Source organism: Cervus elaphus, chromosome 12 (genome assembly GCF_910594005.1).
Source record: "Cervus elaphus chromosome 12, mCerEla1.1, whole genome shotgun sequence".
In the NCBI taxonomy this organism is placed as follows: domain Eukaryota; kingdom Metazoa; phylum Chordata; class Mammalia; order Artiodactyla; family Cervidae; genus Cervus; species Cervus elaphus.
In genome coordinates this window covers 72,219,927-72,354,719 of record NC_057826.1, presented here as the reverse complement: position 1 = coordinate 72,354,719, position 134,793 = coordinate 72,219,927, and the positions used below count along the sequence as shown (strand labels likewise).

At 37.0% G+C, this 134,793-nt stretch overlaps 6 protein-coding genes, 1 long non-coding RNA gene and 3 pseudogenes across 8 annotated transcripts; 6 read left to right on the top strand and 4 right to left on the bottom strand.

Annotated features, from left to right (window-relative positions):
• Nucleotides 1-7,693: 7,693 nt before the first annotated feature.
• On the top strand, nt 7,694-8,635 carry LOC122705151 (olfactory receptor 4F3/4F16/4F29-like). The gene has a single exon (XM_043920369.1). It carries the CDS (start codon nt 7,694-7,696, stop codon nt 8,633-8,635), a length of 942 nt encoding a protein of 313 aa, XP_043776304.1.
• Nucleotides 8,636-17,366: 8,731 nt separating this feature from the next.
• LOC122705082 lies at nt 17,367-41,313 on the top strand. The gene is made up of 3 exons (XR_006344034.1): nt 17,367-17,497; nt 31,159-31,165; nt 41,282-41,313. It is a non-coding gene; the product is annotated as an uncharacterized LOC122705082 (long non-coding RNA).
• Nucleotides 32,197-33,124, top strand: LOC122705081 (annotated as a pseudogene).
• On the top strand, nt 37,270-40,392 carry LOC122705080 (olfactory receptor 4F3/4F16/4F29-like). 2 transcript variants are annotated; one of them, XM_043920287.1, is made up of 3 exons: nt 37,270-38,075; nt 38,499-38,518; nt 40,313-40,392. In XM_043920287.1, the coding sequence occupies exons 1-3, from the start codon at nt 37,270-37,272 to the stop codon at nt 40,390-40,392; spliced, it is 906 nt and encodes a 301-aa protein (XP_043776222.1). The 2 variants fall into 2 exon arrangements, with proteins under 2 accessions (XP_043776222.1, XP_043776221.1); XM_043920286.1 differs by lacking the exon at nt 38,499-38,518 and having other exon boundaries at nt 37,270-38,077; nt 40,307-40,392.
• An 8,649-nt stretch (nt 41,314-49,962) lies between the features above and the next one.
• Nucleotides 49,963-50,910, top strand: LOC122705215 (olfactory receptor 4F3/4F16/4F29-like). The gene has a single exon (XM_043920453.1). The coding sequence runs from the start codon at nt 49,972-49,974 to the stop codon at nt 50,908-50,910; it is 939 nt and encodes a 312-aa protein (XP_043776388.1). The 5' UTR covers nt 49,963-49,971.
• Nucleotides 50,911-55,559: 4,649 nt separating this feature from the next.
• On the top strand, nt 55,560-56,497 carry LOC122705247 (annotated as a pseudogene).
• Nucleotides 56,498-64,499: 8,002 nt separating this feature from the next.
• Nucleotides 64,500-65,447, bottom strand: LOC122705175 (olfactory receptor 4F3/4F16/4F29-like). Its single transcript, XM_043920405.1, has one exon. The coding sequence runs from the start codon at nt 65,436-65,438 to the stop codon at nt 64,500-64,502; it is 939 nt and encodes a 312-aa protein (XP_043776340.1). The 5' UTR covers nt 65,439-65,447.
• A 9,673-nt stretch (nt 65,448-75,120) lies between these two features.
• Nucleotides 75,121-76,006, bottom strand: LOC122705319 (annotated as a pseudogene).
• Nucleotides 76,007-100,160: 24,154 nt separating this feature from the next.
• Nucleotides 100,161-101,135, bottom strand: LOC122705659 (olfactory receptor 4F3/4F16/4F29-like). The gene has a single exon (XM_043921079.1). The coding sequence runs from the start codon at nt 101,133-101,135 to the stop codon at nt 100,161-100,163; it is 975 nt and encodes a 324-aa protein (XP_043777014.1).
• A 26,486-nt stretch (nt 101,136-127,621) lies between these two features.
• Nucleotides 127,622-128,566, bottom strand: LOC122705265 (olfactory receptor 4F3/4F16/4F29-like). The gene has a single exon (XM_043920530.1). It carries the CDS (start codon nt 128,558-128,560, stop codon nt 127,622-127,624), a length of 939 nt encoding a protein of 312 aa, XP_043776465.1. The 5' UTR covers nt 128,561-128,566.
• Nucleotides 128,567-134,793: the final 6,227 nt, after the last annotated feature.

Sequence of the window (134,793 nt, the reverse complement as noted above, 5' to 3'; positions counted from 1 at the left end):
ATTTTCATAGAAAATGAAGTGTGACAACAGTCTCACACCTGTAGAATTTACTACACTTAACTATGTTTCATATTCCAGAAAAAAAATCACTCATAGAGTGATGGAACGGCCTGGTGAATGCTCAATTTTATATCAGCTGGGGAATGAACACCTTGCAAGTTTAGAAAGCTGTCTATCTGATGCAGTATATATCTTAAAGCCAATGGCCACCATATATTACCATCTGTCCTTTAGCCAGAATGTATGTACCCAAGGGAGAAAAAGCCTCTTTAACAATAGAGCCAAATAATTTACCATGAACATTGATGCTTCCTATTCTTGTGAACTTTGGTTTAATAGATTCACAGGTCCTGGTGCCCCCAGGAAAGAATGTTCCAAAGAGAACACAGCTACAACTGGCCTCTGACACTTTGGGGCTCTTCACATCACCAAACCAGCCAAGAGAAAACTTCTTTCCTCTGACAATTGTGGGGACAAGATCAAGTGTGAAAATGGAAGTCCATTAATTATGTACTGAAATATTTAGAAGTTATACATCAAGGTAACAAAATCATGAGTACAGTATGTGCTATCCTTCTATGTTGACAAATATATATTGTTTCTTCTTGTCTAGTATCTTATTATGAGTATTATGAGTCTTTTGGACCTTTGTTCTGGTCAAACCAAATAGGTCCCTAGAGGTCAAGTCCCTTGATTCCTGAAGTCCTTCTAAACTCTAGGCAATCACTTGATCACCTTCCTCTAGAGCTGTTAATTAGCTTTATTTCCACAATGACAAGATTTATGGCACTTTTTGTTAGAAAACACAGGAAACCCTAAGACTTCATGAAAATGTTTTTTTTCTTATACAGGTGAAATAGAAGAAAATGGATAAATTTAATAATAAGTAGAGTAACTCTAGTGTCAGACATGATTCTGTTGTTGAATTGCTATGGAAATGACTGAATGAGTGTTATCCTAAAGCAAGGTAACATCTGGAGTAACAAGCCGACTAGTAGTGGAAAATAACTGTGAAAAGTTCATTGGCATTTGGAGAAGGTAAATGGACCTTTAGTTTAACTAGATTCACACAGTGTTAGGGTTATGTGAAAGATATAGGAAAAGCCAATGGTTTTATAATTTTTGGAGTCAGCGTTCTATTGCCAGTGATGATTATATGAGAGATCCTCATCTTCTGCAATTTGATAAACAGGTAAGAAAAATTGGTGACACATAAATCTGAGAAAACGTGGGTTCCTATAATCTCATTAGTTTCTAAAAAGAGATAAAGTATAAACTGATTCTCAGTGGTAATGGAAGGAGATTTACTAGATACTTATAAAATTTTCAAGAAGGAAGTCTTATAGATACTTGAAAAGAAGACACACCTGAAAACCCAAATCTGAGTAAACTGTTTCCAGTGTAAATTCTAACTTAAAATATAATGTGCAAAACTTACCAAAAAAATGAAAACTACCAGGAGATCAATTGATTCTCCTGTATTCTTATATGCTGTACAATTTTACAATGTTTTTTATTAATTTTACCTGTAAACAATAAGTAGAATGCAGAAGGGTTTAGAGAAAGTTGACAAATGTGATTTTTTTCCAAAAGTGAAAGGTACTTTTCCTTCTAAAAAGAAATATAAAAGGGGTTTAGTTTTTGAGTCTTGAAAACAGAAAGCTAATGGGGTTATTGAGTTTATGTACATAAAAAGTTAATAAAACAGACACTGAAAACTATTTATATTGCATGCAGTTATAAAAAGTAAAAAAGAGGGGGTCTTAAAATAGGGAAGCAAACTTTTACTTACAGGTAAAGGATTTTATGACAATTTGAAGGACAAGATGAAGTCCAGTTTAGCTGAGGCAGGTTCTAGCCTCTCAATATTTTGAGATTGAGGAAAAATGTATATAAATGATGGTTTAGAGTTTCAAAACTATGAGATATATATAGGTCCCTTTCAGTTTGATAATTCTATTATTTGGAATCCCAAATATCGATATTTCCTTCACCTATAGAAGATAAAATGTTTAGGAATCTGTTTCTGGAAGATAATCAATTCTATATGGGTGAAGAAAAAGGATTAATCACAATAAAAGGAAAACATCTGGACTTTTTATTTTATAACATGTATATTTAATTAGATAATTATAATTAATGTGTCTGAGAAAAACAACTTTAAAACCTCTTTTCTGAGAACAACTAATTAATAAGCAATGGTGGTTTCAGAACCTAATCAACCAAGAGTTTGATTATAGATATTCAATGACTTCCAGGTAAATAAACATCATACCCTGGTATCTCCATCTAAAATCCTATCTATGACTACATCTTGGGGCATGAATAGAATCCTGACTATGCCTCAGGTGGATTTAAAACTTTGATATGTGAATTTCACACATCAGACTGTGGGTTTCTATATTTTCTAATATTTGGTTTTATATTTCTTTTCTTGTTAGTATATCTAGGGAAAATTTATTTTTGACATCTCTAACTTTCTTTTTCCAGTACTCACTTCAGTGTAACTAAGAGCAATTGGTATTATTATTCTATTAGGTTTCATATTATAGCTCCCCCTTTTTGAACTCATTTTTTCAAATTCTTCATTCTCAGGTAGCTGAAGGATATTGGAGAGCAAAAAAGCAAATAAATTCACATCTAGGACTGTATAACTGATAAAAGCTTATGGAAGAAATCTTTTAAGACACAGTGCTTTAGAGCATACTCAAAGTTGTTTATGATTATAGAGTTTCTGAAGAGTGTACCCAGAATGTAATGAAAATAATAATCCATAAACAACCTCTTACTTAAAGTGAAACTTCTTTCTCTTCTTTATCATTTTACACATACCTTTCTTAGTTTCTCTTCATTTTTGACGTAGTTTACTTCTTTTTCCTTAATTCTTCTTCATTTTTATAATCTCTATTTTCTGGGGTAGGTTTTCCTGGGGTTTTTTTTAGTTTTTTGCTTCTTCAGAACTCCTCTCAAGTCTTTTTATTCATCTTCTTAGTTACATAGTCATCCATACTTTTCTGTTTTTCAGTCACCCTGTGGGTTCCCCTATTTGTTGAATTGTTATATTACAAATACATAATTTACTGTATCTGTTACTATATTAGTTGCAATCTGATTTTCCCATGTTTCCTTTGTTATGTTTAGGTATTAATTTCCATATTATTGAAACCTTTAGCTTATATTTGATGGGGCAATATTTTTAGTGTCTTCTTCCTTTTTTATTCTAAGCATGTTAGAACTTGAGGTTACAAAAAAGGATAAATGCAATTCCTCCCCTCAATCCACTTATGTATATAACTAACTATAATGTAACATGGTGAATGATGCTTTGGAGCATGAATAAAGTGAATAGGAACATGGACAAGGAAGGTATAAATCTGCTCAGACTGTAAAGAGATGGTAGGAAAGGAAGTCTAAACATTATAGCATGTGTTTATGTTGAGGTATGAATTGTCCCTGTCTTCCAGAGAGAAGAGCAGTGGGTGGAAATGGTGAAATGGTGAAAGCGGCACTGGGGAAGAAGAACCAGTATATTTAAAGGCATGTAGCATATAGCCTTGTCAGATAATAAACAGGTGATGTCAGATCGTGAGGTGCAAGAAAGGAAGTAAGAAAAAGAAATAGAAAATGAGGTTATAAAAATCAAAAGGCTTGAAAGCTCTAATGGAACTGAGAAAGTCATCTGGAAACAAACAAAAAGGGACACATTAAACTATTAAACTATGACTGGTTATGTTTTAAGAATTGTTGGATTTTTGTTGAAATAGCAAAAACACTTGAAGGAAAGGGTCGTAATAAACTTTCTCAGTAGGTGCTGTATGAACTGATGAAAGTAGGGGCATTTGAGAAGGGAAAGGAGCAGATATATGGCAGATGCTTTCAGTTAGAAAAGAACTGTGACATACTTTATCCGTTTAAAAGGTACTCAAAACTGTATGAATGGCACTGTATATTTAACATCAATATTTAATAATGAACATTTGTCATTTTTATCAGACTTTTTGGTAATAAATCCATTACAAATAAAATTGAAACCATTCACCTATCAGATTCGTATTTTTCCTTCCCCAAACTGAATAACAATTCTGAACTGTTTGGATAGTCTTTGTGCAAACTTAAATATTTTTTGCCTCCTATTTAAATGTTTATATTTAATATTATTTAAATCACCAAATGTTTTTGAAGTTTATAAATATTGTTACATTACATACATTCTTTTATAATTTGATGTTTCTCAGTCAACATATATTTTTGAGATTTTTTTCATGACAAAAAATCTAGTTCATTCTGTTTCCTTTCTAAATAATTTGTTACATTGTATTAATCCATAGTAAGATTAATTACTTGTATTTGACTTCATTGTGAACTTATATGTTATTTCCATTACTAGAAACATTAAAGAGGAAGAATTAACTGGATTGGGTGACAAATATTATCTCTTACTCTCAGTTCAGTAAAATATTGATTTTCTCCATTTTACAGTTGTGAAAAGGGCCCAAAGGTAAAAGGTATGTTACCATATTCAACAGGTAATTAAGTGACAGAATGTGAAATGTGGTTTTTCAGATACTGAAGCCTATATTCATTTCATTATCCAGTGAAGCTTTTAACAGTAATAGGAATAACTGCTGTAAGATTTTGTAAAAGCGAAAATAGAGACAGATTTGAATGATGTAGTCATACACACAGCCTATTTTTAATAAGTCCTAGAACGAATCTAGATTCCCTGCATCCACACTGAGGTTGGTGATTGACCTCAATATACTTTGACTTGAATCAGGCACTCGAGCTTTTTACTGAAGACCTGTTATGTTCTCTAGCACTCTTCCAAGCTTATAAAGAAATATGAAAGGTAGAATTGTCGTATACTCCATTCAGAGAGGTTAAATGAAAGACTGGAATCAGAAAACTACTCAGGTTGGAGGAATCAAGAGTGATTTCATGAAGGAGGTAGAATAGGGATACAGGCAACTTTATGGAGTCTTTTAAGTAGTCAGCTCATCTTGGACCCTGTTCAGGGGTTTTACAAACCTATGAAGAAAGAATGATTGAGTGGAACTGATTAAACTGGAATTTTATATTGTCAGTCCATCCAAAAAGACTTCTGCTCCAAATAAAGTATTTGCTTGAACAAATACAGTGAGAACAAATGTTTCAACAAACTGCCAAGTTTTCCAAGACACTGAGGTACAAAAATTAGATAACAGATCATTGTCAGGAATGAATAATCATGATCACCAAGGTAGCAGCTACCAGTATGTTAGTAAATGGCAGTCATCAGCCATGAGAGGGGCTTATTTTCTCCAACAGTTTCTACCATTACCCCATCACATGTTTTTATTCAGGTAGTCATGAGCAATGAAAAGAAAATAGGGAATTGGACACAGAAAAGATCTTGGAGTCAGTTGCTTGGGGTTTTAATATAAACTCTAAGTAAATTTATGGTTTGGGTCAGGTTATTTAACACATTTAGATATGTACTTCTTAATTTACAATGACTTCAAAATTTCTAAATTATGGATATTGATTTTATCTGTAGGTCCCAAAGCCGACCTCATTGATTTCAGTACTTCTGACTATACTGAAGATTCCTTTTAGTCCAATTCCTACTTTTGGTTTTCTTTAAAATTTTTCAGTTTATTGAATTCCACACACTCTTGACATTTCCTTTTTTCTTTACATGGTCAGTCTCTAATGCAAGCAAATACATTTTATTCACTCTTTCAGCACATATTTATTTGTGATCTAAATTTTTGCTATATTGGATTGAAGAAGACAGATGTGATCCTTAACTCAATGGAGCTTGCAACCTCATTGGGAAGGAGAAATTGAACAAATAACAAATTATACTTGTGGATGGTAAAGAATCTGCCTGCAATGCAAGAGACCTGGATTTTGATCCCTGGGTCAGGAAGATCTCCTGGAGAAGGAAATAGCAACCCACTCCAGTACTTTTGCCTGCGAAATCCCATAGACAGAGGATCCTGACGGGCTATAGTTCATGGGGTCACAAAGAGTCAGACACCACTGAGCAACTAACACTTTCACTTTCTTTCACTTTGAGAGCAAATCAATTAAATGTATACAAGATAGTTTAAATCTACCACAGAAAATGTGAATGTTGTATTTATTATAGTTCTTTACTGAAATATATTTTCTGATATGAAAGTCTGATACTCCCTGCTGGTCAACAGTATTTTATTTTCTTATTTATTTATTATGCCTCACATGTTGAGAGCTGTAAGGGCAACTGAAATAGAGAATTAGACTGATGGGCAAATGAAACATAGAGAAGGAAACATAATGTTTACTGAATACTTAATATAGCCATATGATTAAGATGTATCAGTTATTTTACCAATTACAATTTCATAGACAAATAAACTGAGGCTCAAAGAGTTTAAGTAACTTGCCTAACACCAAGTTGTCAGTGGTTGAACATTAGTATAAATCTTGTGATCTAAGTCCAACACTCACATTCCTCTTGCTAAGACATGCATGTCTGCATGCTAAGTCACTTCAGTCATGTCTGACTCTTTGCGATCCCATGGACTGTAGCCCGCCAGGCTCCTCTGTCCAAGGGATTCTCCAGGCATGAACACTGGAGTGGGTTGCCGTGCCTTCCTCTAGGGGATCTTCTGACCCAGGGATCGAACCCACATTTCTTTATGTCTCCTGCATTGGCAGGCGGGTTCTTTAGCACCACCGGGGCGGGGTGGGGGGGGGGGTCCTTTTAAATAAGAGTAAATAATTACAGGATAATATGATTAGTCCTTATATGCAGATTTGTATACAATAGTTTTCACTGCATTATGCATTTCATAGTTTTGAGATTTTCAGATCATGTGCTAAGTAACCTAAAGCAGTGTTTCTCAAAGTATCTGTGCCGTAGGATAAGATTTTTCCTTTAATTTCTAGTCTTTCATAGGCTACGTATTACTTTTGTGAAAAACAAAATCAGCAACTTGGGATCACTGTATATCAAACTGCTAGAAAAGTTTTCAAGTACTCACTCACAAACTCTGTACCTAATATATAAACTGATAACAGACAGTTCATGGGCCTACACCTCTCTGTGTGGACTGCTTTTGCTTTGGTTCAGGGAGTCCAAATATGAATGAGTCAAAATCTCTGCCTTCCAAAATCTTAGAGTCTACTTGGTAATTTAGAATAGCAATCAACTCACTATAATAAAACCATAATAAAATAAATGCTAGTAATAATAAAGCAAAACTTTGTAGATGTGGTAAACATTTAAGTGATACTGAAGATGAATATATTCCCACAGGTGGGGCCAGAGGAAAGTTCATAGGCTTGGAAGGGATCACAATACTGATTAGTTCTATGTGACTGGAGCCAGATCATATTGGTTTTATACCCAAAATCAAAACGTTTGGGCTTGAATTCCTATTACTCTTGCTAACCATTTTGTACCTCATGCATAATATCATGGCATCTACCCTGAATGGTAGTAGAGGGTATTAAATGCAGAGAAAACTTGGTGGTAGAAAAACAACAGCACATGAGAGTCACCAATTTTTTGTGTGATCACATTGCAAAGGCTGGGAGTCACTTTAATGCTAAAGTAGAAACAGCCATTCATAACTGTAACCTCTCTTCTAATTTATTAAAATAATTATTATATTTTACTTTTTCATCTATTAACTTCCTTCAGGTAGCAAAGTGTACAATGCCAATGTATGGAGCAAATCACTCTGTGGTGTCAGAGTTTGTATTCCTGGGAATCACCAACTCCTGGGAAATACAGCTTCTCCTCTCTGTGTTCTCCTCCGCATTTTACATGGCAAGCATGATGGGCAACTCCCTCATTATTCTCACTGTGACTTCTGACCCTCACTTACACACTCCCGTGTACTTTCTATTGGCCAACCTCTCCTTCATTGACATGGGAGTTTCTTCTGTCTGTTCCCCCAAGATGATCTATGACCTTTTCAGAAAGGATAAAGTCATCTCCTTTAGTGGCTGCATTGCTCAAATCTTCTTCATTCATGTCATCGGTGGTATGGAGATGGTGCTGCTCATCGCTATGGCTTTTGACAGATATGTTGCCATATGTAAGCCTCTCCACTATCTGACCATCATGAGCCCAAGAATGTGTGTTTTCTTTTTAGTGGCTGCCTGGATGATTGGCCTTATTCACTCCATGGTGCAACTGGCTTTTGTTGTAAACTTACCCTTCTGTGGCCCTAATGTGTTGGACAGTTTTTACTGTGACCTCCCTCGGTTGATCAAACTTGCCTGCATAGACACATACCAGCTAGAATTCATGGTCACAGCCAACAGTGGATTCATCTCTGTTGGCTCCTTCTTCATTCTGATCATTTCCTATATTGTCATCATTCTCACTGTTCAGAAACACTCTTCAGGTAGTTCATCCAAGGCTCTGTCCACACTTTCAGCTCACATCACTGTAGTAGTCTTGTTCTTTGGTCCTTTGATATTTTTCTATGTGTGGCCATTTCCCTCCACACATCTGGATAAGTTTCTGGCATTCTTTGATGCAGTTCTTACTCCTTTCCTGAATCCTGTTATTTACACATTCAGAAATCAAGAAGTGAAGATGGCAATGAGGAGAGTATGCAAACAGCTAGTAAATAACAAAAGATCTCTTGACTAATTACTGTATTGTGAGAGCCCTTAGTGATTACTGATGCTCATTACTGATGGTCAAACTCAGAAAAAAGTTCTTGTTTGTCCTACATTGACTTGATTATACACTTACATTGAATTCACTTTGTCTTTTGATTAGAAGGGAGGGAAATTCACTTTTGAAAAGAGATAGTTACAGATAAGGTATTTGTAAGACAAAGATTATAATAATCTTGAGTCTAAATTCCTAAGGAATAAGAATATGAAGTAATTCTTAGAAATATCTACCAGGGAAGGTTTCTTTAAGGCCTTCAGAACAGGGAGAAGTTTCTCCCAGTCCCCCTAGTTCAAGATGACCAAAGTTGAACTTCACTACATCTAAAATACCTATTTCCAAGCATGATCACATTTATAGATATTGAGGCTTAGGATTTCAAGATGTCTGGTGGACAAAAATCAATCCATATCAGTAGTGCAGATAGTGTAGGTATCTGAAAACAAGAAAGACTGTAGGTTACCTCTTAATAAGTGTGAAAACAGATTTAAAATAAATAATAGATGGAACTTCAGCTCTTTCATAGGCAATTAACTATATTTTTAAGTAATGGAACATATAGAGTCAGCATAAGCCACAAAAACTTATTCATATGAGCTAAAGCATCTATGCTAACTAGGAATATTATATCTACATAAAGGACAACATTTACTGCTTTTAGTCAAGAACAAAACAAATACACAAAAATAAATTTGTTATGTCATCCTAACAGGGAAAACCAAATTTTGTCTTCCTTCAATATAGTATGTGGTGGCAAAGCATTACTAAATTTTAAAATATAAATCCATCAAATCTGAGCTATGTAAACTTTGCCAAAATAGTTACTATATATCATTTATATGTATTTATATTCATATATTTGTATTTATTCATAGTTGGCTTAAAACTCAACATTCAGAAAACTAAGATCATGGCATCTGGTCCCATAACTTCTTGGCAAATAGATGGGGAAACAACGGAAACAGTGACAGACTTTTACTTTTTTGGACTCCAAAATCACTGCAGATGGTGACTGCAGCCATGAAATTAAAAGACACTTGCTCCTTGGAAGAAAAGTTATGACCAACCTAGACAGCATATTAAAAAGCAGAGACACTACTTTGCCAACAAAGGTCCATCTAGTCAAAGCTATGGTTTTTCCAGTAGTCATGTATGGATGTAAAAGTTGGACTATAAAGAAAGTTGAGCACATAATTTTGGAGATTTGAGTCTTTTTGTTTACTTTTATATAAAAATTTCACTATTTCACAATCTCTAAATAGACAGGGTTATTAGCAGTGCTGGACATTTCACTATGCATCATGTCAATATATCCAGACTATAAGCAGCTCTCACTACATCTATGTTTATAAGCTTGATCTAAGTCACCATCATCTTTTGTCTGGCTTACTGTCTTCTAATCATCTTCCTAATTCCATCCTTGAAACTCTTAAGTGTTTTTACAATGCAGCAGGCAGAGTAATTCTATAATGATTTTAAGTCTGGAGACCAGGAGAGTGAAGTATGCAAACAAATACAGACGTGAAGGGCCACAGCGTTAAGTCCCACTGTCCACCAGAGCCAAGCAATCTAGAGGTGTCAGTTGCAAAGACGGGGGTTCCAGATGGGTGTATAACCTCCTATCTGAAAGATATCAGTGAGCCGCAGTGAGGCAGAGGGAGAGCAGAAAGACACCCTGTATTCACCTAGGTTCCCGGAGGCAAGTCCATCACAGGCCCCTCCGCCAGGAACCAAACCTAAAGCTGCCCCTCAGGCTGAAACTCCAGGACAAGAGCATCACAGAAAGACTGGGGTTTGTCAGTCTTCTGTCTGTCCAGTTCCCTGGAGGTGGTAGCCGGCTAAGAACTGTCTCTCCAGTTGTTAACGGTCCTGCGAAACCCAGGAACGCAAGGCCCTCGGCCCTTAGACCCAGATTATCTAGTGGCGACCCCTGGGCAGCAGCCGCAGAGACCAGGGCAGCAGCCTCAGGTGAAAGCTCCCGGGGAAATCCCGGCATCTGGAGCGCAAGCAGAGATGAAGATGGCGCCGCCAGTCTCGCTCCAGGAGGGCGCCCCACAGGCCTGCACACCCCTGTCAGACCAGCTGCCTGACCCTCAGGCCACCCTCCAAGACAAGCACAACGCAAATGAGGGTCTACTGCACCTACTGGGTGGCCCTGGATCTGCTGCTTCGGAGCTGAGCCCCGGGGCAGGTGAGTTCAAGCTGGTGCTCCGATTCTCAGGTGTTTTGTGGAAACGGCTCCGTGGTTTGCAAAACTAGCCGTGTTAGAAGTGTGCCATTCAGGTGCTGCAGGGCTTAAAATCTAGTGGTGCCTGGTGTGAGGCTCAAACCCTTTGCTCCTTAGACAGAAGTTCTGGGTTTTGAGTTCCCTCCTGACAGGGTGCGTCGCTGTGCCGGTGGGAGGGGAGGGGATTTATGGCCAGATTGTGCCCCAGCCTCTCCTACCTGCTGTCTGGTGGCTTTTCTCTCCTTGGCCTGACGCATAGGAGTTCCTCAGCCAGTTTTTAGGCTGTTTTCAGAGGAAGTTGTTCCACATGTAGCTGCAGACGGAATGTGTCCACGGGAGGAGGGGAGTCCATAACCTGCTAAGCCGCCATCTTGAACCAATACAGGGGCCATCGGAAATAATGGACAAAAATAATCAGTGAACAGTCTGTGACAGGAATAGAATCTAGTTTAAATGTCCTAAATGAAGATTATAGCCCAGGAGACACACTTCCATTCGAAAACACTTTTCAAAAAAAAATTCAAAAAACACCTGAATTGTGTTCCATGAACTACAAATAGGGGAGGCTTATAAAGGCTTTTAAAAAGTGCAAAATAAGTTAAATTTTGTCATGAATTAGGGTTGTAACTGGGAAGAAGTAAGATGCTTGCTAAGCAAGGGTTGGTTGGGATCCAAAATGGTTGCAGAGTTACAAGGAGAGAATTTGAGACTATGAGGCTGCAGTTGGTAGCTGCTAGTAAATATTGGGTGGAGAATAGCTGCTGTTATCCTTGAGTTTGATAACATTCACAAAATTCAAGTTGTTGTATTACAGGAATGTGCCAGAAACTACATCCACAGTAGTCACCCAGGTACATTTTGAATGCCTGATCCATAGTTACTCCATTTTGATTTTCAAATGCATTCTTCTTTTTAATGGTTCAAGCAAATGTACCATACATGTTTAACAGGCTTCAAACAAGCCTAAAGTTCTACTTAAATCATGCATAAGCCAGGATGATTTTCCACACCTCAACATGTGAAAATTTCTTCCCATCATTATTATACGTCACTGAGTGTTCACACTTGGTGTGAAGGGACCTTCCCACACAGATGGTGGGTCTCTTTGTTCTCACTGACACACTTCTCTTAAAAGAAAGAGGAAATTTTATGTTAAATATTAAAGGTATATAAATCAAAGATTATATCAGCCCTTACTTTTCTGTTCCCAAATAAGAGCACAAATCAGACATTTTGTATAATGCTATGATTGTTTTCTCACTATGAATATATGACAGTTTTCAAGCTATTCTGCCCTATAATCAGTACATTTGTTAACATCATACTTCTTTATCTGTTTGTATCCTGAATCTACCTTTTCACTTGTTCTGCTTTGGTATTTCAGTATTTCAGTTTTTCGGTAATGCTTTTTACAAGCAGCAATTAGCTTTCAGATCTGTGGTTACTTACACATTCTAATTCACATATATTGTTTTCATCCTTTGTTCCATATGTTGAAGGATGCTCTTGACTTTATGTTTAGCCAAGTAGAGCAGGTGTTGGCAAACTTTTCCTACAAAGGGCCAGATTATAAATAGTTTTGGATTTGTGGATTATAAGATCTCTGTTGCAACCAAACAGTTCTGCTGCTGTAGCAATCAAATATCCATCCGATCAGTTCAGTTCAGTCTCTCAGTCGTGTCTGACACCATGCAGTGCAACCCCATGGACTGCAGCACAACAGGCTTCCCTGTCCATCACCAACTCCCAGAGCCTGCTCAAACTCATGTCCATCGAGTCAGTGATGCCATCCAACCATCTCATCCTCTGTCGTTCCCTACTCCTCCTGCCTTCAATCTTTCCCACCGTTGGGGTCTTTTCTACTGAGTCAGTTCTCCGCATCAGGTAACCAAAGTATTGGAGTTTCAGCTTCAGGATCAGGTTTTCTAATGAATATTCACGACTGATTTCCTTTAGAATTGACTAGTTGGATCTCCGTTCAGTCCAAGGGACTCTCAAGAGTCATCTCCAACATCACAGTTCAAAAGCATCAGTTCTTTAGCTCTCAGCTTTCTTTATCATCCAGTTCTCACATCTATGGGAAACCACAGCTTTGACTGGATGGAGCTTTGTCAGCAAAGTAATGTCTCTGCTTTTTTTTTCATTTCTGCTCAAGTGCTTTTATTTTCTGATTCCTTGTCCTTTTCTTTTATTTTTTTTTAAATTTTTTTTTATTGAAGGATAATTTCTTTACAGAATTTTGTTGTTTTTTGTAAAACCTCAACATGAATCAGCCATAAGTATACTTATATCCCTGCCCTTTTGAAACTCCCTCCCATCTCCTGCCCCATCCCACCACTCTAGATTGATACAGAGCCCCTGTTTGAGTTTCCTAAACCATACAGCAAATTCCCATTGACTATCTATTTTACATATGGTAATGTAAGTTTCCATGTTACTGTTTCCACACATCTCACCCTTTCCTCCCCTCTTCCCATGTCCATAAGTCTATTCTCTATGTCTGTTTCTCCTTTACTGCTTTGAAAATAAATTCTTCAGTACCATTTTTCTAGATTCTATATATATGTGTTAGAATACGATATTTATCTTTCTCATTCCGACTTACTTCACTCTGTATAATAGGTTCTAGGTTCATCCACTTCATTAGAACTTACTCAAATATGTTCCTTTTATGGCTGAATAATATTCCATTGTGTATATGAACCACAGCTTCTTTATCCATTCATCTGTCGATGGACATCTAGGTTGCTACCATGTTCTAGCTATTGTAAATAGTGCTGCAATGAACAATGGGAAACATGTGTCTTTTTCAACCCTGGTTTCCTCAGAGTATATGCCTAGGAGTGGGATGCTGGGTTATATGGTAGTTTATTACTAGTTTTTTAAGGAATCTCCATGCCGTCTTCCATAGTGGCTGTATCAATTTACTTTCCCACCAACATTGCAAGACTGTTCCCTTTTCTGCAGCATTTATTGTTTGTAGACTCTTTGCTGATGGCCCTTCTCACTGGTGTGAGGTGATATCTCGTTGTAGTTTTGATTTGCATTTCTCTAATAATGAGCAATGTTGAGCATCTTTTCATGGGTTTGTTAGCCATCTGTATGTCTTCTTTGGAGAGATGTCTGTTTAGGTCTTTTTTCCACCTTTTGATTGGGTTGTTTGTTTTTCTGGCATTGAGTTATATGAGCTGCTTGTATATTTTGGAAATAAATCCTTTGTCAGTTGTTTCATTTGCTATTATTTTCTCCCATTCTGAGGGTTGTCTTTTCACCTTGCTTATAGTTTCCTTGGCTGTGCAAAAGCTTTTAAGTTTAATCAGGTCCCACTTGTTTACTTTTGTTTTTCTTTCCATTACTCTAGGATGTGGGTCATAAAGGATTTTGCTTTGATCTGTGTCGTCAAGTGTTCTGCCTATGTTTTCCTCTAAGAGTTTTATAGTTTCTGGTCTTACATTTAGGTCTTTACTCCATTTTGAGTTTATCTATGTGTATGGTGTTAGGAAGTGTTCTAATTTCATTCTTTTACATGTAGCTGTCCAGTTTTCCCAGCACCATTTATTGAAGAGGCTGTCTTTGCCCCATTGTATATTCTTGCCTCCTTTGTCAAAATTAAGGTACCCATAAGTGCATGGGTTTATTTCTGGGCTCTCTATCTTGTTCCATTGGTCTATATTTTTGTGCCAGTACCATACTGTCTTGATGACTGTAACTTTGTAGTATAATCTGAAGTCAGGAAGGTTGATTCCTCCAGCTCCATTTTTCTTTCTCAAGAGTGCTTTGGCTATTCGGGGTCTTTTGTGTTTCCATATGAATTGTGAAAATTTTTGTTCTAGTTCTGTGAAAAATGCCATTGGTAATTTGATAGGGATCACATTGAATCTGTAGATTACATTTGGTAGTATAGTCATTTTCACAATATTGATTCTTCCTACCCAGGAACATGGAATATCTCTCCATCTGTTTATCTCATCTTTGCTGTCTTTCATTAGCATCTTATAATTTTCTGTGTAAGTTATTTTGTTTCCTTAGGTAAGTTTATTCCTAGATATTTAATTCTTTTTGTTGCAATGGTAAATGGGATTGATTCCTTAATTTCTCTTTCTGATTTTTCATTGTTAGTATATAGAAATGTAAATGATTTCTTTGTATTGATTTTGTATCCTGCAAGTTTGCTAAATTCACTGATTAGCTCTAGTAATTTTATGATACTGTCTTTAGGGTTTTCTATGTACAGTATCATGTCATCTGCAAACAGTACTTTACTACTTCTTTTCTGATCTGGATTCCTTTTCTTTTTTTTTTTTTTTCCTCTGATTGCTGTAGCTAGGACTGCCAGGACTATGTTGAATAATAGTGGCAAAAGTGGACACTCTTGTCTTGTTCCTCATCTTAGGGGGAATGTTTATAGTTTTTCACCATTGAGAATAATGTTTTCTTTAAACTTATCATATATGGCCTTTACTATGTTGAGGTAGGTTCCTTCTATGCCCATTTTTTGAAGAGTTTTAATCAGAAATGGGTACTGAGTTTTGTCAAAGGATTTTCTGCATCTGTTGAGATTATCATATGGTTTTTATCTTTCAATTTGTTGACATGGTGTATCACATTGATTAATTTGCATATACTGAAGAATATTTGCATTCCTGAAATAAACCTAACTTGATCTTGATGTATGAGAATTGTGATGTGTTGCTGAATTCTGTTTGCTAAAATTTTGTTGAGGATTTTTGCATCTATGTTCATTAGTGCTATTGGCCTGTAGTTTTCTTTTCTTGTGTTGTTTTTGTCTGGTTTTGGTATCAGGATGATGGTGGCCTCGTAGAATGAGTTTGGAAGTGTTCCTTCCTCTGCAATTTTTTGAAAGAGTTTTAGAAGCACAGGCATTAGCTCTTCTCTAAATGTTTGATAGAATTCTCCTGAGAAGCCATCTGGTCCTGGGCTTTTGTTTTGGGGGAGATTTCTGATCACAGCTTCAATTTCAGTGCTTGTAATTAAGTTTTTCATAATTTCTATTCCTTCCTGGTTCAGTCTTGGAAGATTAAACTTTTCTAAGAATCTGTCCATTTCTTCCAGGTTATCCATTTTATTGCCACATAGTTGTTCATAATAGTCTCTTATAATCCTTTGTATTTCTGCATTGTCTGTTGTAACCTCTCCTTTTTGATTTCTAATTTTGTTGATTTGATTCTTCTCTTTTTTTCTCTTGATGAGTCTGGCTAAAGGTTTGTCAATTTTGTTTATCTTCTCAAAGAACCAGCTTTTAGTTTTATTAATCTTTACTATTGTTTCTTTCATTTCTTTTTCATTTATTTCTGCTTGGATCTTTATAATTTCTTTCCTTCTACTAATTTTTGGGTTTTTTTGTTCTTTTTCCAGTTGTTTTAGGTATAAAGTTAGGTTGTCTATTCGATGTTTTTCTTGTTTCTTGAAGTAGGATTGTATTGCTATAAACTTCCCTCTTAGAACTGCTTTTGCTGCATCCCATAGGTTTTGAGTGGCCATGTATTTTCATTGCCATTTGTTTCTAGAAATTTTCTTATTTCCCTTTTGATATCTTCACTAGTCTGTTGGTTATTTAGGAACGTGCTGTTTAATCTCCATGTGTTTGTTTCTTACAGTTCTTTTCTTATAACTGATATCTAGTCTCATAGCATTTGTGACCCAAGATATGGTCTATCCTGAAGAATGTTCCATGTGCACTTGAGAAGGTATATTCTTCTGCATTTGGATGGAATGTCCTGAAGATATCAAGGAGATCCATCTCATCTAATGTATCATTTAAGATGTATGTTTCCTTATTACTTTTCTGTTTTGATGACCTGTCCATTGGTGTGAGTGGGGTGTTAAAGTCTCCCACTGTTATTGTGTTACTGTCAATTTCTCCTTTTATGTCTATTAGTATTGGTCTAATGTATTGTGGTGCTCCTATGTTGTGTGCATAGATATTTACAATTGTTATGTCTTCCTCTTGGATTGAGCCTTTGATCATTATGTAGTGTCCTTCCTTATCTCTTGTAAATTCTTTATTTTAAGGTCTATTTTGTCTGATGTGAGGATTGCTACCCCAGCTTTCTTTTGCTTTCCATTTGCATGGAGTATGTTTTTCTATCCTCTCACTTTCAGTCTGTATGTGTCTTTTGGTCTAAAGTGGGTTTCTTGTAGACAACATATATATGAGTCTTGGTTTTGTATCCATTCAGCTAGTCTGTGTCTTTTGGTTGGAGCACTTAATCCATTTACATTTAAAGTAATTATTGATATATATGTTCCTATTGCCATTTTCTTAATTGTTTGGGGTTGATTTTATAGATCTTTTTTCTTCTCTTATTTCTTGACTATATAAGTCCCTTTAACATTTGTTGTAAAGTTGGTTTGGTGGTACAGAATTCTCTTAACTTTTGCTTGTCTGAAAAACTCTTTGTTTCTCCATCAAGTACTGTAATCTTGGTTGTAGATTTTTCCCTTTCAGTACTTTAAATATATTCTGCCATTCCCCTCTGGCATGCAGAGTTTCTGCTGAAATATCAGCTGTTAAGCATATGGATTTTCCCTTGTGTGGTAATTGTTGCTTCTCCCTTACTGCTATTAATATTCTTTCTTTGTGTTTAGTCTTTCTAGTGTCATTAGTATTTGTCTTGGCATGTTTCTCTTTGGGTTTACCCTGTATGGGACTCTTTGTGCCTCTTGGACTTGAAATCATTTCCTTTTCCATGTTGGGAAAATTTTCAACTATAGTCTCTTCAAAAATTTTCTCATACCCTTTATTTTTCTCTTCTTCTGGGACCTGTATAATTCGAATGTTGGTGTCTTTGATATTGTCCCAGAGGTTTCTGAGACTATCCTCAGTTCTTTTCATTCTTTTTACTTTATTCGGCTCTTCAGAAGTTATTTCCACCATTTTATCTTCCAGCTCACTGATTCATTCTTCTGCTTCAGATATTCTGCTATTGATTCCTTCTAGAGTATTTTTAATTTCAGTAATTGTGTTGTTTGTCTCTGTATGTTTATTCTTTAATTCAAGGTCTTGTTAATTGATTCTTGCATTTCCTCCATTTTGTCTTCAAGGTTTTTGATCATCTTTACTATCATTATTCTGAATTCTTTTTCAGGTAGTTTGCCTATTTCCTCTTCATTTATTTGGACTTCTGTGTTTCTGGTTTGTTCCTTCATTTGGGTAGTATTTTTCTGCCTTTTCATTATGCTTTTGTAGCTTATTTTGTTTGAGGTCTCCTTTTCCCAGGCTTCAAGGTTGAATTCTTTCTTCCTTTTGGTTTCTGCCCTCCTAATGTTGGTCCAGTGGTTTGTGTAAGCTTTGTATAGGGTGAGATTTGTGCTGAGTTTTTGTTTGTCTCTGCTTTTTAATATGCTGTCTAGGTTGGTCATAGCTTTTCTTCCAAGGAGCAAGCATCTTTTAACTTCATGGCCATAGTCACCATCACCAGTGATTTGGGAGCCCAAGAAAATAAAATCTGTCACTGTTTCCATTGTTTCCCCATCTATTTGCCATGAAGTGATGGGACCAGATGCCGTGATCTTCGTTTTTTGAATGTTGAGCTTTAAGCCAGCTTTTTCACTCTCCTCTTTCACTTTCATCAAGAGGCTCTTCAGTTCCTCTTCACTTTCTGCCATAAGGGTGGTATCATCTGCATATCTGAGGTCATTGATATTTCTCCTGGCAATCTTGATTCCAGCTTGTGCTTCCTCCAGTCCAGCATTTCTCATGATGTACTCTGCACATAAGTTAAATAAGCAGGGTGACAATATACAGCGTTGATGTATTCCTTTTCCTATTTGGAACCAGTCTGTTGTTCCATGTCCAGTTCTAACTGTTGCTTCTTGACCAGCATACAGATTTCTCAGGAGGCAGGTAAGGTGGTCTGGTATTCCCATCTCTTGAAGAGTTTTCCACAGTTTGTTGTGATCCACACAGTCAAAGGCTTTAGCATAGTCAATGAAGCAGAAGTAGATGTTTTTCTGAAATTCTCTTGCTTTTTCTATGATCCATTAGATGTTGGCAATTTGATCTATAGACAACATATAAATGAATAGGTATTGCTGAGTTCTGATAAAATGTTATTTACAAAAGCAGAAGGCAGGCCAGTTTTGGGATGCCCATCATATAGATTTGGCTATTTCCCCAACTATCAATTTTTATCTTAAAACAAGAGTCTAAAATGAAAGGCCATATAGTATCACACAAAATTTACAGTTAAAATTCAGAGATTTTTGATCCCAGCAGCACCAGTGCATTTGCTGTATTATCATTCTAAAGTCACTTAACCTCTTGAATTTTTTTCTTCAAAGACTACAGTAGGATTCACATGTTTATGGCTATGACTAAGTAAGATGATGTCTGAAAAGACTTTATCAATTTAAAAATTAACCTGAATTCCTTTCCTGAATTATAAGTATTTGCTTGGAGTCTATCAGCTTAAAATTTACTTTATCTTCTAATGTACATTAAACTTACCTTCTACTTTATACTTCCTTTTCTGTCTCTCTCTCTCACACACACTCACATCTTGTGATTATATCTCCATTATCTTGTCTTTTTATAGGACTGTAGTATATACTTCATGACATTGTACAGAGACAGGGATCAAGACCATCCCCAAGAAAAAGAAATGCAAAAAAGCAAACTGGCTGTCTGAGGAGGCCTTACAACTATCTGTGAAAAGAAGAGAAGTGAAAAGTAAAGGAAAAAAGGAAAGATATACCCGTTTGAATGCAGAGTTCCAAAGAATAGCAAGGAGAGATAAGAAAGCCTTCCTCAGTGATCAATGCAAAGAAACAGGAAAACAATAGAATTGGAAAGACTAGAGATGTCTTCAAGAAAATTAGAGATACCAAGGGAACATTTCATGCAAAGATGGGCTCATTAAAGGACAGAAATGGTGTGGACCTAACAGAAGCAGAAGATATTAAAAAGAAGTGGCAAGAATACACAGAAGAACTGTACAAAAAAGATCTTCATGACCCAGATAATCATGATGGTGTGATCACTCACCTAGAGCCAGATATCCTGGAGTCTGAAGTCAAGTGGTTCTTAGGAAACATCACTATGAACAAAGCTAGTGGAGATGATGGAACTCCAATTGAGTCATTTCAAATCCAAAAAAACGATGCTGTGAAAGTGCTGCACTCAATATGTCAGCAAATATGGAAAACTCAGCAGGGGCCACAGGACTGGAAGAGGTCAGTTTTCATTCCAATACCAAAAAAAGGCAATGCCAAAGAATGCTCAAACTAGCGCACAATTGCACTCTTCTCACACGCTAGTAAAGTAATGCTCAAAATTCTCCAAGCCAGGCTTCAGCAATATGTGAACCATGAACTTCCATATGTTCAAGCAGGTTTTAGAAAAGTCAGAGGAACCAGATATCAAATTGCCAACATCCACTGGATCATCAAAAAAGCAAGAGTTCCAGAAAAACATCTATTTCTGTTTTGTTGACTATGCCAAAGCCTTCGACTGTGTGGATCACAATAGACGGTGAAAAATTCTGAAAGAGATTGAAATACCAGACCACCTGGCCTGCCTCTTGAGAAATCTGTATGCAGGTCAGGAAGCGACAGTTAGAACTAGACATGGAACAACAGACTGGTTCCAAATAGGAAAAGGAATATATCAAGGCTGTATATTGTCACCCTGCTTATTTAACTTACATGCAGAGTACATCATGAGAAACACTGGACTGGATGAAGCACAAGCTGGAATCAAGATTGCCAGGAGAGATATCAGTAACCTCAGATATGCAGATGACACCACCTTTATGGCAGAAAGTGAAGAAGAACTAAAGAGCCTCCTGATGAAAGTGAAACAGGAGAGTGAAAAGGTTGGCTTAAAGCTCAACGTTTGGAAAATTAAGATCATGTCATCTGGTCCCATCACTTCATGGCAAATAGATGGGGAAACAGTGTCAAACTTTATTTTTCTGGGCTCCAAAATCACTGCAGATGGTGACTGCAGCCATGAAATTAAAAGATGCTTGCTCCTTGGAAAGAAAGTTATGACCAACCTAGAGAGCATATTAAAAAGCAGAGACATTACTTTGTCAACAAAGGTCCGTCTAGTCAAGGCTATGGTTTTTCCAGTGGTCATGTATGGATGTGAGAGTTGGACTGTGAAGAAAGCTGAGTGCCGAAGAATTGATGCTTTTGAACTGTGGTGTTGGAGAAGACTCTTGAGAGTCCTTGGACTGCAAGGAGATCCAACCAATCCATCTCCTAAAGGAGATCAGTCCTGGGTGTTCATTGGAAGGACTGATGTTGAAGCTGAAACTCCAATACTTTGGCCACCTGATGCGAAGATCTGGCTCATTGGAAAAGACCCTGATGCTGGGAAAGATAGAGGGCAGGAGGAAAAGGGGACAGAGGATGAGATGGTTGGATGACATCACCGACTCAGTGGACATGAGTTTGGGTAAACTCCGGGAGCTGGTCATGGACAGGGTGGCCTGGCAGGCTGCAGTTCATGGGGTCGCAAAGAGTCGGACATGACTGAGCAACTCAACTGAACTGAACCGTTTTACTTAACATTCCCTTTTGTCCCCTGCCAAATTGAAGATTTAATGGTTTGCTTTCTCTTTCAGTTAATTGGAAAAATAATAATGGGAAATATTTACAGAGCGCATACTATGTGTCAGGCACTGCTCTTAGCTTTAACTATATTGACTTACTTAGTCCTCATAGTAATCTTTGAGGTAGGTACTTTTAATATCCCCATTTTATAGATTAGGAGAAGAAGGCACAGAGAGGTTAAATAACATGTAATGTTGATAAATAGTAGATGTGAGTTTAAAGGCAGGCAATATATTTCCTGAGACCAAATTTTTTAATCATTATGCTATTTTTTTATTATTTAATAGGTTCAATATTGATCCCTGGAGAATCCTATCTTACTTTTCTTCATTTAGGGCCAGTTTGCCTAAATTATTTTCCCCTATATTTATGTCAGTTCCTTGTTGACGGTAAAACAATTCTAAATTAAATAAATTATAACAGTGGAAATCTGGTATATACATACAGTTCAGCTATCAAATAATGAATATTTAATAACATGAAAAGTTGCTCAAGATATATTCATGAGGGGAAAGGGCAATAACAAATCTAGATTTAAAACTTGATCTATTTTCAAAATAGTGTGTGTATATAAGCTAACGTGTTAATAGTGATATGATATAATAGTGATATTAAGACATAGGTGGTCTTTATTATCTTTTTATAGCTTTAATATTTTTATAACATATTATAGTATGATAATGAAAAAAACTACTAAAATTATCAAATACAAAAATAGGCTTTTAAACTGTGATCTTTTTCACAGATTTTTATGCTGAACCTTGACAAAGACATTTTGCTAGCCTATGTAAATAATAATCACTGGTGTTTATTTATTTGCCCTTCAAAATTGCCCTCTAAAATAATTCTAATAATCATAATTTTTGTCTCAAAAATTTCATTGCCTTTCTCCAAGTATGAGGTTTTTCTTGTTTCTCAAGGTAAATTTGTATTGCTATAAACTTCCCTCTTCGAGTTGCTTTTGCTGTGTCCCATAGATTTTGGAACATTGTGTTTTCTTTTTTGTCTCCAATATTTTTTTAAGGTTTTTTTCTTTGATCTCTTCACTGTTCCATTGGTTGTATATTATATTGCTTCCACATGTGTTTTATGCACTTTTTTTATTCTTGTAGTTAGTTTCTAGCCTCATAACATTGTGGTCAGAAAAGATGCTTGATATGATTTCAGTTTTCTTTAAATATATTGAGACTAGTTTTGTGGCCTAACATAATCTTTTCTGGAGAATGTTCTGTGCACTTAAAAGGAATATTTATTCTGCTGCTTTTCAATGGAATGTTTTAGATAGAGAGAGACAGACAGACAAACATATACACCCACTTGATATGATGTGTCATTTAAGGCCAGTGTTTCCTTATTGATTTTCTGTCTCTGTGATCTGTCCATATGTATAAATAGATTTTTAAGTTCTCTACTATTATTTTGTTACTGTCAATTTCTTCCCTGATATTTGTTAATATTTGCTTTATGTAGTAAAGTGCTCCTATGTTGCGTGTCTACATATTTACCATTGTTTTCTGTTCTTGTTTGACTGATCCCTTGATTATCACATGATGTCCTTCTTTCTTTGTCTCTCTTTTGATAATCTTTGTTTAATCTTTTCTTTTTTTTCTGATATAGATATTGTACCCAGCTTTCTTGTCATCTGTATCTGCATAAAATACCTTTTCCCATCATTTTACTTTCAGTCCATGAATGTCTTTGATCTGTAGTATGCCTCCTGTGATAGGTCCTGTATTTTATCCATTCAGCTACTCTATGTCTTTTGATTGGAGCATTTGGTCCATTACATTTTCAAAATGTTTTATTAGAGGATAATTGCTTTACAATATTGTGCTGGTTTCTGCCATACATCACCATGAATCAGTCACAGGTATACTATGTCCCCTCCCTCTTGAACCTCCCTCCCATCCCCAACCCCATCCCACCCCTCTACGTTGTCACAAAGCAGTGGATTGAGCTCTCCGTGTCACATAGCAAATTCCCATTGGCTGTCTGTTTTACATATGGTAATGTATATGTTTCCATGCTACTCTCTCAATTCTTTCCTCCCTCTCCTTCCCACACTGTGTCCACAAGTCTGTTCTCTATGTCTGTGTCTCAATTGCTGTCCTGCAAATTGGTTCATCAGTACCATCTTTCTAGATTCCATACACATGTGTTAATATGCAATATTTGTCTTTCTCTTTCTCCTACTTCACTCTGTACAATAAGCTCTAAGTTCATCCACCTCATTAGGACTAATTCAAATGTGTTCCTTTTTATGGCTGAGCAAGGTAAATTTACATTTAAAATAATTATTGCTAGATATATACTCTTGCCATTTTGTTCATTGTTTTGGGGTTGTGTTTGCAGTTATTTTTTTCCTTCCTTCTTCTCTTGCTTGCTTCCTTTGTCATTTGATGACTGTTAATTTTTGAATATTTTTGGCTGTGTCAGGTCTTAGTTGTGGCAGGCAAGATCTTTTCCATTGAGATGTGTGAGTTAATTATTCTATATTTTTCAAAAATGCTGTTCTCAATTCTTTTGGTTGGTTTCCTGTTGTTTCTCCAGGAAATAAAGGGTATATGCACACATCTCTCTATCACCATCTCTGCTTCCACCTTGTTTCTTTTTGACTCTGTTTCTATTCCAGGCATCCTCATCCTTTCTCATTAGTTTTTACTATTTACTCATGCTTGCTACTCCTAAGTATTGTTGGATCTTCGAATACACACAGAGATTTAGTTGACTAAAGGTGTCAAGAGATCTAAGTTTTGTTTTACAGGAAACTGTTGGACTTTTTTTCCATTTAAAAATTAGAAAATAACATCCCTTTCATTAGAGATCCCCTGAGTCATATAATAAAATGAAGATTAAAATGTTTAAGAAACAAAATGATAAATATTTTCCATTTAAGAAAATTATGCACCCCATTACCCCTCCCTCAAATCCTATGGGACAATTCCCTTGGCCTGATGACCTCAGTCTGAGCATCCCAGAATTCTAATGCATCACTTGGTCACCACCTTCTCCTAAAGCTAATTAGTCACATCTCTTAAAATAGCATCTCTTCTTATCCTGGAGTGGGTGGGTGGAAGGATGTGGGTAATGCTCATGCACAAGAGAAAATTTAATTTGTGGAACTTCTCCAACTCCCTGACCATGCTGCCCTCTGAGATCTTTTGATAGATTAGGTAGGTGGGATAGAGGGGTTGGTGGACTGTAGTCTACCACAAGAAGAATCTCCTCAGGTTCCCAGGCTTCCAGAGAGGAAGGCTGTAACAGAATTAGCAGCAGCAGAAATTGTCCAGGAAGGAAGAGCCAGTGAAATTGTATAGAGAAAAGCAGAGGAAAATGAGGTTGTTTTCTTTTTCTTAGTTTTATTGAGAAATAATTGACATATACCACCATCTAAGTTTAAAGTGTGCAACATGATGGTTTGATTTATGTATATTGTAAAATGATTACCACAATAGGTTTTATTTAGCATCCATCATTTCATATAGATACAATAAAAGGAAAAGAGAAAAAAATATATTTTTGATGAGAACTCTTAGAATCTATTCCTTTAACAGCATTCCTAGTTATCCTATAGGAATGTTAACTATAATCATCACACTGTAGTGTGGTTAATTTTTTTATTAGTTTATTTTTTAATTAAAGTATAGTTGATGTAGAGTAATATTATATGTTACAGGTGTACAATAAAGTGATGCACAGTTTTTAAAGGTTATACTCCAAATGGCTTCCCACTCCAGTATTCTTGCCTGGAGAATTCTATTGACAGAGGAGCCTGGCAGGCTACAGTCCATGGGATCACAGAGTTAGACATGACTATAGTGTGGTTAATTTTTTATGAGAATTCAGACTTGAGAATCAAGATAGGAGAGAAAGAGAAGTTACCATAAGCTTACAATTGCTGCCCCTGCTTTTAAATTCTCTGATTCTGTTTTCTCCGTATATCTGGTCATCTTTGGTGTCACTTGCTGTATTGTCCAGAATGTAATTTGGTCAGATAATTTCAATGTGACCTCTAGCTCCCGAAGATCTCTGTCTCTTTTGATACTCCATTATGCTTATGAGCATACTCTCTTTTGATACTCCATATGCATATGCTCAACAAATGTGCTACTCGAAAATGCTAAGTATGGAGTTCATGAGTGTTTCTGAATGGTGTTACGAAAATATTCCATCTAGCTTTTGTCCAAGTTCATGATTCCCATCTTCAACAAGATTGTCACAGCTGCTTGGAAATTTATTTATCTTTTAACTGTTTATAATTTCTGCCTTTTACAAGTTTTGTGCACATAGCATATTGCCTGATTTTCCACATTTCCAAGAAAACCTTTTGTCCTATATTATCAAAACTGTTCATCATTTCTGATTTTGATTTCTCAACTTTATCACCATTTGTTACCCCTCCCTACAATCTAAATTCTCTCTTTTCTGTTTGATTTCATCTGATCTCTTTTACGGCACCAAAGAAATCTCGGTCCTAAATCCATGCTTGCTTAGTCTTCTTGATCTCTTTGTAACATGGGAACATGACAACCATTACTTAGCTCTTTGACATTCCTTTCTCCCTTGATTTTTGTTGTTGTGCACAAAAACAGGGTTTTTTAAAGGCAGATACTGGGGCTTCCCGGGTGGTCCTGTGGCTTAGACTCTTGATCCCTGGTTGAGGAACTAAGATCCTATATATGCCAAACAGTACAAAAATAAAATAAATAATAAAGGCAGATACTATATAAAAATAGTAGTGATAGTATTATAATAAGGATCATGACAAATACAAAGTATATGTTCATTTGGGGCCATGTATATTTTCTCCATTAATTTACTTTTATCTCTTTATATGTTATCCTTCAAACAAATCCCTTTTCTCTTGATTTTATATTTTAGATAATTTCCACATTTTTGTTTCTAGCTGGGATCTTTCTGAACTGTAAGTTATTATGGTTTTTTATGAATAAATTGCCCCCTGACTTTGGTGAACCTTTACTGGGACCAAAACCTTAGTGTAGTTTGCTATTTTCCCAGTCAAAGCAGCAACCACCTTTCTCCATTCCCCTTAAGTTATAACAATAATGTGTGAATTTAACTCTCATCTCTGCTGCTAGTAGCTGTGAAATCTTGGGAGTTAAGTAGGTATGTGTTAAGTGTTTACATATGTAGGATGGAATATTCTTCTGAGTTAAACTGAATTCTTCTTTTCCAGCTTAATGGAGATATAATTGACATACAGCATTGTGTAAGTTTCAGATATACATTTTTTAATTCTTGTTTAAAATTCATAATAAAATAACTGTTTTAGATCCTGAACAGACATATTTGCATAATATACTCAAGGAGCAATAGACTTGAAATCAGATGACTTTATTTTTGGTTTCAGACTCAGTAAATCTATGTTTTGGGACAACTTCTAACTTCTCTGAACTTGAGATCCTTTGTCTATAAATGAAAATAATTCTATTATGGAAATAGCCACCCAAAAGGTAATCAAAAGCCTCAAATATGTGAAAGTACTTAGTAAATATGCGCCACACAGATAATGTATGCTTTTCTAGCTCTAAAATTCCAGCATTAACTATTTAAGAAACTTTAAAATATGGAATTAATTTATCTCTATTTTATTCTATGACTTTAAGAATAGCATAGAGGATGACTCTTAATTGTATCATAAAACCTGGATAGACACTTATGTTCCCTGCTGTATTGGCTGCTGTTAGAAGCATTGCTTCTCTTTCATCTCTTTCCCCCTACCTCCTGCCTCTCTCTTCTGTTTACATGCTTCTTACTGATTTCTGAAACTTCAGAAGTTTAACCATGGACCACTGTAAGCCTGAGATAAAGCTTCCCTACTAGACAGTTGGAAATTTTTGGCAAGAATATCAGGCATTCTCTTGGGAGTGGTTGGGAAATGTGTTAATGCTCAGTTTTAATTTTGGAAACTTCCTTTATACCTGCTGGAGTTAATGAGTAAAGATGTTGGACTAGAAAAATAAGAAATACGGAAATTTGGACCTGAAAAATTGTGAACCTGAAAAAAATGACTTTACTTCAGAGAAGTGTCATTGACTAAATAATCAAGAAATATTTGCTACTTATTACATTTTTATTTTAAAAAAATGAAAGAGCCAGAAGAAATTATCTTTATCCTCCTCAAACTTACAATATATTTGGAGAGAGAGACTCTACAGATTAAAAATTAAAACCACTGAAAAGCTAAGATAAATAGCCAAGGATTTGCTCTAAATAAGGAATGTTATTATCTTTTCTCAGAACACTTTCCCCTCTCCTCCCAGCTTATTAAACTCCTACTGATTCTTCAAAACTCCCAAGTCCTTTCTCCTTTGTAAAGCTCTTTCTGAATTTCCCAATGGACTCTTCTGTGTCCTTCCAGGCCACCAACAAGCACCTACAGTTTCTACTATGATGCCATACACTGTGGTTTATTTTTTATGTGGGGAACTATTCAATTCAGTTCAGTTCAGTAGCTCAGTCATGTCTGACTCTTTGGAACCCCATGACGGCAGCACGCCTGGCCTCCCTGTCCTTCACTAACACCACTAACCCCCAGAGCTTGCTCTCACTCATGGCCATCGATTCGGTGATGCCATCCAACTATCTCATCCTCTGTCGTACCCTTCTCCTTCTGCCTTCAATATTTCCCAGCATCAGGGTCTTTTCCAGTGAGTCAGTTCTTCACATCAGGTGGGCAAAGTATTGGAGCTTCAGCTCCAGCATCAGTCCTTCCAATGAATGAATATTCAGGACTGATTTCCTTTAGGATTGACTAGTTGAATCTCCTTGCAGTCCAAGGGACACTCAAGAGTTTTCTCCAACACCACAGTTCAAAAGCATCAATTCTTCAGTGCTCAGCCTTCTTTACAATCCACTTTCACATCCACACATGACTCCTGGAAAAACCAAGCTTTGACTATGGTTTTGCCAGATCTTTGGTTTTTCCAGACATTTGTCAATAATGTCTCTGCTTTTTAATATGCTGTCTAGGTTGGTCATACCTTTTCTTCCAAGGGGCAAGCTTCTTTTAATTTCATGGCCACAGTCACCATCTCCAGTGATTTGGTAGCACAAGAAAATAAAATCTGTCACTATTTCCATTCTTTCCCCATCTATTTGCCAGGAAGTGATGGGACCAGATGCCATGATCTTCATTTTTTCAATGCTGAGGTTTTTTTTGTTGTTGTTGTTGTTGTTTATTTTTATTTTTTCAATGCTGAGTTTTAAGCCAGCTTTTTCACTCTCTTCTTTCACTTTCATCAAGAAGCTATTTAGTTCTTCTTCGCTTTCTGTCATAAGGGTGGTGTCATCTGCATATCTGAGATTATTGTTACTTCTCCTGGCACTCTTGATTCCAGATTGTGCTTCTTCCAGCCCAGAGTTTCTCATGATGTACACTGCATATAAGTTAAATAAGCAGGGTGACAATAGACAGCCTTGACATATTCCTTTCCCAATTTGGAACCAGTCTGTTGTTCCATGTCCAGTTCTAAATGTTGCTTCTTGACCTGCATACAGATTTCTCAGGAGGCAGGTGAGGTGGTCTGGTATTCCCATCTCTTTAAGAATTTTCCGCAGTTGGTTATGATGCACACAGTCAAAGGCTTCAGCGTAGTCAATGAAGCAGAAGTAGATGTTTTTCTGAAATTCTCTTGCTTTTTCTATGATCCAGTGGATGTTGGCAATTTGATCTCTGGTTCCTCTGCCTTTTCTCAATACAGCTTGAACATCTGGAAGTTCACGGTTCATGTACTGTTGAACCCTAGCTTGGAGAATTGTGAGCATTGCTTTCCTAGCATGTGAGATGAGTGCAATCATGCAGTAGTTTGAACATTCTTTGACATTACCTTTCTTTGGGATTGGAATGAAAATTGACCTTTTCCAGTCCTGTGGCCACTGCTGAGTGTTCCAAATTTGCTGGCCTATTGAGTGCAGCACTTTCACAGCATCATCATTAATTTGAAATAGCTCAACCGGAATTCCACCACCTCCACTAGCTTTGTCTGGAGTGATGCTTCTCCCCTTGGCTTTGGACTCCAAGATGTCTGGCTCTAGGTGAGTGATCACACCATCGTGGTCCGGGTCATTAAGATCTTTTTTTGTATAGTTCTTCTGTGCATTCTTGCCAACTCTTCTTTATCTTCTCTGCTTCTGTTAGGTCCATACCATTTCTGTCCTTTATTGTGTCCATCTTTGCATGAAATAGTCACTTGATATCTCTTATTTTCTTGAATGGATATCGAGTCTTTCCCATTCTTTTGTTTTTCTCTATATCTTTGCATTATTCATTTAGGAAGGCTTTCTTGTCTTTCCTTGCTATTCTTTAAAATTCTGTATTCATATGGATATATCTTTCCTTTTCTCCTTTGTCTTTAGCTTCTCTTCTTTTCTCAGCTATTTTTAAGACCTCCTCAGACAACCATTTTATCTTTTTACACTTCTTCTTCTTTGGGATGGTTTTGATCACCACCTCCTATACAGTGTCATGAACCTCCATACATAGTTCTTCAGGCACTTTGTCTATCAGATCTAATCCCTTGACCTATTTGTCACTTCCACTGTATAATCATAAGGGATTTGATTTAGGTCATACCTGAAGGGTTTAGTGGTTTTCCTTACTTTCTTCAATTTAAGTCTGAATTTTTCAATGAGTTCATGATCTGAGCCACAGTCAGCTCCCAGTCTTGTTTTTTCTGACTGTATAAAACTTTTCCATATTTGCCTGCAAAGAATATAATCAATCTGATTTTGGTATTGACCATCTGGTGATGTCCACATGTGGAGTCATCTCTTGTGTTGTTGGAAGAGGGTGTTTGCTATGACCAGTACAATCTCTTGGCAAAACTCTGTTAGCCTTTGCCTTGCTTCGTTTTGTACTCCAAGGCCAAACTTGCCTGTTACTCCAAGTGTCTCTTTATTTCCTACTTCTGCATTCTGGTCCCCTATGATGAAAAGGACATCTTTTTTTGGTGTTAGTTCTAGAAGGTCTTGTGGGTATTCATAGAACCATTCAACTTCAGCTTCTTCAGCATTACTGGTCAGCACATAGACTTGGATTACTGTGATATTGAATGATATTGTAAACAATTACTTTGGGCTACAAAATCAGTACTGATGCTTTGGGATAATAGTTTTATGACCAGTTTCACTAATTATGAACACTGAGGTATGTGTGTATATAAATGCCCACATTAAAAGCCAAACATTGAGATCCATTTTTTCTATTCTTGGATTTCTATTGCCCCTTCAGTTCCAGGTCTGAGATTTTTTGTGCATTCATGCACCTTTATCTTACCATTCCTTTACAATTTATGCTCCTGCCTTTCCCCTTTTCAACTCATTCCAGCTTTTAGCTGCGTGTGTACATATGATGGGAACAGGAGAGCTTGACATGGGGATGCACAGTCAAGAAGAATGTACGTTCCATGTGGTAACAGTGTATTCCCTGCAAAAATGGGTAAGACCTGGAGAGGTTATGTGCTGTGTTTATTTTCTCAGTCTGACTCTTTGTGACCGCAGAGACTTTAGCCCACCAGGCTCCTCTGTCCATGGGGATTCTCAGGCAAGAATACTGGAGTGGGCTGCCATGTCCTTCTCCAGGGGATCTTCCCAACGCAGCGGTCGAACCCAGGTCTCCCACATTGTAGTTGGATTCTTTATGTCTGAGCCACCAGGGAAGCCAGAGAGTTTATGTAGTACCCCAAATTATTGTCAGAAAAGACTTGGCTGTAGCACCAGATCACAGACATAGGAGGTTTGAAGCAAAGCAATAAGAAGTATAAAAGGGGCTATGGGAGAGGGAGGAACAGGAGAGGGTTAGTTATTCTAGGACAACTATGCCATGAGTGTGTTTTTCTTCATCCCCAGCAAATTCTAAAAGTAGAGTTCCAATAGCTATAACCAAGCTATATCACGAACCTCAGAAATTGAGAAGAGTCTTGATCGGTAAATCAAATTGACTTCCTTAAGTTCCTTGACTTCCCATATCAAAACCTCCCCACCCACACCAATCCTACCTTGCACATCTTGGCCACGTCCTGGCTGCTAAACACATTACTTAGTATTTCACCTATTTTCCTAAGTGCCCATGCAGATACCCTGTGCTATGAATGTCCATTCTGCCATTCCTTGGACCTATCATACCCTAGAGTCAGCCCTATGCCCCATGCCTGGTTCTCCCATGTACACCTCTACTCCAAGGGCTTTGTGTGAATTGCAGATATGATTGTAGATAGTGATATAAAATGATTCAAGAAACATATTATGTGCCTAAGACGAAGTGAGGTTAAGAAATAACACAACTTGAAAGGCCAAAGAATTGTTTTATGAACAATAAAAATAGAACCAGTGTGTTCAGGCAAATCCATCTCCCCCTCTTCTTTCCTTTTCTCTTTGTTGTGCACTATCCCCCCTTCCCTTCCCCTCTCAATCTTTGCCATGCACATCTACTATGATACCATGTTTGTTTCATTCTCTTATTTGTAGATGAGTAGTCCAGGGGGCTGTGGTAAAAGGGATATTGTGTGTGGAAGTGACTCAACTGCTTTAGGTGGCCACAGGTGAAATACTTATGTTGATATGGGCCTGAGAAGAAAATGTGGAGATCTAAATCTTTACAGTTTGACTATCCTTGAGTAATTAATCATTATAATATGGAGAATGATTAATATTCTTATGTTAGTTTCCTTTTGCTTTATCTGGAAACATTACAGCTGGTAAATCAACTGACGGAATGAATCACTCTGTGGTGTCAGAGTTTGTGTTCCTGGGACTCACCAACTCCTGGGAGATCCAGCTTCTCCTCTTTGTGTTCTCTTCTGTTTTCTATGTGGCAAGCATGTTGGGAAACTCCCTCATTTTGCTCACTGTTACGACGAACCCTCACTTACACTCCCCCATGTACTTTCTATTGGCCAACCTCTCCTTCATTGACCTGGGAGTTTCTTCTGTCATCTCTCCCAAGATGATTTATGACCTTTTCAGAAATCATAAAGTCATCTCCTTTGGTGGCTGCGTCACTCAGATCTTCTTCCTCCACATCATTGGTGGCGATGCTCATCGCCATGGCCTTTGACAGATATGTTGCCATATGTAAGCCTCTCCACTATTTCACTATTATGAGTCGAAAAAAGTGTATCTTGCTCGTGGTTGCTTCATGGATAATTGGCTTGATTCACTCTATCGTTTAACTGTTTTTTGTTGCAAAATTGCCGTTCTGCGGTCCTAATATAATAGACAGCTTTAACTGTGATTTTCCTCGATTTATCAAACTTGCCTGCACAGATACCTACAGGCTGGAGTTCATGGTCACAGCCAACAGTGGATTCATATCCCTGGGGTCATTCTTCATATTGATTGTCTCCTACATTTTTATCCTCATCACTGTTCAGAAACACTCTTCAGGTAGCTCATCTAAGGCCCTCTCCACTTTGTCAACTCATGTCATGTTGATGATTTTGTTCTTCAGTCCTTGCATCTTCATTTACATCTGGCCTCACCCCAAGTCACACCTAGACAAATTCCTTGCTGCTTTTGATGCAGTTCTCACTCCTTTTTTCAATTCAATCATCTATACATTCAGGAACAAAGAAATGGAAATGGCAATGAAGAAACTATGCAGTCACTTTATTATATATAGAAGAATTTCTTAAATTCCAAAAATATTACAAAGTTTCTTTACTGACTTGAAGTAAAATTAAATTTCTATTATTTTAATATGAGATGCTTCCAAGTTTTTTATTAATATTTAAGTGTCCCAGCTTAAAATAGCATTATTCTTTAAAAAATGTTAACTGAAGATGGATAAGTGTAGAAAAGAGAAGGAAATGAAGAGGGAGAGGAAGTATCAGAGAAAGGATGAAGATGAAATAAGGGAAAAGTCTCAATGGTTTGGGGGCCTTATGTTTATATTAACCCCGGTTTTCCTTGAAATTTTTCAACACTGGGAAACTTTCCTTTCTCTTGCCTTCAAATATCCAAGTTTTTATTCCTATGGAATTTGTGTATGACAGTGTTTAATTTAAATAAATTTACTTCAGAAATTCAAAAATAAATAAATAAATAAATAATGTTAACTGAGAAATTGTGTTGCTGCCTCTGGTTGGAGGAAGCATGTGGTATGGTAAATAGTGTCTTCTGGAGAAAGCCAAATGCCTGCATGTGAGGAGATATTATCTTGATGAATTTACTATGGCTTAGACTTCAAAATTGAGTCTCTTCAGTATCAGAGTGGGCTATATAAGGGAATGGTGATTGACACTAGGTAAATCCATAATAGATGGAACTATATACATCTAGATGCCCACTTATTAGTTTGCCACAAAAAAAAAAAAAAATCAGGCAAGTGGCCTGAATTTCCACTTAGGTGTAACACACGTTTACACTGTAGGAAGATTTCTGGGAAGTCAAATGATGATAGGAACATTAAAAACAGGGAATCAGAGTAGGAACTGTTGACTGGTGATTTTGATACTTAGTGCCTATATCTCCATGCCACCATATGCCTATCATCACATCTGGAAAAATGGAATCCTGGTGTAAGCACCAGGCTCTTTTTCTGGATGCTGGCTACTCATCACAAGACTTAGCTTTGACTCATGGTCATACACTGTTTCAGGCTGTTTAACCTCTGTCTATTTACAGATGCAATATTCTTTCCATATGTAATCAGCCAGGTTCTTCCTTTCCTTTCTGTTGGCATGACTATTCTGTCGCCTTTGAATGAGTTGAGTCATTTGTTGCAATGCAAGCTAAATTTTAGTTTGGGAAGTGTTTTATATATGACTGTATTTTCTTCTATAGAAATGAAGGACTTCCATCAACAGATTTAGAATTTCTATTCATACACATTTTCACAAAGAACAAAAACTAATTTAAAAAAAAAAGGTATTGGAAATAACTCTGATTTTTATACATTCTTATACTTACTCAGTACATCTTAACTAATTTATCAGTACTTCTTTGACTTGATATGTGGTCCTGATTTGAATGGATTTGCTCACTCAGTTGTATCCGAACCATTCCCATGAACTGTAGCCCACCAGGCTCCTCTGCCCGTGGAATTTTCCAGGCAAAAATATGATAGTGGGTTACCATTTCCTACTTCAGGGTATCTTTCCATCCCAGAGACTGAAGCCACATCTCTTACATCTCCTGTGCTGGCAGGCAGATTCTTTACCACTGTGCCACCTGGGAAGCCTGATCCTTATTTAATTCATAACTTATCCTCCTTGATAATTTGTTTGCCTCTTCTTTTTATATCCATTGCCTGTATATCATTTATTCATTTTTTAGTCCATTTTTAGACCCTTGGGAAACCAATACCTATTATCAGTTTACTAGCCAGCACTAATCTCAGTCTCCCTATAATGTTTTGAATTGGTATTTTAGAAATGGAAGTTTCACTAAGTTTTCTCTTCCATTGATTAAATAATGTTCAGTAGATCCAGCAAGGATTCCCATATTCCTCACTGTTTATGTGTGTTGTATACAAAAATGCCTGCTTCTGCCAATCCTATCTCTTTAGGCCTTCTGTCAGGTGTGTATCTGTGACAAGATAGATTCCACCCCTACATAATGATGATTCTGTATTATCTAATGTAAAACTTTGTTAATGTCATTATTTTTTATTCTAAAAAAAGAATGTCTTTTAGTGGATGTCTACTCTGCTGTTTGCCCAGATCAGCAACCTCCTTCTTTTGGTGAATGTATCTTTCTCTTGGAGTAACCATGTGATATGATTAGAAGATGACGTGTAGATGCCACCTCGCTGACCACTGCTGTCTGGTCAAAGTTGAACTTCTGACCTAAGTCATAATGACATATCTACAGTTCACAGTTGAATGGTGCAAGTGTGAGTCTCTGACCATGATAGGCCAAATCTGAGCTCTTCCTTGAGATGTTAGACAAGAATAGAGAGAAAGCAAGCCCCAGTGCCTTTTGGAGTATGTTGTGCAGAAACTGCTGTCAATCATATTTCCAGCTGTCAGAAATTGAATCTGGGATACTTTCTTAAAGATACCTGAGAGAAGAAGGTGTAAGATTTAACGACAGGAGCTTACTGGTATTCAAATTCTTGGTTTCATGTGTCTACGGCATTTAGCTTCATTCTCAGCCGGCATTCATCTTGGTCACTAGCTGAGCCAATAAATGCCCAATATATCTGTCCCCTTCCCTATATGTGTTTAATTTGTGGTTCTATCATCTAAAAGGATATTGACAGGGACTTCCCTGGTGGTCCAGTGGTTAAGAATCCACCTGCCAGTGCAGGGATTGATCCCTGGTCTGATAAGATCCCACATGCCACAGAGTAACTAAGCTTGTGGGCCACAGCTGCTGAAGCCCACATCCTCTAGAGACCATCCTGCTCAACAAGAGAAGCCACTGCAATGAGAAGCCTGTGCTCCACAATTAGAGAGTAGTTCCCATTCACTGCAAGTAGAGAAACCCTATGCATTGCAATGAAGACTCCACAGAGTCAAAATAGTTTTTTATTTTTTAAAAAGGGATATTGACAATTACAGCTCTAAGAACCCTGTATATTCAGTTAATTCTGATGTGAAATCCTTCATTGTTTTACTTCCTTAAGAAAATATTATTTTTTCTTCTTATAAAAAAGAAAGTATGTTTATCATGTAAGATTTATTTGCAAATTAGAGATTAAAAATTAAAAATCACCATATGGAGATAATTAATAGTAATATCTCAGTATATCTCGTTCTAATGTTGTTCTTTTCCAGTGAGTCTGCTCTTAACATCAAGTGGCCAAAATATTGGTGCTTCAGCCTCAGCATCAGTCCTTCCAATAAATACTCAGGGTTGATTTCCTTTAGGATTGGCTGGTTTGATCTCCTTGCTGTCAAGGAGTCTCAAGAGTCATCTCTGGGAGGGGGGATCGGGATGGGGAATAAGTGTAAATCTATGGCTGATTCATATCAATGTATGACAAAACCCACTGAAATGTTGTGAAGTAATTAGCCTCCAACTAATAAAAAAATTAAAAAAAAAAAAAAAAAGAGTCATCTCCAGCACCACAATTCAAAAATACCAATTCTTGGGCATTCAGCCTTCTTTATGATCCAACTCTTATATCTGTACATGACTACTGGCAAAACCACAGATCTGACTATATGGACCTTTGTCATCAAGAAAATATGTCAAATTTTTTGACTGTAAGACAATGACAAAATATATATGTACTTTTACCCAGTAATCTCATTTTAAGCGTTGATGCCATGAAAGAAAAAATTAATACAAAAGGATGTGTGTGTAAAGATATTTGTAGCATTGTTTGTACGGCTCCCAAAACTAGAAACTAGGTAAATGCTTATTAACAGGGAAATTAGTAAATAAATTATGGCCTATCTACACTGTGAATCAGGCAGCTATTACAGAGAATAAATTAGAGAATCTCTCCAGACAGCTTTCTACACATTTTTTACATGTTTTCATTCTGTGGCATATTTCAGTAGAGAAATTTGGAAGTACAAATCTCTCTATATCCTGACTAACCTCTCTTTAAATCCAAAGGTGCTTTTGTCTACCTTTTCCTTTCTTGTTTAGACACTAAAGCCCAGACTAAATTTGAGGTACATGATTAAATGATACCAAAGATTTATTCAGGGAACATTTCTGATTCTGGCTCTTTGTTATACTTGTACTGTGTAAGCTCTAAGTAACTCTAAAATGGCAAGATGGTCTTTAGTTTCTGACATTTGCAAGGACTTTCTTTCCAACTTACTAATTATGTCTGTCTCCCTCTCATACTCTTCAGTTAACCTCAGGGTCAGCCTTGTGCATGAAGTTGATGGATGGAGGAAATCGCTCAATGGTGCTGCAGGGACTCACCAGTTCTTGGGAGATCCAGATTCTTCTTTTTCTCTTTTTCACAGTATTTTATATAGCGAGTATGTTGGGAAACGTTCTCATTGTGCTCACAATTCTCTCAGACCACCATTTACATTCCCCCATGTACTTTTTGTTGGCAAATCTCTCCTTCATTGACACAGGTGTTTCCAGCATTGCAACCCCAAAGATGATTTCTGACCTTTTCAGAAGACACAAAGTCATCTCCTTGAGAGGCTGCATCACTCAGATGTTCTTTATTCACACTGTTGGGGGTGCAGAGATGGTGCTGCTCATAGTCATGGCCTATGACCGGTACTTGGCTATCTGCAAGCCCCTCCACTACCTGACCATCATGAGCCTAAGAGTGTGCACTTCTCTTCTGGCTGTTGCTTGGACCATTGGACTCATCCACTCTGTGGCCCAGCTGGCTTTTGTTGTCAACTTACCCTTTTGTGGCCCCAATGAAATGGAAAGCTTTTACTGTGATTTTCCTCGGTTCATCAAACTTGCATGTACAGACACGTACAGGTTGGAGTTTCTGGTCACTGGCAACAGTGGTTTCATCTCCATGGGCACCTTCTTGATCCTCATTATGTTTTATATCTTCATCCTGGTCACGGTTCACAAACACTCTTCAGGTGTTTCCTCCAAGGCCCTTTCTACCCTCTCAGCTCACATCACTGTGGTAGTTTTCTTCTTTGGCCCTTGCATTATTGTCTATGTGTGGCCATTCCCTACCTTCAGTTCAGTCGCTCAGTCGTGTCTGACTCTTTGCGACCCCATGAATCACAGCACGCCAGGCCTCCCTGTCCATCACCAGCTCCCGGAGTTTACTCAAACTCATGCCCATCCAGTTGGTGATGCCATCCAGCCATCTCATTCTCTGTCGTCCCCTTCTCCTCCTGCCCCCAATCCCTCCCAGCATCAAGGTCTTTTCCAATGAGTCAACTCTTCACATGAGGTGGCCAAAGTACTGGAGTTTGTGCTTCATCATCAGTCCTTCCAATGAACACCCAGGACTGATCTCCTTCAGGATGGACTGATTGGTTCTCCTTGCAGTCCAAGGGACTCTCAAGAGTCTTCTCCAACACCACAGTTCAAAAGCATCAATTCTTCGGCACTCAGCTTTCTTCACAGTCCAACTCTCACATCCATACACGACCACTGGAAAACCCATAGCCTTGACCAGACGGACCTTTGTTGGCTAAGTAATGTCTCTGCTTTTTAATATGCTCTCTAGGTTGGTCATAACTTTCCTCCCAAGGAGTAAGCATCTTTTAATTTCATGGCTGCAGTCACCATCTGCAGTGATTTTGGAGCCCCAAAAAATAAAGTCTGACACTGTTTCCACTGTCACCCCATCTATTTCCCATGAGTTGATGGGACCAGATGCCATGATCTCAGTTTTCTGAATGTTAAGCTTTAAGCCAACTTTTTCACTCTCCTCTTTCACTTTCATTAAGAGGCTTTTTAGTTCCTCTTCACTCTCTGTCATAAGGGTGGTGTCATCTGCATATCTGAGTTTATTGATATTTCTTCCAGCAATCTTGATCCCAGCTTGTGCTTCTTCCAGCCCAGCATTTCTCATGATGTACTCTGCATATAAGTTAAATAAGCAGGGTAACAATATACAGCCTTGACGTACTCATTTTCCTATTTGGAACCAGTGTGTTTTTCCATGTCCAGTTCTAACTGTTGCTTCCTGACCTGCATACAGGTTTCTCAAGAGGCAGGTCAGGTGGTCTGGTATTCCCATCTCGTTCAGAATTTTCCACAGTTTATTGTGATCCACACAGTAGAAGGCTTTGGCATAGTCAATAAAGCAGAAATAGATGTATTTCTGGAACTCTTGCTTTTTCGGTGATCCAGTGCATATTGGCAATTTGATCTCTGGTTCCTCTGCCTTTTCTAAAACCAGCTTGAACATCTGGAAGTTCACAGTTCACATATTGCTGAAGCCTGGCTTGGAGAATTTTGAGCATTACTTTACTAGCGTGTGAGATGAGTGCAATTGTGCGGTAGTCTGAGCATTCTTTGGCATTGCCTTTCTTAGGGATTGGAATGAGAACTGACCTTTTCCATTCCTGTGACTATTTTTGAGTTTTCCAAATTTGCTGGCATATTGAGTGCAGCGCTTTCACAGCATCATCTTTCAGGATGTGAAAGAGCTCAACTGGAATTCCATCACATCCACTAGCTTTGTTCGGAGTGATGCTTTCTAAGGCCCACTTGACTTCACATTCCAGGATGTCTGGGTCTAGGTCAGTGATCACACCATCGTGATTATCTGGGTCGTGAAGATATTTTTTGTGCAGTTTTTCTGTGTGTTCTTGCCACCTCTTCTTAATATCTTCTGCTTCTGTTAGGTCCATACCATTTCTGTCCTTTGTTGAACACTTCTTTGCCTGAAATTTTCCCTTGATATCTCTAATTTTCTTGAAGAGATCTCTAGTCTTTCCCATTCTGTTGTTTTCCTCTATTTCTTTGCATTGATTGCTGAGGAAGGCTTTCTTATCTCTCCTGGTTATTCTTTGGAACTCTGCATTCAAATGGAAATATCTTTCCTTTTCTCCTTTGCTTTTTCCTTCTCTTCTTTTCACAGCTATTTGTAAGGCCTCCTCAGACAACCATTTTGCCTTTTTACATTTCTTTTCCATGGGGATGGTCTTGATCCCTGTCTCCTGTACAATGTCACGAACCTCCGTCCAAAGTTCATCAGGCTCTCTGTCTATCAGATTAGTCCCTTAAATCTACTTCTCACTTCCACTGTATAGTCGTAAGGGATTTGATTTAGGTCATACCTGAATGGTCTAGTGGTGTTCCCTACTTCTTCAGTTTAAGTCTGAATTTGGCAATAAGGAGTTCATGATCTGAGCCACAGTCAGCTGCTGGTCTTATTTTTGCTGACTGTATAGAGCTTCTCCATCTTTGGCTGCAAAGAATATAATCAATCTGATTTCGGTGTTGACCATCTGGTGATGTCCATGTTTTAGCCATCTTCGATGTTCTAGTTACTCCTTTTATGAATCCTAATATCTATACATTTAGAAACAAGGAGATGAAGATGCAATGAGGAGACTCTTTGGTAAGGTTTTAAGTTTCAGGAAGAGTTCTCATGCACAATCCAAGAAATTCAGTTTGATCTTGACAATTCTTGGAAGTTAACCTCTTTAATTACCCTTTTCATATATGTTTTCAGTTTCCTTAATGATCTTCAATATTCACTATGAAATCTCTCCTCAAGAGTTCTGTTCCTAGCTGGTCATTTTTTCCATAGGGACCCTTGCTCTAAGGAAATGGAAAGTACTAGACAGGAATAAATTCAGCACTGGAATATAGTGTTATTAAAAACTTACAGATGTTGGTAAAGGCTGAAATCTCACATACTGGGCACATTTCCTGTTAAAACAAAATGTTGGATACTCTTCTCTTTGACAGAAATTCTCAAAGATGTATCTCTTCTAATATACATATGTACCAATATTCAAACCCTTTGTGTTTCTCAGTGTCTATATACCTGAAGGAAAAAAGATGAAACAAAGGCTATTGTCTAGGTAGCTTTGAGATTTTGAGGCTTCTCATGTCTGAATTTAGCCATCCACACTCAAGATTTAATTAATTACAAGGTTTTTAAATATAGTTAGGATTGGAAGGTGATATTTAGCTAACTCAAAGAGTGACAACTGAGAAGATATTAATATTTTTGATATTAATATTTTTAATTAATCAAATGTTTTGACACCAGGTGTTGTAAATTCCTATATGCCTCAGTGTGTATGATTATTTCCTGTTATTTCCTAAACTTAGTCACTATTTTTATCTGGCTAAGATAACTATGTGAAACCAAATGATTTTAAATGGGTTGAATATTTTGTAGATAAAAGAGGTAATACTGAATGAAAATGCAAAAGATTTATATATTATGAGAACCAGGGTAATAACTAAATAAAACAAAGTATCAGTTCAGTTCAGTTGCTCAGTTGTGTCCAACTCTTTGACCCCATGAACTGCAGCACACCAGGCTTCTCTGTCCATCACCAACTTCCAGAGATTACTCAACCTCATGTCCATTGAGTTGGTGATGCCATCCAACTATCTCATCCTCTGTTATCCCATTCTCCTCCCGCCATCAATCTTTCCTAGCATCAGGGACTTTTCCAATGAGTCAGTTCTTTGCATCAGGTGGACAAAGTACTAAAGTGTCAGCTTCAGCATCAGTCCTTCCAATGAATATTCAGAACTGAATTCCTTTAGGATTGACTGGTTGGATCTCCTTGCAGTCCAAGGGACCCTTAAGAGTCTATTCCAACACCACAGTTCAAAAGCATCAATTCTTTGGCACTCAGGTTTCTTTATAGTTTTTATTATTTATTTATTTAATTGGAGTATAGTTGATTTATGATGTTGTGTTAGTTTCAGATATATAGCCTAGTTATTTTTTTCAGGTTATAGTCCATTATAAATTGTTATAAGACATTGGGTATAATTCCCTGTGCTATACAGTAAATCCTTATTGCTTATCTATTTTGTGTATAGTAGTTTTTTGTATCTCTTAATCCCATAATCTTAATTTGGTCTTCCCCTCTCCCTTGGTAACCATAAATTTGTTTTCTATGAGTCTGTTTATGTTTAAAGACTCCTTTGTATTATTTTTATATCACATGTAAGTGATATCATGTTGTATTTATCTTTTGCTGACATTTCAAAAGCATATATTCTCTAAGTCTATCCATGTTGCTTCAAATGGCAATATTCCATTCTTTTTTATGACTGAGTAATATTCCACTGCATATAAACATGTCACATCTTCCTAACTCAATCATTTGTTCCTGGGCACTTTGGGCTGCTTTCATGATTGGCTATTGTAAATAAGGCTGCTATGAACATCGGGATATGTGTATCTCTTTTAAAAAAACTGTTGCATATATAATTATTTTTAAAGTAGATTAATTAAGATTTTAGTTGGAGTTCCAATAACAAACTCTTAAAAATTAATAGAATGAATATACAGAGAAGTAGAAGGATATAGTAGACTTGAAGAGCATCATGAATAAATTCAACAGAATTAAGATTTATACAATTTTCACACAACAGTAGGATTAAAATTCTATTCAAGTTCCCATAGACTATAAACTAGGAGACTCTGGAACATATACAGGGACATAAAACAAGGCGCAAAAATTTCATAGTCTAAAGGTATTAAAATCATACAAAATCTGTTCTCCTATCACTGTGGAATTATATTAGAAATATTAAAACATATTTGAAAATAACCCATATATTTTCAAGTGCAATGTGACATTTACCAAGATATCTTTGACTTAGCCATTGAAAGCCTCAGTAAAGTTAGAAGACTGAAAAAACACAGAGAGTGTTTTCAGAGAGGAAAGCATTTAAATGAGAAATTAATATTGAAATGAGAAATTATTATCAAAGCTGCTTTAACAAATCTCGTGTATTTGGAAATTAAATGTCCTCTTTAAATGATGCATGTATCTAAGAAAGCCAAAAACAAGGAAAATTAGAAAATATATGTAATAGAATAAAAGTTAAAAGAGAATTTACCAGAACTTGTTGCAAGCACCTGAAGCTGCACAATGCAATTAAGTACAATGTGGAGTCTTCAATAAAGTATGAAAACAAATAATAAACACTCGCATAAAATTTTGTTAAATATAAATAAAATCTACACTTTAGTTAATAATTCTGCTTCCCCTGTGGCTCAGCTGGTAAAGAATCTGCCTGCAATATGGGAGGCCTGGGTTCGATCCCTGGGTTGGGAAGATCCCCTGGAGAAGGGAAAGGCTACCCACTCCAGTATTCTGGCCTGGAGAATTCCATGACTACACAGTCCATGGGGTCACAGAGCCAGACACGACTAAGCGACTTTCACTTCACTTCACTTCACTTCACTTCACTTCATGGGATGCATGTATCTTTTTGAATTAAGAGTTTTCATTTTTTCTGGATATATACTCAGGAGTGCAATTGCTGGATCATCCAGTAGTTCCATTTTTAGTGTTTTAAGGAACTACAGACTCTTCTTGTGGCTATAGCAATTTACATTCCCACCAACAGTGTAGGAGCTTTCCCTTTTCTCCACATCCTCTCTAGCGTTTACTGTTTGTAGATATTTTGATGGGAGCCATTCTGACTGGTGTGAGATGATACCTCATTGTAGTTTTGATTTGCATTTCTCTAATAATTATTGACATAAGAGTATCGTTTCATATGGTTTTTAGCCACCTGCATGTCTTCTTCGGAGAAAAGTCTATTTAGATCTTCTGCCCTTTATTTGATTGGGTTGTTTGCTTTTTGATAGTGAGCTGCATGAGTTGTTTGTATATTTCAGAGATTAATCCCTTGTTGTTTCTTTTGCAAATATTTTCTCCCATTCTGAAGGTTGTCTTCTTTCTTTTGGTTGTCTTTGTTTCCTTTGCTGTGTAAAAGCTTTTAAATTTAATTAGGTCCTATTCGTTTATTTTTCTTTTCACTACCCAAGGAGGTGGATCTAAAAACATCTTGCTGCAGTTTATGTCAAAGAGTGTTCTGCCTATGTTTTCCCCTAAGAGTTTTATATTATTTGTCCTTATACTTAAGTCTTTAATCCATTTTGAGTTTATTTTTGTGTAGGGTGTTAGGGAGTGTTTTCATTTCATTTCTTTACATGGAGCTGTCCAGTTTTCCCAGCACCACTTATTGAAGAGACTGTTTTCTCTCCATTCTATATTCTTGCTTTTGTTGTCATAGATTAGAAGACCATAGGTGCATGGGTTTATCTCTAGGTTTTATATTCTATTCCACTGATCCATATTTCTGTTTTTATGTCAGTACTATACTGTTTTGATTACTACAGCTTTATAGTGTAATCTGAAGTCAGGGACAGCCTGATTCCTCCAGCTCTATATTTCTTCCTCAAAATTGCTTCAGCCCTTCATGGTTTTTTGTGTTTCCATACAAATTGTACAATTTTTTCTTCTAATTCTGTGAACAGTGCCATTAGTAATTTGATAGAGATTGTATTGAACCTGTAGATTGCTTTGGACAGTATAGTCATTTTCACAATATTGATTCTTCCAATCCAAGAACATGGTATATTTCTCCCTCTGTTTGTGCCATCTTTGATTTCTTTTATCAGTATCTTACAGTTTTCTGAGTATAGGTTTTTGCCTCCTTAGGTGGGCTTATTCCCAAGTATTTTTTTCTTTTTGATACAATGGTAAATGGGATTATTTCCTTGATTTCTTTTTCTGATCTTTTGTTTTCAGTGCATAGGAATGGAAGGGATTTCTGTGTATTAATTTTGCATGATATAACTTTACCAAATTCATTGATGAGTCCTAGCAGTTTTCTGGTAGCATCTTCAGGATTTTCTATGTATAGTATCATGTCATTTACAAACAGTAACAGTTTTACTTCTTTTCCAGTTTGGATTCCTTTTGTTTCTTTTTCTTCTGTGATTGCTGGGCTAGGACTTTCAAAACAAAACTTGGAATAATAATGTTAAGAGTGACATCTTTTTCTTGTTTCTTGTCTTAGAAGAAATGTTTTCAGTTTTTCACCATTGAGATTGATGTTTGCTGTGGGTTTGTTATATATGGCCCTTAATATGTTGAGGTGGTCCCCTCTATGCCTACTTTCTGGAGAGTGTTTTTAAATCAAAAATGGGTATTGAATATTGTCAAAAGCTTTTTCTGTATCTCTTGAGATAATCATGCATTTATATTTTTCAATATGTTGATGTGGTGTATCACTTTGATTGATTTGTGGATCAACCAGGAAGAAATAGAAAATATGAACAGACCAATCACAAGAATGGAAATTGAAACTGTGATTAAAAATCTTCCCACAATCAAAAGTCCAGGACCAGACTGCTTCACAGGCAAATTCTATCAAAAATTTAGAGAAGAGGTAAAATGCACGCTTCTGAAAGTTTTCCAAAACATTGCAGAGGAAGCGACACTCCCAAGCTCATTTTACGAGGCCACCATTACCCTGATACCAAAGCCAGACAAAGATAACACAAGGAAAGCAAATTACTGGCCAATATCACTGATGAACATAGATGCAACAATCCTGTCATATCATTTTGAGATTTTAAATCTCTATTTCTTTTGTGTGCGTGTGTGTGTGTGTGTGTGTGTAAAGATCACTCCTGTCAGTTTAGAAAATTCATGGTGAAATATTTGGTCCCCATTTCATCTGCTCTGTGGAAACATTTTTCTGTATTTTTTCTGCCATTCATTTTGATGTTTATTTTGTCCTTTCTAATTGTGTAGATTTTGTGTTTGCTCTTTTTATCTTTAAGGTTCTGAATTGAAATCAAAACTTTTTTCTTTTTCAAACTGCTTCACATTTATTTAGCATTTTATAGTTTAGAAAGCATAGTTGCTTGTGGTAATCTTACACTCTTTCCTACTACAAAATTATATTTTGCTCCAGTATCTTGTTTTATGTCTCTTTTTACCCTCTCTCTTTCTCCTAATCCCTCCTTTCTCTTTTCTCTTTCTTAGGTATTTCTTTGGGATAAAAATTTACTGTGAGAGTTCCAAATGAGTCATTTTTCTGTTTCCCTAGCTTGGGGTTTACTCTTCATTCTGGGTCCGCTGTTTGTGGTTGTAAGTTCTCTCTCTGAACCTGAGGTGGAGATAGGTAAGGAGAAGACAGAGTGATGTTCCATACACAAAGGAATATTGCCCTGGTCACTACAGACTGACCCTCTCTCCCTGCTCTTTCCCTCCCGTTCCTAGCCTCCACGGGTAATATAGTGTCTGTCTCTTCTCCCATCCTCTCCTCTTCCCTCCTCTCCCCTCTGCTTCCCTCCCTTCTCCTTCCTCTCCTCCCTCCCTCCTCTCTTCCTTCCGTTCTCCCTCCCTTCTTCCTTTCCTACTCCCTTCCTTTCTTTTTCTTTATCTGTTCCCCTCTCTCTTTCTTTCTTTTGTGATGAGTACTTTAAAAATCTATACTCATAGCTGCTAGCTCTATTTAAAATGTGGTATATCTTTTCCTGCAACAACTCTTTGTAAGAACTTCATGTCAATGAATGAATGAAGTTGTGTTCTAGCTTAGCAGAATTTTTTTAAAATCATTTAATTTCTTTCTTTGTAAACTTCTCCCCCTTTACTTCTGTGAGCCATCAGAATTGGTCAGGCCACTATAGGGTTGTACATAATGCAAAAAGCTTTTCTTTCCTCTCTACCCTTCACACTAAACAGATATACTATTTCTTACCATTTGTATTTACTACTTCCATGATAATTAGTAAAAACAAATTGTCAAGATTGAATTTCACTTATCTGCTGAATTTTTTATTTCTTATGTTTGCTAAGCCATATATTCAATAATTGATCTTATATTTTATACCTTTCCTCTCCCCATGATTCAATGAATATATATAACTGTTCATAACATAGGAAGCTTAGGAACAGGAAGATACTGTAGAAATTATTTTCTATATCCTGCTCATTTTACAGATGAGGAAATATTACTATAGAGAAATGAAGTGAAACATCTGAAGTTAGAGTGAGTTACTGAACAAACATGAATAGAATTTAAGTTTTCTGATTCACAATCTACAATGAAGTCCAACACAGTAGTTATTCTCTGAGTTAAAAGTATTCTTTTTGATGTGAAATTATGGGCCATGTAGCTGAATTAAGCTAAATAGTGTTCCATGTAGATTATGCCAGTTTTTGAATGTAAAACAGAATAATAGCCTTATAGATAATTCACACACATGCACACAATAGAGATTTCTATGAAGTTCCCTGTTTTCTGTTAAGTTTCGTGGGTGAAGTTGATTTGCTATGAATATAACAAAGGTATATTTATGTGTTTCTTGGGAATTCTTTAACCTTACCCAGGAAATAAATATTTCAGATTAAGTAAACAAAATAGTGTTTAAAATGTTTTCTGAATTCTTTTTCTTCCCGTTTGTGGCTAATCCATAACTTCCTCTGTTGCTGTGGTAGTATTCTGGGTCACAATTCCCTTGAATAAATGAAGTCATATTGGCAATCCTATGTCTCTGCAGTATCATTTGGTCAGTACTCTCCTGTGTGCCAATTAGCCAGATCTTTCCCAATAATAGCATTTTTTACAGCTATTTGTACATGAAGCAATGCTAGTTTTAACCAATAAAAGTTGAATATGGTTAACTCTTTGGTAACAGTCACATGTCAGCTCTTTATATGAGTAGGTGGTGACAAATTCAGAAATAACTTGAGGATATTGGTATACAATGTTGAAGTCCCTAAAGACCAAGTCTCAACAGACGTTTCTGGTGACAGGGTCATTTTGTAAAGAAATCAGTTAATTGTTACCTTGTACAATAGAAGCAGCTTCAGCTGAGCTTAATGAGTAAGAATTAACACCAATGAGAAAGAGCACGTACAGTTAGAAACCAAAATTATTATTAATATTTTTTCTGTTTATCCATTGCTCTCTAAGACTGAGATCCAAGAAAGGGAATTACAAAAGGCAGGAGACAGTTTTGTAAGTGGGAACAGAATTCGAATTAGTGTAGTGCTGGGCTTTATTTTCTTTCTGGATGTGGAGACTGAGCACTTTTGCTTCCTCTGTTATTGACAGCACTACGAGCAGAGCCTCTTCCTTAGGAAGTTAAAGACCTTCATGTGGATTAAAGCAACAGCAGTCTGGGAACTCAACCAGGAGCTCTGAGATGCAGGTATTACACAGATTTGCCCTTTACTACAATAGCCAGGAAGAATTATGGCTGTGTTATGTTAAATAATCAGAAAGTCATGAGAAAAGTCTTCTCTATATACTGGTTAAGAGGCAGATCGGGGAATCAGTGTCAGTTCTACCACTTGCTGTTCTAATCTATGGCTTTCCCTCTCATGGTCTCGATTTCCTCCACTGTGAAAAGGAGCTGATAACTTTTATGGTTTTTGTAAGTACCAAACAGATAGTGTCAGTAAAAGTGTTATTGTAGTGTCTTGGCCCTGGTGGTCACTGTTTTTCTTTTATTTTGGCTTGTTCTCGTTATTTTCATTGATAGCTTATCAAACACTGCTTCAGACTGGGAGCTATTCCCTCATTATGTTTAACAACTCTTTCAGAGTCAGATATGAAGCTGTATATCCAAATAACTTATATCCATATCTTAAACTGCATCATAAGTCTTGATTTCTTTCTGAAGACAGCCCTGATCATTCTGGCTCACGTGTATCTTTTCTGCTTCAAAACTTCTATGCTCATACTACTGATTTGACATTCTCGATGTAAGAATTTTTTGTTTGTATTTTAGTATGTGCTGAAATGTAAATGCCTTAATGGCAGTAAATATTTTAACACTTCAGGAAGCCCATAATGGCCTGGGACATTGCATTGGGCTTAGTAGGTATCTAGAAAATATCTGCTGATTGATTACAGACTGTTATGATAAAGGGAAGATTAAATGACATAGCAAATTAACAATAATATGCTAATAAGTGTAAGTGGAACAAAAACAATTAGAGAAGAGGGAAACGAATACAAGGAGAAGGATTTTATGGGATATGGGATTTATAACCAACTGCAGATGAGGGAAAAGGTGGTGAATGTGGTAGCACTCCAATGCAGGGAATACCATCATTACGGTGAGGTTCTGTACCTAATGGGCTGGCACTGTGTTATAAAGTCATAGAAATGTTACACTTGAAAGGATTACTTAGCATCACCTACTCAGTCCCCTTTATTTTCCAGATGATGGAACTGAGTTCAAGAAGTGAGTTGAGTGTGGAAGGGATGGGAGAAAGAACTTACTCTAACTTCCCATGAACTTCGGGCTTGAGCTTGATCACAACTTTCCCAATTACAAGTACAGTCTTCTTTTCAATCTTGCCAACATTCCATGAACCATGAAACGTGAACATGGCATGGACAATGATCTCCTAATGTAACACAGGATTTTGTTTGCTACATTGCATTATCTCATCCATGTTTGGAGTCTGCAGCACAGATTTCTTTTCTGGCTTGTCCTAGCTCTGTCATATGCTTTCACAGCTCAGGCTTTGTGATCACTTCCACTCCTTGAGCTGAGCTACAGAAGCCAGATACATTTTTAAGGTTTTTACATTATCTTCTCTCTTTATGGGGAAAAGATGACTATGATTTGATAAAACTGCCATATGTTTAGCTTTAAACATAAGAGAGTATCAATGAAACTGATAGCATTTCATATCGGAGGTAGTCAGAAGGTAAAGAAAATGGACATCATCACAATTTTCTGGAGTTTGGGGAAATCCATGCATGAGATAACAAACTGTTAGAAAAATCTATAAGTTCATTTCTATTTCCTCTTTCCTCCCTCATGGTGTTCCAGGGCACTCCTGCTTCCCATAAGCCTTTTGATTCAGCAGAATATTTAGTTCTTTTATCAAAACCTAGAGAATTCTAGAGAGGCTGGGGAGTTAGAAGCAGTGCTTTGTGGGAAATAGTCACTGCATATCTTCTGCAATGGCATTTTTTAAAAAAAAAACAACTTTTTAATTGAAGGATAATTGCTCTACAATATTAAGAGGTTATATTATATGTGTTTGGCTGTGTGAATTTTGACAGTATTTTCTTGCGGTCATGGACTCCTCACAAGGTTGATTTCATTTTTATTCTCTTTTTAGGTAAAATTGAGTCACCTCTGTTTGCAGAGACAATGGGTGGAGCCAACCACTCCGTGGTGTCTGAGTTTGTGTTCCTGGGACTCTCCAGTTCCTGGGAGATCCAGCTGCTTCTTTTCCTTTTTTTCTCTGTGTTCTACATGGCAAGCCTGATGGGAAACCTCCTCATTGTGTTCTCTGTGAGTGCTGACACTAGCTTGCACTCCCCCATGTACTTCCTGCTGGCCAACCTCTCCTTTATTGATGTGGGGGGTTGCTCTATCACTGCTCCCAAAATGATTTATGACCTTTTCAGAAAACGCAAAGCCATCTCTTTTGGAGGTTGTCTAACTCAGATCTTCTTTATTCATGCCATTGGGGGCACAGAAATGGTGCTGCTCATCGCCATGGCCTTTGACAGATATGTGGCCATATGCAAGCCTCTCCACTACCTGACCATCATGAACCCACGAATGTGCGCTTTGATGTTGGTTGCCGCCTGGGTCCTTGGCCTCATTCACTCAGTGGCCCAATTGGCTTTTGTTGTAGACTTGCCCTTCTGTGGTCCTAATGTATTGGACAGCTTTTATTGTGATCTCCCCCAACTCATTAAACTTGCTTGCACAGAGACCTATAGACTAGAGTTCATGGTCACCGCCAACAGTGGACTCATCTCTGTGGGTTCCTTCTTCATACTGATTATTTCTTACATCTTCATTCTGGTCACTGTTTGGAAACACTCCTCAGGTAGCGTATCCAAAGCCCTCTCCACCTTGTCAGCTCATGTCACTGTGGTGGTCTTATTCTTTGGGCCATTAATCTTCTTCTACACCTGGCCCTTCCCTTCATCACACTTGGACAAGTTTCTTGCTATCTTCGATGCAGTTCTCACTCCTTTTCTGAATCCAGTCATCTATACATTCAGGAACAAAGAGATGAAGGCAGCAATGAAGAAACTCTGCCATCAGCTTGTGAGTTACAGCAAGATGTCCTAAATACTCTACAGATAAAGGATATTTAGCTCTACCTTTAATGACAGCAGAAAAAATGTCGTTTCAAGCCTCTACTAATTTTATGTACTAGGTTATGTTTAGGGATTTTTCATGTTGCTATATTAAAGAGAGCTTACATTGTAGTTTTCTATGTTTCCAGCTTTTGTTGGATGTTTTATATGAATTGTTTTATTTACTCTTCATGATAACTCTGGGTGGTGAGTATTTCATCTTGTCTTTTTAATAATTAAGAAATGTATAGCTCCTACTTTGTATAATTACTATGTAAAATACTTCAAATGAAAGCTGATCATCATCTTAATCCACCACATCCAATTGTCTTATCTCCAAAAGGTGCCAAACAGAGAAGGTGTTTAATAATTCAATGTTGGAAATTAGAATATTATTCCTTTTCACTGTTATTCTTTCCCTGTTTGTACTTGGTTAATGTTCATGTCTCAAACTATCTACCAAACTGCCATAATACCTGATTGGTTTTTTCCAATAGATAACCTAGATAATTGTTGACTTTATAATAGGATTGTAGAATTTTATAACTGAAATTTGAAGGATCATGTGTTCTGACCCCTTTATTTTATCAATGATAATACTCAGGCAGAGCTATGTGAAGTGAGAAATCTAGGATAACACTCAGCTCTCAGCTCTCCATCCCTGCCCCAGTTTACTGGGGAAGAATTGACAAGTATAATTGTATCTGTTTAAAGTGTACAGTGTGATGATTTCATATACATATACATTGTGGAGTGATTGCCAATATCAAGATAATTAATGCATCCATCACCTGACACAGTTAATTCCTTTCTTCTCACCTTAGATTAAAAAGATGGAAAAAAAAAAAAAAACTAGGCCAACTTGTTAGTTTGTATTCTAACTAACAAAGTATTCACTGGCTTTCTATCTCTGACCCCAGTGATAGCAGAAGTGACGCTGTAAGGTCATTACTCTTTTCATTGGTATCAATTTCACATGATTATTGCTGTTTCGAAGTTCTTTATTCTGCTGCTCAAAAAGAAATTTCTTCAACAGGGTCTTGGGTATTTTATAACAATGATAATGTTATCACTCACCCATGGCTTTTATTTATGTCACTTATTAGAAGCATACTATTAAATAGTATTCTTCTATGTTGATTTTTTTCCTTTAATCAATACTTTAAAAGGCATTCACCATAACTTTTCTTATTGCTACCAAGATTTCAGTTATTTTAAATGAGCTTCAAGGATTTCATATATGAATATTACAGCATTCCTTGATCTGTTTTTATTAGTGGATCACGCTTTTCATAACTAAACAGCCATGTGCTTCATTCAGCCCAGCATTTCATGTGATATACTCTGCTTATAAGTTAAATAAGCAGGATGACAATATACAGCCTTGACATATTCCTTTCCCAATTTGGAAGCACTCTGTTGTTCCATGTCCAGTTCTAAATGTTGCTTCTTGACCTGCATACAGATTTCTCAGGAGGCAGGTGAGGTGGTCTGGTATTCCCATCTCTTTAAGAATTTTCCGCAGTTGGTTATGATGCACACAGTCAAAGGCTTCAGCATAGTCAATGAAGCAGAAGTAGATGTTTTTCTGAAATTCTCTTGCTTTTTCTATGATCCAGTGGATGTTGGCAATTTGATCTCTGGTTCCTCTGCCTTTTCTCAATACAGCTTGAACATCTGGAAGTTCACGGTTCATGTACTGTTGAACCCTAGCTTGGAGAATTGTGAGCATTGCTTTCCTAGCATGTGAGATGAGTGCAATCATGCAGTAGTTTGAACATTCTTTGACATTACCTTTCTTTGGGATTGGAATGAAAATTGACCTTTTCCAGTCCTGTGGCCACTGCTGAGTGTTCCAAATTTGCTGGCCTATTGAGTGCAGCACTTTCACAGCATCATCATTAATTTGAAATAGCTCAACCGGAATTCCACCACCTCCACTAGCTTTGTCTGGAGTGATGCTTCTCCCCTTGGCTTTGGACTCCAAGATGTCTGGCTCTAGGTGAGTGATCACACCATCGTGGTCCGGGTCATTAAGATCTTTTTTTGTATAGTTCTTCTGTGCATTCTTGCCAACTCTTCTTTATCTTCTCTGCTTCTGTTAGGTCCATACCATTTCTGTCCTTTATTGTGTCCATCTTTGCATGAAATAGTCACTTGATATCTCTTATTTTCTTGAATGGATATCGAGTCTTTCCCATTCTTTTGTTTTTCTCCATATCTCTGCATTGTTCACTTAGGAAGGCTTTCTTGTCTTTCCTTGCTATTCTTTGAAATTCTGTATTCATATGGATATATCTTTCCTTTTCTCCTTTGTCTTTAGCTTCTCTTCTTTTCTCAGCTATTTTTAAGGCCTCCTCAGACAACCATTTTATCTTTTTACACTTCTTCTTCTTTGGGATGGTTTTGATCACCACCTCCTATACAGTGTCATGAACCTCCATACATAGTTCTTCATGCACTTTGTCTATCAGATCTAATCCCTTGACCTATTTGTCACTTCCACTGTATAATCATAAGGGATTTGATTTAGGTCATACCTGAAGGGTTTAGTGGTTTTCCTTACTTTCTTCAATTTAAGTCTGAATTTTTCAATAAGGAGTTCATGATCTGAGCCACAGTCAGCTCCCAGTCTTGTTTTTTCTGACTGTATAAAACTTTTCCATCTTTCCCTGCAAAGAATATAATCAATCTGATTTTTGTATTGACCATCTGGTGATATCCACATGTGGAGTCATCTCTTGTGTTGTTGGAAGAGGGTGTTTGCTATGACCATTATAATCTCTTGGCAAACTGTTAGCCTTTGCCTTGCTTCATTTTGTACTCCAAGGCCAAACTTGCCTGTTACTCAAAGTGTCTCTTTATTTCCTACTTCTGCATTCTGGTCCCCTATGATGAAAAGGACATCTTTTTTTGGTGTTAGTTCTAGAAGGTCTTGTGGGTATTCATAGAACCATTCAACTTCAGCTTCTTCAGCATTACTGGTCAGCACATAGACTTGGATTACTGTGATATTGAATGATATTGTAAACAATTACTTTGGGCTACAAAATCAGTACTGATGCTTTGGGATAATAGTTTTATGACCAGTTTCACTAATTATGAACACTGAGGTATGTGTGTATATAAATGCCCACATTAAAAGCCAAACATTGAGATCCATTTTTTCTATTCTTGGATTTCTATTGCCCCTTCAGTTCCAGGTCTGAGATTTTTTGTGCATTCATGTACCTTTATCTTACCATTCCTTTACAATTTATGCTCCTGCCTCCCCCCTTTTCAACTCACTCCAGCTTTTAGCTGCGTGTGTACATATTACGGAAACAGGAGAGCTTGACATGGGGATGCACAGTCAAGAAGAATGTACATTCCATGTGGTAACAGTGTATTCCCTGCAAAACTGGGTAAGACCTGGAGAGGTTATGTGCTGTGTTTAGTTGCTCACTCTGACTCTTTGAGACTGCAGGGACTTTAGCCCACCAGGCTCCTCTGTCCATGGGGATTCTCAGGCAAGAATACTGGAGTGGGCTGCCATGTCCTTCTCCAGGGGATCTTCCCAACGCAGCGGTCGAACCCAGGTCTCCCATATTGCAGGTGGATTCTTTACTCTCTGAGCCACCAGGGAAGCCAGAGAGATTATGTAGTACCCCAAATTATTGCCAGAAAAGACTTGGCTGTAGCACCAGATCACAGACATAGGAGGATTGAGGCAAAGAGATAAAAAGTCAAAAGGGGCTATGGGAGAGGGAGGAACAGGAGAGGGCTAGTTATTCTAGGACAACAATGCCATGAGTGTTTATTTCTTCATCCCCAGCAAATTCTAAAAGTAGAGTTCCAATAGCTATAACCAAGCTATATCACGAACCTCAGAAATTGAGAAGAGTCTTGATCGGTAAATCAAATTGACTTCCTTAAGTTCCTTTATTTCCCATAACATCTTGGCCATGTCCTAGCTGCTAACCACACTACGTACTATTTCACCTATTTTCCTAAGTGCCCATGCAGATACCCTGTGCTGTGAATATCCATTCTGCCATTCCTTGGACCTATCATACCCTAGAGTCAGCCCTATGCCCCATGCCTGGTTCTCCCATGTACACCTCTACTCCATGGGCTTTGTGTGAATTGCAGATATGATTGTAGATAGTGATATAAAATGGTTCAAGACACATATTATGTGCCTAAGATGAAGTGAGGTTAAGAAATAACACAACTTGAAAGGCTGAAGAATGGTTTTATGAACAATAAAGTTAGAACCAGTGTGTTCAGGCAAATCCATCTCCCCCTCTTCTTTCCTTTTCTCTTTGTTGTGCACTATCCCCCCTTCCCTTCCCCTCTCAATCTTTGCCATGCACATCTACTATGATACCATGTTTGTTTCATTCTCTTATTTGTAGATGAGCAGTCCTGGGGGCTGTGGTAAAAGGGATATTGCGTGTGGAAGTGACTCAACTGCTTTAGGTGGCCACAGGTGAAATAATTATTTAATGTTGATATGGTCCTGAGAAGAAAATGTGGGGATCTAAAGTCTTTACAGTTTGACTATCCTTGAGTAATTAATCATTATAATATGGAGAATGATTAATATTCTTATGTTAGTTTCCTTTTGCTTTATCTGGAAATATTACAGCTGGTAAATCAACTGACGGAATGAATCACTCTGTGGTGTCAGAGTTTGTGTTCCTGGGACTCACCAACTCCTGGGAGATCCAGCTTCTCCTCTTTGTGTTCTCTTCTGTTTTCTATGTGGCAAGCATGTTGGGAAACTCCCTCATTTTGCTCACTGTTACGATGAACCCTCACTTACACTCCCCCATGTACTTTCTATTGGCCAACCTCTCCTTCATTGACCTGGGAGTTTCTTCTGTCATCTCTCCCAAGATGATTTATGACCTTTTCAGAAATCGTAAAGTCATCTCCTTTGGTGGCTGCGTCACTCAGATCTTCTTCCTCCACATCATTGGTGGTGTGGAGATGGTGCTGCTCATCACCATGGCCTTTGACAGATATGTTGCCATATGTAAGCCTCTCCACTATTTCACTATTATGAGTCGAAAAAAGTGTATTTTGCTCGTGGTTGCTGCATGGGTAATGGCTTGAGTCACTCTATCGTTCAACTGTTTTTTGTTGCAAAATTGCCGTTCTGCGGTCCTAATATAATAGACAGCTTTTACTGTGATTTTCCTCAGTTTATCAAACTTGCCTGCACAGATACCTACAGGCTGGAGTTCATGGTCACAGCCAACAGTGGATTCATATCCCTGGGATCATTCTTCATATTGATCATCTCCTACATTTTTATCCTCATCACTGTTCAGAAACACTCTTCAGGTAGCTCATCTAAGGCCCTCTCCACTTTGTCAACTCATGTCATGGTGGTGATTTTGTTCTTCGGTCCTTGCATCTTTGTTTATATCTGGCCTTGCCCCAGGTCACACCTAGACAAATTCCTTGCTGTTTTTGATGCAGTTCTCACTCCGTTTTTCCATTCAATCATCTATACATTCAGGAACAAAGAAATGGAAATGGCAATGAGGAAACTATGCAGTCACTTTATTATATATAGAAGAATTTCTTAAATTCCAAAAATATTATGAAGTCTCTTTACTGACTTGAAGTAAACTTAAATTTCTATTATTTTAATATGAGATGCTTCCAAATTTCTTATTAATATTTAAGTGTCCCAGCTTAAAATATCATTATTCTTTAAAAAATGTTAACTGAGAAATTGTGTTGCTGCCTCTGGTTGGAGGAAGCATGTGGTATGGTAAATAGTGTCTTCTGGAGAAAGCCAAATGCCTGTCTCTGAGGAGATATTACCTTGATGAATCTACTATGGTTTAGACTTCAAAATTGAGTCTCTTCAGTATCAGAGTGGGCTATATAAGGGAATGCTGACTGACACTAGGTAAATCCATAATAGATGGAACTATATACATCTAGATGCCCAATTATTAGTTTGCCACACAAAAAAAAAAAAAAAATCAGGCAAGTGACCTGAATTTCCACTTAGGTGTAACACACGTTTACACTGTAGGAAGATTTCTGGGAAGTCAAATGATGATAGGAACATTAAAAACAGGGAATCAGAGTAGGAACTGTTGACTGGTGATTTTGATACTTAGTGCCTATATCTCCATGCCACCATATGCCTATCATCACATCTGGAAAAATGGAATCCTGGTGTAAGCACCAGGCTCTTTTTCTGGATGCTGGCTACTCATCACAAGACTTAGCTTTGACTCATGGTCATACACTGTTTCAGGCTGTTTAGCCTCTGTCTATTTACAGATGCAGTATTCTTTCCATGTGTAATCAGCCAGGTTCTTCCTTTCCTTTCTGTTGGCATGACTATTCTGTCGCATTTGAATGACTTGTTTGCAATGCAAGCTAAATTTTAGTTTGGGAAGTGTTTTATATATGACTATTTTCTTCTATAGAAATGAAGGATTTCCATCAACAGATTTAGAATTTTCTGTTCATACACATTTTCACAAAGAACAAAAACTAATTTTTTAAAAAAAGGTATTGGAAATAACTCTGATTTTTATACATTCTTGTACTTACTCAATACATCTTAACCAATTTATCAGTACTTCTTTGACTTGATATGTGGTCCTGATTTGAATGGATTTGCTCACTCAGTTGTATCTGACCCTTTCCAACCCATGAACTGTAGCCCACCAGGCTCCTCTGCCCATGGAATTTTCCAGGCAAAATTACCATGGTGGGTTACCATTTCCTACTCCAGGGTATCTTTCCATCCCAGAGATTGAAGCCACATCTCTTAATCTCCTGTGCTGGCAGGCAGAATCTTTACCACTGTGTCACCTGGGAAGCCCAATCCTTATTTAATTCATAACCTATCCTCCTTGATAATTTGTTTGCCTCTTCTTTTTATATCCATTGCCTTTATATCATTTATTCATTTTTTAGTCCATTTTTAGACCCTTGGGAAACCAATACCTATTATCAGTTTACTAGCTAGCACTAATCTTAGTCTCCCTATAATGTTTTGAATTAGTATTTTAGAAATGGAAGTTTCACTAAGTTTTCTCTTCCATTGATTAAATAATGTTCCGTAGATTCAGCAAGGATTCCCATATTCCTCACTGTTTATGTATGTTGCATACAAAAATGCCTGCTTCTGCCAATCCTATCTCTTTTTTTCTTCTCTCTTATGAAAAGCTCCTTAATTTTTTTTTATTTATTTTTATTAGTTGGAGGCTAATTACTTTACAATATTGTAGTGGTTTTTGTCATACATTGACATGAATCAGCCATGGAGTTACATGTGTTCCCCATCTCGATCCCCCTCCCACCGCCTTCTCCACCCCATCCCTCTGGGTCGGGTGCACCAGGCCTGAGCACTTGTCTCATGCATCCAACCTGGGCTGCTGATCTGTTTCACCCTAGATAATATACATGTTTCGATGCTGTTCTCTCAAAACATCCCACCCTCGCCTTCTCTCACAGAGTCCAAAAGTCTTTTCTGTACATCTGTGTCTCTTTTTCTGTTTTGCATATAGGGTTATCATTGTCATCTTTCTAAATTCCATATATATGTGTTAGTATACTGTAATGGTCTTGATCTTTCTGGCTTACTTCACTCTGTATAATGGGCTCCAGTTTCATCCATCTCATTAGAACTGATTCAAATGAATTCTTTTTAATGGCTGAGTAATATTCCATGGTGTCTATGTACCACAGCTTCCTTATCCATTCATCTGCTGATGGGCATCTAGGTTGCTTCCATGTCCTGGCTATTATAAACAGTGCTGCGATGAACATTGGGGTACACGTGTCTCTTTCAGATCTGGTTTCCTCGGTGTGTATGCCCAGAAGTGGGAGTGCTAGGTCATATGGCAGTTCTATTTCCAGTTTTTTAAGAAATCTCCACACTGTTCTCCATAGCGGCTGTACTAGTTTGCATTCCCACCAACAGTGTAAGAGGGTTCCCTTTTCTCCACACCCTCTCCAGCATTTATTGCTTGTAGACTTTTGGATAGCAGCCATCCTGACTGGTGTGTAATGGTACCTCATTGTGGTTTTGATTTGCATTTCACTGATAATGAGTGATGTTGAGCATCTTTTCATGTGTTTGTTAGCCATCTGTATGTCTTCTTTGGAGAAATGTCTATTTAGTTCTTTGGCCCATTTTTTGATTGGGTCATTTATTTTTCTGGAATTGAGCTGCAGGAGTTGCTTGTATATTTCTGAGATTAATCCTTTGTCTGTTGCTTCGTTTGCTATTATTTTCTCCCAATCTGAGGGCTGTCTTTTCACCTTGCTTATAGTTTCCTTTGTTGTGCAAAAGCTTTTAAGTTTCATTAGGTCCCATTTGTTTATTTTTGCTTTTATTTCCAATATTCTGGGAGGTGGGTCATAGAGGATCCTGCTGTGATTTATGTCGGAGAGTGTTTTGCCTATGTTCTCCTCTAGGAGTTTTATAGTTTCTGGTCTTACATTTAGATCTTTAATCCATTTTGAGTTTATTTTTGTGTATGGTGTTAGAAAGTGTTCTAGTTTCATTCTTTTACAAGTGGTTGACCAGTTTTCCCAGCACCACTTGTTAAAGAGGTTGTCTTTTTTCCATTGTATACAATCCTATCTCTTTAGGCCTTGTGTCAGGTGTGTATCTGTGACTAGATTCCCCACCTACATAATGATGTTTCTGTATTATCTAATGTAAAACTTTGTTAATGTCATTATTTTTTATTCTAAAGAAAGTATGTCTTTTTGTGGATGTCTACTCTGCTGTTTGCCCAGATCAGCACCTCCTTCTTTTGGTGAATGTATCTTTCTCTTGGAGTAACCATGTGATATGATTAGAAGGTGACGTGTAGATCGCACCTCTCTGACCACTGCTGTCTGGTCAAAGGTTGAGCTTCTGACCTAAGTCATAATGACATTTCTACAGTTCACAGTTGAATGGTGCAAGTGTGGGTCTCTGACCATGATGGGCCAAATCTGAGCTCTTCCTTGAGATGTTAGACGAGAATAGAGAGAAAGCAAGCCCCAGTGCCTTTTTGAGTATGTTGTGCAGAAACTGCTGTCAATCATATTTCCAGCTGTCAGAAATTGAATCTGGGATACTTCCTTAAAGATACCTGAGAGAAGAAGATGTAAGATTTAAAAACAGGAGCTTACCGGTATTCAAATTCTTGGTTTCATGTGTCTAAGGCATTTAGCTTCATTCTCAGCCTGCATTCATCTTGGTCACTAGCTGAGCCAATAAATGCCCAATATATCTGTCCCCTTCCCTATATGTGTTTAATTTGTGGTTCTATCATCTAAAAGGATATTGACAGGGACTTCCCTGGTGGTCCAGTGGTTAAGAATCCACCTGCCAGTGCAGGGATTGATCCCTGGCCCGATAAGATCCCACATGCCACAGAGTAACTGAGCTTGTGGGCCACAGCTGCTGAAGCCCACATCCTCTAGAGACCATGCTGCTCAACAAGAGAAGCCACTGCAATGAGAAGCCTGTGCTCCACAATTAGAGAGTAGTTCCCATTCACTGCAAGTAGAGAAACCCTATGCATTGTAATGAAGACTCCACAGAGCCAAAATATTTTTTATTTTTTAAAAAGGGATATTGACAATTACAGCTCTAAGAACCCTGTATATTCAGTTAATTCTGATGTGAAATCTTTCATTGTTTTATTTCCTTAAGAAAATATTATTTTTTCTTCTTATAAAAAAGAAAATATGTTTATCATGTAAGATTTATTTGCAAATTAGAGATTAAAAATTAAAAATCACCATATGGAGTTAATTAATAGTAATATCTCAGTATATCTCTTTATAATGTCATTCTTTTCCAGTGAGTCTGCTCTTAACATCAAGTGGCCAAAGTATTGGAGCTTCAGCCTCAGCATCAGTCCTTCCAGTGAATACTCAGGGTTGATTTCCTTTAGGATTGGCTGGTTTGATCTCCTTGCTGTCCAAGGGACTCAAGAGTCTTCTTCAGCACCACAATTCAAAAATATCAATTCTTGGGCATTCAGCCTTCTTTATGGCCCAACTCTTATATCTGTACATGACTACTGGCAAAACCACAGATCTGACTATATGGACCTTTGTCATCAAGGTGATGTCTCTGCTTTTTAATACACTGTCTAGGTTTGTCATAGTTTTTCTTCCAAGTGAGTGAGTGAGTGAAGTTGCTCCATCGTGTCCGACTCTTTGCAACCGCATGGACTGTAGCCAGCCAGGCTCCTCTGTCCATGGGATTCTCCAGGCAAGAGTACTGGAGTGGGTTGCCATTTCCTTCTCCATTCTTCCAAGTAGCTTACATCTTTTAATTTCATGGCAGCAGTCACCATCCACAGTGATTTTGTAGCCCAGGAAAATAAATTCTGTCACTGTTTCCACTTTTACCCTTCTATTTGCCATAAAGTGATGGGACCAGACACCATGATCTTTGTTTTTTGAATGCTGAGTTTTAAACCAGCTTTTTCACTCTCTTATTTATTGTAGTATTCTCCCTGCTTCCTCATAGGTGGAATATTATTTTTTGTATTGATTTATCAGTACCACATATATGTTAAAGATATTAACTATTATATTTATGTTCAAAATGTCCCTCTCAAATTCTTGTTTCCTTTTTCATTTTACTTATCATATTCTACAACATTAAAGTACTTTTTGTACACCAACTCCACAGAGCTATTGAACTGCACCTTAATAGTTTTACTCTTTAGTTCTTTTCCTTTCCAGCTGGTACCTAATCAATGTTCATAAGTATGTATTTTTATTGAAATATAGTTAATAGAGTTACATATAGTTAGAGTTACATATAGTTTATATATATATATATATAAATATATATTCTTTTTACAAGATGTGAAGTATAGCTCCCTGTGCTATACAGTAGGTTTTTGTCATCTATTTTATATATAGTAGTATATCTGTTAATCCCAAACTCCTAATTGATCTCTCTCCCCTCCTCCACTATCCCCTTTTGTAACTCTAAGTTTCTTTCTATGTCTATGAGTCTGTTTCTGTTTTGTAAATAAGTTCATTTGTATCATTATTTTAGATTCCACATAAAAGTGATATCATGTGATATTTCTCTTTGATTTATTTCACTTAATATAATTTCTAGATTCATCCATGTTGCATCAAATGGCATTATTTCATTCTTTTTTGTGGATGAGTAATAATCCATTGTATATATGTACCACATTTTCTTTATCCATTCATCTATTGATGGACACAGGTTATTTCCATGTCCTAGTGACTGTTAATATTGCTGCAGTGAACACTGGGGGTACATGTGTCTTTTGCATTATGGTTTTCGCAGGGTGTAGGCCCACTAGTGGGATTGCTGGGTCGTAGAGTAGTTCTATTTTCAGTTTTTTAAGGACCCTCCATGCTCTTCTCCATAGTGGTTGTATCAATTCACATTCGCACCAACAGTGCATGAAGGTTCCCTGTTCTCCACACCCGCACCAGCATTTACTGTTTGTAGCTTTTTTAATAATGGACATTCTGACTGGTCTGAGGTGATATTTCTTTATGGTTTTGACATGCATTTCTTCAATTATGAGAGATGTCGAGCATCTTTTCTTGTTTGTTGACTTTCTGTATGTCTTCTTTGGAGAAATGTCTGTTTAGGCCTTCTGCCCATTTTTGATCAGATGGATTTTTTTTAATATTGAGCTGCTTGTATATTTCGGAGATTAATCCTTTGTCAGTTGCTTCATTTGCAGATATTATCTACCATTATAAGGGTTGTCTTTTTGTTTTATTTAGGGTTTCCTTTGCTGTGTCAAAGCTAATTAAGTTTTAATTAGGTCTCATTTGTTTGCTTGTGTTTTTATTTTCATCATTCTAAGATGTATGTCAAAAAGGATCTTTTGTGATTTATGTCAGAGTGTTAATTAATACAGACCCACCCATCAGTAGACAGGCTCCTTAAAGTGTTATGAATTAACAGTTTTAAAGTCCAAAAAAGAAGAGTGTAAAAGAGTAAAATAACTTCCTAAAAGATGTCCGACACCTATCAGTAGTTTCAAAAAGGGATTTCATTACAAAATTCTACCAAAAATTGCTAACCTACATTTTTTAAGAATCTTTAAAATAAGTAGCCATTAGAATGATTTTTTCATAATCATTACTTTGTATATCAATAGCTTAGTTTATTTATATAGATTAGAAAGATTTCTGTCTCTGGCCTATATCATTTTTGGGTTCCAAAAGCTTGAAATTGCCGTGGCTGTTTAGTTATGAAAACCACGATCCACTAATAAAAACAGATCAACGAATGCTGTAATATTCATATATGAAATTCTTGAAGGTCATTTAAAATAACTGTGAAATCTTGGTAGCAATAAGAAAAGTTATGGTGAATTCCCTTTAAAGTATTGATTAAAGGAAAAAATCAACATAGAAGAATACTATTTAATAGTATGCTTTTAATAAGTGACATAAATAAAAGCCATGGGTGAGTGATAACATTATCATCCAGTTATAAAATACCCAGGACCCTGTTAAAGAAATTTCTTTTTGAGCTGCAGAAAAAGGAACTTCAAAACAGCAAATAATCATGTGAAATTGGTACCGATGAAAAGAGTAATGACCTTACAGTGTCACTTCTGCTATCACTGGGGTCAGAGATAGAAAGCCAGTGAATACTTTGTTAGTTAGAATACAAACTAACAAGTTGGCCTAGTTTTGTTTTTTTTTTTTTTTCCATCTTTTTAATCTAAGGTGAGAAGAAAGGAATAAACTGTGTCAGGTGATGGATGCATTAATTATCTTGATATTGGCAATCACTCCACAATGTATATGTGTATCAAATCATCACACTGTACACTTTAAACAGATACAATTATACTTGTCAATTCTTCCCCAGTAAACTGGGGCAGGGATGGAGAGCTGAGAGCTGAGTGTTATCCTAGATTTCTCACTTCACATATCTCTGCCTGAGTATTATCATTGATAAAATAAAGGGGTTAGAACACATGATCCTTCAAATTTCAGTTATAAAATTCAACAATCCTATTATAAAGTCAACAGTTATCTAGGTTAACTATTGGAAAAAACAGTTATGTATTGGAAAAAACCAATCAGGTATTACGGCAGTTTGGTAGATAGTTTGAGAAATGAACATTAACCAATTCCAGGTTAAGAAAGAATAACAGTGAAAAGGAATAACAGTGAAAAGGAATAATATTCTAATTTCCAACATTGAATTATTGAACACCTTCTCTGTTTGGCACCATTTGAGAGATAAGACAATTGGATATGGTGGATTAAGATGATAATCAGCTTTCATTTGAAGTATTTTACATAGTAATTATACAAAGAATGAGCGAAGCATTTCTTAATTATTAAAAAGACAAGATGAAATACTCACCACCCAGAGTTATCATGAAGAGTAAATAAAACAATTCATATAAAACATCCAACAAAAGCTGGAAACATAGAAAACTACAATGTAAGCTCTCTTTAATATAGCAACATGAAAAATCCCTAAACATAACCTAGTACATAAAATTAGTAGAGGCTTGAAATGACATTTTTTCTGCTGTCATTAAAGGTAGAGCTAAATATCCTTTATCTGTAGAGTATTTAGGACATCTTGCTGTAACTCACAAGCTGATGGCAGAGTTTCTTCATTGCTGCCTTCATCTCTTTGTTCCTGAATGTATAGATGACTGGATTCAGAAAAGGAGTGAGAACTGCATCGAAGATAGCAAGAAACTTGTCCAAGTGTGATGAAGGGAAGGGCCAGGTGTAGAAGAAGATTAATGGCCCAAAGAATAAGACCACCACAGTGACATGAGCTGACAAGGTGGAGAGGGCTTTGGATACGCTACCTGAGGAGTGTTTCCAAACAGTGACCAGAATGAAGATGTAAGAAATAATCAGTATGAAGAAGGAACCCACAGAGATGAGTCCACTGTTGGCGGTGACCATGAACTCTAGTCTATAGGTCTCTGTGCAAGCAAGTTTAATGAGTTGGGGGAGATCACAATAAAAGCTGTCCAATACATTAGGACCACAGAAGGGCAAGTCTACAACAAAAGCCAATTGGGCCACTGAGTGAATGAGGCCAAGGACCCAGGCGGCAACCAACATCAAAGCGCACATTCGTGGGTTCATGATGGTCAGGTAGTGGAGAGGCTTGCATATGGCCACATATCTGTCAAAGGCCATGGCGATGAGCAGCACCATTTCTGTGCCCCCAATGGCATGAATAAAGAAGATCTGAGTTAGACAACCTCCAAAAGAGATGGCTTTGCGTTTTCTGAAAAGGTCATAAATCATTTTGGGAGCAGCAATAGAGCAAACCCCCACATCAATAAAGGAGAGGTTGGCCAGCAGGAAGTACATGGGGGAGTGCAAGCTAGTGTCAGCACTCACAGAGAACACAATGAGGAGGTTTCCCATCAGGCTTGCCATGTAGAACACAGAGAAAAAAAGGAAAAGAAGCAGCTGGATCTCCCAGGAACTGGAGAGTCCCAGGAACACAAACTCAGACACCACGGAGTGGTTGGCTCCACCCATTGTCTCTGCAAACAGAGGTGACTCAATTTTACCTAAAAAGAGAATAAAAATGAAATCAACCTTGTGAGGAGTCAATGACCGCATGAAAATACTGCCATAATTCACACAGCCAAAACACATATAATATAACCTCTTAATATTGTAGAGCAATTATCCTTCAATTAAAAAGTTGTTTTTTTAAAAAATGCCATTGCAGAAGATATGCAGTGACTATTTCCCACAAAGCACTGCTTCTAACTCCCCAGCCTCTCTAGAATTCTCTAGGTTTTGATAAAATAAATAAATATTCTGCTGAATCAGAAGGGTTATGGGAAGCAGGAGTGCCCTGGAACACCATGAGGGAGGAAAGAGGAAATAGAAATGAACTTATAGATTTTTCTAACAGTTTGTTATCTCATGCATGGATTTCCCCAAACTTCAGAAAATTGTGATGATGTCCATTTTCTTTACCCTCTGACGACATCTGATATGAAATGCTATTAGTTTCATTGATACTCTCTTATGTTTAAAGCTAAACATATGGCAGTTTTATCAAATCATAGCCATCTTTTCCCCATAAAGAGAGAAGATAATGTAAAAACCTTAAAAATGTATCTGTCTTCTCTAGCTCAGCTCAAGGAGTGGAAGTGATCACAAAGCTTGAGCTGTGAGAGCATATGACAGAGTTAGGACAAGCCAGAAAAGAAATCTGTGCTGCAGACTCCAAACATGGATGAGATAATGCAATGTAGCAAACAAAATCCTGTGTTACATTAGGAGATCATTGTCCATGCCATGTTCACGTTTCATGGTTCATGGAATGTTGGCAAGATTGAAAAGAAGACTGTACTTGTAATTGGGAAAGTTGTGATCAAGCTCAAGCCCGAAGTTCATGGGAAGTTAGAGTAAGTTCTTTCTCCCATCCCTTCCACACTCAACTCACTTCTTGAACTCAGTTCCATCATCTGGAAAATAAAGGGGACTGAGTAGGTGATGCTAAGTAATCCTTTCAAGTGTAACATTTCTATGACTTTATAACACAGTGCCAGCCCATTAGGTACAGAACCTCACCGTAATGATGGTATTCCCTGCATTGGAGTGCTACCACATTCACCACCTTTTCCCTCATCTGCAGTTGGTTATAAATCCCGTAACCCATAAAATCCTTCTCCTTGTATTAGTTTCCCTCTTCTCTAAATGTTTTTGTTCCACTTACACTTATTAGCATATTATTGTTAATTTGCTATGTCATTTAATCTTCCCTTTATCATAACAGTCTGTAATCAATCAGCAGATATTTTCTAGATACCTACTAAGCCCAATGCAATGTCCCAGGCCATTATGGGCTTCCTGAAGTGTTAAAATATTTACTGCCATTAAGGCATTTACATTTCAGCACATACTAAAATACAAACAAAAAATTCTTACATCGAGAATGTCAAATCAGTAGTATGAGCATAGAAGTTTTGAAGCAGAAAAGATACACGTGAGCCAGAATGATCAGGGCTGTCTTCAGAAAGAAATCAAGACTTATGATGCAGTTTAAGATATGGATATAAGTTATTTGGATATACAGCTTCATATCTGACTCTGAAAGAGTTGTTAAACATAATGAGGGAATAGCTCCCAGTCTGAAGCAGTGTTTGATAAGCTATCAATGAAAATAACGAGAACAAGCCAAAATAAAAGAAAAACAGTGACCACCAGGGCCAAGACACTACAATAACACTTTTACTGACACTATCTGTTTGGTACTTACAAAAACCATAAAAGTTATCAGCTCCTTTTCACAGTGGAGGAAATTGAGACCATGAGAGGGAAAGCCATAGATTAGAACAGCAAGTGGTAGAACTGACACTGATTCCCCGATCTGCCTCTTAACCAGTATATAGAGAAGACTTTTCTCATGACTTTCTGATTATTTAACATAACACAGCCATAATTCTTCCTGGCTATTGTAGTAAAGGGCAAATCTGTGTAATACCTGCATCTCAGAGCTCCTGGTTGAGTTCCCAGACTGCTGTTGCTTTAATCCACATGAAGGTCTTTAACTTCCTAAGGAAGAGGCTCTGCTCGTAGTGCTGTCAATAACAGAGGAAGCAAAAGTGCTCAGTCTCCACATCCAGAAAGAAAATAAAGCCCAGCACTACACTAATTCGAATTCTGTTCCCACTTACAAAAACTATCTCCTGCCTTTTGTAATTCCCTTTCTTGGATCTCAGTCTTAGACAGCAATGGATAAACAGAAAAAAATATTAATAATAATTTTGGTTTCTAACTGTATGTGCTCTTTCTCATTGGTGTTAATTCTTACTCATTAAGCTCAGCTGAAGCTGCTTCTATTGTACAAGGTAACAATTAACTGATTTCTTTACAAAATGACCCTGTCACCAGAAACGTCTGTTGAGACTTGGTCTTTAGGGACTTCAACATTGTACACCAATATCCTCAAGTTATTTCTGAATTTGTCACCACCTACTCATATAAAGAGCTGACATGTGACTGCTACCAAAGAGTTAACCATATTCAACTTTTATTGGTTAAAACTAGCATTGCTTCATGTACAAATAGCTGTAAAAATGCTATTATTGGGAGAGATCTGGCTAATTGGCACACAGGAGAGTACTGACCAAATGATACTGCAGAGACATAGGATTGCCAATGTGATTTCATTTATCCAAGGGAATTGTCACCTAGAATGCTACCACACCAACAGAGGAAGTTATGGATGAGCCACAGACAGGAAGAAAAAGAGATCAGAAAACATTTTAAACACCAGTATGTTTACTTAATCTGAAATATTTATTTCCTGGGTAAGGTTAAAGAATTCCCAAGAAACACATAAATATACCTTTGTTATATTCATATCAAATCAACTTCACCCACGAAACTCACCAGAAAACAGGGAACTTCATAGAAATCCGTATTGTGTGCATGTGTGTGAATTATCTATAAGGCTATTATTCTGTTTCACATTCAAAAACTGGCATAATCTACATGGAACACTGTTTAGCTTAATTCAGCTACATGGCCCATAATTTCACATCAAAAAGAATACTTTTAACTCAGAGAATAACTATTGTGTTGGACTTCATTGTAGATTGTGAATCAGAAAACTTAAATTCTATTCATGTTTGTTCAGTAACTCACTCTAACTTCAGATGTTTCACTTCATTTCTCTATAGTAATATTTCCTCATCTGTAAAATGAGCAGGTTATAGAAATTAATTTCTAGAGTATCTTCCAGTTCCTAAGCTTCTTATGTTATGAACAGTTATATATTCTCATTGAATCGTGGGGAGAGGAAAGGTATAAAATATAAGATCAATTATTGAATATATGGCTTAGCAAACATAAGAAATAAAAAATTCAGCAGATAAGTGAAATTCAATCTTGACAATTTTTTTTACTAATTATCACAGAAGTAGTCAATACGAATTGTAAGAAATAGTATATCTGTTTAATGTGAAGGGTAGAGAGAAAAGAAAAGCTTTTTGCATTATGTACAACCCTATAGTGGCCTGACCAATTCTGATGGCTCACAGAAGTAAAGGGGGAAAAGTTTACAAAGAAAGAAATTAAATGATTAAAAAAAAATTCTGCTAAGCTAGAACACAACTTCATTCATTCATTGACGTGAAGTTCCTACAAGGAGTTGGTGCAGGAAAAGATATACCACATTTTAAATAGAGCCAGCAGCTATGAGAATAGATTTTTAAAGTACTCATCACAAAAGAAAGAAAGAGAGGGAAACAGAGAAAGAAAAAGAAAGGAAGGGAGTAAGAAAAGAAGGAAGGGAGAAACAAAGGAAGAGATGAGGGAGGGAGGAGAGGAGAAGAGAAAGGAGGGAAGCAGAGGGGAGAGGAGGGAAGAGGAGAGGATGGGAGAAGAGACAGACACTATATTGCCCATGGAGGCTAGGAACGGGAGGGAAAGAGCAGGGAGAGAGGGTCAGTCTGTAGTGACCAGGGCAATATTCCTTTGTGTATGGAACATCATTCTGTCTTCGCCTTACCTATCTCCACCTCAGGTTCAGAGAGAGAACTTTCAACCACAAACAGTGGACCCAGAATGAAGAGTAAACCCCAAGTTAGGGAAACAGAAAAGTGACTCATTTGGAACTCTCACAGTAAATTTTTATACCAAAGAAATACCTAAGAAAGAGAAAAGAGAAAGGAGGGATTAGGAGAAAGAGAGAGGGTAAAAGGATACATCAAACAAGATACTGGAGCAAAATATAGTTTTGTAGTAGGAAAGAGTGTAAGATTACCACAAGCAACTATGCTTTCTAAACTGTAAAATGCTAAATAAATGTGAAGCAGTTTGAAAAAGAAAAAAGTTTTGATTTCAATTCAGAACCTTAAAGATAAAAAGAGCAAACACAAAATCTACACAATTAGAAAGGACAAAATAAACATCAAAATGAATGGCAGGAAAAAGAGTGTAGAAAAATGTTTCCACAGAGCAGATGAAATGGGGACCAAATATTTCACCATGAATTTTCTAAACTGACAGGAGTGATCTTTACACACACACACACACACACACACGCACACACAAAAGAAATAGAGATTTAAAAGCTCAAAATGATATGACAGGATTGTTGCATCTATGTTCATCAGTGATATTGGCCAGTAATTTGCTTTCCTTGTGTTATCTTTGTCTGGCTTTGGTATCAGGGTAATGGTGGCCTCGTAAAATGAGCTTGGGAGTGTCGCTTCCTCTGCAATGTTTTGGAAGACTTTCAGAACTGTGCATGTTACCTCTTCTCTAAATTTTTGATAGAATTTGCCTGTGAAGCAGTCTGGTCCTGGACTTTTGATTGTGGGAAGATTTTTAATCACAGTTTCAATTTCCATTCTTGTGATTGGTCTGTTCATATTTTCTATTTCTTCCTGGTTGATCCACAAATCAAAGTGATACACCACATCAACACATTGAAAAATATAAATGCATAATTATCTCAAGAGATACAGAAAAAGCTTTTGACAGTATTCAATACCTATTTACGATTTAAAAACACTCTCCAGAAAGTAGGCATAGAGGGGACCACCTCAACATATTAAGGGCCACATATAACAAACCCACAGCAAACATCAATCTCAATGGTGAAAAACTGAAAGCATTTCTTCTAAGACAAGAAACAAGAAAAAGATGTCACTCTTGCCATTATTATTCAACTTTGTTTTGAAAGTCCTAGCCCAGCAATCACAGAAGAAAAAGAAACAAAAGGAATCCAAACTGGAAAAGAAGTAAAACTGTTACCGTTTGTAAATGACATGATACTATACATAGAAAATCATGAAGATGCTACCAGAAAACTGCTAGGACTCATCAATGAATTTGGTAAAGTTATAGCATACAAAATTAATACACAGAAATCCCTTCCATTCCCATGCGCTGAAAACAAAAGATCAGAAAAAGAAATCAAGGAAATAATCCCATTTACCATTGTATCAAAAAGAAAAAAATACTTGGGAATAAGCCCACCTAAGGAGGCAAAAACCTATACTCAGAAAACTGTAAGATACTGATAAAAGAAATCAAAGATGGCACAAATAGAGGGAGAAATATACCATGTTCTTGGATTGGAAGAATCAATATTGTGAAAATGACTATACTATCCAAAGCAATCTACAGGTTCAATACAATCTCTATCAAATTACTAATGGCACTGTTCACAGAATTAGAAGAAAAAATTGTACAATTTGTATGGAAACACAAAAAACCATGAAGGGCTGAAGCAATTTTGAGAAAGAAAAATAGAGCTGGAGGAATCAGGCTGTCCCTGACATCAGATTACACTATAAAGCTAGGTAATCAAAACAGTATAGTACTGACATAAAAACAGAAATATGGATCAGTGGAATAGAATAGAAAACCTAGAGATAAACCCATGCACCTATGGTCATCTAATCTATGACAACAAAAGCAAGAATATAGAATGGAGAGAAAACAGTCTCTTCAATAAGTGGTGCTGGGAAAACTGGACAGCTCCATGTAAAGAAATGAAATGAAAACACTCCCTAACACCCTACACAAAAATAAACTCAAAATGGATTAAAGACTTAAGTATAAGGACAAATAATATAAAACTCTTAGGGGAAAACATAGGCAGAACACTCTTTGACATAAACTGCAGCAAGATGTTTTTAGATCCACCTCCTTGGGTAGTGAAAAGAAAAATAAACGAATAGGACCTAATTAAATTTAAAAGCTTTTACACAGCAAAGGAAACAAAGACAACCAAAAGAAAGAAGACAACCTTCAGAATGGGAGAAAATATTTGCAAAAGAAACAACAAGGGATTAATCTCTGAAATATACAAACAACTCATGCAGCTCACTATCAAAAAGCAAACAACCCAATCAAATAAAGGGCAGAAGATCTAAATAGACTTTTCTCCGAAGAAGACATGCAGGTGGCTAAAAACCATATGAAACGATACTCTTATGTCAATAATTATTAGAGAAATGCAAATCAAAACTACAACGAGGTATCATCTCACATCAGTCAGAATGGCTCCCATCAAAATATCTACAAACAGTAAACGCTAGAGAGGGTGTGGAGAAAAGGGAAAGCTCCTACACTGTCGGTGGGAATGTAAATTGCTATAGCCACAAGAAGAGTCTGTAGTTCCTTAAAACACTAAAAATGGAACTACTGGATGATCCAGCAATTGCACTCCTGAATATATGTCCAGAAAAAATGAAAACTCTTAATTCAAAAAGATACATACCTCCCATGAAGTGAAGTGAAGTGAAGTGAAAGTCGCTCAGTCATGTCCGGCTCTGTGACCACACGGACTGTATAGTCCATGAAATTCTCCAGGCCAGAATACTGGAGTGGGTAGCCTTTCCCTTCTCCAGGGGATCTTCCCAACCCAGGGATGGAACCCAGGCCTCCCACATTGCAGGCAGATCCTTTACCAGCTGAGCCACAAGGGAAGCAGAATTGTTAACTAAAGTATAGATTTTATTTAAATTAACAAAATTTTATGTTAGTGTTTATTATTTGTTTTCATGCTTTATTCAAGACTCCACATTGTACTTAATTGCATTGTGCAGCTTCAGGTGCTTGCAACAAATTCTGGTAAATTCTCTTTTAATTTTTATTCTATTACATATATTTTCTAATTTTCCTTGCTTTTGGCTTTCTTAAATACACCCATCATTTAAAGAAGACATTTAATTTCCAAATACATAAGATTTGTTAAAGCGTCTTTGATAATAATTTCTCATTTCAATATTAATTTCTCATTTAAATGCTTTCCTCTCTGAAAACACTCTCTGTGTTTTCAGTCTTCTAACTTTACTGAGACTTTCAATGGCTAAGTCAAAGATATCTTGGTAAATGTCACATTGCACTTGAAAATATATGGGTTATTTTCAAATATCTTTTGATATTTCTAATATAATTCCACAGTGATAGGAGAACAGATTTTGTATGATTTCAATACCTTTAGACTATGAAATTTTTGTGCCTTGTTTTATGTCCCTGTATATGTCCCTGTATATAGTTTATAGTCTATGGGAACTTGAATAGAATTTGTATCCTACTGTTGTGTGAAAATTGTATAAATATTAATTCTGTTGAATTTATTCATGATGCTCTTCAGGTCTACTATATCCTTCTACTCCTCTGTATATTCATTCCATTAATTTTTGAGAGTTTGTTATTGGAACTCCAACTAAAATCTTAATTAATCTACTTAAAAAATAACTATATGTGGAACTGTTTTTTAAAAAGATACACGTATCCCAATGTTCATAGCAGCCTTATTTACAATAGCCAATCATGAAAGCAGCCCAAAGTGCCCAAGAACAGATGATTGACTAGGAAGATGTGACATATTTATATGCAGTAGAATATTACTCAACCATAAAAAAGAATGGAATATTGCCATTTGAAGCAACATGGATAGACTTAGAGAATATATGCTTTTGAAATGTCAGCAAAAGATAAATACAACATGATATCACTTACATGTGATATAAAAATAATACAAAGGAATCTGTAAACATAAACAGACTCATAGATGTAGAAAACAAATTTATGGTTGCCAAGGGAGAGGGGATGGGGAATACGTGTAAATCTATGGCTGATTCATATCAATGTATGACAAAACCCACTGAAATGTTGTGAAGTAATTAGCCTCCAACTAATAAAAAAATAAAAAAAAATAAATTAATTTAAAAAAAAAGAAAAAAAAAGATTATGGGATTAAGAGATACAAAAACTACTATACACAAAATAGATAAGCAATAAGGACTTACTGTATAGCAGAGGGAATTATACCCTATGTCTTATAACAATTTATAATGGACTATAACCTGAAAAAAATAACTAGGCTATATATCTGAAACTAATACAACATCATAAATCAACTATACTCCAATTAAATAAATATAAAAACTATAAAGAAAGTTGAGTGCCAAAGAATTGATGCTTTTGAACTGTGGTGTTAGAATAGACTCTTAAGTGTCCCTTGGACTACAAGGAGAACCAACCAATCAATCCCGAAGGAAATCAGTCCTGAATATTCATTGGAAGGACTGATGCTGAAGCTGACACTTTAGTACTTTGTCCACCTGATGCAAAGAACTGACTCATTGGAAAAGACCCTGATGCTGGGAAAGACTGAAGGTGGGATGAGAATGGGATAACAGAGGATGAGATAGTTGGATGGCACCACCGACTCAATGGACATGAGTTTGAGTAAGCTCTGGAAGTTGGTGATGGACAGGGAAACCTGGTGCGCTGCAGTCCATGGGGTCACAAAGAGTTGGACACGACTGAGCAACTGAACTAAACTGAACTGAACTGATACTTTGTTTTATTTAGTTATTACCCTGGTTCTCATAATATATAAATCTTTTGCATTTTCATTCAGTCTTACCTCTTTTATCTACAAAATATTCAACCCGTTAAAAATCATTTAGTTTCACATAGTTATCTTTGCCATACAAAAATAGTGACTAAGTTTAGGAAATAATCATACACACTGAGGCATATAGGAATTTACAACACCTGGTGTCAAAACATTTGATTAATTAAAAATGTTAACATCAAAAAATATTAATATCTTCTGAGTTGTCACTCTTTGAGTTAGCCAAATATCACCTTCCAATCCTAACTAAATTTAAAAACCTTGTAATTAATTAAATCTTGAGTGTGGATGGCTAAATTCAGACATTAGAAGCCTCAAAATCTCAAAGCTACCTAGACAATAGCCTTTGTTTCATCTTTTTTCCTTCAGGTATATAGACACTGAGAAACACAAAGGGTTTGAATATTGGTACATATGTATATTAGAAGAGATACGTCTTTGAGAATTTCTGTCAAAGAGAAGAGTATCCAACATCTTGTTTTAACGGGAAACGTGCCCAGTATGTGAGATTTCAGCCTTTACCAACATCTGTAAGTTTTTAATAACATTATATTCCAGTGCTGAATTCATTCCTGCCTAGTACTTTCTGTTTCCTTAGAGCAAGGGTCCCTATGGAAAAAATGACCAGCTAGGAACAGAATTCCTGAGGAGAGATTTCACAGTGAATATTGAAAATCATTAAGGAAACTGAAAACATATATGAAAAGGGTAATTAAAGAGGTTAATTTCCAAGAATTGTCAAGATCAAACTGAATTTCTTGGATTGTGCATGAGAACTCTTCCTGAAACTTAAAACTTTACCAAAGAGTCTCCTCATTGCATCTTCATCTCCTTGTTTCTAAATGTATAGATAATAGGATTCATAAAAGGAGTAATTAGAACATCAAAGATGGCTAAAAATTTATCTATGGGTAAGGTAGGGAATGGCCACACATAGACAATAATGCAAGGGCCAAAGAAGAAAACTACCACAGTGATGTGAGCTGAGAGGGTAGAAAGGGCCTTGGAGGAAACACCTGAAGAATGTTTGCGAACCGTGACCAGGATGAAGATGTAAGACACAATCAGGATCAAGAAGGTGCCCATGGAGATGAAACCACTGTTGGCAGTGACCAGAAATTCCAATCTGTACGTGTCTGTACATGCAAGTTTGATGAACCGAGGAAAATCACAGTAAAAGCTTTCCATTTCATTGGGGCCACAAAAGGGTAAGTTGACAACAAAAGCCAGCTGGGCCACAGAGTGGATGAGTCCAATGGTCCAAGCAACAGCCAGAAGAGAAGTGCACACTCTTAGGCTCATGATGGTCAGGTAGTGGAGGGGCTTGCAGATGGCCAAGTACCGGTCATAGGCCATGACTATGAGCAGCACCATCTCTGCACCCCCAACAGTGTGAATAAAGAATATCTGAGTGATGCAGCCTCTCAAGGAGATGACTTTGTGTCTTCTGAAAAGGTCAGAAATCATCTTTGGGGTTGCAATGCTGGAAACACCTGTGTCAATGAAGGAGAGATTTGCCAACAAAAAGTACATGGGGGAATGTAAATGGTGGTCTGACAGAATTGTGAGCACAATGAGAACGTTTCCCAATATACTCGCTATATAAAATACTGAGAAAAAGAAGAATCTGGATCTCCCAAGAACTGGTGAGTCCCTGCAGCAAAAATTCAGACACCACTGAGCGATTTCCTCCATCCATCAACTTCATGCACAAGGCTGACCCTGAGGTTGACTGAAGAGTATAAGAGGGAGACAGACATAGTTAGTAAGTTGGAAAGAAAGTCCTTTCAAAAATGTCAAAAACTAAAGATCACGTTGCCATTGTACAGAGTTACTTAGAATTTACACAGTACAAGTATAACAAAGAGCCAGAATCAGAAATGTTCCCTGAATAAATCTTTGGTATCATTTAATCATGTACCTCAAATTTAGTTTGGGCTTTAGTGTCTAATCAAGAAGGGGAAATGTAGACAAAGACACCTAAGAATTTAAAAAGAGGTGAACCATGGGACTTCTCTGGTGGTCCAGTGGTTAAGACATTGTGCTTCTACTGCCAGGAGTATGGGTTCAATCCTTAGTCAGGAAATGAAGATCCTGCAAGCTGCACAGTGAAACCAAAATAATAATAATAATTTTTAGATAAAGAAAGTTGACTCGGGAAATCGAGATTTTGTACTTCCAAGTTTCTCTGCTGAAATATACCACAGAATGAAAAAGGTACAGAAAATTGTCTGAAGAGGTGCTCTAATTTCTTCTTTATAATGCTGCCTGATTCAGTGTGGATAGACCATAATTTATTTACTAATTTCCCTATTAATAAGCATTTACCCAGTTTGCAGTTTTGGGGCCCAACAAACAATGCTGCAAATATCTTTATGTTTACATCCTTTATGTCTTTGTATCCTCTATAGCTTTATGCATGCCCTCCTTTTGTACTGTTTTCCTTTCATGGCATGAATTCTCAGGATGTGATTACTGACACAAAGTACTTATATTTTTAATTTGGGTGAAAGTGAAAGTTAGTCACACAATCGTGTCCGACTCTTTGCTGTCCCGTGAACTGTAGCCCACCAGGCTCCTCTGTCCATGGGATTCTCCAGGCAAGAGCACTGGAGTGGGTTGCCATTTCCTTCTCCAGGGGATCTTCCTAACCCAGGGATTGAACCCAGGTTTCCTGCATTGCAGGCAGATTGTTTACCAACTAAGCTACTGGGGAAGACCCTTAATTTGGGTAGGTTTGCCTGATTGCCTTCCCGAAAGGCTGTAATAAAACATATTTCCAGAGGAATAAATGTTAACACTTTTTAAATTGTTGCCAGTATACTGGGTATAAAGTGATAGCTCTTCGTTACTCTAATTTTCATTCCCTGACAACCAATAAATTTGAACATGTTTTCTTGCAATTTAGATGTGGTCTTTTGTGAATTACTTTTCCATGTATTTTCCTATTTCTTATTGTGCTTTTTCTTGTCATTTGTAAGAGCCCTTTTTATATTGTCGATGTTACGTTTTTGTCATTTATTATATTTTTAAATCAATTATCTATTATTTTGTTTATAATTTCTTTGGCTATTCCCAAGTTTTTAGTTGTTATATGATTAAATACAGCTGTTACTTGACTTATAGCTACTGAATTTAGTCTTGTTAAGATCTCCCTCCCTCCTGGATCATACAAATACACCCTTGGATTTTCTTTCAATATTTCATTGTTTTTTGTTTTCTATTTAGTACTGTGCTCTATTACTTTTATATATGTTTTAAAATATAAGTCCCCTTTTAATTTCTTCCAGGTATAATAGAATTGTAATGGCACTATGTGTTAAGTGGCCCATTCTTTCCCTGATGAATTTAATTACCATTTTTACGTTTTGCTAAATTTTCAGATAATTTGGAATCTGTTCCTAAATTCTTTGTTCTGTTTCCACTGATATATTTACCTACATCTGTATAAATATCAGAGTATTTCAAAGCCGTGGCTTTTTCCTATGTCACCTGATAAAGCAAGGCCCTCCTTTCCTGTAATTATTTTTCATGCTTAGTTGGCTATTCTTTTTTTTTAATTAATTATTATTTTTGGCTCTGCTGGGTTTTCGTCGCTGTGCCCAAGCTTTCTCCAGTTGCAGTGTGTGGGCTTCTCATTGTGGTGGCTTCTCTTGTTGTGGAGAACCAGCTCTAGGCTGCAAGCCCAGTAGTTGCAGCACATGGGCTTAATTGTTTTGGATCTCGGGCTCAGTAGTTGTGGCACAGGGGCTTAGTTGCCCTGTGGCATATGGGATCTTCCAGAACCAGGAATTAAATTTGTGTCTCTTGCATTGGCAGGCAGATTCTTAACCACTGGACTTCCAGGGAAGTACAGTTATTCTTGAGTATATACATTATTCTATATAAACTTTCAGATCATTTTATCCAACCCCTCAAAAAAATTCCATTGCACTTCTTGATTTTAACTGCATTAAATTTATATATTAACTTGGAATGAAGTAGCATTGTTATTATGATGGTATCTTCCCATTTAAAAACATTATGCATCTACCCATCTGTTCAAACTTTGTTGCATGTCCTTTAATAAGATTTTGTCTTTTTCTCCATACATATTCTATATCTTCTTTGTCAAACTTATTCCTTGTATTTTTTAACTTTCTTCTTAGCATTATGAACAGAATATTTTTTCTCATTTCCATTTCTAGATTCCTCTTGCTAGAATGAAGAAAATTTCATTGTTATGTGTAGCTACCTTACCATGTTCTGTGTAATGTTTTACTGCAGTGTCTTGGATTTTCTTGTTTTACAATAATATCTTCAGCAAATAGAGAACTTTTTCATACTTAATTTGTGTTGATCTGGTCAAGACAGTATATTCATTTTATCACTCTTATTAATATAGAAGTCCTATATACTTGTCTGTTCTTTTCATGTTTATTGTCTCTTTCAGCAATACATTTCTGCACTCTTGTTTTAAAATAATATGCCAATTATTTTTAATTAATTAATTTCCCACTAGTAGGAATTAATTTTCCTATTAATTTTTAAAATAAATTAGTTTTTAAAATTTAATTTATTTTCCTATTAGTATATTTTAATTCCTTCCACTTTTTCCCAACACCAAATAAGCTGAGACCTTTAAAATACTTTACACACCCATCTTCTCATTCCTCTCCCCATTTAATTTAAATCAGTTCCTTTTTATCCTCTGGAACTTCTATTTGTTTTACATATTATGCCTCCTAAATCTATCCTCCCTGTTTCATTTCCCATCATCATTTCCATTTCATTATCTTTATCTTATGCACTTTAAAATATCCACTCCTGGGCTTTCTTGGTGGCTCAGTGGTAAAGAATCAGCCTGCCAATGCAGGATACACAGGTTAGATACCTGATCCGGGAAGATTCCACATTGCCAGGGGCAGCTAAGCCTGTGAGCCACAGCTACTGAGCCTGCGCTCTGGAGCCTGGAAGCCCACGTGCCCTAGAGCCCGTGCTCGGCAACAAGAGAAGGGCCGGCCAGGAGAAGTTCCTGCGCCGCAACCGGAGAGTAGCTCCCGTTCGCTGCCGAGCAAACAGCCCGTGCAGCAAAGAAAACCCGGCACAGCCAAAAATAAATAAATTTATAAACATTTTTTTTTTAAGATATCCATTCCTTTAACCTTCCAGCCTCAAATTTGGATTTCAAGAATAATCACCCTCTGTTTAAGCCCATGTGAATTGGTCAACTTCAAAGGGTCTTATTTATATTACTTATGAATCCTTTTACATGATGTTATTATTTTTTATTGAAATTAGCATCTGATTCTTCCAGAAGCTCTGTACTCAACACAGCCTAACATCACATGTATTTAATATGGGCTTTATACACATAGATTATAATATTTTAATTGAACCTTCAGAAATCATCTATACCATTCATTCCCAAGATTCAGTGTCTTCCAGTCAATCAGAGATATAAATTAAATGCCACCTAATGCAGAGGTAACATCCTTGTTAAGTGTTTTTTGGAATAATAACTTGACAATAAAAAAGTGCTTAAAAATCTATGAAATAAATAGCATGATATTGAAGTTTGAAGTAAACTATAACTCTCAATAGCTATATTCTTATTTATTGCTTTGTGATTTATTGCTTTGAAAGTTTGACTTTTTAGGACTCCAAACTTAGAATTAATCTCATCGCAAACATTTTCTTTAACAATGAAAACTGATTTTAAAGATAATTGAAATTTTCTATAGAAAATAGCAATGAACTAGAATTTAAAAGATAATCCAACCCTGTTAATCTTTCCAAATATACAAATTTGAGTATTATGTAGTTTATTTAGTTATTCATTTTCCTTCTTACTTTTAATATTCTGGAGAGACATGTAAAACATTTATTAAAAATGAAAAATCACACACCAGACTGCTGGGTTTAAACTTGACTTGACCACCTGCTATACCACTTATACTGACCTTGTACGAATGATTTAATCTTATTATATCTACATTTATTCACCATTAAATTGGAATGAAAATAGTCTGGCCTCAAAAATCGCTATAGGAGAAGAATTTAGAACAGTATTTGACTCATACCAAGAACTCAATAATTGTTAGCCATATGATATTATTATAAATATCCTTAGTGGTACTAAACTCTCCTGGTAGTCTTATTTCTCAAAATCCTTCTTTTGTCTTTCCCTGGTTTTTCATTACTTATTTGCTATATAAATAGTACATTTTTAAAGATTTTTTTGTTTTTCTCTTCACCTAATGGGTTTTCATGTATTCTAGTTATACTTTCCCCAAAAGCCTGACCACTGTGTGAAAGACAATATATATGAAAAGGTTTAGTATTTCCCCAGCATGTAAATGCTAGTTGAATCCTAGGAGTTAGTCATTCATCTCCTAATTCTATTCTAAACTGCATAGTCGTATTTTCCATAGTCCACCAAACACTATCGCCTACACATTTATATTTTAGTGAAATTTCACATGACTACAACACAATTAATAATCATCTCTCTACTTCCCAATGCAGTTTTTCCTCCAGATCTATAATAATACTGCAGGCATCTCATCCATCCTGCTCTTCTAAAATCTTCATTGCCTTTCACTAATTATTACTGAAATTCTACAATACAGGACAACCAATGTCTGCCCATCTAACTTGCATATGGCCATCAGCTTACTCTTCCTAAGTAACACTTTGATGATATAACTACTACCAGCAGAAAATGTCCAGTGATTCTCACTGCCTTTAAAAGTACAAACTCCTAACATAGAATGTGCTCCTATAATTTTGTTCCAAGCCATCTTTCCAGGATGCTCTCCCTCTCTGCTCTTACTTTCAAGAAATATTTATTCCTCTTTAATAGTCTTGGTTCTAAAGTAAAGTTAGTTGCTCAGTCATGTCTGAATCTTTGCGAGCCCACACACTGTAGCCCACCAGGAGCCTCCGTCCATATAATTTCCCAGACGAGAATACTGGAGTGGGTTGCAATTTCCTTCTCCAGGGAATCTTCCCAACCCAGGGATCGAACCCAGGTCTCCAGCATTGCAGGCAGACTCTTTACCATCTGAGCCACCAGGCAAGCCCATCAATTACCTTCTCCTTAACTCTTTGTAGTCTGACAGCTGTCCCCACCACCTTCTTTAAACTGGTCTCATGAAGACCACCAAATATCTCAGAATAGCTGAATCTTCTGATATCTATGCATCATCTTATACTGTTGATCTTTCCTACTTTCTGAAAAATACTGTCGCTAGTGGGTTGTGCAAAGACTTTGTCATCTCTCTCCCTATTGATAATGTCTATTCTACAGGCTAGACCTGAAGGCTATAACTTCTCAAATGAGAATTCTAACTAGAGTCATTAACATAGGGAAGGAATTAATCCTTACAGATTTAGGTTCCATTGTGTTGTGAACCTGAAGCTAATATAATATCATATTTCAATTGTATTTCAGTTTTTTTTAAGTTAAAAATATTAGAGAAAGTAGGAATATTTGGAGGAAGAACAAACAACTGAAGGTAGTGAAGAAGGAGTAGTACAGACATTATTGGAGGCATGATTTCTCCATGAGGGGAGAAACAGACTAATTTTTTTGTCTGCCTGGTCTATGTTTGAAGAAAAACATCAAAGGTTATTCCCATAAAATGAGCCAGAGACATTTCTGTTCCTGGGACATACAAAAATATTCATAAATGAAAAGTAAGTGATCCAAAGGCTTAGATATTAGAGCCTCTGATTCTAGTATAACTTTATTCTGATCTTCTTCCAGATATTAGCTTAGCAATGCCATCTTATCTAATTTCCCCATTCCCTATGCATTCTTATGTGGGCATACCTGAAAAAATTACAACTAGAGTTATTAACGTCAGGGAGGGCTTAAATCATTGTAACCTAAAGGTCAAAGGGAAGATCAAGGGTACATACACAATGCTTAATGTAACTGTAATTATATGCAAATATGTAAATTCTAAAACCTGTTTTGGGCATCCTTTTGAGGACTTCATGAATGGCTTTCTCAATCCTCTCCAAACGCTCAGACATAATTTACTTCAGATGATTATTTAAGATTGTTCACTTCTGCTGACTTCTCAGGAGAGACAGAAATGATGACTGACAAGATAATGATCTATGTGAAAAATGCTAAAGGAGTCTTCAACTAAATCTTTGGTCAGTGACTCAACTACATAATTTTTTTAACTTCTCCTTAATCTTATGACTCTCCTTAGTCATATGATATCCAGAATAAACACTTTTTATTACTAATAACATCTCCTTTCTCAACTCTTGTAAACATGTTTATAGTTGTCTGGTCTTCTTAACTATCTACACATCATTTCTATTTCCTTAACATGCTAATGAATCTTGGTTATCAAATGTTAATAAGAGTGTATCTAATCATAAATATAATACAATTATTTCCTGAAATTGCATGACATACTTCTGTTTATTCTGATCTCATATTGACTTTAGAAAACATTAATGTTGTGTATACTATATTTTATAGCTGTGCTCTACACTCTAAAAATAAAATACAATTGTAAGAATATCATTATTCCTTATGGTTAACCATATAAGTTATAAACTCTTCTGAATTAAGAATGTTCCTACTCTCACATAATTTCAACTAGGACAATTTCTTCAAGTTGTGACCTAATGCTGTTTTTTAATCACATTTTATTAATAATTTCCTACAGGAGGCAAATACCAAAATTTATGACATTAATTTCCTCTTTCTAAAAGTTTACAACCTCTAAAAAATCTTTCATATCTTTTGCTGCACAATAGCAGGATAGAGCATAGAAAGAAGGAATATGATCCATGTTTTACAGATAAGAAAATAAGGACTGAAAGAGATTAAATTAATTGCCTAATTTTGCACAGCTAGGTGTCCAATTCAAACCCTATTCTTGCCATTGTTTTAAAGATGCAAGTGGATTAAAAAGTACTTGAAGAAATGTCAAAATTTTAACAGTTGTTTTCTAGGAAGGGACTATGGGTGATAAATTTTCTATTTTGAATGTGTTTTTCTCTTTAAAGAAAAAATATTAATTTAAAAAACAAAGTTGACTCCAGAGCCCAGGGGTTTTCACTCTACTATTCCATAAGTCACTGACAACCTAACGACAAAGTAACTTCGAGGGTGTGAGGAAGTAGCTTTTACCTCCAAGGTACTTGACAGGCAAAATGGGCTGCCTGCAACGACTTGACAGGCAGAGGGTCTTTGGTGTCGGCCACCTCATCTCCAGCTCCTCTACCATCTCTTGTCATACTGCCTTCTGCTCCTGCGCATTATCTACTTCTCTCAGACAGTCCCTGACTGTCCAAGACCTCCACCTATGACATCCTCACCAAGATCTAGTCTCTTCCAAGTTCCTAGCCTCCAAAGCATCCCTTCCAGAGCTTTTTCAATTAATCCATTTACGTGTTGAGTCATTTCTACATGAAAGGCTAGAGGAAATCAATGTAGTCACCTAGTTTTATATAAAACCCAACTCTAAATACTCTCATAAAATTTTTATTTCAGTTAGGTACATCCCTAATTGTGACATGCTTCCTGAGTATTCCAAGCTGCTACAATTCTACCACTTTTGGGGGACAGGGGACTGCACAGCATGTGGGAATCTTAGCTCCTTGACCAGGGATCGAACCCAAGTCCCTTGCAGTAGAAGCAGAGTCTTAAACACTGAACTGTAGGAGAAGTCCCACAATTCTCCCACTTTTAACTTGCCCTGTTTACACACCAGAAAGAGACTTTAACTTGACACCCAACTTATGCTACATTGTCTATACCTAATCTTAGTTTCCCATGGTGAGGTTTTCACATGAGAATTTTACTTTAAGACATCAAGAACAACACAAATGAATTTTCTATGAACTCTGGAAATTACTCGTATCTGGTGATAAAAATGTTATTAATCATATTTGCAAAGAACCAGAACTCTCTCTTACCTGAGTTAGATCAAAGAACCTATTTTCCTCAAATGGTAGATCAGGTCCCTCCAAATTGTGTGAGAAGATAGAAACTTCCATTATATGTTAGCCATAATTTCTAAGAGAGAAAAGTAAGAATTAGTATGATGGATTCTGGGTACCAAATGACAGAAATTTAGAGTTTATAAAACACAGAAACTGAAAACACCACTTAGGAATTTATCTACCATGAAAAACTAAAAGGAAATACAGAATAGGGGAATAAAAAGGAATAAGACATGGAAAAGATGAAAATATCATGCTTTTCCTCCTCTCAAGAACACCATCTTCTAGTTAAAATCCCACCCTTCATTCACCAACCAGTTTAGTATCATCTCCCCCATGCCCTTAACAAAAGTCAAAGTTATTCATTTTGAAACTCTTTTCCATGCCTTACCCCAAAATCTTCCCCAATACCCTTAACAAGAGTCATATTTTTATTCATCTTGATACTCCTTTTCATGCATTGTCCAAAATACATATGTAACAAATACATCAAACAACAAGAAAACCATACATTAAGTTAAAAGAAGTAGGGGGAATCACAGAGAAATCACTGGAGAGAGACTCAAAGATAAGTTGGATTAATTTTGGATCTGCTAAATAGTAAAACATTTGTTTTACATATACTTTGCTTGATAGTGCTTGAAATAGGAGCATTTTTCTAGATTCAGGAAAGAACAGTTTCACTCTGACTGAGATTGTAAACCTTTCCAAAACAGCGAGCTCAATATTGTTTTTCTCAATTTAAAAAAAAAAATTCTAATTAGCATGTGGCCAAGTGTTGGTGGGAATCTTGGGAATAGCCAGCCCTTCATTGATAGGATTTTCCTGGGAATTATGCCTCAGAGTCCATCCTGATTTTCACCTGGGGAATAAAAAGAACAAAAGAACAGAGAAAAGAAAGTAGATTGTTAGTACCCAATTTAATGATGTCTTAGATCGATGTGCAGAAATATTTTTGCTTTAAAAGGAGACAATACAATAAGTGTAAAGAAACCCAACACTTTAGAATGCTTGAGATTCAGCAGGAAATGAAAAGAGTATGACTCTACTCTAGTACTAACTAGATGTTTTATGGCAAAAACACACTTCAATGAAAACTAGGAGGTAACAGCAAATGAGAAATCACACAACATAACTTTACTTCAGCAAGTTTGGCTCTCTACATGCCTTTCAGTCCCATGAGACTAAAAATCGAGGATCCTAGACTACAGACATTTTTTCATGAAAGTGTTGTCAAGTTCTAAACTGTAATTACTAAAGTATAAGAGGAATTGTTATGCAGAAAGTTTTGAAAATAGATACATCCTTTCAAAATAGGAAGCCTTCCTTGACCACATCTTATAAAAGTGATTATTATATAGTTTTATCTTCATTATCCTATAATATTTTCCTTTGCTTCAATTACCACCATCCTTCTTCAGGTAGTATTGTGCATGCTAAGTCTCTTCAGTCAAGTCCCACTCTTTGCGACCCTGTGGACCATAATCCTCTGTCCATAGGATTCTCTAGGCAGGAATACTGGAGTAGGTTGCCATGCCCTCCTCCAGGGGACCTTCCCAACCCAGGGATCAAATCTGCATCTCTTAAATCTAAATGCACTGGCAGGTGGGTTCTTTACCACTAGCACCACCTAGGAAGCCCTCAGGTACTATTGCTTCATATTAACTCTCAGAAAGAATTATAATCAATTAGTGCCATACCTCCATCATACCCATCACCTGATCAGTAAACGCTGGCAAACAGTGGTATGCAATGCAAAACACATAGTCAATATTTAATAATATTCATTTTAAAAATATGCTTGACTAATTTTTTCTGATGTACCTTAAAATAATTTTTATAACTAATCAATATATCCAAATGGTTCATGCCTCATAAACATAACCTTTATGATGACCAGCTGTTATAAGAATTCAGTGAACTAAAGATATTGTCAGCTTTATGTATTTGTAGAGAATATCAAAATGGATCTTAAAAATACCTCTATGTGATATTTGTAAGACACGTACCTAAAAACATGCAGATAGAGAAATTTAATAGGAAATAATTAAACATTGAAGAAGCAAGAAAGTTCCAGAAAAACATCTACTTCTGTTTTATTGACTATGCCAAAGCCTTTGACTGTGTGGATCACAACAAACTGTGGAAAATTCTGAAAGAGATGGGAATACCAGACCACCTGACCTGCCTCTTGAGAAACTGTATACAGGTCAGGAAGCAACAGTTAGAACTAGACATGGAACAACAGACTGGTTCCAAATGGGAAAAGGAGTATGTCAAGGCTGTATATTGTCACCCTGCTTATTTAACTTATATGCAGAATACATCATGAGAAACGCTGGGCTGGATGAAGCACAAGCTGGAATCAAGGTTGCCGGGAGAAATATCAATAACCTCAGATATGCAGATGACACCACCCTTATGGCAGAAAGTGAAGAACTAAAGAGCCTCTTGATGAAAGTGAAAGAGGAGAGTGAAAAAATTGGCTTAAAGCTCAACATTCAGAAAACTAAGATCATGGCATCTGGTCCATCAATTCATTGCAAATAGATGGGTAAACAGTGGAAACAGTGACAGACTTTATTTTGGGGGGGCTCCAAAATCACTGCAGATGGTGACTGCATCCATGAAATTAAAAGACGCTTGCTCTTTGGAAGAAAAGCTATGAGAAACCTAGACAGCATATTAAGAAGCACAGACATTACTTTGCCAATGAAAGTCCATCTAGTCAAAGCTATGGTTTTTCCAGTAGTCATGTATGGATGTGAGAGTTGGACTATAAAGAAAACTGAGTGCTGAAGAATTGATGCTTTTGAACTGTGGTGTTGGAGAAGACTCTTGAGAGACCGTTGGACTGCAAGGAGATCCAACCAGTCCATCCTAAAGGAGATCAGTCCTGGGTGTTCATTGGAAGGACTGATGTTGAAGCTGAAACTCCAATCCTTTGGCTACCTGATGCAAAAAGCTGACTCATTTGAAAGGACTCTGATGCTGGGAAAGATAGAGGGCAGGAAGAGAAGGGGACGACAGAGAATGAGATGGTTGGATGGCATCACCGACTCAATGGACATGGGTTTGGGTGGACTCCGGAAGTTGGTGATGAACAGGAACACCTGGCGTGCTGCAGTTCATGGGGTCACAAAGAGTCAGACACGACTAAGTGACTGAACTGAACTGAATTAAATATCAAAAAACCCTACTAGCATGGTTATATATACATCAGACAATATATGTTAATTCAAAAGGCATTATTAGGAGCAGAGAGTGCTACTGCATAATAAAATGTTCAATTCACCAAGAATATTCTAATGTTGTATAAAACTAATATCATAGTCTCTATATAAAGTAAAAATTGATTAAATACAACATTCTTTCAAACATAATAGAAAATATCAAGACATATCTTACACACCAACTATAAGTCAAATCAACAACAAAAAAATAGCATTGCTATGGATTTGAACAATTATGGACAATATTCATGATTGAATAAACAATCATGATCTGTGTCCATCAACAAATGAATGGATAAAGAAAAGGTGTTTGTGTATATATATATATGTATATAAAGAAAAGGTGATATATACATAACAGAATATTATTCAGCCATACAGAAAGAATGAAATAATGCCATTTGCAGCAACTTGGATGGACCTAGAGATTATTATGGGCTTCTCCAGTGGCTCAGCTGTAAAGAATCCACCCGCAATACAGGAAGATGCAGGGAATGCAAGTTCAATCCCTGGGTCAGGAAGATCCCCTGGACTTCCTGGCAACCCAGGCCAGTATTCTAGATGGACCTTTGTTGGCAAAGTAATGTCTCTGCTTTTTAATATGCTGTCTAGGTTGGTCATAGCTTTTCTTCCAAGGAGCAAGCATCTTTTAATGTCACGGCTGCAGTCACCATCTGCATTGACTTTGGAGCTCAAGAAAATAAAGTCTGTCACTGTTTCCATTGTTTCCCCAACTATTTGCCATGAAATGAGGGACCGGATGCCATGATCATTTTTTGAATGTTGAATTAATTTAAGCCAACTTTTTCACTCTCCTATTTCACTTTCATCAAGAGGCTCTTTAGTTCTTCTTTGCTTTCTACCATAAGAGTGGTGTCACCCGTGTATCTGAGGTTATTGATATTTCTCCCGGCAATCTTGATTCCAGCTTGTGCTTCATCTAGTCCAGGATTTCACATGATGTACTCTGCATATAAGTTAAATAAGCAGGGTGACAATATACAGCCTTGACTCACTCCTTTCCCAATTTGGAACCAGTCTATTGTTCCATCTGGTTCTAACTGTTGCCTCTTGACCTGAATACAAGCTTCACAGGAGGCAGGTAAGGCGGTCTGGTATTCCTCTCTTTAAGAATTTTCCACAGTTTGTTGTGATCCACAGAGTCAAAGGCTTTAACATAGTCAATGAAGCAGAAGTAGATGTTTTTCTGGAATTATGCATATATGTGTATATATGTGTGTGTGTGTGTGTGTATACACAAAACTGAGTCACTTTGCTATACACCTGAAACTAACATGGAATAGTTTTGTTTAAATCAACTATAATTCAATTTTTTAAAAACTCAGGATCTATTTGAAGTATGTGGGACTTTTTACTCAGCAATTAAAGAACACAGATTTTTTTTTTTCAAACAGATATGGAGTTTGTGTTACAAAAACTGACAAAGTAAGAGACCATAAGTAAATTTAACATATTTCATAGAATTAATGCCAAGTAGACCTGAATATATCAATAAATACTATCAAGTTATAAGTTTATGAAAGAAACATTTTCAAATTCTAATACATTATCAAATTTTAAAACTTCTAAATAATTTATTTCAATGAAAAATTTGTAGAAAATTTTAGAAACTTAGAACTGAACTTGTAGGATATAAAATCCTACCTCTACTTCAATGGAAATGCATACATGAGAAAAGAATAAAGCCAAAACATAAATATCTAAGTTCCTAACACAAGAATTTAGAAAACAAATAAAATACATTAAAACAAAGTAAAATAGATGAGAGCAAAAATTCTGAAAATAAATATAAAATAGAGAAGACCAACAAAGCCAGAAGTTAGTTCTTTGGAAAGACTAATATCTAGACAATCCTCTTCTTAACTGCAGGAAGCAGAACAAAATTACATATTTGCATGTCTTCTTTTTAAAAATGTCTGTTTAATCCTTTGCCAATTTTTTAATTGGATTATTTCGTATTTTGCTATTGAGTGAATTACTTATGTATTTTGGAAATTAACCTCTTATCAGATACATAGTTTGCTGATATTTTCTCCCATTTTATAGGCTGCCTTTTCACTCTGTTGATTGTTTCTTTTGCTGTGTAGAAACTCTTTAGTTTTATGTTTATTTTTTCTTTTGTTACTGTGTTTTTGGTGTTATATTCAAGAAATCATTGCCAAAACCAAGTGTTTCCCCTGTTTTCTCCTAGAAGTTTAAAAATTTAGGTTTGCATTTAAGTCTATCCATTGATATGAATTTTGTGTGTGGTGTAAGTTAGGGATCCAGTGTCGTTCCCTTTCATTTTTTTGACATGTGGATATTCAGTTTTTCATTTGTTAAAGAGACTATGCTTTCCCCATTGTGCATTCTTGACACTCTTGTCAAAGATCAGTTGACCATATACACATGGGTTACTTTCTGGGCTCTCTATTTTGTTCCATTTGTCTATATGTTTGTCTGTATGCCAGTACTATATTGTTTTAATTACTGAAGCTTTGTAATATAATTTGAAGTCAGGAGTGTGATGTCTCCAACTTTGTTCTTATTTCTAAAGATCATACAAATGGCCAAAAAGTGTGTGAAGAGATGCTCAACATTATCAGTTATCAAAGGAATGCAAGGCAAAACTACAATGAGATATCATTTCATACCTTTTAGGATAGAGAGTGCCTTAAGAACTATGGATGGAGGTTCATGACCTTGCAGAGGAGGCAGGGATCAAGACCATCCCCAAGAAAAAGAAATGCAAAAAGGCAAAATGGTTGTCTGAGGAGGTCTTACAATAGCTGTGAAAAGAAGAGAAGTGACAGGTAAAGGAGAAAAGGAAAGATATACCCATATGAATTCAGAGTTCCAAAGAATAGCAAGGAGAGATAAGAAAGCCTTCCTCAGTGATCAATGCAAAGAAATAGAGGAAAACAACAGAATGAGAAAGACTAAATATCTCTTCAAGAAAATTAGATACCAAGGGAACATTTCATGCAAAGATGGGTACAATAAAGGACAGAAACAGTATGGACCTAACAGAAGCAGAAGATATTAAGAAGAGGTGGCAAGAATACACAAAAGAACTATACAAAAAAGATCTTCACAACCCAGATAATCACGATGGTGTGATCACTCACCTAAAGCCAGATATCCTGGAATGTGAAGTCAAGTGGTTCTTAGGAAACATCACTATGAACAAAGCTAGTGGAGATGATGGAACTCTAGTTGAGTCATTTCAAATCCTAAAAGATGATGCTGTGAAAGTGCTGCACTCAATATGCCAGCAAATTTGGAAAACTCAGCAGTGGCCACAGGACTGGAAAAGGTCAGTTTTCATTCCAGTCCTAAAGAAAGGCAATGCCAAACAATGTTACAACTACCACACAAATGCACTCATCTCAAATGCGAGCAAAGTAATGCTCAAAATTCTCCAAGCTGGCCTTCAGCAATATGTGGACCGTGAACTTCCAGATGTTCAAGCTGGATTTAGAAAAGGCAGAGGAACCAGAGATCAAACTGCCAACATCTGCTGGATCATCGAAAAAGCAAGAGAGTTCCATAAAAACATCTACTTCTGTTTTATTGACTATGCCAAAGCCTTTGACTGTGTGGATCACAACAAACTGTGGAAAACTCTTAAAGAGTTGGGAATACCAGACCACCTTACCCGCCTCTTGGGAAATCTTTATGCAGATCAAGAAACAACAATTATAACTGGACATGGAACAACAGACTGGTTCCAAATCGAGAAAAGAGTACATCAAGGCTATATGGAGAAGGACATGGCAACTCACTCCAGTACTCTTGCCTGGAAAATCCCATGGATGGAGGATCCTGATAGGGCTGCAGTCCATGGGGTCGCACAGAATCAGACACAACTAAAGCTACTTAGCAGTAGCAGCAGCAAGGCTATGTATTGTCACCCTGCTTATGTAATTTATATGCAGAGTACATCATGAGAAACGCTGGGCTGGATGAAGCACAAGCTGGAATCAAGATCACCGTGAGAAATATCAATAACCTCAGACATGCAGATGACGCCACTCATATGACAAAAAGCGAGGAAGAGCTAAAGAGCCTGTTGATGAAAGTGACAGAAGAGAGTGAAAAAGTTGGCTTAAAGCTCAACATTCAGAAAACTAAGATCATGGCATCTGGTCCCATCACTTCATGGCAAATAAATGAGTAAACAGTGGAAACAGTGACAGACTTTATTTTGGGGGGGCTCCAAAATCACTGCAGATGGTGACTGCATCCATGAAATTAAAAGATGCTTGCTCTTTGGAAGAAAAGCTATGAGAAACCTAGACAGCATGTTAAAAAGCAGAGACATTACTTTGCCGACAAAGGTCCGTAGTCAAAGCTATGGTTTTTCCAGTAGTCATGTATGGATGTGAGAGTTGGACTATAAAGAAAACTGAGTGCTGAAGAATTGATGCTTTTGAACTGTGGTGTTGGAGAAGACTCTTGAGAGATCATTGGACTGCAAGGAGACCCAACAAGTCTATCCTAAAGGAAATCAGTTCTGAATATTCATTGGTAGGACTGATGCTGAAGCGGAAATTCCAATCCTTTGGCCACGTAATGCAAAGAACTGACTCATTTGAAAAGACCCTGATGCTGGGCAAGATTGAAGGTGGGAGGAGAAGGAGACGACAGAGAATGAGATGGTTGGATGGCATCACCAACTCAATGGACATGAGTTTAAGTAAACTCTGGGAGCTGGTGATGGACAGGGAGGCCTGGCGTGCTACAGTCCATGGGGTCGCAAGGAGTAGGACACGACTGAGTGACCGAACTGAACTGAAGGGTGGCTATTATCAAAATGATAATAAGTGTTGGTGAGGATGTGGAGAAACTGGAACTCTTGGACATCATTGGTGGAAAAATAAATTGGTACACCCATTATGGAAAACAGTATGCTACTATGTCAGCATCCCAAAGAGATACCTATACTCCCATGTTTCTTGCAGCATTATTAACAGTAGCCAAGGTATGGAAACAATCCAAGTGTCCACTGACAGGTGAATGGAAAAAGGAAGTTTGATATTTACATTCAATGGAATATTATTCAGCCTTGAAAAGAAATCCTGCCATTTCCAACCGTAAGAATTAAATTGGAGGACATGGTACTAAGTGAAATAACCATTCACGGAAGGACAGATACTGCATGGTTCCATTTATATGACAAATGCTATCAAGGTATAAGTTTATGAAAGAGATTTTTTCTAATTCTAATGCTTTTCAGTTATGTTAAATGGATAAGTTCTAGAGATCTGCTATGCAACATAGTACCTATAGTTAACAATATACTATTTTACACTTCAAAATTTGTTAAAATGGTAGATATCATGTTAAGTGTTCTTACCACAAAAAACAAATGTATGCTAATATACATGTATATAAAACAAAGGGCACAGGAAATTTAAGGATGTATTGCATACGACTGTTACTTTGATTGTGGTGATTGTATCATGGATGTTTGCATGTATCCAAAGATATTAAGTATGTTCAGTTTTTCATGTATCAATTATACCTCAATAAAGCTGACACATATCAGTCATCTTATTTATATATATATATATCAGATATGTATATAAATATGTGATATATATATATCCACACAATAGAGACAGAGGTGGAAACAGAATCAAAAAGGTATACATCTATATTATATAAATATATTATTTAAAAAATAATAAAACTACTATATAATTCTTCACACCATTAAATATTTACTTCAGAATCTTTATATCTTTATTTTTAGTTAGATGGCTTTTTTAATAGTTGACATTTTATAATAGATTCAGGTATACGCCATAGTTATTCAATATGTTTATAGATTATATACCTTACAAAGTTATTCTTGACTCTATTCCTTGTGCTGTATATTACACCCCTGTGACTTATTTGTTTTATAACTGAAGTCTTCATCCCCTTCGTGTGTTTCACCCAAGCCCTTCTGGTTACCAAGTTTGTTCTCTGTATCTGTGAGTCCATTTCTGTTTTGTAATATTTGTTTGTTTTGTTTCTTAGGGTCCATGTATAAGTGAAAACATAAAGCATTTGTCTTTCTGTGACTTGTTTCACATCGCATAATACTCTGCAGGTTTATCCATGTGGTTGCAGAGTTTAAGGCTAAGGTATATACACCACATCTTTACACACTCACCTGTGGACAGACACTTAGGCTGTTTCCATACATTGCCTATTATAAATAATGCTGCAGTGAACATCGATGTACACATATCCTTTCAAGATAAGTGATTTCATTTTCTTCCAACAAACACCCAAGAGTGGAATTGCTGAGTCACATGGTATTTTTATTTTTAATTTTTGGTGAACTTCCATACTGTTTTCCATAGCAGCTGCACCAATTTACATTCCCACCCGCTCATTTTTCTTTCCATCTTTTTGATATTGAGTTGTATGAGTTATTTATATAGTTTGCCTATTAACCTTTTATCAGATATCATTTCCAAACATCTTGTCCACTTAGTAGATTGCCTTTCCATTTTATTGGTGGTTTCCTTCCTTATGCAAAAGCTTTTGGGTTTTTTTTAGGTTGATGTAATCCCATTGTTTACTTTTGTTTTTGTTGCCCTTGCTTGAGGAGACAGATCCAAAAAAATATTACTAAGACTAAATTAAAGAGCAACTAAATATGAAGATAGCATAGGTCATGTTTTCTCCTAGGTGTTTTGTGGTTTTGGGGCTGATCTTTAAGTTTTTAATCCATTTTGAGTTTATTTTTATATTGGGTGTGACAAAATGATATAGTTTCATTTCTTTACATGTAGCTGTCCAGTTTTCCCAACATTGTCTATTCCCCATTGTATATTCTTTTCTCCTTTGCCCATAGCCAAATTGACTGCATTTGCATGTCTGAGCTTTCTATTCTGTTCCATTGATCTATGTGTCTGTTTTTGTGCCAGTATCGTGCTGTTTTGATTACCATGACTGTGTGTACATGCTCAGTCTTGTCCAATCCTTTGTGACCCCATGATTTGTAACCCACCAGGCTCCTATGTCCATGAGATTCTCCAGGTAAGAATATTGGAGTGGGCTGCCACGCCCTCCTCCAGGGGATCTTCCCAACCCAGGGATTGAACTCACGTCTCCTGCGGCTCCTACATTGGCAGGCAGATGCTTTACCACTGAGTCACCTGGGAAGCTATAGCATTGTAGTGTAGTTTGAGGTCAAAGAGTATGAATACCTCTATTTTATTATTATTATTATTATTTTGGCTATGCTGGGTCTTCATTGCCATGCATGGACTTTCTTCAATTGCAGCGAGCAGGAACTACTCTAGTTGCAGTGCATGGACTTTTCATTGTGATGGCTTTTCTTGTTGTGGAGTGTGGGCTGTAGGCACACTGGCTTTAGTAAGTGCAGCCTGCAGGCCCAGTAGTTGTGACCCATGGGCTTAGTTGCCCCAGGAAATGTGGAATCTTCCTAGACCAGGGATGGAACCTGTGTCCCCTGCATTGGCAGGTGGATATTTTACTAGACTAGCAAGGAAGTCCTACAATACCTCTAGTTTTGTGTGTATTTATCAAAATTATTTTGGCTGTTCAGGATATTTCATGATTCCATACAAATTTAGGGCTTCCCTGGTGGCTCAGATGGTAAAGAATCTGCCTGAAATGAGGGAGACCTGGGTTCAATCTCTGGGTCAGGAAGATCCCTTGGAGAAGGCAATGGGTATCCTTTCCAGTATTCTTGCCTGGAGAATTGCTTGGACAGAGAAGCCTGGCAAGCTACAGTCCATGGGATCACAAAGAGTCAGACATGACTGAACAGCTATCATACAAATTTAATTATTGTTTATTCTAGGTTCTGTGAAAAATGCCATGGATATTTAGATTGAGAGTGCCCTGAATCTGTAGACTGCCTTGGGTGGTATAAATATTTTAATGACATTAACTCTTTCAATCCATGAACACAAAATTTCTTTTCACTTATTTGGGTCATCTTCAGTTTCTTTCATTAATATCTTCTAGTTTTCAGAGTATAGGTCTTTCACCTCCTTGATTAAATTTATTCATAGGTATTTTATTCTTTTGGATGCAATTGTAAATAGGATTGCTTTCTTGATTTCTCTGGATTAGTGTATAACAATGCAACAAATTTCTGTATATTACTTTTGCATCCTGCAACTTTACTGAATTCATTTATTAGTTCTAATAGTTTTTTGGTGGAGTCTTTTTTTTTTTTGAAGGGTTCACCATGTCTTCATTCGTTACACTTCACATGGTGGAGTCTTTAGGTTTTTCTACATTTAGTATCATGTCATCTGCAAATAGTGACATTTTTATTTCTTACCTTTTAATTTGAATGCCTTTTCTATTTCTTGTCTGATCACTGTGGCTAAGACTTCTAACACTGTGTTGAATAAAAGTACCAAAAACAGGCATCCTCATCTGGCTCCTGATCTTAGAGGAAAAACTTTCAGCTTTTCAACGTTGAGTATGCAAATAAATTGTAAAACTGTGAAGATGAAAAAGAGAAATTCCTTAAAAATATATATTCATAGTTTTTCTTGAATAAGTTCTAATACATTATGCATATTTTAAGCATACATATATACTTTACAAATGAGTCACATTAAACTTCATAATGTTTGTAAATATATACTTGTTTATTAAAATTATTTTTCAAAAAGGCAAAAGAAGCATAAACCAAAACACCTAGAATATTGATTACATCTGAGTGGGAAGCAGAGTAAAGGAATAGAAGTTAGGAGAATATGTGCAATGATAGGTGGGATCACCGGTATTGTACTTTCTAACTTAAATATGTGCTACATATTTTATAAATATGTACTATTTTATAACAAAAATTAAGAAAATTTTAATTGGATAAGTAAATAACAACTTTATTTTTAGGTTTATAAAGATTCAATTTAATTATACATCCACCTTTTGCAAAGGTGGGACAAACTAGTCCTCTAATTCACTGCTGTTGAAGGAATTTTAAATTGACCACCCAACCATTTTAGAGGACAATTTTGCAATATATAATGAAACCTTACAAATATATTTCAGCATAGTGATTTCATTTCTGTTAAGTTGTCATGAGTAAGGAATCAAAGCTTTATATATACAATGATATACATCAAGGTCTTTCATAGCAGTACTGTTGGTAACTGACAATTGGAAATGACCCTATCGACTGTAGCCAGCCAGAATCCCCTCTGTGGGATTCTCCACTCAATAATACTGGAGTGGGCTGCCATGCCCTCCTCCAGTGGATCTTCCTGACCCAGTGATCAAACCCATGACTCCTGCATTGGCAGGTGGATTCTTTACCACTAGCACCATGTGGGAAGCTCAAATACATAAATAAATATCTCAAAAGAAACATAACAAAATTTTAACTGTTATGTTTCAGTGGGATTATTTTTGGTGACTTTTTTCCTTTTCTTCTTTGTGCTTATCTATATCTAAGCTGGAGAAGGAAATGGTAACCCACTCCAGTATTCTTACCTGGAGAATCCCAGGGACGGCAGAGCCTAGTGGGCTGCGTCTATGGGGTCGCACAGAGTCGGATACAACTGAAGCAACTTAGCAGCATATGTAAGCTACAAATGTACTTTAGACGCCACTAGTTTGTTATCCTGAAAAAGTTAACACAAAATGTTTGTTATAAATCTACCAGATTTTCCCATTCTTTTCCATACCTTCTGATTCAGAAGGAAAGAGTTGTTTCTTTCTCCTCCTCAGCTTTTGTTTACCATTGCTCTTTGCACAAATAATTGTTGACTTCCTACTCTAAGGCAGGCAAATATTATTGACTTCCTGCATAAATTGGGTATCCCTCTAGGTACAAAGGGCTTCCCAGTTGGCGCTAGTGGTAAACAACCCTCCTGCCAGTGCATGAGACTCAAGAGATATGGGTTCGATCCCTGGGTCAGAAAGATTCTATGGAGGAGGGAAGGACAACCCACTCCAGTATTCTTGCCTGGAGAATCCCATGGACAGAAGGCCCTGGTGGGCTATAGTTCATAGGGTCACACAGAGTTGGACATGACTGAAGCGACTTAGCATGCACGCACGCTACGTACAAATAACAAAAATTCATATTTCCTGATTTATAGACCTTTCTTTCCAGTGGGAGAAAAAAAACTAACAAAGCAATCTCTCAAATAGATTTTTTTTTAAGTCATGAAGGTATTAAACAAAGCATATGGTATAGAATAACTAGAGTAGTAAGGCAAAAACTTCCTTAGATAAGAATTTTTTCTGGTGTTGGCCTTCAAGCTGGTATCTGGATGATGAGAAGGAACCAGCCCTACATTACCTAGGCAAAACTCTCCACAAGTGAAATGCAGGGCCAGTGTACAGGCCTCAGACCATGAGCTTGGTATACTCAAGCAACAAAGTCCAAAATGGCTAAGAAGAAGGAAAAGGCTCAATGAAGTTGGCAGGGTCAAATCTTTTCAGGCTTCGTGGACCCTGGTTAAGCAATGAGGTAGAGTAGGTATCCACCCTCTGTCATGCTGTGGCATCAGTCTACCCTTAGCCTTCAGAGCTCTCCAGGAGCTTCTCTCCTTCCCAAGGCATGCACTTACCTCAGAAGATGAGTCAGCATGACTTCTAACTCCATTCCATAATGTTCACAAATTCATGAATCCCCTCTACTCAAACCTTTTTGTTCAGTCTGCCCACCCTACCGCACTCCTTACTTACTTGCAATGATTTTTGCCTCAGAGATCCATTGTCCCTTCCTAAAATTAAGTTATATACTTCTAACACAGTTTTATACAGCTCCTGACACAGGATTTAGATACAGCAAATATTCAGTACATTTTCTGATTAATTGAATTTCTATTTATGTAATTTTTTGCATAAGCTAGTCTGCTTGATGAATTCCTCCAGAACATTAAAAAGCACCATAGAATAATATATATATGTATATATATATATACAAATGACATACAACTCGACCACAAAAAAGAATGAAATATTGCCATTTGCAGCAACATAAATGGACTTAAAGAATATGCTTAGTGAAATGTCAAAGAGAGACAAATACAACATGATATCACTTATATATGGTCTAAAAATAATACAAATGAATCTGTATACAAAGCAGAAATAGACTCACAGACACAGAAAACAAATTTATGGTTACCAAGGAGGAGAGGAGGAATAAATTAGAATTATGGGATTAAGAGATACAAAAAATACTATACAAGAATAAATAAGCAACGGGGATTTACTGTATAGCACAGGGAATTATACTCAATATCTTATAATAACCTATAACTGAATATAATCAGAAAAAATCACTATGCTACACATCTGAAACTAACATAATATTGTAAATCAACTATACTCCAGTTAAATAATAAAAACAAACTTTCCTTTAAAAAAAAGAACAGTGAGATACTCTTTGAATACTTATACTATTTCTGAATGGTATATTTATTTTTTAATAATTACATGCAACATTTTAACACATGGAAAGTTTAATACATTTCTTCATTATACAGTTTAGTAATAGATTTTCTTTTTATTTCTTCATTTATACAGTTTTGTAATAAATTTTCTTTTGTAATTTCTACACTTTGTTTTATTTAGTTATTAACCTCATTCTCATAATATAGATATCTTTTTCTTTTTAATTCAGTATTGCCTCTTATCTAAAAAATATTCAATCCATTTATAATCATTTAGTCTCACATAGTTATCATTGTCATATAAAAATAGTGATTCTTGTTTAGGAAAAATCATAAACACTGAGGAGTAGAAATTTACATGACCAGGTCTCAAAACATTTGATTAATTAATAAGATTAATACCTCCTGAGTTGTCACTCTATGAGTTATCCAAAATTTAATATTCTAATCCTAACTAAATGAAAAAACCTTATTATTAATTAAATCTGGGTGTGGATGGCAAAATTAAGATGTTAGAAGCCTCAAATTCTCAGTTACGTAGGTAGTTTTCTTTTTTTGTTTTTTCTTCTGGGCATATAGACACTGGGAAACACAAAGAGCTTGAATAGCAGTATATATGTATACCAGAAGAGCTCCATATTTGAGAATTGCTACCAAAGAGAAGAGTATCCAACATTTTGTTTTAATAGAAAACGTGCCCATTATATGAGACATGAGCCTCTACCAACATCTATAATAAAAACTAATAAGGACATTATATTTCAGTGCTGAATTTACTGTGCATGTGTGTTCAGTTACTTTAGTTGTGTCCGACTCTTTGCAACCCTATGGTCTGTAGCCCACCAGGCTCCTCTGTCCGTGGGTTGCCATGCCTTCCTCCTAATAGATATTCCCAACTCAGAGATTGAACCTGCATCTCCTTCATTGCAGGCAGATTCTTTACGGCTGAGCTACCGGAGAAGCCCACTGAATTTTCTACTCCCTAATATTATCAGATTCCTTAGAGTAAGTATCCCTATGAAAAACTGATGAGCTCAGAAAAGAATCCCTGAGGAGAGGTTTCACAGTGGATACTGAAAATCTTAAATACACTGAAAAGATTTATGAAAAGTCTTCCCAACCCAGGGATCAAACCTGTTATCTCCTGCTTACAGGCAGATTCTTTACCACTGAGCCACCAAGGAAGCCCAAACAATATCATTAAATACACTGAAAATATATATGAAAAGTGTAATTAAAAGAGGACAATTTCCAAGAATAGTCAAGATCAATCTGAATTTCTTGAACTGTGCATGAAAAAACTCTTCTTCAAACTTAAAACCTTACCAAACAGTCTCCTCATTGCCATCTTCATCTCCTTGTTTCTAAGTGTATAGATAATAGGATTCATAAAAGGAGTGATAAGAGCATCAAAGATGGCTAAAAATTTATCTATGGGTAAGGTAGGGAATGGCCACACATAGACAATAATGCAAGGGCCAAAGAAGAAAACTACCACAGTGATGTGAGCTGAGAGGGTAGAAAGGGCCTTGGATGAACCACCTGAAGAGTGTTTGCGAACCGTGAACAGGATGAAGGTGTAAGACACAATCAGGATCAAGAAGGTGCCCATGGAGATGAAACCACTGTTGGCAGTGACCAGAAACTCCAATCTATACGTGTCTGTACATGCAAGTTTGATGAACCGAGGAAAATCACAGTAAAAGCTATCCATTTCATTGGGGCCACAAAAGGGTAAGTTGACAACAAAAGCCAGCTGGGCCACAGAGTGGATGAGTCCAATGGTCCAAGCAACAGCCAGAAGAGAAGTGCACACTCTTAGGCTCATGATGGTCAGGTAGTGGAGGGGCTTGCAGATGGCCAAGTACCGGTCATAGGCCATGACTATGAGCAGCACCATCTCTGCACCCCCAACAGTGTGAATAAAGAACATCTGAGTGATGCAGCCTCTCAAGGAGATGACTTTGTGTCTTCTGAAAAGGTCAGAAATCATCTTTGGGGTTGCAATGCTGGAAACACCTGTGTCAATGAAGGAGAGATTTGCCAACAAAAAGTACATGGGGGAATGTAAATGGTGGTCTGACAGAATTGTGAGCACAATGAGAAGGTTTCCCAACATACTCGCTATATAAAATACTGTGAAAAAGAGAAAAAGAAGAATCTGGATCTCCCAAGAACTGGTGAGTCCCTGCAGCAAAAATTCAGACACCACTGAGCGATTTCCTCCATCCATCAACTTCATGCACAAGGCTGACCCTGAGGTTAACTGAAGAGTATGAGAGGGAGACAGTCATAATTAGTAAGTTGGAAAGAAAGTCCTTGCAGAAGTACCAAAAACTAAAGATCACCTTGCCATTGTACAGAGTTACTTAGAGTTTACACAGTACAAGTATAACAAAGAGCCAGAATCAGAAATGTTCCCTGCATAAATCTTTGGTATCATTTAATCATGTACCTCAAATTTAGTTTGGGCTTTAGTGTCTAAACAAGAAAGGAGAAGATAGACAAAAGCACCTTTGGATTTAAAGAGAGGTTAGTCAGGATATAGAGAGATTTGTACTTCCAAATTTCTCTACTGAAATATGCCACAGAATGAAAACATGTACAAAAGGTACAGAAAGCTGTCCGGAGAGGTGTTCTAATTTATTCTTTGTAATAGTTGCCTGATTCACAATGTGGACAAACCATAATTTATTTACTGACTTCCCTGTTAATAAGCATTTACCTAGTTTCTAGTTTTGGGAGCCCTACAAACTGCTACAAATATCTTTACACACACATCCTTTTGTATTAATTTTTTCTTTCATGGCATCAAAGCTTAAAATGAGATTGCTGGGTAAAAGTACATATATATTTTTAATTTGGGTAGTTTTTTCTGATTGTGTTTCCAAAAGGCTACAATAGACATATTTCCACAAGAATAAATGTTAACACTTTTTAATTGTTGCCAGTGTAGTCAGTGAAAAGTTATAGTTCATTGTTACTCTAATTTTCATTGTCTGACTATAAAAAAATTTGAACATATTTTCTTGCAGTTTGGATTTGCTCTTCTGTGAATTACCTTTCCGTGTATTTTCCTATTTCTTACTGTGCTTTTTTCTTGTCATTTATAAGAGCTCTTTTTCTGTTGTAGATGCTAAGTTTTTGTCATTTGTTATATTTTTAAATCAATTATCTGTTATTTTGTTTATGATTTCTTTGACTATACCCGTTTGTAATTGTTATATCATTAAATACAGCTCTTACTTGCCTTATAGCTACTGAATTTAGTCTCAGTTATGATCTCCTTTGTTCCTGGATCATACATATATACCCTCAGATTTTCTTTCGATATTTCATTGTATTTTGTTTTCTATTTAGAACTGTGCTCTATTACATTTGTATATGTTTTAAAACATCAGTCCACTTTTAATTTCTTCTAGATATAATAGAATTGTAATGGCACCATGTGTTAAATAGCCCATTCTTTCCCCAATGAATTTAATTACCATTTTTATTTTACTAAGTTTTCAGATATTTAGGATCTGCTTCCAAATTCTTTCTTCTATTTCCACTGATATATTTATCTACATCTGTAGAAATATCAGAGCATTTTATAATAATGGCTTTATGCTTTGTCTCATGATAAAGCAAGTCCCTCCTTTCCTGTTATTATTTTTCATACTTTCTTGGCTATTCTTGAGTATGTATTATTCCATATAAACTTTAAGATCATTTTATCCAATCCCCCTAAAAAATTCCACTGGTCTTGATTTTAATTGCATGAAATTTATATATTAACTTGGAATGAAGTAGCATTGTTATGATGATATCTTCCCATTTAAGAACATCATGCTTGGGACTTCCCTGGTGGTTCAGGTGCTGAGATTTTGAGTTCTCATTGCAAGGGTACAAGGTTGGATTCATGGTCAGAGAAGTAGATCCCACGTGCTGCTACTAAGAGTTCTTATGCTGCAACTAAGACCCAACACAGTCAAATAAATAAGAATATAGTGCATCTATTCATCTGTTCAAATTTTGTTTCATGTCATTTAATAAGATTTTGTCTTTTATTACACATATTCTATACCTTCTTTGTAAAAATTGTTCCTTTGTATTTCTTAGCTTTTTTTCTTAGCATTATGAACAGAATCTCTTTTCTCATTTCCATGTCTAGATTCATCTTGCAAGAATGAAGAAAAGTTCATTCTGTCCTAATATGCAGAGATGCCTTACCACATTCTGTGTGATAATTTTTTATAGTAATGTCTTGGATTTTCTCGGCTTACAATAATGTCATCAGCAAAAGCGAACTTTTCCAAATTTAATTTGTGTTGGTTTGGTAAAGATAGTATTCATTTTCAGTTCAGTTCAGTCACTCAGTCATGTCTGACTTTTCATGGACTTTTCTTTGTGACCCCATGAACCGCAGCATGCCAGGCCTCCCTGTCCATCACCAACTTCCAGAGTTTGCCCAAACTCATGTCCATCAAGTTGGCGATGCCATCTAACCATCTCATCCTCTACCGGCCCCTTCTCCTCCTGCCTTCAATCTTTCCCAACATCAGGGTCTTTTCAAATAAGTCAGCTCTTCACATCAGGTGACCAAAATATTGGAGTTTCAGCTTCAACATCAGTCTCCAATGAACACCCAGGACTAATCTCCTTTAGGATGGACTGGTTGGATCTCCTTGCAGTCCTAGGGACTCTCAAGAGTCTCCTCCAACACCACAGTTCAAAAGCATCAATTCTTCTGCACTCAGCTTTCTTTATAGTCCAGCCCTCACATCCATATTAACACGAAAGTCCTATATACTTGTCTATTCTTTTCATGTTTATTGTCTCTTCCAGAGATACATTTCTGCATTCTTATTTTAAAATAAGATTCCATTTGTAACAAATGGGACCTAATGAAACTTAAAAGCTTTTGCACTACAAAGGAAACTATAAGCAAGGTGAAAAGACAGCCCTCAGATTGGGAGAAAATAATAGCAAATGAAGAAACAGACAAAGGATTAATCTCAAAAATATACAAGCAACTCCTGAAGCTCAATTCCAGAAAAATAAATGACCCAATCAAAAAATGGGCCAAAGAACTAAACAGACATTTCTCCAAAGAAGACATACAGATGGCTAACAAACACATGAAAAGATGCTCAACATCACTCATTATTAGAGAAATGCAAGTCAAAACCACAATGAGGTACCATTACTCGCCAGTCAGGATGGCTGCTGTCCAAAAGTCTACAAGCAATAAATGCTGGAGAGGGTGTGGAGAAAAGGGAACCCTCTTACACTGTTGGTGGGAATGCAAACTAGTACAGCCGCTATGGAAAACAGTGTGGAGATTTCTTTAAAAACTGGAAATAGAACTGCCATATGACCCAGCAATCCCACTTCTGGGCATACACACTGAGGAAACCAGATCTGAAAGAGACACGTGCACCCCAATGTTCATCGCAGCACTGTTTATAATAGCCAGGACATGGAAGCAACCTAGATGCCCATCAGCAGATGAATGGATAAGGAAGCTGTGGTACATAGACACCATGGAATATTACTCAGCCGTTAAAAAGAATTCATTTGAATCAGTCCTAATGAGATGGATGAAACTGGAGCCCCTTATACAGAGTGAAGTAAGCCAGAAAGATAAAGAACATTACAGCATACTAACACATATATATGGAATTTAGAAAGATGGTAACGATAACCCTATATGCAAAACGGAAAAAGAGACACAGAAATACAGAACAGACTTTTGAACTCTGTGGGAGAATGTGAGGGTGGGATATTTCAAAAGAACAGCATGTATACTATCTATGGTGAAACAGATCACCAGCCCAGGTGGGATGCATGAGACAAGTGCTCCGGCCTGGTGCACTGGGAAGACCCAGAGGAATCAGGTGGAGAGGGAGGTGGGAGGGGGGATCGGGATGGGGAATACATGTAAATCTATGGCTGATTCATATCAATGTATGACCAAAAAATAAATAAATAAATAAATTAAAAAATAAAAAATAAAAATAAATAAATAAATAAAATAAGATTCCAATTATTTTCCTATTAATATATTTTATTTCCTTCTACTTTTCCCCAACACCAGTTAAGCTGAGTTCTTTAAAACACTTTTCACACCCCTCTTCTCATTCCTCTTCCCATTTAAATTAAATCAGTTCCTTTTTATCCTCTAAAACTTCTATTTGTTTTACATATTATGCCTCCTGAATCTATCTTCCTTGTTTTGCTTATTGTCATGATTTCCATCTCACTATCTTTATCTTATGTACATTAAAATATGCATTCCATTAACCTTCCAGCCTCAAATTTGAATTTCAAGAATAATCATCCTCTGCTTAAATTTGTCTGAATTGGTCCATTCCAAAAGTTCTTACTATGCTACTCATGAATCATTCTGCATGCTGTTATTAGTTTTTTATTGAAATTAGCATCTGATTCTTGCAGCAGCCCTGTATTCAACACACCCTAATATCACATATACTTAATATATGCTTTATACATGTAGATTATAATATTTGAACTGAACTTTTAGAAATCATCTATCCCATTCATTTTCAAGATTCATTCAATGTATCCAGTCAATCTGATATTTTTCACCCTCTGATCTCTCCAAGGATGTAAATACCGCCTAGTACACAGTATTAAATTCCTTGTTAAGTGTTGTTGGAATAACTACATGGCAATAGAAAAGTGCTTAAAAATCTGTGAAATAAATAACATGGTAGTGATGTTTGAAGTAACGGTAACTCTCAATAACAGTATTTTTATTTGTTGTTTTGTAATGAGATGATTAAAGAAAAGATTACGTGTGTCTCAAACGGTAAAGAATCTGACTGCAATGCAGGAGACCTGGGCTCAATCCCTGGGTTGGGAAGATCCCCTTGAAAAGAAAATGGCAACCAACTCCAGTACTCTTGCCTGGAGAATTCCATGGGCAGAGGAGCATGGTGGGCTACAGTCCACGGGGTCACAGAGTTGGACACGACTGAGTGACTAACTCACTTTTCACTTTTTTCAACCTGAGAGTTTGATTTTTTAGGGCTCCAAAGTCAGAATTAATCTCAGATCAAACATTTTCTGCCAAAATGAAGGTTGACCTTAAAAATAAATGAAATTTTCTCTACAAAATAGCAAAGAATTAGAATTCAAAATAAAATTCAAACCTGTTCATCTTTCCATACATACAAGTTAGAGTATTATGTAGTTTATTTAAATCAGTTTATTAATTTTCCTTCAATTATTTAATGTTCTGGAAAGAGAGATATAAAATGTTAGTTAAAAGTGAAAAATCACAAACCAGATTGCTATGTTTAAACTCAACTACCTGCCCTACCACTTATCTTGACCTTGGAAAAATCATTTAATCTTACTGTGTTTAAGTTTATTCAATGTTAAATTGGAGTGAAAATAGTCTGGCCTCAAAAATATCTAAAGGAAAAGAACTTAGAACAGTATTTGACTCATAGCAAGAACTCAATAAATCTTGATCATAATGATGTTATTATAAATATCTTTAGTGGCACTAAACTCTCCTGGTAGTCCTATTTCTCAAACTCCTCCTTTTGTCTTTCCCTGGTTTCTCAACACTTTGCTGTATAAATAATAACATTATTTAAGATCTTGTTTTTCTCTTCACCTAATGGGCTTTCATGTATTCTAATTATATTAATACCTTTCCCAAAAGCCTGACCACTGTGTGAAAGACAATATATATGAAAAGGTCTAGTATTTCCCCAGCATATAAATGCAAGTTGAATCTATTCATTCCCTAATTCTATCCTAAACTTCCGAGCTGTATTTCCCATAGCTCACTAAACACTATCCCCTAGATGCTTATATATTGGTGAAATTTCACATGATTACTACAGAACTAATAATCTCTCTATTCCCCACTGCAGCTTTTCTTCCAGTTCTATTATAATACTTCAGGCATCTTATCCATCCTACCCTTCTCAAATCTTGATTGCCTTTCCTCATCATTACTGAAATCCTGCAATACCAAACAGCTGATCTCTCCCCATCTAACATATATTCTGGCCATCAGATTGCTCCACAGAGGTGCTGGGCTTAATTGTTCAGTCATGTCCAACTCTTTGTGACCCCGCTCCTCTGTCCATGGGACTTCTCCAGGCAAGAAGACTAGAGTGGATTGCCATACCCTCCTCCAAGGGATCTTCCCAACCCAGGGGTTGAACCCAGGTCTCCCGCATTGCAGGCAGATTCTTTATCATCTGAGCCACCTGTGAAGCCCAAGTACCTAGGTAGCACTTTGATTATATAACTACTACCACCAAAAAATGCCCAGTGGGTCTTATTGCCTTTAAAAGTACAAATTCCTTATTACTCAGCTATAAAAAGGAACACATTGGACTCAGTTCTAATGAGGTAGATGAACCTAGAGCTTATTATACAGAGGGAAGCAAGTCAGAGAAAGACAAATCTTATATATTAATGCATATATATGGAATCTAGAAAGATGGTAATGATGAACCTGTCTGCAGAGCAGCAGTGGAGACACAGACATAGAGAACAGACTTGTGGAGCCAGTAAGGGGCAGAGAGGGTGGGACGAATTGAGAGAGTAGCTTTGAAACATAGGCATTACCACATGTAAAACAGATAGCCGGTGAAAATTTGCTGTATGATGCAGACAGCTCAAATCCAGTACTCTGTGACAACCTAGAGGGGTGGAACAGGGTAGGAGGTGGGAGGGAGGGTCAAGAGGAAGGAGACATAAATATACCTATGGCTGATTCATGTTGATATATGGCAGAAACCAGCACAATATTGTAAAGTAATTATCTTCTAGTAAAGATTTTTTTAAAGAAATATTTATACCCCTTATACTCTCTGCTTTATTGCCCATCAATGACCTCCTCCTCATCTCTTGGCAGTCTTAACAGCTGTCTCTCTACCTTCTTTAAACTGGTCTCATGAAGATCACCAAATACCTCAAAATAGCTAAATCTTTATCCTTCTGATCAGTCTATGCATCATCTTATACTGTTCACCATTTCCTACTTTCTGAAAAATATTGTCACTAATGGGATGTGCAAAGACTTTGTCATCTCTCTCTCTGTTGGTAACGCCTATTCTACAGGCTGGACCTGAAGATTATAACTCCTCAAATAAGAAGTCTAACTAGTCATTAACATAGGAAAGGACTTAAGTCCTTACAGATTTATGTTCCCATTATGCATCTGAAACTAATACAATGTTAAATTTCAATGGTACTCAATTTTTTTAAAAATTAAAAAGATTAGACAAAGGAAGAATACTTAAAGGACAGACAACTGATAACAGTGAAGGAGGGGTATTATGGACATTACAGGAGGCTTGAATTCTTTTTTTTTCCATTTATTTTTATTAGTTGGAGGCTAATTACTTTACAATATTGTAGTGGGTTTTGTCATACATTGACATGAATCAGCCATGGATTTACATGTGTTCCCCATCCCGATCCCCCCTCCCACCTCCCTCTCTACCTGATTTCTCTGGGCCTTCCCAGTGCACCAGGCCCGAGCACTTGTCTCATGCATCCAACCTGGGCTGCTGATCTGTTTCACCCTAGGTAATATACATGTTTCGATGCTGTTCTCTCGAAACATCCCACCCTCGCCTTCTCCCACAGAGTCCAAAAGTCTGTTCTATATATCTGTGTCTCTTTTTCTGTTTTGCATATAGGGTTATCATTACCATCTTTCTAAATTCCATATATATGCATTAGTATACTGTGTTGGTCTTTATCTTTCTGACTTACTTCACTCTGTATAATGGGTTCCAGTTTCATCCATCTCATTAGAACTGATTCAAATGAATTCTTTTTAATGGCTGAGTAATATTCCATTGTGTATATGTACCACAGCTTCCTTATCCATTCGTCTGCTGATGGGCATCTAGGTTGCTTTCATGTCCTGGCTATTATAAACAGTGCTGCGATGAACATTGGGGTACACATGTCTCTCTCAGATCTGGTTTCCTCGGTGTGTATGCCCAGAAGTAGGATTGCTGGGTCAAAACCACAATGAGGTACCATTACACGCCAGTCAGGATGGCTGCTATCCAAAAGTCTACAAGCAATAAATGCTGGACAGGGTGTGGAGAAAAGGGAATCCTCTTACACTGTTGGTGGGAATGCAAACTAGTACAGCCGCTATGGATAACAGTGTGGAGATTTCTTAAAAAAGAGGCTTGAATTCTTACTCCATGGGGGAAGAATTAGCCTACATTTCTGCCTGGTCTATATTTGAAGAGAAATGGGCTTACCTGGTGGCTCAGACAATAAAGAATCTGCCTCCAGTACAGGAGATGCAGCTTCGATCCCTAGGTCAGGAAGAGCCCCTGGAGGAGGGCATGGCAATCCACTCCAGTATTCTTGCCTGGGAAATCCCATGGACAGAGGAGTCTGGCAGGCTTTAGTCCATGGAGTCACAAAGGGTCAGATATGACCTAGTGAGGAACACTTTAACTATCTCTTTTCATCAAAAGTTATTCCCATTATATGCTGCTGCTGCTGCTAAGTCACTTCAGTCCTGTCCAACTCTGTGCGACCCCATAAACAGCAGCCCACTAGGCTCCTCTGTCCCTGGGATTCTCCAGGCAAGAATACTGGAGTGGGTTGCCATTTCCTTTTCCATGAGCCACAGATATTTCTATTCATGGAACACACAAATACTCGTAAATGAAAAGTAAGTGATCCAAAGGCTTAGATATTAGTCTCTGATGCTAGTATAGATTTATTCTGACTCACTTCCAGATAACTTAACAATATCATCTTATTTAATTACCCTACTTCTCTAAGCATTCTTATGTGGGCATAATTGAAAAGATTATAACTAGAATCATTAACATAGGGGAGGACATAAATCATTGTAACCTAGAGGCCAAAGGGAAGATCAAGGCTACTACACAATGAGCAACTTTAAATATGTGCAACTGTGTAAATTCTAAAACCTGTTTTGTGCATCCTTTTGTGGACTTCATGAATGGCTTCTCACTCCTCTCCAAAGCCTCAGACATAATTTACTTCGGATGATTATTTACAACTATTTACTTCTGCTTACTACTTAGGAGAGATAGAAATTATTATGATTCACCAGATAATGATATTTTATACATGTGAAGGCTTCCCTGATAGCTTAGTTGGTAAAGAATCCTGCAACGCAGGAGACCCCGGTTTAATTAAGGGATAGGCTACCCACTCCAGTATTCCTGGGCTTCCCTTGTGGCTCAGCTGGTAAAAAATCCACCTGCAATGTGGGAGACCTGGGTTCGATCCCTGGGTTGGGAAGGTCCCCTGGAGAAGGGACTGGCTACCCACTTCAGTGTTCTAGCCTGGAGAATTCCATGGACTGTATAGTCCATGAGGTCACAAAGAGTTGGACATGACTGATCGAATTTCACTTCACTATGCATGTGAAAAATGCCAAAGAAGCCATCAACTAAATCTTTGGTCAGTGACTAAATGACATAATTTTTCAGTATTATACCTCTCCTTAGTCTTACATGAAGTTTAAACACTTTTTATTACTAATGACATCTCCTTTCTCAACTCTTTTAAACATGTTAGTAGATTTCTTGTCTTCTTTACTGTCTACACATATTTCTACCTCCTTAACATGTTAATGAATCTTGGTTGTAAGATATTAAAAAGAGTCTATCTAATCGTATACATAATACAATTATTTCCTGAAATTTGCATGACATACTTCTATTTATTCTGATCTCATGCTGGCTTTAAAAAAATGTTAATATTATATATATATATATTATTTAATTTATACATTATAGCTGTGCTATACCCTCTGAAAATAAAATACAGGTTGTAGGAATATCATTATTCCTCACAGTTAGTCATATGAGTTATAAACTCATCTGAATCAAGAATGCACCTTACTCTCTCACACAATTTCAAATAAGACAATTTCTTCAAGTTGTTTCCTACCAAAATGCTGTTACTTTTTAACCTTGTTTTATTAATAATTTCCTACAGGATACAAAATCAAAATTTATAACATTAATTTCCTTTTTCTAAAAGTTTACAGCTCTAAAAAGTCTTTCATCTCTTTTGTTTCACAGTAGCAGGGTAGAGCATAGGAAAAAGGAATATGATCCATATTTTGCAGATACAAAATAAGGACTCAAAGAGATTGAATTAATTGCCCAATTTTGCATAGCTAGGTGTCCAATACAAATCCGATTCTTGCAATTGTTTTAAAGATGCAATGGGTTAAAAAGTACTGGAAGAAAATGTCAAAATTTTAGCAGTTGCTTTCTACGAGGAGGCTATGGATGATAAATTTTCTATTTTGAATGTGTTTTTCTCTTTAAAGAAAAAATATTAATTTAAAAAGCAAGTTGACTCCAGAGTCCAGGGCTTTTCACTAGGCTATTCTATAAGTCACTGACAACCTAATGACAAAGTAACTGCAAGGGTGTGAGGAAGTAGCTTTTACTACAAGGAACTTGACAGGCAAAATGGGCTGCCTGCAAAGACTTGACAGGCAGAGGGTCTTTGGTGTCGGCCACCTCATCTCCAGCTCCTCTACCATCTCTTGTCATACTGCCTTCTGCTCCTGCTCATTATCTACTTCTCTCAGACAGTCCCTGGCTGTCCAAGATCTCCACTATGACATCCTCACCAAGATCTAGTCTCTTCCAAGTTCCTGGCCTCCAAAGCATCCTTTCCAGACCCTTTTCAATTAAGCCATTTACATGTTGAGCCACTTTTACATGAAGGGTTAGAGGGAATCAATGCAGTCACCTAGGTTTATATAAAACCCAAAATCTAACAACTGTCACAAGATTTTTATTTCAGCTATGTGAAAGTCACTCAGTCGTGTCCAACTCTTTGTGACCCCATAGGGTATACAATCCATGGAATTCTCCAGGCCAGAATACTGGAGTGGGCAACCTTTCCCTTCTCCAGGGTATCTTCCCAACCCAGGGATCAAACCCAGGTCTCCTGCATTGCAGGCAGGTTCCTTACCAGCTGAACCACAAGGGAAGCCCTTTTAGTTATGTGTGTCCCTAATTGTGCCATGAACTTCCCTGGTGGCTCAGTGGTAAAGAATTTATCTGTCAAACAGGTGATGCGGGTTCGATCCCTGGGTCAGGAAGATCCCCTGGAGAAGGAAATGGCAACCCACTCCAGTGTTCTTGCCTGAGAAATCTCATGGACAGAGGGACCTGGCGGGCTGCAGTCCATGGGATCGCAAAAGAGTTGGACATGACTTAGCAACTAAACAACAAACTGTGCCATGCTTCCGGAGTATTTCAGGTTGCTATAACTGTCCCATCTTTTTATTTTCTTGACTGAGCAGTATGTGTGATCTTAGTTCCCCAGCCAGGAATCAGACAGCTGAAGTCCTGTGCAGTGGAAGTACAGAGTCTTAACCCCTGGACTGCCGGGGAAGCCCATAGAGTTCTCCCACTTTAACCCACCTTCTTTGCACATCAGAAAGAGACATCAACAACTTGACACCCAAATTTTGCTATGCTGCCTATACCTGATCTTAGTTCCCTATAATGAGCTTTTCACGTGGGAAATGTATTTTACTGCATTCCACTGTCTGTTTCATCTGTGTTGCATCAGAAACAACACAAGTGAATCTTCTCAGAGCCCTAGAAATGACTGATATCCAGTGATGAAAATGTTATTAATCCTATTTGCAAAGAAGAGCAGTAAGAACCAGAAATCTCTCTTACCTGAGTTAAGCTGAGTCTATTTTCTTCAGATGGTAGATCAATTCCTTCCAAATTATATGAGAAGATAGAAAACTTCCATTATATGAGCTATAATTTCTAAAAGAAAAAAACAAGAGTTAGTTTGATGGATTCTGAGAACCAAATGACAGAAAGCGTTTATAAAACACAGAAATGGAAAACTTCACTTAGGAATTTATCTACCATGAAAAAACTAAAAGGACACAGAGCATAGGGGAATAGAAAGGAATAAGGCATAGAAAAGATGAAAATATCATGCTTTTCCTCCTCCCTCTTTTCCAGTCAAAATTCCACTCTTCATTCACCATCCAGTTCAGCATCATCTCCCTAGTACCCTTAGCAAAAGTCATAGTGTTACACATCTTGCTACTCCTTTCCTTGCATTTCCCAGAATACATATGTAACAAATACGTCAAATAACAATAAAACTGTAGATTAAGTTAAAGGGAGAGGAAATTACTGAGCAATCACTTCAGAGAGACCCAAGGATAGGGTGGATTAATTTTGGATCTGCTAAACAGTAAAACATTTGTTTTACATATGTTTTGCATGATAGTGCTTGAAATAGAAACATTTTTCTAGGTTCAGGAAAGGACAGTTTCACTCTGATTGAGATTGTAAACCTTTCTGAAACAAAGAGCTTAATATTGTTTTCCTCAAGTTAAAAAAAAAATCTAATTATCATGTGGTGGCCAAGCGTTTGTGTGAGTCTTGGGAATAACCAGCCCTTCATTCGTTGGATATTCCTGTGAATTATGCCTCAGATTCCATCCTGATTTTCACCCGGGAAATAAAAAGAACAGAAAAAAGAAAATAGCTTCTTGGTATCATTTTAATGGTGTCTTAAATCGATGTACAGAAATATTTTTGCTTTAATATGAATCAGTACGGTAGATGTAACCAAGAAACCCAACACCTTAGAATGCTCGCGAATCAGCAGGAAAAACAATTTTTCTACTCTAGTACTTACTAGAGGTTTCATAGCAAAAAGACACTCATGAGAAAAGGAAGTAACAGCAAATGAGAAACCACAGAACATAAGGCTATCTCTTATATCAGCAATTTTGGCTCACTAAATCCCTTTCAGTCCCACAAGACTCAAAATCCAGGACTGTACTACAGACATGTTTCATCAGAGTGTTGTCAAGTTATAAAATATTAATGTTAATTACTGCAATTTAAGAGGAATTGTTATGCCAGAATGTTCTGAAAATAGATACACCTTTTACAAATAGACAGCCTTCTTTGACATATAAAAAGGTTTATTATTTGTTCAGTTGCTCAGTCATGTCCGACTCTGTAAAATCCCACGGACTGCAGCACGTCAGGCTTCCCTGACCTTCACAATCTCCCTGAGCTTGCTCAAACTCACATCCATTGAGTTGGGGATGCTATTCAACCGTCGTGTCCTCTGTCATTCCCTTCTCCTCCTGCCTTCAGTCTTTCCCAGTATCAGGGTCTTTTCTAATGAGTTGGCTGTTCACATCAGATGGCCAAAGCATTGGAGCTTTAGCTTCAGCATCAGTCCTTCCAATGAATATTCAGGACTAATTTCCTTTAGGATGGATTGGTTGGATCTCCTTGCAGTCCAAGGGACTCTCAAGAGTCTTCTCCAACACCACAGTTCAAAAGAATCAATTCTTGGATGTTCAGCCTTCTTTATGGTCCAAATCTCATATCCATACATAACCACTGGAAAAACCATAGCTTTGACTATACGGGCCTTTGTTGGCAAAGTAATGTCTCTGCTTTTTAAAATGCTGTCTAGGTTTGTCATAGCTTTTCCTCCAAGGAGTAAGCATCTTTTAATTTCATGGCTGCGATCACCATCTGCAGTGACTTTGGAGCCCAGGAAATAAATAAAGTCTGTCACCGTTTCCATTGTTTCCCCATCTATTTGCCATGAAGTGATGGGACCAGATGCCATGATCTTCGTTTTTTGAATGTTGAGTTTTAAGTCAGCTTTTTCACCTCCTCTTTCACTTTCATCAAGAGGCTCTTTAGTTCCTCTTTGCTTTCTGCCATAAGGTTGGTGTCATCTGCATATCTGAAGTTATTGATAGTTCTGCCAGCAATCTTGATCCCAGCTTGTGCATCATTCAGCCCAGCATTTCACATGATGTACTCTGAATATAAGTTAAGTAAGCGGGTTGACAATATACAGCTTTGATATACTCCTTTCCCAATTTGGAACCAGTCTATTTTTCCATGTCTGGTTCTAACTGTTACTTCTTGACCTGCATAAAGATTTCTCAGGAGGCAGGTAAGGTGGTCTGGTATTCCCATCTCTTTAAGAACCTTCCAGTTTGTTGGATTCACATAGTCAAAGGCTTTAGCATAGTCAATAAAGCAGAAGTAGATGTTTTTTCTGGTATTCTCTTATTTTTTTCTATGATCCAATGCATGTTGGCAATTTGGTCTCTGCTTCCTCTGCCTTTTCTAAATCCAACTTGAACATCTGGAAGTTCTTGGTTCACATACTGTTGAGGCCTGGCTTGGAGAATTTTGAGCATTACTTTGCTAGAGGGTGAAATGAGTGCAATTGTGTGGTAGTTTGAACTTTCTTTGGCATTGCCTTTCTTTGGGATTGGAATGAAAACTGACCTTTTCCAGTCCTGTGGCCACTGCTGAGTTTTCCATATTTGCTGGCATATTGACTGCAGCACTTTAACCACATGATCTTTTAGGATTTGAAATAGCTCAGCTGGAATTCCATCACCTAAGGAGACAAATCCAAAAAAATATTGCTAAGACTGAGTTTAAAGAGAAACTGCATATGAAGACCACATAGCTCATGTTTTCTCCTAGTTTTATGGTTTCAGGGCTTACCTTTAAGTCTTTAGTCCATTTTGAGGTTTTTAATATATGGTGTGAGAAAATGATCTAGTTTCACTTTTTTTTTTTTTTTATAGGTAGTTGTCCAACTTTCCTAGCATTGTCTTTGCCCCATTGTATATTCTTGGCTCCTTTTGCCACTTGTTGTATTGTTTAGTTGCTTTGACTGTATATGCATGGGTTTGTTTCCAGGCTCTCTATCTGTTTCACTGATCTATATTTCTGTTTTGCACCATTACCATGTTGTTTTGATTACTATAGCTTTGTAGTATAGTTTGAGGTCATGCAGTATGATACCTTTAGCTTTGTATATCTTTCTCAAGATTACATTGAATATTCAAGTTCTTTTATGGTTCCATACAAATATAAGGATAGTTTGTCCTAGTTCTGTTAAAAATGCCATGGATATTTCAATTGGGATTGCACTGAATCTGTAGATTCCTTGGGTAGTATGTACATTTTAACAAAATTAATTCTCCCAATCTATGAACAAAAATTTCTTTTCACTTATTTGGGTCATCTTCAGTTTCTTTCATGAATATCCTCTAGTTTTCAGAGTATAGGTCTTTCGCCTCCTTGGTTAAATTTATTCCTAGATATTTTACTATTTCTGATGCAACTGTCAATAAGATTGTTTTCTTGATTTCTTTGGATTATTGTATAGAAATGCAGCAAATTTCTGTATATTAATTTTGTATCCTGCAACTTTACTGAATTCATTTATTCTATTGGGTTAGTGCAAAAGTGATATTGTTTTCAGACCCTAGATTTTAAATCATCATAACTAGGCTTGAACTCACCTTTATTCATCAGCATAAGAACCATTACAATCAATACATTTTTGCCAATGAGAAATAAATTTATTTATTCCTGTAGCAAAAAAAAAAAAATCCATGCCTCAGGATTCGATGAGCTCTCGGAAAGCATTCTGTGCATCATTCTGCTGGTTGTGGAACCATTTTAGAGGGCAATTTTACAATATGTAGTGAAACCCTACAAATATGTTTTAGCAGCAATTTCATTTCTATTAAGTTGTCATGAGGAAGTAATCAAAGCTATATATATATATATTATATATATATATATATATGTTTATACACATGTATACACACAAGGAGGTACATCAAGATCTTTCATAGCGGTTTTGTTGGTAACTGGTTTGATCCCTGGGTTGAGAAGATCCCCTGGAGAAGGGAATGGCTACCCACTCCAGTATTCAGGCCTGGAGGATTCCATGGACAGAGAAGTCCATGGGATCGCAAAGAGTCAGACAAAACTGAGCGACTTTCACTTTCACTTTCACAAATTGGAAACAAATGTTAACCATAAAGTATTCATTAAAGCAATAAAGGTGGCTCAGCTGGTAAAGAACCTGCCTGCAAAGCAGGACTCCCTGGCTCAATCCCTGGGTTGCGAAGATCCCCTACAGAAGGAAATGGCAACCCACTACTGTGCTGTTGCCTGTGAAATCCCATGAATAGAGGAGCCTGGCGGGATAGAGTCCATGAGACCACAGAGAGACAAACATGACTTAGCAACTAAACAAAGCGATATAACTCTTATTTAGTCACTATATTACCAAATAGCCACCAAGAACTACATGCTAGAATACATCAACATGAAAAGATTTACATATCATATCATATTGTTAAATGAATTGTGGAACAGTGTGATATTACACTGTATAATTTTTAAGCATATAAATAAATACATTAAGACACATAACAAATTTTTTACCATTATGTTTGAATGGGATTATTTTTGGTGATTTTTTTTTTTCTTTTCTTTGTGCTTCTCTATAGGTAAGCTTCCTTTTTTTTTTTTTTCTAATTTTTGACTTGGCAGTATTTTTTTAATTGGAGAATAATTGCTTTACAATGTTGTGTTGGTTTCTGCCATGCAACAATGTAAATCAACCATAAGTGTACATATGTCATATGTCACCTTCCTCCTGAATCTCCCCCCAAACCACCACCCCATCCAACCCCTCTAGGTTGTCACAGAATACCGGGTTGAACTCCTTGTACTATACGGCAGCTTCCCATCAGCTATATATTTTACACATGGTAGTGTATGTCAGTGCTACTCTCTCAATTCTGTCCCACCCTCTCCTTTCCCCACTGTATCCACAAGTCTGTTCTCTATGCCTGCATCCCTGTTCCTGCCTTGAAAAGTACGTTCATCAGTACCATTTTTCTAGATTCCATGTATATGCATTAATATACGATATTTGTTTTTCTCTTTTGGACTTATTTCACTCTGTATAACAGGCTCTAGTTTCATCCACATCACTAGAACTGAGTCAAATTCATTCCATTTTATGGCTGAGTAATATTCCATCATATGTTTGCACCACAGCTTTTTAATCCATTCATCTGTCAATGGACATCTAGGTTGCTTCCTTGTCCAAGCTATTGTAGTGTTGTAATGAACATTGGGGTACATGTGTCTCTGAAAATGTTTATTTTAATGGTTGTGCTGAATATACTAGGTTTTCCCATCCTTTTCCATTCATTGTGATTCAGAAAGAAAGAGTTATTTCTTTCTCCCTCTCAGCTTTTATTTACCATTACTCTATGCACAACCAATTATTGACTTTGTACAGTAGGTCAGGCAAATATTATCAACTTCCTACTGTAAATCAGGCATCCCTCTAGGTACAAAGAACAAAAAAATCCTACTTTCTGTTTCATGAACCTTTTTTGCCCTATGGAAAGAAACAAAAATAGTTAACAAAGCAATATTTCAAATAGATTTTAAAAGTATAAAGACATTTTTAAAAGCATATGGTAAAGAATAAGAGCTTTAGAAAGGCAAGAGGGAACTTCCTTAGATAGGATGTCTTTTCCTGGCATTGACACACAAGCTGATATCTGAATGATGAGAAGGAACCAATCCTACATTTATCTAGGTGAAACTCTAGGCAAGTGGAGGAAAGGGCCAGTGTATGGGTCTCAGGGCACAAGCCTGGTGTATTCAAGCAACAGAAAGTCCAAAATGGCTAAGAAGAGTAAAAAAGACTCAGTGACACTGACAGAGTCAAATCTTTTCAGTCTTCGTGGACCCTGGTTAGGCAACGAGGTAGAGTAGATATCCATGCCCTGTCATGCTGTAGCATCAGTCTACTCTTAGCCTCCAGAGCTTTCCAGGAACTTCTCTCCTTCCAAGGCATGCACTTACCTCATAAGAACAATTGTAATGGCCTCTAACTCCTTTCCATAATGTTCACAAATTCATGAACCCCCTCTACTCAAACCTTTTTGTTGAGTCTGCCCACCTTACCACACCCCTTACTTGCTCACAGTGACTTTCGCCTCAGAAATCCACTGTTCCTTCCTACAGTTGATTTGTGTACTTCTAATATTGAAAGGACTGATGCTGAAGCTGAAACTCCAAGACTTTGGCCACCTCATGCGAAGAGTTGACTCACTGGAAAAGACCCTGATGCTGGGAGGGATTAGGGGCAGGAGGAGAAGGGGACGACAGATGAGATGGCTGGATGGCCTCGCCTACTCGATGGACATGAGTTTGAGTAAACTCCGGGAGTTTGTGATGGACAGGGAGGCATGGGGTGCTGTGATTCATGGGGTCACAAAGAGTCGGACACGACTGACCAACTGAACTAAACTGAACTGAACAGTTTTCTACAGATCCTGGCACAGGATTTAGAATATAGAATGGATTCATGTATATGTATGGCTAAGTCCCTTGGCTGCTCACCTGAAACTATCACATTGTTAATCAGCTATAACCCAATACAAAATGAAGTTTGTTTAAAAAGAGTATAGTGAGCATTCAGTATCTTTTTTGATTAATTAAATTTCTATTCATGTAATCTTCCTCATAACCAAATCTGCTTGTTAACTTCTTCTAGCACATTAAAAAGCACCATAGAGGGCATAGAAGGCACCTACCTCAACATAGTAAAGGCCATATATGATAAGCCTACAGCAAACATTATTCTCAGTGGTGAAAAACTGAAAGCATTCCCCTTAAGATCAGGAAAAAGACAAGGGTGTCCTCTTTCACTACTATTATTCAACATAGTTCTGGAAGTCCTAGCTACAGCAATCAGAGAATAAAAAGAAATAAAAGGAATCCAGATTGGAAAAGAAGAAGTAAAGCTCTCACTGTGTGCAGATGACATGATACTGTACATAGAAAACCCTAAAGATAGCATCAGGAAATTACTAGAACTAATCAGGGAATTTAGCAAAGTTACAAGATACAAAATCAATACACAGAAATCACTTGCCTTTCTATACACTAACAATGAAAAATCAGAAAAAGAAATTAAGGAATCAATTCCATTCACCACTGAAACAAAAAGAATTAAATATCTAGGAATAAACTTACCTAAGGAGAAAAGAACTGTACACAGAAAATTATAAGACACTAATGAAAGACATCAAAGATGACATAAATGGAGAGATATTCCATTTTCCTGGATAGGAAGAATCAATACTGTGATTGTCTATACTACCAAATGCAATCTACAGATTCAATGTGATCCCTATGAAATTACCAGTGGCATTTTTCACAGAACTAGAACAAAAATTTTCACAATTTATATGGAAACACAAAAGGCCCTGAATAGCCAAAGCAATCTTGAGAAAGAAGAATGGAGCTGGAGGAATCAACCTTCCTGACTTCAGTTATACTATAAAGCTACAGTTATCAAGATAGTATGGTACTGGTGCAAAAACAGAAGTATAGACCAATGAAACAAGATAGAAAACCCAGAAATAAACCCATGCACCTATGGTACCTTATTTTTGACAAAGGAGGCAAGAATATACAATGGGGCAAAGACAACCTCTTCAATAAATGGTGGGAAAACTGGACAGCTACATGTAAAAGAATGAAATTAGAACATTTCCTAACACCAAACACAAAGATAAACTCAAAATGGTTTAAAGACCTAAATGTAAGACCAGAAACTATAAAACTCTTAGAGGAAAACATAGGCAGAACACTCAACGACATAAATCAAAGCAAGATCCTCTATGACCCACCTCCTAAAGTAATGAAAAGAAAAACAGCAGTAAACAACTGGGACCTGATTAAACTTAAAAGCTCTTGCACAGCCAAGGAAACTATAAGCAAGGTGAAAAGACAACCCTCAGAATGGGAGAAAATAATAGCAAATGAAACAACCAACTAAGAATTTATTTCCAAAATATACAAGCAGCTCATACAACTTGATGCCAGAAAAACAAACAACCCAATCAAAAAGCAGGGAAAAGACCTAAACAGACATCTCTCCAAAGAAGATATACAGATGGCTAACAAACACATGAAAAGATGCTCAACATCGCTTATTATTAGAGAAACACAATTCAAAACTACAGTGAGATATCACCTCACACTGGTCAGGAGGACCCTCATCAAAAAGTCTACAAACAATAAATGCTAGAGAGGGTGTGGAGAAAAGGGAATGATCTTGCACTGTTGATGGGAATGTAAATTGATACAGCCACTATGGAAGACAGTATGGAGATTCCTTAAAAAACTAGGAATAAAACCACCATATGACCCAGCAATCCCACTGCTAGGCATATACCCTGAGGAAACCAAAATTGAAAGAGACACACGTGTCCCATTGTTCATTGCAGCACTATTTACAATAGCTAGAACAAGGAAGCAACCTAGATGTCCATCAACAGATGAATGGATAAAGTAGTGGTACATAGATACAATGGAATATTACTCAGCCACATAAAGTAATGCATTTGAGTCAGTTCTAATGAGGTGGATGAACCTGGAACCTATTATACAGAGTGAAGTGAGTCAGGAAGAGAAAGATAAAAATTGTATTCTAACGCATATATATAGAATCTAGAAAAATGATACTGAAGAATTTATTTACAGGGCAACAATGGAGAAACAGACATAGAGAATAAAGTTATGGACATGGGGAGAGGGGAGGAGAAGGTGAGATGTATGGAAAGAGTAACATGGAAACTTATATTACCATATGTAAAAGAGGTAGCCAATGGGAATTTGCTGTATGGCTCAAGAAACTCAAACAGGGGCTCTGTGTCAACCTAGAGGGGTGGGATGGGGAGGGAGATGGGAGGGAGGTTCAAAAGGGAGGGGATATATGTATACCTGATTCAGAAAATTAATATCATGGCATCTGGTCCCATCACTTCATGGCAAATAGATGGGGAAACAGTGGAAACAGTGTCAGACTATTTTTGGGGGGTCCAAGATCACTGCAGATGGTGATTGCAGCCATGAAATTAAAATACGCTTACTCCTTGAAAGGAAAGTTATGACCAACCTCGATAGCATATTAAAAAGCAGAGACATTACTTTGCCAAAATAGGTCTGTCTAGTCAAAGCTATGGTTTTTCCAGTGGTCATGTATGGAAGTGAGAGTTGGACTGTGAAGAAAGCTGAGGGCCGAAGAATTGATGCTTTTGAACTGTGGTGTTGGAGAAGACTCTTGAGAGTCCCTTGGACTGCAAAGAGATCCAACCAGTGCATCCTAAAGGAGATCAGTCCAGGGTGTTCATTGGAAGGACTGATGCTGAAGCTGAAACTCCAATACTTTGGCCACCTCATGCAAAGAGTTAACTCATTGGAAAAGACCCTGATGCTGGGAGGGATTAGGGGCAGGAGGAGAAGGGGATGACAGAGGATGAGATGGCTGGATGGCATCACCAACTCGATGGGCATGAGTTTGAGTAAACTCCGGGAGTTGGTGATGGACAGGGAGGCCTGGCATGCTGCGATTCATGGGGTCACAAAGAGTCAGACATGACTGAGAGACTGAACTGAACTGAACTGATGTATGATTTATGTTGAGGTGTGACAGAAAACAGAAAATTTCTGTAAAGCAATTATCCTTCAATAAAAAATAAATTAAGTTTTAAAACAGCATCATAGATAATAAAGAGGATGTTTTATATATATAAATACATATATATACATATATGTATATATACAGTGAAATATAACTCGACCATGAAAAAGAATGAAATAATGCCATTTGCAACAACACGGATGGACTTTGAGGGCATTATGCTAAGTGAAATGTCATACAGAGAAAGACAAATACTGAATTATATCACTTATATGTGGAGTCCAAAAATTATAACAAACTAATGCATATGACAGGCTTCCCTGGTGGCTCAGAGGTTAATGCGTCTGCCTGCAATGCAGGAGACCTGGGTTCGATCCCTGGGTAGGGAAGATCGCCTGGAGAAGGGAATGGTAACCCACTTCAGTATTCTTGCCTGGAGAATCCCATGGATGGAGGAGCCTGGTGGGCTACAGTCCACGGGGTCGCAAGGAGTCGGACACGACTGAGCGACTTCACTTCACTAGTGCATATGACAAAAGTGAAAAAAAAAAAAAGCAGACTCACAGATATAGAGAACAAACTAGTGGTTACCAATAAAAAGAGAAAAGGGGAAGGAGCTGTATAGGAAAAGGGAATTAAGAGTTACAAACTATTATGTATAAAATAAGCTGCAAGGATATATTGTACAACACAGGGAATATACCCAATATTTTATAATAACTGTAAATGAAACATAACCTTTACAAATTGTGAATCACCAGCCCAGGCTGGATGCATGAGACAAGTGCTCGGGCCTGGTGCACTGGGAAGACCCAGAGGAATCGGGTGGAGAGGGAGATGGGACAGGGGATCGGGATGGGGAATACATGTAAATCCATGGCTGATTCATGTCAATGTATGACAAAAACCACTACAATATTGTAAAGTAATTAGCCTCCAACTAATAAAAATAAATGGAAAAAAATATTGTGAATCAGGACCTCCCTGGTGATCCAGAGGTTAAGATTTCACCTTCCAATGCAGGGGGTGCAAGTTTGATCCCTGGTCAGGGAGCTAAGATCCCACATGCCTTGTGGCAAAAAAAAACAAAACATAAATCAGAAGCAATATTGCAACAAATTTAGTAGAAGCTTTAAAAATGGTCCCCATCAAAAAATCTTTTTAAAAAATTGTGAATTATATCCTTCAAAAAAGTAAATTTTTAAAAATTGTGACTCATTATATTATGTAACATATAGTTTTGTAGCATATGTTGTACATCAACTACACTTCAACTTTAAATTTTTTTAGAATTTTAAATCTTAAAAAGAACCATAGATAACCAAGACAAGCTTCATAAAACTATTGAAGAGCATGTAAGCATGTAATTGATGGCTTAAAAACTTAAACATAAGACATGTTACCATAAAACTCCTAGAAGAGAACATGGGCAAAATATTTTCTGACATACATCATACCAGTGTTTTCTTAGGTCAGTCTCCCAAGGCAATAGAAATAAAAATGAAAATAAACAAAGAGGTGAGTAAAAAAGTTGGCTTAAAACTCAGCATTCAGAAAACTAAGATCATGGCATCGGGTCCCATCACTAGACAAGAAAAAAATGAACAACACAAACCAAGAAAATGAACAGAAGACCTAAAGAGACATTTCTCCAAAGAATAACCACAAATGTCCAATAAGCAAATAGTTGGGGAAACAGTGACAGGCTTAATTTTCTTGGGCTCCAAAATCACTGCAGATGGTGACTGCAGCCATGAAACTAATAGTGGAAGAAAAGCTATGACCAACCTAGACAGCATATTAAAAAGCAGAGACATTACTTTGCCAACAAAGACCCATCTAGTCAAAGCTATGGTTCCTCCAGTAGTCATGTATGGATGTGAGGGTTGGACTATAAAGAAAGCTAAGCACCAAAGTATTGATGCTTTTGAACTATGGTGTTGGAGAAGATTCTTAGAGTCCCTTGGAATGCAAGGAGATCAAACCAGTCAATCCTAAAGGAAATCAGTCCTGAAGGACTGATTGGAAGGACTAATGCTGAAGCTGAAGCTCCAATACTTTGGCCATCTGATGTGAAGAAGTGACTCATTGGAAAAAGACCCTGATGCTGGGAAAGATGGAAGGCAGGAGGAGAAGGGGACAACAGAGAATGAGATGGTTGGATGGCATCACCGACTCAATGGACATTGAGCAAGCTTCAGGAGTTGGTGATGGCCAGGGAAGCCTGGCATGCTACAGTCCATGGGGTCACAAAGAGTTGGACACAACTGAGCAACTGAACGGAATTGAACTGAAACAAAAGCGCCTAGTCAAATTTACAAGCTTCTGCACAACAAAGGAAATCTTAAACAAATGAAAAGACAAACTACAGAAAGGGAGGAAATAATTGCAAACAATGCAACCAACAAGTGCTTAATTTCCAAAATATACAAACAGCTCATACAACTAGACAACAAGAAAAAAATGAACAACCCAAACAAAAATATGAGCAGAAACCCTAAAGAGACATTTCTCCAAAGAGTAAACACAAACGTCCAATAGGTACATGAAAAGATCCCAACATTACTAATTATTAGAGAAATGCAAGTCAAAACTACAATAAGGTACTACCTCACATTGCTCAGAATGGCCATCATTAAGAAGTCTACATGTAACAAATGTTGGACAGAGTGTGGAGAAAAGGAAACCCTCCTACACAGTTGGTGGGAATGTAATTTGGTGCAGCCACTGTGGAAAATAATATGGAGTTTTCTTAGAAAACTAAAAATAAATCACCTTATGATCCAGCAATCCCACTCCTGGGCATATATGCAGACAAAACTGTAATTCAAAAAGGTGCGTGCATTACTATGTTCATAACAGCACTAGATGGACATGAGTTTGAGCAAGCTCCAGGAGTTGGTGATGGACAGGGAAGCCTGGCATGCTCCAGTCCATGAGGTCACAAAGAGTTGGACACAACTGAATGACTGAACTGACTGATTCACAATAGCCAAGATATATAAACAATCTAAATGTCCACAGACAGAGGACTAAATAAAAAAAAATGTGGTACATGTATATAATGGAATACAACTCAGTCAAAAAAAAAATAGCAAAGTAGTACCGTTTGCAGCAACATGTATGCAACTAGAGATTATCGCACTAAATGAAGTAAATCAGAAAGACAAAGAGAAATACCATATGATATCACTTATGTGTGAGGTCTAAAATGAACCTGTCTATGAAACAGGAACAAAATCAGGGACATAGAGAATAGACTGGGGGTTGCCAAGGGGGAGTCGGGTGGGAGAGGGTAAGTATGGGAGTTTGGGATTAGTAGACGTAAACTGGTATGTATAGAATGGATAAACAACAAGGTCTTACTGTATAGCACAGGGAACTATATTCAATACCTGTGAAAACTATAATGGAAAAGAATGTGAAAAAGAATATATATGCATGTATAACTGAATCACTTTGCTCTACGGCAGTAATTAACACAACACTGTAATTGCACTATAGGCGCAGTCTGCTCTGTTGTGTACGACTCTTTGCGGCCCCATGTACTTCTAGCTCACCAGGCTCCTCTGCCCATGGTATTTTCCAGGCAACAATACTGCAGTGCCATTTCCTGCTCCAGGGGATTTTCATGACTCAGGGGTCAGAATTGTGTCTCTCACATCTCCTGCATTAGCAGGCAGATTCTTTACCACTAGCGCCACTATACTTCAATTTAAAAACAATAAATTTTAAAAAGAATGCAATTTGAATACAAGAGAAAAAGTGTAGAATGAAAATTGAATTGTGGCATTTTGAGGTCTCTTTATCCAAGGAATTCAATAATTTGAAATACTCCTTTTAGAAAAGGAACAATTTCTTGATCAATGACTGATGAAAACAGAGTTAGAAAGGAAAGAAATAATCTGTAGTAACATGGAAGAAGTTTGTCAAAACTCAGAAGTGGTTTTTAATGTTTCATTTTATTTTATTGAACAGGCACGTATATAACACTATAGACCAAGAATTGCTTTAAGCACTTTGCAAGTATTAATTCAGTTAATCTTTATCACCTTATGATAAGTATGAAAGGTATGAAAGTACCTTTAGCCATAAGGAACTGCTATTTTTGTAAGTCAATAACAGTCAAATAGAAATTCCAGATGATTCATTTTACAGATAACAGAATTTAGGGATAAAGAGGTTAAACAATTCATGCATCATTGAAAAAGTAAAGCTAAGTTTTGAATTCATACAGTCTGGCTCAGGAGTCTGCACTTGTAACCATGTCACTGAAAAGAAAAGAGTTACCTAACTCTTACAAGGCCTCCTCTGGTGGCTCAGTGGTAAAGAATCTGCTGGCCAATTGGGTTTGATACCTGGGTCGAGAAGAGCCCCTGGAGAAAGAAGTGGCAACCCACTTCAATATTCTTGCCTGGAAAATCCCATGGACAGAGATGCCTGGACAGCTACAGTCCATGGGGTTGCAAAGAGTTGGGCACGGCTTAAACAACTGAGCACAACAACTCTGAGGAATTATAGGTGGCTTCAGTATAATTAAGGCAAGGATTAGCACTGAGTCATTGTCTTTGCCCATTACCTGGTTTCCATTGTTCAAATCCCCAGACAATACAAGAACAAAGATTTTGGAAAACCTGTAGTAGTTACAAGGCTTAATTCATACTTACTGTGTGCATTAGCTGAAATGCTTATGAAGCCACACCCCAGTGATCCGATTTTAGGCTGATACTGTGATTTTTTTTTTAAACTCAAAAATAATTCAAAATAACTTTAACTCTTTTATTTTATTGAAGGGCAATATTATATTAAAGGGAAGAGATAGCCAAAAGTAGCTCTTTAAAATCCCCTTTTTACCTCTTATCTGTTTTTTCACACATTACAGCCAAAACACAACACCATGGATGCTTTGCTTACTAGTTTAATTACTACACACACATCTCACTACAGAACTTAAAAAAAAAAAAACTATCCTGAATAATTTCAAATTTTGTCATATTTCCAAAGCACTGTTCTTCAGATTCTGTATCACAAACCCCAAAACTCAATCTGACAATTGAGGATCTTCCTCAGAATCCAGAGGGGAAAAGAAATAAAAGAGACCAGTCCAAATTCATTTTTATCAAGGAGACACAAGAAAATGTGGAAATAGTCTTGCATTAATTCTTTTATTCTGTCACATTGCATAAGAAAGAAGAATACTATATCTTTCTTGGTTATGGGCAGAAATCACATTAAGAACATTCTGGACATTAGTAATTAAACTATTAAGTAAAGCATCCATGGTACTATGTTTTGTTGATTCACGTCTGTGGCATGGCAGAGAATAGTAAGGTTGTTCATCTTTCTTGATATCAGAGTCACTTAAAACAGCTTCCTGAAACTCAACATCTGACTGAATATCCTCCTCATTGCCACTTTCATCTCTTTGTTCCTCAAACTGTAGATGGCAGGATTCAGAAATGGAGTAATAACTACATCAAAAATAGCAAGGAATTTATCCACTGGTACTGTGGGAAATGGCCATGAATACACAAAAATACATGGGCCAAAAAATAACACCACCACTGTGATGTGAGCTGATAGCGTAGAGAGGGCCTTGGACAAGTCACCTGAAGAACATTGCCAAACAGTGACCAAGATGAAGATATAGGAGGTAATCAGAATGAAAAATGTTCCCAGGGAGATGAAACCACTATTAGCAGTAACCACAAGCTCCAGTCTGTAAGTATCTGTGCAGGCAAGCCTAATAAATCGAGGAAGATCACAGTAAAAACTGTCCATTTTATTGGGGCCACAGAATGGTAGATTTACAACAAATAGAATTTGGATGAGTGAGTGGATGACCCCAATGGTCCAGGCAGCAACCAAGAGTGAAATACAAGTTTTGAAGTTCATGATGATCAGGTAGTGGAGAGGCCTACATATAGCAACATAACGGTCAAAGGCCATGGCAATGAGCAGAACCATCTCAGTTCCTCCAATAGCATGAACGAAGAACATCTGAGCGATGCATCCTTGGAAAGAGATTACTTTTCTCTCTTTGAAAAGATCAGAGATCATCTTGGGAGCTGTAATGGAGGAAACCCACACGTCAATAAAGGAGAGGTTGGCTAGCAGGAAGTACATAGGGGAGTGTAAATGGGAGTCAGAGGTCACTGTGAGAACAATGAGGAGGTTTCCTAAAGTACTTGTTACATAGAACACAGAGAAAATTAGAAAGAGGACAAGCTGCATCTCCAAAGAACTGGTGAGTCCCACCAACACAATCTCAGACACCACCGAATGATTTCCTCCCCCCATGGTCTCAGTCACTTTGGGCTCCAAATTTGCCTGAAAAAATAAGAAAAATAAGAAATCTGGATTACTGGCCATATTACTCAGGGTTCCAATGGAGAAGCAGAACCACCAGGAGATAATATACCAAGAGATGTGACAGTGACTTGGTCTTATTAATCCTGCAGAAGCTGATTCAGCAGTCTCTACAAGTCTATTGTCCCTGCATCCAATGCTGTAGTTTGAAGTCTACAGGACAGGCGGCGAGGAAAGGAAGATGGATATAAAATGCGGAAGAGCAAAAATGAACCGGAACCCACAATCAAGAACTAAAGACTGCACAAATAACAAATGCTGGAGGGAGTGTGGAGAAAAGGGAACTCTCCTACACCGTTTGTGCAGCCACTATGGAAAGCTTTGTGGAGGTTCCTTAGAAAACTAAAAATAGAGTTGTCATGTGATCCAGCAACCTCACTCCTGGGTGTATATCCATAGAAAACTAATTCAAAAAGATACAGGCACCACAATGCTTATAGAAGTGTTGTTTATGATGGCCAAAACATTGTGTATACACACATACACAATGGAATGCTACTCAAATAAAAACCTGGCTCATGTGTCTTGAAATGTTGTTCATTTTTCACAGCCCAGTTTAAATGCCACTCATGAAACCTCCCCAATTCTCCTAGCTAGAAAAGAAATCTTCTTCCCCTCATTTCCCATAGCACTTTGTATTTATCATAGCACCTTTCGCCCTGTGGTATAGTTACATGTGCATGACTCATTTCCTCTGTTTTCAAGCACTAAAAGGTAGGGCTTTCTGTATTTTCATCTCTATCGTGATACTCAGTTCCTTGGGCCGTTTCAGAGGGCAGACGGTCAGTTCTAGAAAATCAGTATGTGTTTGTTGAATTAATTTTAATTAATTCCTTTGCAATTTCAATTTAATTGTTTAATGTAAGATCATTTAGAAGATGAAGATAAAGGAAACATACAAGGAGAAGAAACTGAAAGATGGTGAGGGATAGGAAGAAAAGCCTTAATGATAAATAAAGGAAACAAGAAAATTAAGCAAAGGAGTAAGAAATAGAGAAAAACAGAACAATGAAAGAATTATGTAGAATAGAAAGAGGAAAGAAAAAAGAATGCTATAGAAATTTCCCTCAAATTTTAAGACTAGAGACTCACAGGCCTAAATGGAAAAATACAGAAAAGGAATTTAAAATTAGTTTACATCTTCAATGTTCCAAAGAGCCCTAGCCACACACCCAGTGAAAGATTTTAGATAGAAAAACTAATATCACTAAGACTGGATCTGAATTTTCCTTCTCAGAAAATATTTGGAAGGAGCAAGCATCTTTTAATTTTGTGGCTGCACTCACCATCAGCAGTGATTTTGGAGCCCCCCAAAATAAAACCTGCCACTGTTAAAAAAAAAAAAGAAAATATTTGACAGAAAGATTCATGGATGGAGATAGCAGATCCTCAATTTGAAACTAAAGTTTTCCCCATTCTTCTACTTCTTTCCTAAAGAGATATTTTCCTAAAAAACATTCCAACCTTCCTTACCTTCCACCACTCACCTATTCCTGTTCCAAATGCACAGTGATGCAATATAACTTGCTATTTCTGAGTTTTTCTCCCAGTACCAGTCTGTGCACTCATGGGAGAGTGAAATGGTATCTTTTTCTCTGTACTCCCAGCTCCCCAGACCATGCTGGAAACATAACAGAAGCTTAAGAATTGTTTTTTGTTGAATGAAAAAAATGGATGTACAAACAACCCAGATATCAAGTTTCTCTAATATTTCAGGAAGACTGGGGTTCGATTCAAAAAATCAGAATATTCAACCTCAGCAATTACTTCAAAATTTTTCTCCTCAGTCATTTATTATAATAACTGATTAAATTGTCAGTGTAGAAGGAAAAAGCATACAATCCCTGCTTCTTTGGCAAATACAGCCTAATTGTATACTTTTATTTGCTTGGTCTCTGTAGAAGATGTCTTGGGCAACCAGGGCAAACTCTGCTACCAACTCTGGAATGTATGTTTATCACCAAACTAATCTGAATCAAGAGGTAAACATAAACATCCCATATGTATCCTATGTGCCTCGAAGTCATGCCTGACTCTCACATCATGGTTCTTATCCTTGAACTTGAGTAGAGTGGAGGCTCTCAATGAATCAATGCTATCTGATGTTACATTAAACACTGATAAAGGGTTGTAGGATTAACCAACCTAAGAACAACAAATTTTTATTCTCAAGTTTCAGATAAAATATATCATTTTTGTCCAGGCACCTTCTTTGTCCCCATTTAAAGACCAAGGTAGTTTCCCTGCCAAGTATTTTTCAAGCCTGGCACCACTGATTCAACTATGTTCTCAACTCTTTGTCTTCTGGATGCTTTCTTCCACACCACAACTAAACCACAGTTTGAAATCTCTAGTGATGATTTAGTTACCAGGAAATATCTTAGTTGACAAAACATAGCAATCTGAATGAATTTGTTCTGTCCATTCTTCTCATCCACCTGATCTCTAGCAGACCTAAAATAGCTGCCATCTTCAGAAAAATCACATCTGGCATGTGGAGCTATTGAAATTTCCCCAAAGTAGAAAAGAGGTAGCTGATTAATAATACAGAGGTTAGTAAAAAGTGGTACCAAATAGAACATGGAAGATCAATATGGCTTTAATCTGTGTGGAGAATGGTCTCAGAGAAAAAGATTGATTTTCCCAGAGCAACATAGGAGGAGGCAGTTAATGAGTCACCTAGGGGAAGAGATCCCTCATGAATACACAGGTTTTATCAGATTATTTTCCTAACCCAGGACTTGAGGTGAAAGTAAAGTCCTAAAATTTATGAAAATATTGGCCCATCTCTGGCAGATTCTAGTGGTTAAGAATTCCTGCTTTCACTGGAGGGGGGCATGGGTTCAATCCCTGGTCAGGGAACTAAGATCCCATCTCACATGCTGCATGCAGCCGCCCCCCCCAAAAATTATGAAACTATCTTTTAAGTAGTTTTTAATGAAATAAGTTTTATTGTTCTCACATATGCATATATTATTATAAGACGTCACAAACACACACAACTTATTTCCTAGATACATGCATTTGGGGAAATTGGAAAAAAAAAAAAACATAGAAAACTATGGGAGCTCATCAATGAATTTGGTAAAGTTACAAGATACCAAACTAGAACACAGAAATCTCTTACATTTCTATACACAAACAACAAAAAATCAGGAACAGAGATTAAGGAAACAACCCCATTTATCATTGCATCTGAAAGAATAAAATACCTTGTAATAAATCTATCTGAGGGCTTCCCTGGTGTCTCAGACAATAAAGAATCCACCTGAAATGCAGGAGACCAAGGTTTGATCCCTGGGTCGGGAAGGTCCCCTAAAGAAGGAGATGGCAACCCACTCCAGCATTCTTGCCTGGAGAATTCCATGGGCAGAGGAGCCCAAAGGGCTACAGTCCATGGGTCACAAAGGGTTGGACACGACTGAGCGACTAACACTTTCGCACTTTCAAGGAAGCAAAAGACTTGTACTCAGAAAACTATAAGATGATAAAAGAAACCAAAGATGACACAAACAGATGTAGAAATACACCATGTTCTTGGATTGGAAGAATCAACATTGTGAAAAAATAATTTCAGTACCCAAAACAATCTCTAGATCAAGCACCATCCCTATCAAATTATCAAGGGTATTTTTCGCAGAATTAGAACAAAAAACTCTACATTTTGTATGGAGACACGAAAGACCCAAATAGTGAAAGAAATCTTGAGAAAGAAGAATGGAACTAGAGAAATCTGGCCCCCTGACTTCAGACAAAGCTACAGTAATCCAAACACTATGATACTGGCACAAAAGCAGAAATACAGACCAATGGAACAGGTAAAAAAGTCTAAATATTAACCCATGCATCTATAGCCACCTAATCTACGACAAAGGAGGCAAGAATATTCAATGGAGAAAAGATAATCTCTATAATAAGTGGTGCTGGGAAAACTGGGCAACTACATGTAAAAGAATGAAATTAGAACACTCCCTAACACCCTACACAAAAACCAACTTAGGTAGACTTCCCTGGTAGTCTAGTGGATGAGAATCTGCCTTGCAGTACAGGGGACAAGGGTTTGGTCTCTGGTAGGGGAACTAAGATCCCAAATGCTTTGGGGCAACTAAGCCCATGAGCCTCAACTAGAGGGTCTGTGCATCACAATTAGGGCTGAGGCAATCAAATAAATAAACAAAAATTTTAAATTTTTTTAATGTTTTTTTAAATAATAAAATTTAAAAAATAAACTCAAAGTGGATTAAAGATCTAAATGCCAGATACTATAAAACTCTTAAAGGAAAATGTAGACAGAAGAACACTCTGACATAGATCAGAGCAAGATCTTTTTCAATCCACTTCCTAAAGTAATGAAAATAAAAAGAAAATAAACAAATGGGACTTAATTAAACATAAAAGCTTTTGCAGAGGAAACCATAAACAAAACAAAAAGATAACCCTCAGAATTGAAGAAAATATTTGCAAATGAAGAAAAACAAGATCTATTTTTGAAAATATACAAACACCTCATGCAGCTCAACATCAAAAAAAAAAAAAACCACAGTCAATAAATGGGTGGAAGACCTAAAAAGACATTTCTACAAAGAAACTATACAGATGGCCAACAAATACATGAAAAGATGCTCAATATCACTTATTATTAGAGAAATGCAAATATTTCTGAATGTCCATCAACAGCGGTATGGATAAAAAAGATGTGGTACATATATACAGTGGAATATTCAGTTCAGTTCAGTCACTCTGTCATGTCCAACTCTTTGCAACCCCATGAACTGCAGCACTCCAGGCCTCCCTGTCCATCACCAGCTCCCGAGGTTACCCAAACTCATGTCCATAGAGTCAGTGATGCCATCCAACCACCTCATCCTCTGTCACCCCTTCTCCTCCTGCCTCCAATCTTTCCCAACATCAGGATCTTTTCCAATGAGTCAGATCTTTGCATCAGGTGGCCAAAGTATTGGAGTTTCAGCTTCAACATCAGTCCTTCCAATGAACACCCAGAACTGACCTCCTTTAGGATAGACTGGTTGGATCGCCTTGCAGTCCAAGGGACTCTCAAGAGTCTTCTCCAACATCACAGTTCAAAAGCATCAATTCTTCTGTGCTCCGCCTTCTTTATAGTCCAACTCTCACTTTCATACATGACCACTGGAAAAACCATAGCCTTGACTAGATGGACCTTTGTTGACAAAGTAATGTCTCTGCTTTTTAATATGCTGTCTAGGTTGGTCATAACTTTCCTTCCAAAGAGTAAGCATCTTTTAATTTCATGGCTGCAATCACCATCTGCAGTGATTTTGGAGCCCCCCCAAAATAAAGTCTGTCACTGTTTCCACTATTTCCCCATCTATTTGCAATGAATTGATGGGACCAGATGCCATGATCTTAGTTTTCTGAATGTTGAGCTTTAAGCCATCTTTTTCACTCTCCTCTTTCACTTTCATCAAGAGGCTCTTTAGTTCTTCTTCACTTTCTGCCATAAGGGTGGTGTCGTCTGCATATCTGAGGTTATTGATATTTCTCCCGGCAATCTTGATTCCAGCTTGTGCTTCATCCAGCCTAGAGTTTCTCATGATGTACTCTGCATATATGTTAAATAAGCAGGGTGACAATATACAGGACTTGACGTACTCTTTTTCCTATTTGGAACCAGTCTGTTGTTCCATGTCCAGTTCTAACTGTTGCTTCCTGACCTGCATACAGGTTTCTCAAGAGGCAGGTCAGGTGGTCTGGTATTCCCATCTCGTTCAGAATTTTCCACAGTTTATTGTGATCCACACAGTCAGAGGCTTTGGCATATTCAATAAAGCAGAAATAGATGTTTTTCTGGAACTCTCTTGCTTTTTTGATGATCCAGCGGATGTTGGCAATTTGATCTCTGCTTCCTCTGCCTTTTCTAAAATCAACTTGAACATCTGGAAGTTCACGGTTCAGGTATTGCTGAAGCCCGGCTTGGAGAATTTTGAGCATTACTTTACTAGCGTGTGAGATAAGTGCAATTGTGCGGTAGTTTGAGCATTCTTTGGCATTGCCTTTCTTAGGGACTGGAATGAAAACTGACCTTTTCTAGTCCTGTGGCCACTGCTAAGTTTTCCACATTTGCTGGCATACTGAGTGCAGCACTTTCACAGCATCATCTTTTAGAATTTGAAATGACTCAACTG

Bases quoted from the DNA above. Each gene is read 5' to 3' on its own strand.
- LOC122705151 (XM_043920369.1), top strand. From the start codon at position 7,694: ATGTATGGAGCAAATCACTCTGTGGTGTCAGAGTTTGTATTCCTGGGA.
- LOC122705080 (XM_043920287.1), top strand. From the start codon at position 37,270: ATGAAGTTGATGGATGGAGGAAATCGCTCAATGGTGCTGCAGGGACTC. The intron at 38,076-38,498 runs GTCGTGTCTGAC...GAAAACCCATAG, and splicing joins ACCTTCAGTTCAGTCGCTCA to CCTTGACCAGACGGACCTTT. The intron at 38,519-40,312 runs GTTGGCTAAGTA...TCCATGTTTTAG, and splicing joins CCTTGACCAGACGGACCTTT to CCATCTTCGATGTTCTAGTT.
- LOC122705215 (XM_043920453.1), top strand. From the start codon at position 49,972: ATGGGTGGAGCCAACCACTCCGTGGTGTCTGAGTTTGTGTTCCTGGGA.
- LOC122705175 (XM_043920405.1), bottom strand. From the start codon at position 65,438: ATGGGTGGAGCCAACCACTCCGTGGTGTCTGAGTTTGTGTTCCTGGGA.
- LOC122705659 (XM_043921079.1), bottom strand. From the start codon at position 101,135: ATGAAGTTGATGGATGGAGGAAATCGCTCAGTGGTGTCTGAATTTTTG.
- LOC122705265 (XM_043920530.1), bottom strand. From the start codon at position 128,560: ATGGGGGGAGGAAATCATTCGGTGGTGTCTGAGATTGTGTTGGTGGGA.